This window comes from Bos taurus, chromosome 2 (genome assembly GCF_002263795.3).
Source record: "Bos taurus isolate L1 Dominette 01449 registration number 42190680 breed Hereford chromosome 2, ARS-UCD2.0, whole genome shotgun sequence".
NCBI classification, from domain to species: domain Eukaryota; kingdom Metazoa; phylum Chordata; class Mammalia; order Artiodactyla; family Bovidae; genus Bos; species Bos taurus.
In genome coordinates, this window is record NC_037329.1 from 20,563,126 (window position 1) to 20,707,304 (window position 144,179).

Sequence of the window (144,179 nt, forward strand, 5' to 3'; positions counted from 1 at the left end):
TCTCTGGTAGCATTATCATATAGGCTCTGTTTCTTTTGTAGTAGCATCAGTAGGGACTTCCCTTGTGGCTCAGCTGGTAAAGAATCCACCTGCAATTCAGGAGACCTGGGTTCGATCCCTGGGTTGGGAAGATCCCCTGGAGATGGGAATGGCTACCAACTCGAGTATTCTGGCTTGGAGAATTCCATGGACTGTATAGTCCGTGGGGTCGCAAAGAGTCTGACACGATGGAGCATCAGTAGAGGCTCTGGTATCTAGCCACTAGCTTTGTGAAGTTAAGAGGAAGGGTGTTAAGAAGCATCTGTTTTTGCTAACGCTTACTACAGCAAGCATTATCTGATTCTTGCTCAGAATGCTGCAGCAGTGACCAAAGCATTCCAATCATGGTAGCTTCTTGATCACAACAGTGAGAAATGGCTGTGGAGCCCGTGGCTTCCTGACCATAGAAGAGGCAAGAGCTTCACTGATGACCCAGTTCTGTGGAGTCGTTACTGCAAGTACAGCCTAGTGTTTCTTCAGTACTCTCAGTGATCCTGTAAGCCATTTAATACCTTACAATAAATGCTCTCCCGCTTGAACACTCTAAAGTGAATTCTGTTGGGATTTTTGTTTTTTAATGTTTTAGATTAATGGAGTCATCATAAATTATGCCAAAAAAGTCTACAGAACACAGGAGCCAGGTAGGCAGAGTTTAGATGGGCTTTTGTAGAAGTTCTTCAAGCTAACCAATCCCTGAGGAATTTAACTTTTTCTTTCTTTCAGGTTGAATATAGGAGTGCTGTGCAGGTGAGATTATACTTTTCTCAACATGTCTGCTGTCAGTTTCACATTGTCTTTCTCTACAAATTTTTACAAAAAGTAAACTGAATGTGCCTAGGAATTTCACAAAGTGTTCTTTTGGTGTTACTTTGACATCTTGTTTTTAACGTCTCCCCCTCTGTTGATATAAGTAGGCAAGAACTTACAAGGGGAACACCAAAATAAGTTCACAGAAGTATTTTGTTTAACATCATACAATGGGTGGGTATAGTTTTCAGTTACCTGCTCCGTGACACTGAAATATACCATAACCATACTGGTTCCCAAGACTGTGTCCACTGGATTGATTAAAATACAGAAAATAAGCCCAGCACATGGACTCATGAGTCACTTCCCATGGAAAGGAAATAAGGCAGTATTTTGGAGTCCCATGAATGACAGGACTGTAACACTGAAGCCTGACTCATATATAATGATTGGGAAGGATGTTCTGCATAAACACAGGACAAAAAGCTCAAATCATGAAGGTAAAGATTGATCATCACCGACTATATAAAAATTAAGAACTTCTGTACATTAGAATACATCATAAAGGGAGTGAAAAGACAACAAACTAGGAGATATCTATAACATTTATAATCAAGTAGACATTAATATCAATGATACAAATAGGATTCTGATAAGTCGTAAGAGTAGCAAACAACCCAATAGAAAAAGTCTCCAAAACTCTGGCCGCTGATGCGAAGAGCCAACTCACTGGAAAAGACCTTGTATGCTGGGAAGGATGGAGAGCAGAAGGGGATGACAGAGGATAAGCTGGTTGGATGGCATCACCGACTCGGTGGACATGAATTTGAGCAACCTCAGAGAGATGGTGAAGGCCAGGGAAGCCTGGCATGCTGCAGTCCACAGGGTCACAAAGAGTCAGACACGACTGAGTGACTGAACAGCAAGTAATCACTTCAAAAAAAAAAAAAAAGAAAATGCCCAATAAACACAGATGTAGGGGCTTCACTGCTGGCTCAGGGGCAAAGAATCCACCTGCCAATGCAGGAGACACAGGTTCGTTCCCTGATCCAGGAAGATTCCACATGCCTCGGAACAACTAAGCCTGTGCACCACAACCACTGAGCCTGTGCTCTAAAGCCTGGGAGCGGCAACTACTCAGCCCATGTGCCAAAACTACTGACGTCCATGAGCCCTAGAGCCTGTGCTCCACAAAAGAGAAGCCACAGAAACAAGAAGCCCACACACTGCAACTAGAGAATAGCCTTCACAGCCAGGAAGACCCAGAACAGCTAAGAATAGATAAATAAACATAACTGTATCAACTCATTGATGTCACCTGGAAAATACTAATTAAAAACCAATTAGCGAAAAAAACTAATAATTCCAAATGTTTGCAAAGTAGCTAAGTGTAAGAGTGTAAACTGGCACAAATATTTAGGAAGACGATTTGGAATTACCTAGAGAAGTTAAACAGACACATACCTGACAACCCAGCGATTATATGCCTAAGTATATACCCTGGAAAACTTCATACATATTTATACCAGGACATATGCACAGAATGGTTCATAAGCAGCATTTTTTATAACAGCAAATTTCTGTAACAACCAAAATGTCCACTGACAAAAGAACACAGAAAAGAAGTGCTATGTTTGCATATAAAAGAATACTATGTAAAAAAGTTGGCTTAAAGCTCAACATTCAGAAAACTAAGATCATGGCATCTGGCCCCATCACTTCATGGCAAATAGGTGGGGAAACAGTGGAAACAGTGGCTGACTTTATTTTGGGGGGCTCCAAAATCACTGCAGATTGTGACTTCAGCCAAGAAATTAAAAGATGCTTACTCCTTGGAAGGAAAGTTATGACGAACCTAGACAGCATATTCAAAAGCAGAGATATTGCTTTGTCAAAGGTCCGTCTAGTCAAGGCTATGGTTTTTCCAGTAGTCATGTATGGATGTGAGAGTTGGACTATAAAGAAAGCTGAGTGCCAAAGAATTGATGCTTTCTAACTGTGGTGTTGGAGAAGACTCTTGACAGTCCCTTGGACTGCAAGGAGATCCAACCAGTCCATCCTAAAGGAGATCAGTCCTGGGGGTTCATTTGAAGGACTGATGTTGAAGCTGAAACTTCAATACTTTGGCCACCTGATGCAAAGAGCTGAATCATTTGAAAAGACCCTGATGCTGGGGAAGATTGAGGGCAGGAGGAGAAGGGGACAACAGAGGATGAGATGGTTGGATGGCATCACCGACTCAATGGACATGGATTTGGGTAGACTCCAGCAGTTGGTGATGGACAGGGAGGCCTGGCGTGCTATGCTTCATGAGGTCGCAAAGAGTCGGACATGACTGAGCAACTGAACTGAACTGAACTGAACCACTGCTAGGTACAACAAAATGAGTGAAAATTTTAAATGTAATATTGTGTGAAAGAAACAAAACAGAAAATGCATAGATTGTGGTTCCATTTATATAAACATCAAAAGCAAAAAATTAAATCATGGGAATGGTTAACACAAAATTCACTATAATGGCAACTTTCAGTGGTAGAAAGGGACTGGGATTAGATGAACACAGTGTGAAATAACAAAGAAATATTTTTAAGAATTTGTTTCTATATTACATCTTCAAAAGCAGACTTACATGAACTTTTGTGCAACATATATTATAAAGCATATAAAAAAAAGCAATATATATTATAAAGCAACTGAGTTGCTAACTGTTGAAGTGAGGTAGGTTCATAGGTACATGGGAATTCTTTTTATTTTCTCATGTTTGAAATTTTTCATAATAAAGCCACTTTAAAAATTCAGCACTTTTAATTCTTAATGGGCATTTCTTACCTCAAGAATAAAAAGCAACCCAGATTCCCAGATTTCCCATTTCAGAATGTAAAGAAAAGCATTGCTCCCTATCTTGTAATAATGATAAACACCATACAAAAATTCATTCTGGTTCTTGAACCCAGCCGAAAGCTGAGGTTGCAGGGCCAACTAACCCAAATCTAAGGAGAGAAGGGACATGAGCACCAGTTTACCTGAAAAAGATACTACTGGACAATAGTAACTTAGCTAATACTTTAATGACTAAAGGCAGAGTGTGAGCTAACAAAAGACCATCAAAACCTTGGAGGCCACAAACCAAGACGAATTCACATTTACTCACAGGATTTTCTCAAAGGACCTCAAAGGAAGTTCACCAAAAAAAAAAAAGGAAAAAGAAAAACAAAAAATGGGGGACATGGCAGGAAACTTAGAAACTGTCCCTTATGGTTCCTTGGAGAGAACAGCAGCATTTACAAGAATGCATTAATTTCCTTTAATAATGGTATTATTAAAAGAAAAGAATCTTATCCAGTATAAAAAAACCATACAAAAATACAGAGCCAAAAAACCTGTCATAAAAATTACACAAGAGCACACATAAATTGGAATTTTTTAAAATAATAATACAAATTACAAAATTAGTTCAGGAAAGCTATAATAAATAGTACTACAGTCAAACGGGAGAACCCAATGTTTATGTGGGACTTGGGTTAAGGAGAACCTAATACATTCCTTAAAAGGTATAAATCTATCATCTTAAAAAAATTATAGTGTTCTTTAAAAAAGCCAAACAGATGCCAAGACCGCCTGGGTCTGAATTCCAATTCTACCACTTACTAACTCCATGACTTTCTTATTCTTTTTGTGTCTCCATTTCCTCTTGTGTGAACTGGGAATAATAACCTTCATGGTTTTTGTAAGGATTAAATGAGTTAAAATGTCTGGTACATAAACATAAGAGTACTACTATTCTAGACTACTTTAAGAAACGATTTTTACATCTGACTCTTACAGCATCCCTGATTTTACGTAAAATATTCAAAAAACTGAAAGAAATACAGCATATAATCCTAGTGTCTAGGTATAAATAAATACTTCTGTGAAAACTATCCTCAGAAAACAAAAGTATAAAGAAAGTGTTAGTCTCTCAGTTGTGTCGGACTCTTTCTGACCACCTGGAATGTAGCCAGCAGGCCCCTCTGTTCATGGAATTCTCCAGACAAGAATACTGACGTGGGTTGCCACTTCCGACTGCAGGGGATCTTCCCGACCCAGGGATCAAATCTGGGTCTCCTGCATTGCAGGCAGACTCTTTACCATCTAAGCCTACAGGGAAGCCTCAACTTCACCACAAAAGGAATAAAACAGCAATATTAAAATATTCTATTCCAAAAGAAGTTTAAAAAAAACTTCTTAAACTTAAAAAAAGTTAAGTTCTTAAAACTATCTTTTTATCAAATGTAAATTATAGCTGCTCTGATAAAATGTTTTTAAGTTCAATAAAGTTGAGGTAAGAAAAATGCTCTTAAATCTGTTGCAGGATTTAAATGCTTTGTAATCATTTGCATTTTCTAAGTACACTGTTAAGAACGTATTTCCCATGACCAGGTTCATCATGTATCTAGTAATCTTGGGAGTATGGAACACAAATTACTGCCTTAGAAAAGACACTGCTTATTACACGTATAAAGCTCAAAGAGCAGCTTTTAGAAAGATGGAAAGTATTAATAAATACACCAGCCATATAGTTGTTTGAGCTTTATTTTTATATGCATACATGTGCCAAAAACACAAAAATTTCAAAGATATGGGGTACAACATATCAAATGAAATCATTTAAAATTATTTTAATGTATACACAAGGAACAGTATAAAGTACAGGTATATGATACATTATATAATTTGTTCTGAGGTTTTGAAAAGCAGTATTTGGGGCTTTGAATTCTGATACTATTATCTATTACATCATTCAAGAAACACATATTTCAAAAGTTTAAATTTTTTAATAATAACTAAATTAACAAATAACTCTAAGACAATCTGATAGATGAGCTGCCTTTGCCAAAATAGTGTTGTTCAATTCTTCTACAGAAAGCAAGGAGGTTGCTGTAGTTTTTCACCTTCTCAGAAAGTTCATCATTGGTCATTTGTGTAGTAAGAATGGTATACAGATGGCCGAACACCAGCGCGTCTAGTTCAGTAGGCCTAAGACAAAAGCAGAAATGAGAGCAACATGAACAGCGTTTAACTTACAAGGCAGAATATACACTATTTTTTTAAAAAACACTTTATTATATTTAAAAGAAAAAACTAACTTAAAAAATAAATCCTACCCCAACCTGATAGAATTTATTCTATTTTACTAGAGTTTCTGTTAAAAATTATGAAAACTTTTGAACCATGATTTGCTAGTTATGTGACTTGCTTTCTTAAATACTGTGTGTGTGCGTGTGTTAGTCACTCAGTTGTGTCCAACTCTTTGCGATCCCATGCACTGTAGCCCACCAGACTCCTCTGTCCATGAAATTCTCCAGGCAAGAACACTGGAGTGGGTTGCCATTCCCTTCTCCAGGAGATCTTCCCAACCCATCGATTTAACCCAGGTCTCCCATATTGTGGGAAGATTCTTTACCGTCTGAGCCACCAGAGAAGCCCAAAGTCGCTCAGTCATGTTCAACTCTTTACAACTCCATAGACTACACAATCCATGGAATTCTCTAGGCCAGAATACTGGAGTGGGTGGCCTTTTCCTTCTCGAGGGGATCTTCCCAACCCAGGGATCAAATCCAGGTCTCCCACACTGCAGGGGGTCCCACAGCTGAGCCACAGGGAAACCCAAGAATAATGGAGTGGGTAGCCTATCCCTTCTCCAGTGGATCTTCCTGACCCAGGAATCAAACTGGGGTCTCCCGCACTGCAGGCAGATTCTTTACCAACTGAGCTATCAGGGAAGCCCTTCTTAAATAGTAGTATCATTTAAATGTGTTAAAATAATACTAGTGTAAATAATCACATTCATTTTATTAAGTTATTTACTAAACATACAACAGTTCTCCAATGAGCTAGTAACTGTGACAGATGCTAAAGATATAAAAAAGTAAGAAAGCAAGTTTACTTACCCTTTTTAAAATAAATTTAGCTTTCTGAAGGATATACAAGAATGGCTTCAACAAAAATTTTTCTAGGGTTTCCCCCCCCCTTTAATTAAATATTCCTAACAAAAAGATGAAATTTATCTACCTTGCTACCAATGGTCTATATATGGGATATCACAAATTTACATTATATGAAAACAATTACAGTAGACCTGTGAACAACACTGGCTGGAATTGTTGTTAAGGCCCACTTATATGCCAAGTTTTTTTTTTCAATAAATAGATACTACATTACTACACAATCCATGGTTGGTTGAATCAGTTTGTGGATGTGGAGCCACAGACACAAAGGCCTGACTCTAAAGTTATACATGGACTTTCAACTGTAGCAGAGGGTCAGCACCTCGAACCCTCTCATTATACTGCATTAGCACAATACTGGGCTTCCCTGGTGGCTCAGACGGTAAAGAATCTGCCTGCAATGGGGAAGACATGGGTTCAATCCCTGGGTCAGGAAGATTCCCTGGAGGAGGGCATGGCAACCCACTCCAGTATCCTTGCCTGGAGAATCCCCATGGACAGAGGAGCCTGGAGGGCTACAGTCCATGGGGTTGCACAGAGTCAAACACGACTGAGTGACTAAGCACAGCACAATATTACTAAAAGGAGAAAATACATCATTATATGCCATCAGTAATTATTGCTGTCAATCCTACAGTGGTAGTCCTAAATTATAGAGAAAACATGTTAATCCACCTGAAATGTAAAAATATGTTGCAGTAACCTGGTTTGGCAAAACAGACCTTTTTAGTTCAGTTCAGTCGCTCAGTCATGTCTGACTTCTTTGCGACCCAATGGACTGCAGCACACTGGCCCTCCCTGTCCATCACCAACTCCCGGAGTTTACTCAAACTCATGTCCATTGAGTTGGTGATCCCAACCAACCATCTCATCCTCTGTCATCTCATTCTCCTCCCACCTTTGGTCTTTTCCATCTTTCCCAGCATTAGGATCTTTTCAAATGAGTCAATTCTTCACATCAGGTGACCAAAGTATTGGAGTTTCAGCTTCAGCATCAGTCTTCCAGTGAATATTCAGGACTGATCTTCTTTAGGATGGACTGGTTGGATCTCCTTGCAGTCCAAGGGACTCTCAAGAGTCTTCTCCAACACCACAGTTCAAAAGCATCAATTTTTCAGTGCTCAGCTTTCTTTCTAGTCTAACTCTCACATCCATACATGACTACTGAAAAAACCGTAGCTTTGACTAGACGGACCTTTGCTGGCAAAGTAATATCTCTGCTTTTTAATATGCTGTCTAGGTTGGTCATAACTTTTCTTCCAAGGAGCAAGTGTCTTTTAATATCATGGCTGCAGTTCACCATCTGCAGTGATTTTGGAGCCCCCCAAAATAAAGTCTGTCACTGTCTCCACTGTTTTCCCATCTAATTACCATGAAATGATGGGACCAGATGCCATGATCTTAGTTTTCTGAATGCTGAGTTTTAAGCCAACTTCTTCACTCTCCTCTTTCACTTTCATCAAAAGCCTCTTTAGTTCTTCGTTTTCTGCCATAAGGGTTATGTCATCTGCATATCTGAGGTTACTGATATTTCTCCCAGCAATGGGGTTCTGTCAAATCCTAATTCTGCCACTAACTTACTAGCTATGTAGCCTTGATCGCCACTCATGAACGACCTCTTGTAGTTGCATGGCTTTATATGTCTTCATGTCACTAATTCCTAAATATTTATCTCCAGCCTGAGTCTGTCCCCTGAAGTCCAGAATAATACGTTCAAATATCTCCACATGAATGTTCAATAAGGACCTCAAATCAGCTTGTCTCCTCATCTTCTCAAAATAAAAGTCTATATGCACCTATATGCACCACCTGTTCAAGCCAAAAATGTGAGCTCTGCTTGAGTTTTCTCTTATCCTCTCACATCTATTAGCAAGCCGGGTGAGACATAACCACCAAAATACATCCTGAATACCACCACTTATCTATTATTATCTCCTCCTCTGAGCCACCATCATCTCACCAAGACCACTGTACTACCTTCCTACTGTATCTCCCTGCTTCTACTTAACTGCTCTGCTACTTTTTAAAAAATATCACCAGCTCATACCACGCCAAGCATAAAACATTCCAATGAATTTCCACTCTACTTACACTAACATGCAAACTCTTTACCCAAAGCATACAAGTCTCAGATGATCTGGCTCTGGCTTACCTCTTCAGCCGTACCTCCTACCATTTTCAACACACAACCATAAATGGCTTTGCTTCTTCCATCTGAACATAAACTAGCCAATTTTAGGGACTTGACCCAACTGGCTCCTCCTTGTTTTTCAGAATACAGCTTAAATGTCACATCTGAAAGTCTCCCCTGACCATGCAAACTAAAGTGGGCATATAGTCACTTACTGTGATGTTATCCTATTTTAATTCTCTATATGGCACTTAAAACTTTCTCGTATTTGTTTTTAATCATCTGTCTCCTTCCACCAGGACACTGTCTACTTGTTTCCTGTTATGTCCCCATTATCTAGAACAACGCCTGGCCCAAAGTAAGTTCTCAATAAGTATGTGTTTAATGAATCAATAAAAAGGTGAAGTACTTTTCATACCACATTATAACTATTTACTTAATGTTTCCCTCTTATACTCTAAGTTCTCTAAAAGTAACAAAGCATATATCTTTATAACCCCAGTTTTTAGTAAGGAAATCTAAGGAACTGAATGGTTATATGCTGAATCAATAACGAAACAAAAAAGAAAGCATCCAAAGCTGTATAGGATGTTTAATTTTTCAATAGTAGTTATTCACATTCTTCCAAAGCCTTCCCTCTTTTGACACATTCATGAACTATTAATCAAAGTCAAATGTGCAATTTATGGCCATGTTTAAGAAGGTAGTCAACTAGATAGTTTTAAAAAAATCACAAGTGTGCTGGGACTTAATAGCACTATGATCTAACATCACAGATTAAGAATTAATAACAAATGAACACCTGAAAAAAACCAAAGATGCAGAAGGTAGATAAATGTAGAGCTGAGGCACTCTATGAGAAGTAATACGAACACCAATCCTTCCAGATGCCTAAACATATTTCTTAAAATGTGTATCTTACCAATTTAGGATTTAGTTTTCTAATCTTAGGATTAACTACCCTCTGTTTCTTGTACTAGAGCCTAAAAGAGATGAATATATTCTGTGATGCAACTTCTAGTAGTAGGGCATCTTTTATCAATAAATGAAGGCTCTGAATGAGCTTGGGTATGAAGTATGTTTAAACCAGAGTGGTCTAGTAGTATCCCTGAAGTGGTCAAAATGTCATCTGTTGCAAATGTAATCTATATAACTCAAAAGGTGCTGAATTATATACAGGTAACAAGCATATAAAAATTGATCTGATGTTTCCTAAAGACAGCAACTTCATGACCAATCACTTTTAGAACATCTAACAGGAAGTAGGATACACTACACTAAATCAAAACACACACATAACTTCCAATGCATATTTTTTGCAATCCTTCAGCAACTACTTACATTAGCTGACTCGACATATGTTATCAATTCCCACAATACTCTTTTTAAAGAGTACACTGTGTATGTGCTGTTACTCTTCTCTATTGTTTCTATTTCTCTTTCCTTTTTATGACTATTGAAATATTGATATTGTTAAAAAATAAACAGAGTACACTGTGGTAGTGGGACACAACCATAGAGCACTGCTATAACTCACAAAACTATATACACATAAAAGTGCCAATTCTACTTTTTGTAAATTATACCACAAACTTGACTTTTAAAAAAAAGCAATAAACTCAGAAAAATGTTTGCAACTCCTATGAGAGATCCAGTATTTCTATTGAATCATGTAATCAAGCCAAGATTTCATGTACCTCCAGCTTTAATTACCTTTTCTATATAATATCGAGAGAAAACATAACATTACTACCCTTCTGCCCACTAAGTAGTTTGTGGATTATAATTTGGATATAAATAGCAACCCCCCTCCTAAGACCTTTAACATCTTTCATAATGTTGCCTTCTCATCTTGCATTATCATTCTTTCTACTTTTCTGTTGGTTATCCACTATTCTTTTTTTTCCAGTTTTACTGAAAAATAATTAACATACATCACTGTATAAGTTTAAAGTTTACAGCATGATAGCTTGATTTACATATATTATAAAATTGCTATCAATAGGTTCCACTAATGAGCATCAGTTACCTACTAGTCTTTCATTTGCATATCAAAATAAAAACAGTAGCATAAAATATGAATGTTTTCCTAACCTTTCCCATTAAAAAATTTTGCACTCATCCTTTTCATTTTCTTCAATTGTTATGGTTCCACATTTCTTTCTTTCTGATACCTTTCATAGTCTAGTTTCGAAAACATTAATTTTGTCTGAGTGTTCTCTAATTTTTCTTTCTAAAAACATTAATTTTGTCTGGGTATTTCCTTATTTTTCTTTCCTGTTATACTATTAATTTGTCATTTCTTCATACTAACAGAAATAATTTACATATCCTTTCTTTATATCAATCACTGATCTTTAGGACTATCACTCAAATTTGTAAATCAAGCTTCTTGCCATTAACTTTGCTATATTTTGCCTTTGGGTATTTTGCCTGTGGGTATTTTTGAGCAATTTCTCCTTAATTTTCTTAGCTGGTGATTTCTTAATTTAAAAAACCTCAATGAAATCCTACTTCCCCCTGAAATTTTTCTTAAGGTTCCCAAGTATAATTTTTGCATTTCCAATCTGTATATGAAGGTATAATTTTCAAATTTTACCATTTACTTAATGGTTAACAGACGTATTTTTTTCTTTTTCAAATCTAACTCTTTTTCAATTTATCATTCAATTTAATCTAGTTTTAACCAACATCTACTGAGCTTCCTCTAACATTTTATTTGGAAAACACTTAGACCTGCAAGGAGCTCCTAAATGCTTTACAGCAGTGTAACTCTTACTATCCTGATTACATTTCTAAAAACTACTTTTTTTCTACTTCTTCTTCCTCTTTATTAAAAAGTAAAAGGAAAATATCACTTTAAGAAAACTTTTAGGTTTTTATTTCAAATCCACTCACCAGGTGAAAGGGAACAAATGACTCAGTCTTTGTATAAGTGTCTTAACAGGTATCACATCAGCAAGGTTGTGTGTATACAACAGATAGCACAGATTTTGACTTTCATTTTAGAAATATGAATTTCCCTGGTGGCTCAGATGGTAAAGAATCTGCCTGCAATGCAGGAGACCCCTGCATTGCAGGGTTCAATCTCTGGGTTGGGAGGATCTCCTGGAGAAGGGCATGGCAACCCATTCCAGTTTTCTTGCCTGGAGAATCGCCATGGACAAAGGGGCCTGCCGGGCTACAGTCCATGGGGTCCAAAGAGTCGGACACGACTGAGAGACTAAGCACACAGCAACACTATGTATCATGAAGGATAAAAAGGCCAACAATCATGAGTATCTACTTTGTATTATTTCTAATTTGTTTTCAAATTCACTTTCCTTTTTCCTTTCCACCATTGAGCTTCTTTGTCTCCTTTTCCCAATTACTATTCTTGCTGCAGGGCTTCCCTGGTAGCTCCATGGTAAAGAATCCGTCTGCAATGCATGAGACGCAGGTTCAATCCCTGGGTCAGGAAGATCCCCTGGAGAAGGAAATGGCAACCCACTCCAATATTCCTGCCTGGAGAATCCCATGAACCAGAGGAGCCTGATGGGCTACAGTCCATGGGGTCGCAAAAGAGTCAGATACAATCTAGCACTAAACAGCAACACCAAATTCTCACAAGATCTCCCTCAACTCTCTTTCTCTTTCTTCTCAAGAGTGACTGAGTTTCTTTCATGAGGCCTCTCAACATGTCCAGTACGTAAGCTAGAAGAAAAGCTGATTCTAATTTTAGAGGGTAAGCAAAGGATTCACAGGGAAATAAATTTTAATATTATTAAACAATTGTGTAAAATTAAATTAAACCAATTCTATACTTCAAAAATAAAAATGTTTAAGTCTCATATAAGATAAAATTATTTCAAAAACCTAAATCTTAATACCAGTTACACAGTTTCTCAGTTACAAATCTTATTTTTACACCTATTCTAAACTTTGAATTTTCAATTACAAGTTTAAAAATAATTACACCCTAGTAAAGTAACGCTCAAAATTCTCCAGGCCAGGATTCAACATTACACAAACTGTGAACTTCCAGATGTTCAAGCTGGATTAATAAAATACACCCTTTTTGAGCTTTTCAGCTCCTATGAATTCCTGTATCAGAGAGAAAAGGAACTACATAATAGTAACATTTTGATACATTTCTTTTGTATTAGAGACTAAACAACTAGAATCAGTATAGCAAACATCACTAGAAATAAGAACATATAGAAGCTTCACCTACCAGGATTTCACGGTTTGAACACTATGACATTTTCTGCTTCAAAGATCAACAGACTCCAATTTTATTTGAATATCAATTGTATAGCATATACATTAATATAACTTAAATATTTCCAAGCTATCATCATTGTCATTTTTGCTACAAATATTAATATCTCTACCAAAAGATGTTTGATATAGCTACAGATGAATGCCTATAAAGATATAATAAATAATAGCAAATAAATCTTTTTAAAAATTATCAATCTAAAAGTCAAGGGATTTTTATTAAAGCTAAAAAAAGATTCGATTCCAAGCAAACCACTGAGGTTAAAATGCTTATTGAAACCCATCTTAAACTAGATCACAGGATAACTGATTCTGATATAGTAAAATAGTAACTTTTAAAAAAAAAGGAAAAATTCATTCTTTGCCAACATTAGATATTATTTTCCAAATTACAAGAAATTCTATCTTAATGAAACATGAAATACTCAATTCACATATATACATACATATTTTAAATCTATATCCTTCACAATCATTTCTATGCTTTACAAATATTTTCATTAAATTTTAAAAAGAGAAGTTTCTAATAATGTTTGTCCATCCAACAATATTTTTTACTGTTTAGTTTTATTCACTTTTCTAGTCCTCGGGGAATTATCCTATACAGACAATGGCTACACTTCATGTTTTAATAGTACTTTGCAAGCTCAGAATTTTAAGATATCATAGTTCCATACAAAGCACCTTGATGTGTTTCTAGTAGAACCTCTATACCATTCTATAATGACAGGTTTACACGTCTGCTTTCAGGAGAAAATTCTTAACGGCTAGCACCACATTTAAAAAATCTTAGTCTCCCAGAAGCTAGTTCTGTGCCTGATACTCAAGAAATTAAATGTTTAATGAATGCAAAAATAAATTTTAATGTAACTGTTTTCATAAATATTTCTTGATAAAACAATTCTCTATGACAAAATGATATTACATATATGATAAAATAACAATATAGAAAAGAAACTAACTAAAAAGAATAAAATCCTTACTGTTTATTGAAGAAATATGGCTGTGTTCCCAGTCTTTGAGAAAGAGCTTGACAGCACTGGTCTACATCTTCTAAGACCTAACACAAGCAACAGACCCCAAAGAAAAATATTTAAATTAGCAAGCAATAAAATGTGTCTAAAACTTCATTTGTAACATAGCTTATAATAAATTTAGGTAAAGAGACCACATAGAGAGCATAAGTAATACTTTCTATATAAGAAATAGGAAAATTTGAGAACAAATTTCCTTTCGTAAGGATTATGATCAAGAAAGTTTTTATCTCAATACTCTACTCCCTATAAAAGTTTTCCTGAATCCGTATAATCAAATGATTTCACATATATTAAAAAATCTGCTTCATAAAGATGACACTACTCATCTACCATGAATAAGAAGCATTTGAGTTGTTTTCCACTAGTGGAAACGTTTTATTTCCTCTGTTCCTTTCAATTACCCAATCCTCCTCATGGCCAGTGGCACAAATCAATGGTTGGCTTGCTAGGACTAGGGGGATCCTTGAAAGAGAGACATTAATAAGCTTAATGATACTCAAACTCATATTTTTATAATTTTTCTACTTCAGTAAATTTAAGACCAAAGAAAAGTGGGCATTTTAAGCACTGCATTTAACAGGGTTTTGTTTTTTTTAAAGCCCTGATGCTGCAGATCTATATTTACTGGCATAAAAAATGCCCACAGTGTATTGTTGAATGGAAAAAAAATTAGGTTAGAGAGTGGCAAGTATAATATGATTCCACTTTTTAAAAATGTTATTAAGAGACATCTAGAAGAATGTTCTTCACATAGTTAACAGTGGCAATTTCTAGGTGGTAGGATCCAAAGCAATTTTTACTCCCTTTTTGAAGTCTTCTGTATTACATAATTTGTCTTACAATAAGCATGTGTGATTTTTACAAAACAATACACTACTTCCTGTCAGAGAAAATAAGAACAAATGTTTTGTTAATTTTATTATGTTGGGATTTTTTTTAAGGATTATGAACTTAAAAAATTCTTTTTCTTTATGCATTAAAGTTGAGGGTTTTATCAGCTTCAACCTGAACTGACCTGGTCCAGAGTCTTGTTACCCCATCCAATAGCTTTCATCTTACGTTTGACTTCCCATTGTTTCTGATAGGCCAAAATATGATTCAGAGGCCAAGGGTAAGGAGATCCATACCTAGCATGAGTGATCTAAAGCAAAAAGATTATGTTAAAATTGCGGTCCTAAAAATATTTTCACAAATAGATTTCTAAAGGAAATATATTTTCAGAGAAACAAAAACATAGCTTGCAATCTTAAAATTAAAATTTTAAACGATTCCCTTTAAAAATATATAAACTTTTATGTACTTTGCAACCAGTTATATCAAACAACACATAGCTTCCCTAAAATGTATGTGCAAGCAAAATTAAAGTTAAGTGAAAAACTATATCACTAATGGTACAAACCACAATGTTTCATTTATGAGCAGGGACTTATGATTCTGAGCAAAAGTGTTTTTTCATTAAATTTTAATTAAGATAAATGCTGCAGAACCACTCACCTCTCCTACAGTAGCATCATCACACCACTGAAGATACAGCTAGGAAAAAAAAAAAAGTCACCAAAACTTTAGACTATCAAAGAGAAAATGGATAAAGTAAGTTATTTCTTGCCAGAGTAATTTTTATAAACCAATATCATAGAAGTCATATATGTGAGCATTTCCCCCCCGCCTTGGCTAATGTTCTACATAGAATTATTAAGCTTAATGATAGTACCTAAAAAATATTTTTTATTCATAAAATATATCTCTAAATGCCATTAGAGTATTTTATGGATATTATTTAAGAAAACTTCACAAGACCAAAATAAAATGATCACTCCTGTTTACAAAAAGAAAAAACTAGAAATGAAAAAACAGGCAACTTATTCAAACATAATGACCAAATAATCTGGGTAACCATACTAGCCCTAGAGTTTACTTGACTATTTTCTTTTATTTCAGTAACTTTAAAATAAGCCATAAGAAAGATAGTCTTTTATGAGAGAAAAAGCATATTTTCAAGGCCTATTATCTTGTTATACCTCTGCAGTCAACAGCATATTGTTGACTAATTCCATGTAGGCTTTCATTTCTGCTTTCTGGACTTCATCCAGCCCATCACTAAGAGAATGGCCCTAAAGGGAATTTAAAAAAATTTTAAAGAGCATCATATTAAACATACAAAAACTTTCAGTTATCTTACTACCAAGTAATAAACATCAATGTTTTACTGCAGATGTCCAAAGGATTAGTTTTCAAAATGCCCCTAAAACATGATTATTTTATGTGAAAATTATGAAAAAATAATACTTTGCTATGACTACAAAATATTAATAAGAAGTATTTACTTGTCATTATAAAAATGTATCATTCAAGAGGTAAAATTTATTATTTCACCAAAAAAGAAAACAAGGATGGTCAGTAAACTGTTTTTTTAAGACACTAAACCTTAGTAATAAAATAAATTCTAAAAGATTGACATGTGTTACTTATAAAGTAGTCAAAGATTTTTTTTAAGTGTTATTAGTAAAGGATAGGGAAATAGACACTAATTTTTAAATTCTAATATACTACAGTAATGAGTAGACTTATAAAATAGTATAAACTTTAGTTCAATCTGATGATGTTATAAAATTTTTAAAATGTATACCCTGTAACACTGTAATATCACTCTTAGGAATTTATGCTAAGGAGATAATTTAACAAGTGTACAAAGGTGTATATAAAAGAATACTTATCTTGGCACTCAATAACAGCAAAAAGTTGCCAACAACTTAAACTGAAAACTGATGTCGCTCAGTCGTGTCCGACTCTTTGCGATGCCATGGACTGTAGCCTACCAGGCTCCTCAGTCCATGGAATTGTCCAGGCAGGAGTACTGGAGTGGGTTGCCATTGCCTTCTCCAGGGGATCTTCCCAACCCAGGGATCAAACCCTGGTCTCCTGCACTGCAGGCAGACACTTTACCGTCTGAGCCACAAACAATTTAAATGTCCATCAATAAAGAATTAAGTAAAAAAATTCTAATACAAAAGATGCTTTTGAATTGTGGTGTTGGAGAAGACTCTTCAGAGTTCCTTGGACGGGAAGGAGATCCAACCAGTCCATCCTAAAGGAAATCAGTCCTAAATAGTCATTGGAAAGACTGATGCTGAAGCTGAAACTCCAATACTTTGGCCACCTGATGCGAAGAACTGACTCACTGGAAAAGAACCTGATGTTGGGAAAGATTGAAGGCAGAAGAAAAAGGGGACGACAGAGGATGAGATGGTTGGATGGCATCACCGACTCAATGGACATAGGTTTGAGTAGACTCTGGGAGTTGGTGATGGACAGGGAAGCCTGGCGTGCTACAGTCCATGGGGTTGCAAAGAGTCAGACACGACCGAGGGACTGAACTGAACTGAATACAAAAGAATACTATACAACAATTTAAAAGGATAATACATATCTATAGTCATTAACATGGAAGAATTTCTAAACATAATGATGATCTTAAAAGGCAGATTTCAAAATAATACTAATAGTATTACCTATATTTTTCTACATATGCAAAAAAAATTCTAGATGGATGTCCCCCAAAATGTTAATAGAGGTTGTTCTTTGATAACTATTAAAATCTACACTGAATAACGGGTAAAGGAGTACATTCAACTTGTAAACATTCTATAACTCCCTTCTCAAAAGTTAACCTGATATTTTACAACAACCTAATTGTTTTCATTTGTGACCAAAATTTCTCATAAACATGAGTGAGAAAATTATCTCTCATTTTGTAAAGATCAAACAGCCTCTTTTGCCATTGATTTACATTATAAAAGGAAAAAAAAAAAACAACTTACACTTTAGAAATATTTCTCCAGTAGTTTATTATCATCATTTTATAAAACTAGGTTAAAATCAATGTAAATGCTACAACACTCTAAAGATGATGAATGACCTATTTAAGAGTAACTGGGATCAAATCCATTTAATATCTTTTTTATTACCTTGGCTTTAACGAATTGGACTATTGGACCAAGTTCTGATACTACTTGATTTCCTACATGAATAAAAGGTACTTTACCTGTGGAAGGGGAAAAACAATGTGAGAACATGACCAGTAAATTAAAGTTTGTGCTAAAAAGGAAATCAACACAAAACTTGTTATGTCTTATTAATACAGAGTTTTGTAACATTATGACTTTTTAAAATTACAGTTAAGCATGTATATTAAATTCTAAAAATTTTCTAACATTAATTACTAATTTTAAAATAAAAGAAAGAAACAAGATTCATTTCTAGAGCTCTCACTTGCATATAATAACATAATACTCCCTTTTCAGAGCTAACACTAACAAATCACTATGCAGCAGTAAATACTAATTATTCAAATTATATGAACTAAGCCTGGACATTGTTTCATGACTGATAGATTTTTAAAACTTTAACTAGGCCTTCCCTTCAGATTACAATAAATCAACCTGTAATGTAAACAATATTTATAAAGACTTTTTTTTTTTACATGTACTACTTTCATATCTCAGACAACCATTGAGGTCAATTGTTTAAGCACATAATGGTGCATTAATGAATGTATCTGACTCAAAAAATATCAGGAATTAAGTGAATAACAATCTTTGAAGGTATGCTAACTTATGAATTATAACACAAAGTTTGCTCCCAACACATGTGGGAAAAAAAGAATAAATAGTATGCTTATAAAAACTGGCTTCTCCACTGTTTACAATAGCCAGGACATGGAAGCAACCTAGATGTCCATTGGCAGACGAATGGATAAGAAAGCTGTGGTACATATACACAACGGAATATTACTCAGCTATTAAAAAGAATGCATTTGAATCAGTTCTAATGAGGTGGATGAAACTGGAGCCTATTATACAGAGTGAAGTAAGTCAGAAAGAAAAACACCAATACAGTATATTAACGCATATAGGTAGAATTTAGAAAGATGGTAACGATGACCCTATATGCGAGACAGCAAGAGAGACAGATGTAAAGAATAGTATTTTGGACTCTGTGGGAGAAGGCAAGGGTAGGATGATTTGAGAGAATAGCATTGAAACATGTATATTACCATATGTGAAATAGATCACTAGTCCAGGTTTGATGCTTGAGACAGGATGCTCAGGGCTGGTGCACTGGGATGACCCAGAGGGATGGGATGGGGAGGGAGGTGGGAGGGGGGTTCAGGATGGGGAACACATGTATACCCATGGCTGATTCATGTCAATGTATGGCAAAAACCACTACAATATTGTAAAGTAATTAGCCTCCAATTAAAATAAATAATTTAATTTAAAGAAAAACTGACTTCTCTGAGTAAATATCACATTAAAGAGTAATATTTTAATTTTATAAATACTAATAACTGGTGAAATTATCAGAGATGACAATCTCCAAATAGTAATAAAGTCTACCTCAAATGCTAGAGGATGAAACTCTGTCAGACCTAGTTCAAATAGAGTTCACACTAACAGCGAGCTTCTTCATGGTCCTTTTCAATAGATTCACTCCTCTCCGGCTCAGACAGACTGAGGGTAATGGATGAGGTGCACTGCACCAACAAAAGCTTCATCTGCATCCATAGGATAACATTACAAAGGAAACACAGGCCTTTTGGAATACAACTCAGCAAATGAATTTAGAAGACATTTCCATTTACCAATATAAAAACACTGAATTCTGCATTCTTTTTTTCTACTGCTTTATAAATCTTGCAAAAGAGAAAAAAAAATCTTATCTGCACAAGCATTAGATCACACTCTTTTTTTAACTTGGGATAAAATCTTTACAACTACTATACTGCTAGAAATAGTGCAGGTCCTCTGAGATAATATGATTACAGAATGAAAAATACTTGTGAATGAATGTCCAGACTGAAGAGTATTTTGGGGGGGTACATTTTGAGAGCAAAGTGTATTTCGCATTTCCAATATCCAGTCTGGAGTTCTTGGAAGAGTTTCTATGTACCTCATCTTACTGCACTTTCATTGCGCTTTGCAAATACTGAGCAGTTTTACAGCAGCAACCCTGCACTAAGTACACTGGTGCCATTTTCCCAACAGCATTTGCTTACTTTATGTCTCTGTATCACATTTTAGTAGTTTTCACAATAATTCAAACATTTTTATTATTGTTCTGTTATAAAACTTTAAAGGATGAAGAGCTGCTGCTTATAGATGAGCAAAGAAAGCAGTTTCTTGAAATGGAATATACTCTTTAGTGAAGATGTTGTGAAGACTGTTGAAATGACAATAAAGGAGTGAGAATACTACATAAACTTAGTTTATAAAGGAGCACCAGGATTTGAGAAGACTGACTCCAGCTCTGAAAGAAGCTCTACTGTGGGGTAAAATGCTATCAAACAGCACTACATGCTACAGAGAAATGGTTTGTGAAAGGAAGTCAATCAATGAGGCAAACTTCAGTGTTGCCTTACTTTGAGAAATGGACACAGCTAACCCAGCCTTTAGCAACCACCACCCTGATCAGTTAGCAGCCATCAACACGGAGGAAAGATCCTCCACCAGCAAAAAGGTTTTGACTCATGAAAGGCTCAGACAATGGTTAGCACTTTTTTTTAGCAATAAAGTATTTCTAATTGAAATATGTATATTGTTTTTCTTAGCCACAATGCTATTATACACTTAACAAACTACAGGATAATGTAGGCATTTTTTTTTAAAAATCTAGGTACAAATTGGACTATCACTGCAATTTTATCAATGCAGAGTATTAACAGAGGAGGAAAAAAAAAAAACACTTACCAGATGGAGACATATATTCTGCATTTGCCCTGCAGACCACTTTGATAGGCAGATTACACATTTGCAAAAAGGCCTGTCAATCAAAAGAAATCTAATGAAAGTCTAATGAAAGTATATGCATATTAGAACACAACGTTTTATTTCTTTTCTAAACTTAAGTAAAGCTCAGGAAAAGGAAAAGAATAAATCAATTTAAAGTGAAAGATTTGTACTCTAAAACAAAAATAAAATGTCATTTCAATACTAAAAGATCAATACATATGACTCAGACTCAAATAAATGTATGAAGCTTAACGCATTTATATACTCAAATGTAAGTTATCCACATTTTACTGCATTAGTTTAGGTAAGTCAGCAATACTGTGTATTTCTTTAATTTTCTACAACAGATGACTAAAAGTCCAAACTTTGTAAGTTATTACTTAATTCCACTACTCTCTTAGGATTCTTATCTTCGTCTTAGGCAGAAACTCTCAAACTTATTTTTTTACTACTTCAAAGTTCTCTCCAATAATACTCAATATCTTAACATGTAGCTTTTATGCTCACTAATTGACTTTTTAAAGACAGAGAATTGTTTATTTTTACTTTGTTTATAGCAACAAAAATTTTATAAGGGACTTTATTTTCTTGGGCTCCAAAATCCCTGTGGATAGTGACTGCAGCCATGAATTTAAAAGATGCTTGCTCCTTGGAAGAAAAGTTATGACAAACCTAGACAGTGTATTAAAAAGCAGAGATGTGACTTTGCAGACAAAGCTCCATAGAGTCAAAGCTATGGTTTTTCCAGTAGTCACATACGGATATGAGAGCTGGATCATAAAGAAGGCTGAGCACCAAAGAATTGATGCCTTTGAACTGTGGTTCTGGAGAAGACTCTTGCGAGTCCCTTAGACTGCAAGGAGATCAAACTAGTCAATCCTAAGGGCAATCAACCCTGAATACTCATTGGAAGGACTGATGCTGAAACTGAAGCTCCAATACTTTCGTCACCTAATGCGAAGAGCCAACTCACTGGAAAAGACCCTGATGTTGGGAAAGATTGAGGGCAGGAGGAAAAGGGAGCGGCAGAGGATGAGATGGTTAGATGGCATCATCGACTCAATGGACATGAGTCTGAGCAAACTCCAGGAGACAGTGAAGGACAGGAAAGCCTGGCGTGCTGCAGTACATGGGGTCGCAAGGAGTAGGACATGATGGAGCAACTGAACAACAAAAATAGCAACAAAAATTTTATAAGCAACTTAACTGTCTAACAGGGAATTGGTAAATCATTTATGGTAAATGCAAACCACATAATGCTATACAATTTTTTAAATCATTAATTATATTTTCACACAAGGCTGCCTGAAATAACAACTTTATTTCCAAAGCTTCCTTACAACTGGGTGTGACCAGTGTCTAAATTCTGGCTTATGGAGCTTAAAGTCTGGGCAACTGCCTGTGAAGTGTCTTTAAAAAGAAGAGATATGACCACTCCTCTTTTTCCTTCATGCTGACTAGAATGTGAAAAGGCTGATCAGCCACAGTAGCCAAACTGAATCACACCAGAAGCTGTGTTGAAGGTGGTAGAGCAACAATAAGAGTAAAGAAGCTTAAGTCTTTGAAAATCATGCAGTCACCAAACCTGGATTACTTGTATTAAAAAAGAAAGAGAGAAAGAGAAAGAAAGAAAGAATCCTCTTTTTTAAGCCACTGCTATTTTGGGCTTTCCAAAACTAACAGCCAAACTTAATCCTACCTAATTGACCAACAATTAACTGCTTCCAGGTTTAAAGAACAACTCATCCAACCATAGACTCTCTCTGTCTGTATAAGTATACATTAACAGTCCTCTAAAAACTATAACCTATGCTCCCAATTTATAACAATAATAGTGAGTTTCTTGGTTAATTCACAAGTATGGACTGCAGGCAGTGGTTCTCACGCTTCAGTGTGCATCACAATCATGCGGAAGGCTTGTTAAAACACAGACTGCTAAGGAAAGAATTAAAATAAGTATAAAGAGATCTTTTGAGAAGACTGAGAAAAAAAGGGAGAAAGGAATTAAGAAGGATCAACTCTCTTCATTACATATGTATCTGTACCCAATGATACAAAAAAGTTGAGCTCATTAAACCATATATAGCAGGAAAAAACAGTGGAAATAGGCTGAAATGACAAGAACCAGGTAATAACTGATATACAAGTAACAGAAGATAAAACGTAGTGAATTAAGAGCATAGGTGGAAACATCTTTTTTGCGCCTCCAGGAAACAGGACACTTTTTCACTGTACTTGCAAGGGGTGGTCAGAATCAGCGATGATGACTATAAGCTGATAAGTGAGGATGGGAAAATGAGGGAGTGCCACATTCTGTGAAATGGGAGGAGAATCTGTCTGAGAATGAAGGACCTGGAGGAGTTTTAGGCTTCAGAAGAACAAAAAGAACTGGAAAGAACTGCTTGAAGTATCTTCTTGACGATTATAATAAATATTCAGTTGTTACTTAGGTCATGAAAGTGAGAGTCGCTCAGTCGTGTACGACTTCTTGCAACCCCATGGACTATACAGCCCATGGAGTTCTCTAGGCCAGAATACTGGAGTGGGTAGACTTTCCCTTCTCCAAGGGATCTCCCCAACCCAGGTATTGAACCCAGGTCTCCTGCATTGCAGGCAAATTCTTTACCAGCTGATCCACAAGGGAAGCCACAGTCATAATACTATATAAAATAGCAAATACAGTATATTTTGCTAACCTCCATGTATTATATTGGTAACTATACTAATCATTATTCCAAAAAGTTCTGTTTCACCAGAAAAAGGTTAAGCAAAACTGTAATGCTCTACAATCAAAGCCATGTTTTCAGTCTTATGAAATTTTTACTGCTTTACTAAAAAATAACTGACTTAATTTTGACCAATTTAACAATATTAACTTACCACAGACCTCAACTGATGCCAAAATTCTACTTAGCCAAAGATTAATGTTATAGCATTCACTGCGATTATTCTTCATCCCTGATTCAAAAGAAATTTTCTGAATTAATCTGAATTAATCACAAAGACATCTGAGGTCATAAACACAGTATTTTCATCTAAACATTAAAAATGCAAAACAAAACATTACCATGACTGTCTTTAAGAATATAAAAACTCTAAATCCAAACCAGACTTTGATTCAGCAGTATTTCTCCTTTCTCTTGCAGGCTAGGAGAAAAATCTCTGAGGTTTCAAAACAGTACTTTCACCTTTCACTTGCATTTTCAATCTCTTATCTCACCTCAAATACTCCAAATAAAACAAGCATGACACACCAACCTAAAACACATTTTATTTTAAATTCTGAAATAGCAATCTGCATATTTTTATTCTTATGTAAATCCAAAGAAAAATGTAGTTCCAATAATAATAAGGAAAGTCAGGATAACTCAGTCAACTCCTATTCCTCTGTTGGAAACATTATTCCAAACTAATTCAAGTGACTGACAACATAAAATAACTTAAATCAAAAAGTTAGCACATCCTATAAGAACAATGACTTATAACTGTGCTGTCTAATATGGAAGCCACTAGTCACCTGTGGCTATTTAACATAAATTTAAATTGACTAAAGTTGAAAAGTTTATTTCAGATCCCCAATTGTACTAGCCATTTCATGTGCTCAACAGCTACATGTGGCTAGTGGCTATCACACTTATTGAACAGTATAAATAACAGAACATTTCCATCATTACAGAAAGTTCTATTGGACAGCATGGGTCTATTGCAATGGCAATCAGTGCATAAAAGACATCTAAGCAAAAGAGGCTGACATCATCTGAGAGAGATTAGGCTAAATATTATTAAAACAGGCTGCATAGTATTACAGTGTCCACAAATCCTGCAAGTGATCAATCACCTTTTGATGACAGTGACACATTAAATACCATAATATTTTCAATTTCAGAAAGACCTAGTATAGGGTTTACTCATTTGCTGAGCAATCCCAATTGACAAAATGGTCAGGTAAGTTTATTACAAAGTGAAAACTAAGACTTTAGAATGAATAAATTAAATAAAACCACGGCTATTAAATGTATTAATTCTTTGAATATAAATTTACTGAGTGTCTGAACACATGACATAGTAGGAATTTTTTAACACACACACACACACACAATACCCAGCACCTAACTGCTGAGACCCTGAAATTTAATAAGCTTGATGTAGTTTCAACATATTGAATGAATTAATTAAATTCATAACACACAAAAAAATTCATTGAAGGGGTAGAGTGTTGGTATATTTTTTTATTTCTGAAAAAAACTCAAAGGAAAAAGTAACACTAGATCATCGATAATCAGTTAAATATGAAGGATTGAACTTCTATATTTATCTCTTCAACCTTTCAAAAAACTCCAGTGAAATAACAGTGAAGAATCAGAAAGCATACAAACTCAGAAAAACACGAAGAATGGAAGAGGAGACCAAAGCAGACCAGAGATGTCAACCCGTTTTTGTAAGACGAAAAGCAGACTTAGCAGGGCAGAGGAAGCTGAAACCTAAGAGCACAAAGAGGAGAAAAGCAATACATTTGCATCACAGAAACTAGGAAGACTCCAAAACTGGAGGCCAAGTACCACAGAAGGCAGAGGTGAGATAAAGCAGTAAAAACAGGAGAACTGCATCAAAGTCATCAGCCAGCCAGCCCATCCCCAATCTGGCAAAATTCACAGGTTCATCCTCCGGAAGAACTAAACCAGAGACTCCACTCAGAATCCAAGCAAAGCAGATGGCCCTGAGTGGCGAGAAACAATGAAAATAAAGTGAAGGGAAAGTATGTACACTGAAGGTAGAGACCCACAGTGTCCCTCTCTCTCTAAGCTCCCAAACACTGGCAGCCAAATTTAGTCCTTATAGACTATCTCTCCATAGACACACACACACAGAAGTCGCTCAGTCGTGTCCGACTCTTTGCGACCCCATGGATTGTAGCCCACCAGGCTCCTCGGGCACCTGCAAATACTGATGGGTAGGTGGCCATTTAAGGTAATGGCCAAAAAAATAGTAGCTAACTGTGCAATCAGTCTACAATGAAGCCCACATGTCAAAAATCCCCCATCAGCTTTTTAGTGCCTCACTCTTATATATAAATTGTTAGCAGAGATCAAGAGATATTTGAGAATAGCCTCAAACATACAGAGCCAAAACAAACCACAAAAAAAGGAGGGGAGAAGAAACAGAAAATGCAGAAAGCAGAAAGCAACTTCAAAAAAAATTTATAATGGTTAATATTTATTGAGTGTTTACTATGTCCCAGGTACTTACATAAAAGCTTTACTCTATGGGGTATATATAAAAAAAAAAAAATCCCTATTTTAAGATAAGAAAACAGAAGTACAGCGAGATTAAGGAATCTACTTAAGGCATATAGGTAGAAAGGAAAGGAGGGAGGGAGGGAAGAAAGAAGAAAAAAAGGAAAAGGAAAAAAGGAAACAAAGAAAAGGAGGGAAAAAGAAAAAAAGCAAAGCATACACGGGACTGAGATGACACTAAATATCTTAACAGCAATTCCAAATGCTGGAAGATGACAAAAGGCCTTCCAAATTCTAAGGGAAAACCTTGCCAACCTAAAATTCTCCATGTGGCTAAGGTATCAATCGAGTGTGGATAGAATAAAAACAACACAATACAAGCAAGGTCTTTTAAAAAGCCAAAATAAAAATAATAAACCAAGAAAAAATGAGCACAGAATGCAGAAAATTAGGGGATCCAACATTAAAAAAAAAAAAAAGGAAAAGAGAATTCCCTGAATGATAATGAATAGCAGTCATAGGAAAACATTTCTGAAGCCTACCAAGAAAGGAACCATTCCATTTAAAGTAGAAAGGTAATATTTCCAAGAAATAAATAAATAAAAGACATGATGTGTTTGACTACTGTGAGGGAAAGTTTTACAGTTCAAAGAGTATAAGAGAGAAAATTACCCAAATGAATTAGATAAAGCAATTATTTACTCAAAGGAAAAAAAATCATATAGAAAGAATATGTCCATTGTACACCAAGCCACTCAGCTAGGATCAATATTTACATTCCAATTATAATATAAACTACTGAATATTAATTTAACCCCAAAGTTAGAGAACTATTGGGAAGATGGGACAGAGTTGTAAAAGGGAAATTAAATTTCACAGTGAAATTCAATAGATAAATTTAAATTAAAAAATGAAATAGGAACATGTCAGGGAATAGTTAACAGGAAGATTCCTACCTGCTGTTTTTCATAAATCCTCTGTTCCTTATCAGTTTCTATTACCAGAAACCAGTGGAATGGCAAGCCACTCCCAGGACTAAGGTCATAGGATGAGACAGGCTTGAATCTCCTTCAGTAAACATTCTCCTTACGACAAAACTGCTTAGTCTCGATCCTCTTTCTTGAGATATGGATTGTCTCCTGATCGATCCTCTTTCTTGAGATATGGATTGTCTCCTGACTTTGTGACCATTATTAATCCCTTGTTCCGTTGGTAACGGTTGCTGTACGTTTGGTTTTCTGATCTTTATCATTGTCGAAAGAAATTTCTTGTACAACAGCCTACATATACTCACAGAAACATCATTAAAGCACCTCTGCTCCATCAGAGCTTGGGTCCCCGTGTCTTGCTTTCTTTCTCTCTTTCTCTCTCTCCCCCCTTCCCTCCCTCCAGCTCTCTCACTTTCTTATCAATGACTCTGGACCACCAGGTTCCGATACATTAAAGGACCCCAAGAAGTGGGCCCGAACAGCAACAGATAAAAACCATTTAAAAAGGGACTGCCCTAAGAAGGCAAATAAAAAAACCTACAAAAATCTGCCCTCATTGTCATAGAGGAATGCATTGGGCCAAAGATTGTAAATCTAAATTTGATATTGAAAGAAAACCTATTCCAGGAAACTCCAAGCAGGGGACCCCCAGGTCCCCTTCAACAAAAACCAGGGGCAAATGCTATATTTTCCCTCACACCCTCAACATCCGGCAGTGCTGCCGTCGATATACCAGCCCTAAATGATTTTTTCCTTTACCCTCAAGCAGTCCCTTCTAAAATACCTTCTGGACTTTCTGGACCCCTGCCCCCACAAACCTTCGGTCTTTTACTTGGCCAATCTAGTTTGACTTCTAAAGGAATTACTGTTCACCCTGGAATAATTGATTCAAATTATAAAGAGAGATTCAAATTATGACGTCATCTCAGATTCTATGACAATTCAAAAAAGGGGACAAAATTGCTCAATTACTTCTTTTACCTTACGTCTCTATTAACTCCTCTAAGTGTATGGACAGGTGGATTCGGCAGTACAGATCAAAAACAATCCTTATGGACATCATTGGTATCTGAATACGCCCGACCAAATATAAATATCAACATTAATGGTAAAAGATTTTCTGGTCTCCTCAACACTGGATCTAATATTAATATAACTATTATTTCCAAACACTTATGGCCCACATCCTGGCCTATACAAAAAATCTCTTGCCAAATTGCAGGAATTTCTCAAACCAAAGTACAAGAAATTTATCAAAATGTTCAAATCTACCCATGTGAAGGACCAAAAGGCCAGTCTGCAACATTAAGACCTTATGTGATAGATGCACCCCTTAATCTAATAGGAAGGGACTTACTTATGCAATGGCAAACTCAGAAATACATTTCACATTTTTCCTAAGGGCCACTGCTCATTTAACAAACAAAGCAATTATTAAAATAACTTGGAAAAATGACAAGCCTATTTGGACAGAGCAATGGCCCCTTACAAAAGAAAAATTATAGGCTACTAAAGAACTTATAGACACACAATTAGAATTAAAACATATTGAGAAATCTTGCTCTCCTTGGAACTCTCCTCTATTTTTGTTATAAAAAAGAAATCTAACAAATGGCATCTCTTAACAGACCTTAGAAAAGTTAATGCATCTATGAAACCTATGGGTGCATTACAACCAGGGATCCCATCACCTACTATTCCTCAAAATTGGTACATTATTATTACTGATTTACAAGATTGCTTTTTTAATATACCTTTGCACCCTTTAGACTGGGAGAGATTCACTTTCTCTCTCCCTTATTCTAATCATATCGGGCCTCATAAAAGATTTCAATAGACTGTGTTACTCAAGGTATGCTTAATAGTCCTACTATTTGTCAAAATTTTGTAGCCAAGGCTTTACATCCAATGTGACAGCAATGCCCTCATGCATATATCATTAATAATATACTGTAACTACAAAAAGGAGAAATGATGTTTCTGACACTGAATGGCCATGATATTCTTTAGACTCCAGAGAAAACTGACTAAAATAAAATCTTTTCTGAAATTGCAAAACTAGTTCTTCTTACACGTGCAGTAAGGAAAAGGTTAACTTCTTAAAATACTTTTTTGGAGCTCCAATTCTGCCTGGGAAACAAAAAATGCCTAAGAAAAAAACCTCAAGTTAACTCTTATCATGTCCTTGGGATACACAGCCCACTCTATCTGGGACTCCAGCCATAAACAAATTGGTGGAACTCAGGAAAAAAAAAAAAATATATATATATACATATATAAAAGATATTTTAAACTTCAAGCAGAAAACTATATCTGTTTATCTAAAATTATCTATGTCTCAATGTATGTCTTTGTTTTTGGATAATATGAAGTTAATGAACTCTATTTAAATTCAACTTCACGTGACCTGAAAAATATTCAATATTAAACATGTTTATTTAAATATAAATATAATTTATATAATTGTTTGCTAATCTAATTAACTCATGTCTTAAATCATCAACATTACATAATACTTTCATCGTGCCTAGATTTAAGGTAAACTAAATTTGTCAACAAAAAAGTAACTCTATATATATATATAAATATCAGATCAGATCAGTCGCTCAGTCATGTCCGACTCTTTGCGACCCCATGAATATATATATAAATATATAAAAGAGGAAAACTTAGATAAACTCTATTAAAAATAATTGTATTTTTTAAAATGTCTATCTAAAATAATCTCGTAGGATTGGGGTAACTTAAATTTCTAGAATTGTACTAAACTAAATGATAAAAGTTTATTAAATAGCTAGGTCATTTCCAAGTAAACTAAGATTTTAAAACATTAATTACTGAATACTAACTTCCTCTTACAAAAAGTTTTTCTTACAGAAAAACTAAAGAGATTTTAGACTATTAATAAATATATATATATTATTAAGAAATATATAATATATATAATATAATAAATATATTCACCAATCTAGAAAATGCTAATATGCAAGACACTTCATAGTTGCTAAAGAAAAGATATATGCTTTAATAAAAAGATATAAGAAATAGCAAATAAAATGATGAATACAGAAATATAAAGAAGGTTTATGACAAATGAAAGAGAATTTTATGGCAAATGGATGTAACTCATTGCCCTGAACTTTCTTCCTCTTCCTTCTTACATGTCTTGATGGATACAAATTCTTCTTTTATATGGGCCACACCTCTCCGAGGTGAAACCACACAACATGTTATAACCCACCTGTTAGCTTACTTTGCAATAATGAGAACACCTAATTCTATAACAGAAAATGGCCCTGCCTATACTTCTAAGCAGTTCAGACAATTTTTACTTTCATTCTCTATTAAACAGATTACAGACATTCCTTATAATCCACAAACACAAGACATAATTAAACAAACACATTACACACTGAAACTACAAATAAAAAATTAAATAAGGGAGAATACACAGGAACACTTTTATCTTCCTTATCCAGAGCAGACTTTACTAGATTCCAACGCAAATATTCTTTAAGCCTATAGCTATTGTTAATATAGCCTCATCTGTTTTAAATTTTTTAAGCTTACCACAAGGAGATATTTTCACAAAAGCAGAAAAACATTCAAGACATTGAAGGACACCTCCCTTCCTTTGCCCATTTGGTATCAGGACGGGTTAACTAATCAATGGAAATCTAGGAAACTAATCTTACAGGGAAAGGGGTATGCTTGTATTTCTCCAGATGGATCCAACAAACTCACATGGCTTCCTCTTTGGAAGATTTAACCTAAGGGGGCCCCCGCATCCCAAGAGGAAGAAATTCCAATACAAGCCATGGTGGCTTTAAGAATTTCCAAAAACGCCGCACTCATCATCAACCTTATGATCTCCCTATTTGGGGACAGATAAAAACCCTTACTAAAGGCCTGGCGTGCTGCAATTCATGGGGTCACAAAGAGTCAGTCACGACTGAGCGACTGAACTGAACTGAACTGAATCAAGCTGAAAATCTGATTTCTCAACAGGGAATGCCTCCGAATCCTGAAAATATTTTTTCGCTATGCTTGCTTTGTTTGCTTTTGCTTCCCCCACTCAGACTCACTTGATTGATCACACTTACTGGGCTTATATACCTAACCCCTCCCCCCTTTTATTGTAGGTTATAGAATGGACAGATATAGGACCAATCATATCCACTAATGACTCAACACATATGCCCCCTCCTTGGAGCTTGGAGGGGACCTCTCATTCTGACGAAGACGACTAATTAACATTTCTCTAGGCTATGAAATCCTTCCTTTATGCATGGGCCCAACAAAATTATGTATTAATGTTAGTCGACAAACATGGGCTTTCGTCCTGCCTCCAAAAAGGAACTTCCACACATTGCTTGGACCGTTTACTGCCCTGTCCTTTTATAAAAACCATGTCAATACTACCAAAACTCTAGGGAAAGGACAAAAGTTAAAATGTAAGGGGTTTACTTATAAAAACTTTAAATATACTTCTGTTTATTGAGATGAATGTCAAGCTAAATTAGGGAAATTAATGTTTACAGCCAATTACACCATTGTTGACTGGGGACCCACGGTATGTGGGTATGTACCTGCTCAGATGATATTAACAGCACTATGTGTGACTATGCTACTCAAGTAGCATCAGTTCAGTTCAGTTCAGTTGCTCAGTCGTGTCTGACTCTTTGCGACCCCATAAATCACAGCACGCCAGGCCTCCCTGTCTATCACCAACTCCCAGAGTTCACTCAAACTCATGTCCATCGAGTCAGTGATGCCATTAAGTCATCTCATCCTCTGTCGTCCCCTTCTCCTCCTGCCCCCAATCCCTCCCAGCATCAGAGTCTTTTCCAATGAGTCAACTCTTCGTATGAGGTGGCCAAAGTATTAGAGTTTCAGCTTTAGCATTATTCCTTCCAAAGAACACCCAGGACTGATCTCCTTTAGTATGGACTGGTTGGATCTCCTTGCAGTCCAAGGGACTCTTAAGAGTCTTCTCCAACACCACAATTCAAAAGCATCAATTCTTCGGCGCTCAGCTTTCTTCACAGTCCAATTCTCATATCCATACATGACCACTGGAAAAACCATAGCCTTGACTAGACGGACCTTTGCTGGCAAAGTAATGTCTTGCTTTTAATACGCTATCTAGGTTGGTCATAATTTTTCTTCCAAGGAGTAAGCATCTTTTAATTTCATGGCTGCAATCACCATCTGCAGTGATTTTGGAGCCCCAAAAAATAAATTCTGAACCTGTTTCCACTGTTTCCCCATCTATTTCCCATGAAGTGATGGGACCGGATGCCATGATCTTCATTTTCTGAATGTTGAGCTTTAAGCAAACTTTTTCACTCTCCTCTTTCACTTTCATCAAGAGGCTTTTTAGTTCCTCTTCACTTTCTGCCATAAGGGTGGTGTCATCTGCATATCTGAGGTTATTAATATTTCTCCCGGCAATCTTGATTCCAGCTTGTGCTTCCTCCAGCCCAGCATTTCTCATGATGTACTCTGCATATAAGTTAAATAAACAGGGTGACAATATACAGCCTTGACGTACTCCTTTTCCTATTTGGAACCAGTCTGTTGTTCCATGTCCGGTTCTAACTGTTGCTTCCTGACCTATATATAGGTTTCTCAAGAGGCAGGTCAAGTAGCATAGAAGGTTACTAACACTACAACGGAGCATTACCATGACAAAGGACTTCTTGGGTGGCTTGATGCTGGAATGGCCCCCCTTCGTCCTTGAATCATCCTCGATAAACACATTGGGCCTGAACAATGGGACATCTGGAAACTTGCTTCGAGCACCGAAGAACTTGGGACTTGGACTGGACATTTCACAGGAACCAATCATAGTCACAGAAACTATTTCTTTCATTATAATCAATCATATTTCATACAAGCTTGTGTTCCCCTTCCTTTTGTTCTAGCTATAGGAAGTTTACAATTCAATAAGACTTTACGTTCTGTAACTTGTATAAATTGCAAATTATATACTCGTCTAAACTCTTCTGTTTCCTTAAGAAATGAATCCCTTTTGATTCTTTGATCTCGAAGTAGTCTGTGATTACCAATAAATCTCCAGTGGCCCTGGGAAGAAGGTCCCATGGCTGGATTTGCTTCCCAGTTACTTACTAAATTGCTCCGGCGATCTTAACGATTCACTGGATGGGTGATTTTTGGCATTCTGGGATTAATAGCTATTTGCACCACTGCTGCCGTCACTGGCGTTGCTTTACAAACCTCAATTCAAACACACAATTTTATCCAAAATTGGACTAAAGACGCTCATACTATGTGGGCCACTCAGGCTCAGATAGATGAGGATATTCAAGATGAAATACAGGAACTAAAAACAGCCATCAAATGGGCTGGAGATCAATTAACAGATTTACAAAAACAGGTGATGCTAAAATGTGATTGGAATTCTACTCTTGTTCAATTCAATAATAGTGCCTACAACTGGGAACAAATCAAATTTCATTTATAAAACATACATGATAATGCCTCATTATTACAAAAAGAAATCTTTGAAACCTCTTCTAAAAATCTGTCCTCTTCCACTAATTTGAAAACTTTAGCGGAACAACTACCTGATCAATTATCTAGGCTAGACCCACATGGATGGTTTCAAAGCATTACTCACAGCATTGGGTCTGGAACTGTAATTTTGGTGATTGTCTTGACAATTATATTTGTCGTTTACCGTTGCCTTCATGCAAAAATTGTTAAAACTAAACAAACTCAAAAGGTGAGAACCCTTTTTACAAATATTATAAATAAATAAGGGGGAATTGTCAGGGAATGTTCAACAGGTGGATTCCTATGCTGTTTTTCATAAATCCTCTGTTCCTTACCAGTTTCTGTTGCCAGAAACCAGTGGAACGGCAAGCCGCTCCCAGGACTGAGGTCGTAAGATGAGACAGGCTTGAATCTCCTTCAGTAAACATTCTCCTTATGACAAAACTGCTTAGTCTCAATCCTCTTTCTTGAGATATGGATTGTCTCCTGACCTTGTGACCATTATTAATCCCTTGTTCCGTTGGTAATGGTTGCTGTACGTTTGGTTTTCTGATCTTTATCATTGTCGAAAGAAATTTCTTGTACAACAGCCTACACATACTCACAGAAACATCGTTAAAGCACCTCTGCTCCATCAGAGCTTGGGTCCCCATGTCTTTCTTTCTTTTTCTCTCTCTCTCTCCCTCCCTCTGGCTCTCTCTTTTACTTTCTTATCATCAACTGCGGACCACCAGGTTCCGGTCCATTAAAGGACCCCAACAGGAACACAAACATCTTACTTCGAAATTATAGCAGTAAATACCCAAGGGAAAAAATACAGCTAAAAGAACTGAAAGATGTTGTCTCTGGGTATCAGGATTTGGGGTAGGGTGGGACAGTATACATTTTTTGTGTGATAGGCCTCCCATACATTGCTGGTGGGAGTATAAATGAGTCACTTTGATCTGTTTAGTAATACTGACTACTAAGCAGATGCCTACTCTATCAGCCAACAATCCCCCTCCCCAGAAATATACCAAAAAGGAGGCATAGAGCCACTAACATACAAGGATGCTCCTAGCAACTTCATCCATGCAATCAAATGACAGGAACTCAAATACCCACTAACATGAGCAGCAACTCCAAAATTTCTAATTCCAAGCTAAAAAGGATATATGTCACCAACTGCTATTACAAAAAAGGGAAAAGTAAAGATAAAAAGGTTATACATTTTTCTTAACTCTAAAATTTTTTAGAAATAGCATTCATTGGGAACTTAAATAAGAGAAATTCTAGAAACAGTCCCAGAAGATGACACCTATGATATTCGATGAAGATTTTAAACTCTATTTCTTCAGTAATTACTTCTGAATCATACCTTTTGGGAACTACAGCTCAGATACTTTATAAAAAAAATAACTCTGTGGAATAAAATATATTTCATTTACATACAATTAAAATTAAGGCCAAGAGTCTAAAGAAATAAGAACAATCTGTTACCGATCAATTTGACCCTTACAAATATCTTAAATCCTATATTCAAAAGTTGCTATTGTAGATAACAATGCAACTGCTTTGATTAGATGATAAAACTAGAGGCTTAAATGTTGGGGAAAAACCTAACACACACTGCAGATAAAAGAATGGCAATAGAGGACAGATTGGAGAAGGCAATGGCAACCCACTCTTGCCTGGAAAATCCCATGGACAGAGGAGCCTGGTAGGCTGCAGTCCATGGAGTCTCAAAGAGTCGGACATGACTGAGTGACTTTACTTTCACTTTTCACTTTCATGCATTGGAAAAGGAAATGCAACCCACTCCAGTGTTCTTGCCTGGAGAATCCCATGGACAGGGGAGCCTGGTGGGCTGCCATCTATGGAATCGCACAGTGTTGGACATGACTGAAGCGACTTAGCAGCAGCAGCAGAGGACAGATTTGTGGTTGACAACAGGCTGGGGGCAAGGAGGGGGTATTGATTAGGAGTTTAGGATTAACAGATGTAAACTATTATATACACAATGGATAAACAATAAGGTCCTACTGTATAGCATACGGAACTATATTCAATATCCTGTGATAAACCATAATGGAAAAAGAAAAAGAATATATATATACATAACTGAATCACTCTACTGTACAATAGAAATGAACACACTGTAAATCAACTACGCCATGCCTTCGTGCTTAGTTGTGTCTGATTCTTTGCAACCCTTTGGACTGTAGCCCGTCAGGCTCCTCTGTCCGTGGGGTTTTCCAGGCAAGAATACTGGAACAGGTTGCCATTTCCTTCTCCAGGGGATCTTCCCGACCCAGGGACCGAACCTGTGTCTCCCGTGTCTCCTGTACTGCAGGAAGATTCTTTACCCACTGAGCCACTGGGGAAGCCCATAAATCAACTACACTTCAATAAAATAAATTTTTTTTAAAAAGAGCATCAGGAATATAGACGGATTCTATAACAGCAATTCTTCAGTAACATGGTGGCAAGGCTTCTGGTAAGATAATTTAAAATACTCAGTTTATGAAATGGTGAAAAGGGCTCAACCCTGGTTGAATGGAAACATAGCCAGCCAACAACAGGCCCACACTTGTTGCTGCATCTGCACAGGGAAGATGCTCCCTCATTGAGATGCTGTCCTTATCATCATTTAAAGTAATTTGACTTGCTGCTGCTGACTCATAAGCCATACCACTCTTATAACCCAGCTACTATTAGCACACTCCCACTCCTTTGTCACTGGTTAAGTGCGGCAGCAGAACCTAATGGATCCTAACAGAGTAGAGATTTAAGAAGCAAGCTGTTTAAGTGGAAGACGAGAGTGTCTTTTAAAACAATGGAAACTTCTGCATTAGTCTTTTAAGAGTCAATACAGAACAGTAAGAGTTAACAGCAGAAGCCTCCAAGTGAGCCATCTCAGAGAAGAATCTTGATGCCTGTGTTAGTCTGAGAAAGTTTCTTTACCTCATAAGCTTCCCCATTTCTAAAAGGAAGACAATTTATTAGGCAGATTAACTGAGGTGTTGTATGTGAAACACTTTACACATCAGCTGGCACACAGTATTTTAATAAATATATTATTATTAAAATTAGTAGTAATAATATTAGTAATAATAAATACTTATAGATCTATCTGTGGGGAAAAAAAGACTTCTCAACCTTGGTGATTTCAAAAGAAAACTTTACCTATTAACATCTCCTTAAGAGAAAAGGGTAAATAAATAATGATTATATACTGTAACTATTTATAATCAAAATAGAAAAACTGTATACTAAGATAAAAACCTCTAAGTAGATATTAAAAGAATAAAGAGAATATAACCAAAAGCCTATACAATACATACTCGATTCAACAAAGCAAAAGTAAGAATGAAGATATTTTAATACTGACATAAACTTCTACTTTACAAATAACTTTTCAAAGTCACACGCACTGATGAAACTGAAAAAAGGCCTCCCCCTCCAGAACATTAGCTCCATTAATACAAAATGACCATGCCTGTCCTGTTCACTACTTTATCCTCGGCACACCATAGATTCTCAATAAACATCTGCGTAATGAATAAGACACAGATATCCATAAAAATAAAAACATACCCAAGTTCACAGAAAATGAGTAAGCTACAACACAGATTAGCATTTCATGATTTTATAGTACCAAAGCTCACTGCATTAAAAAGATCAATGTGATTCCTATTAAAATCAGAAGTATTTAAACAAGTAATGTTTTAGAAAAACACTAACAGGAATTCAACTTTTTAAAAAATTAGCTATGCAGAAATCATCAGAAACTACAATTCAATACACACAAAAAGTTTTAAACAGAGAAACTTTGTTACCAAAAACAAGAAATGCTACTGGGAGCACATATGAGACAGATCACATAAAAGAGGACCTTCCTAATTAACACAACTCTCACCTGAATACCACTCTTGGAATATCTGACTCAAGTTTAGATATACCCATACCTGATAGCTGTAGAAAAAAATCAAGTTCAGAAAGAAAGCAACAAAAAAACACGACCATAACAAGAAAAGGTATAAACTTTCCCTGTTAGAATTAAATATAAGTAAATGTAAACTCTAGAGTCAAAATTTAAGTAAAAGAGTTATAAAGTAAAGATTCAGAAGCAACTCTTGTAACCCAAGAACCTAATAAAATACCAGTCACATAACTGGCATTCAATGAACAATCTGGGCCTAATGACAAGAAACTACTTTTTTCTAAGCTCCTATGAATGTTGTGAAGTTCCATGATTCACAGATAAAATAAATATTCCAACTGAGAAAAATAACAATAACAACAACAACAACAAACCCACTAAATTTAAAATTCTTGGATAAACTAAGTGGTAGATGGCAGCAATATAAAATGTATTCATTTCATTTTTTAACCTAATGATAAACTCAATACTGAATCATTTACCAATGAACAACACAATTAATTTCCTTCCCCTTCTTTAGCCCCAAAACAGAAGGAATATTTGTCTTATAAATTAAATACAAAACAATACTCTTTAATTGCACTTAAGCAAAAAATCAACATTGCTTGCCAATAAAAACATTAAAATAACTCAAAATTTTAAAGAATTGTCTTTAATAAATTTTTAAAACTTATTACACTGCTTGACACTGATTAACACTGTGGAATTTAAGAGACTGTTAACATAGTTTCTAAATGTATATAAATTTAAAATTTACAAAATTATCCAAATTCTAAATAGAGAAAATCCATTTTCAGCTCAGCTGTTACCAGTTATCCACAGACAGCAGACCTCAGGTTTTCCTCTTTAAGACAAAGCTTCTATTCATTTCGTAATTAAATTTGAAATATTTTAGGTAAGAACTCACTAAGGACTCTTCTAAATCATGCAATGCCATTTTCAGGGCACAAAATTAAAATGATTCCAAATTTTAATTCATATCTTGTTTCACCAGGACACAAAGGAAAATCTGTGACAATTGAAGGATTATTTTCCACCTTACCAAGAGACATGTTTTAAAATTAAAAACCAAGAACAAATTTTAAAATAATTCATTTTTTACATCAAACAACTGTAGACCCTATAATTGAAATAATGTATCTAAAGGTTACAAATGAAAAGTGTTAGGTATCATTCTTAAAGTGACAGATTAAGTTCCTAATCCAGTTAAAGCAATAGCCACATTTGTAGTTAACATAAATTAAGACCTTAATTATATTTGTGACTATTTTAGACAAAATAACAAATTCCTTTGTACCTGGGAATGTAATTTATAGCAAAGCCAGGTTCATTTTCCAAACCAATCTATTTCACACTGCAGAAATACTCTGGTATAATGGTATAATGTAATTCTTGTTGTAGAATGTTGAAAGAGTAGATTCACTAAAAGCACAGAAGAGGTTTGAAGATAAATGAAGATGCTATTCATTCAAGGGTAATTTCATCTTAGAACTATATGAAAGATGTTTCACTCACATGGGGTAGTGTATGACCTCAAATTTAAGTGTATTTTCAGCTCAAATATAATGCTACTAGATTGATTATGTTGATACTGTGTATCTAATAATGAAGAATTCTAGCCTTTTTCTGTTTAAGAAAACAGACTGTCATTTTTTCCATCTTACTGCTATGTCTTTATTGTTCTGTTTAATAGCAACAAATTTTAAAATTCTGCTTGCTGTTTATTTCTTAAACAGAAAAAGTCTATGGTTGTTATTCTAATTTGTAATCTCTCAGAACTACAGGAGTGTAAATTTTTTGCTAAGTTAGGTAGATACTGATATTAGCAAACTATTACCCTGTGTAACCATTTTACATTATTTCACTAATTACTAATAATGACAACCCTAATATCCATCTAATTCTGTTTTGAATATACTTCATTTTCACAAATTTTGTAAGATTAATTTAAATGTTTTACATATACCACACCATTTATGTGTTGAGGGATTAATACTGAGAATTTTTTTAATCTGCTAAATTCTATTTGCAATTTAAGCTCACAGTTATCTTTTTTAAAGGTCACGTTTTGTACATTTAAATCATTACAGGTGCTATAAGCATATATCACCAAAATACTTTGTAATACTTCTGAGATTAAAAAGGTAACCTAATGTAACATTCAATCTGAAGAATTTAAATCAAGGAAACATCTGCAGCCTGCATTTTGCTCATTTTAGAATACTGAAAAGGATTCACTGAATTCTCTCCACCCCTTAGCTTTCCTTCTCATCCTGAAAGGGAACACAGGAGCCTCATTTTGCAGAAAATGATTAAAGTGGAAAGGATAAACATACTTTAAAAAACTAAAATTGTATCCTTTATGAAATTTTAAGAAAGTTGTATCAATTTTAAAATGTTTTACATAAAATAGCATTCTATTACTTCTCTATTAAAATAATTGCACTGGTGCATTCCTACCTGTTGTATTTATATCAGGGTTTTTTTTTTAAATTTTATTTAACTTTACAATATTGTATTGGTTTTGCCTTATATCAAAATGAATCTGCCACAGGTATACATGTGTTCCCCATCCTGAACCCTCCTCTCCTCCCTCCCCATACCCTCCCTCTGGGTCGTCCCAGTGCACCAGCCCCAAGCATCCAGTATCGTGCATCGAACCTGGACTGGCAACTCGTTTCATATATGATATTATACATATTTCAATGCCATTCTCCCAAATCATCCCACCCAACTCCCTCTCCCACAGAGTCCAAAAGACTGTTCTATACATCAGTGTCTTTTTTGCTGTCTCGTATACAGGGTTATTGTTACCATCTTTCTAAATTCCATATATATGTGTTAGTATACTGTATTGGTGTTTTTCTTTCTGGCTTACTTCACTCTGTATAATAGGCTCCAGTTTCATCCACCTCATTAGAACTGATTCAAATGTATTCTTTTTATGGCTGAGTAATACTCCATTGTGTATATGTACCACAGCTTTCTTATCCATTCATCTGCTGAAGGACATCTAGGTTGCTTCCATGTCCTGGCTATTATAAACAGTGCTGCTATGAACATTGGGGTACACGTGTCTCTTTCCCTTCTGGTTTCCTCAGTGTGTATGCCCAGCAGTGGGATTTCTGGAGCATAAGGCAGTTTTAAACTGACACTTGGAAACTGCACATAACCAGCAAACCAAAAAATGTATTAAAACAAATTGAAAATTCAAAATCATTTCCTCTAAAATTCTGCAGGTAAGCTGTCCACTGTGACCATCTGAATGATACAACAAGTTTACAGGGCTGTAATTTCTTAACCACAGTTGTTTCCCCACACAACTGACCTGCAGTCTCAAAGAAAAGAGATACTCCTCTCTTCTGCTCTTCCCCAATCACAACATCAGGATATCATTACCATTTAACCTCAAATTAATATGTCCACCTAAAAGGCATCATTTGCAAAAAAGGAAAAAGCAAGTGTCAGCTATTTATCAGCATATCTAACTAACACATTAGTGTTTGTGGTCCAGTATTAATGCAGCCTATAAAAATGCTGACTTTTTAAATGATTAAAACACATTCAACAGAAAGAATACAGTGTTTTTCTGTTGTGTTCCCTTTCATTTTTAGAGATTAAGTATTTATTCACAAAGGATAGGAAAAAATAATAATATTAAGTAAAATAGGGACACTTCCCTTAACCTGAGCTTAAATGTTATTCCTACTGGAAGTAAGTAAAAACTGCAGAAGTAAAAAGTAAGACTACTTTTTCATGCAGCATTCTACTAATCAGTTTGAGACACTGTCTAAAAAATAAATTCAATAATTAAACTTTTACAGTATTCAGATTAAGCCATACAAAAAAGGGAAATAGTTTTATTTTTAAATTGGTTTCATATATATGAAACAAAATCCTTTCTAGAATAGAATTTTGTAATCCTATTCTTTCTAATAAACTTACTAGAAATAACATTTTATTATACATTCACAAAATATGCACAAATCCTTGAGAAACAGGCACTAATTCAGGCAACATCATCTTGTAATTATACTGCTTTCACCTCTTTCAAAACAATTTCTCATTACCTACCTTGAACTTCATAATAACCCATAATATAGGTAAGACTACCTTCCTCACATTTTAGAGATCCAAAAGCTGCAATACAGCTTTCACATCTTAATGTAATCCATAAATTGTTATATATAATTTTCTAGGAAATGTCAGAAATGATTTTTGAATTAAGTTATCTACCTATTTTTAGATAAAACTCCAAAGATCTGTATCACACACTGAACTGGTATGCAGCGAAGTGTTACAAGCATAGACTTGACCCAGACTCCCTGAGTTTGCACTCCAGCTCTGTCAAGTACTAATTATATAAGTTTGGGCCAACTGCTTAACTTTTCTGCCTCAACTTCCTAATCTGTAAAATGATAATAATAATGCTACTTACCTCATATGGTGGCTGCATGTGAGGATTATCTATGATACCTAAAGTATATATAATAAGACCTGGCACATGGAGTAAGTACAGTATAAATTTTAGCTATAGTTATTATTGTTGTTCTATTAGTATTATCTGCAGAAGGGGGATTTTAACAGCACTGACTTCATACAGTTATTATAAGGATTAAGTGAGTTCCTAAGAATTAAATGCTCAGCACAGTGATTAGCATGCAGCAGGCACTCAGCCAATGCTGCTGGTGTCTCTTTACCTCCACAATTTATGGACTCTATGACCTTGGCCAGACTTTTCCTGCGCTTCAGTTTCCACATATTTAAAAATGAGCTTAATAACAAGTACCATACACTTGGGTCATGGTAATGATTGAATAAGATGTCTCTCAGAAAAGCTCTTTAAAAAGAGTGCCTTAAACAACAAAAGCATTCAATACTTAATTCTAAAACAGGCCTTATTTAGTAAATACTATTAAAATAATATTTTGTTTGATCAAAGCAATCTACACTAACAACTTTTAGGCATACAATGGAAGAATGATTAGAAAAATTATTAATGTTTTATAGATTTAAATACATCCAAAAATAATTCTTAGACCTAACATTTGCTTTAATCACTTTATGTATTACAAAGCCTGCAAGCTTTCATTCCTGCTGCTGACACTGATAATGTGTACTTCTGTCAAAGAACCAGGGAAGAAGGAAATAACCAACATTCACCGTATGTTTATAATATGCCAGGTGCTCTTCTAAGTGCTTTAATGTTTATGCACATTTCATATATTTTTTAACACATTCAATCTTCATGACATCCAGTAGGACAGCTTCTATTATACCTGCATTTTAAAGATGAGGAAACTTAAAACAAACAGTAATGTTTGAGGTATCCGAGATTATTTGAGGAACAGAGATTATTTACTCATTTCACTTGTGGAATCTGCTATAAAAGATGAGATACTGAATTCGTAAAGACATAAATTTCTTGAAGAAAAATCAAATAAAGTATTTTCTGCAGAAAACTTTGAAGTTCATATATATTTGCTTATACAGTATTTCTAGACATGTGCTGTACAATATGAGAGCTGTCAGCTACATATGGCTATCGAGTACTTGAAATGTGGCTGGCACAAACTGAGATGTGTAAAACACACATCAGATTTTGAACTTAACATAAAAAAAAAAAGGAAAAACATCCTGTTAATAAATTTTATATTATGTTAAAATGATAATATTTGACAATATTAAATAAAATATATTTATTAAAATTGATTTCACATTTCTTTTTACTTCTTTTAGTGTGGCTACTAGAAAATTTTAAACTATTATACATATGTGAGTGGGCTTCCCTGGTGGCTTAGTGGTAAACAATCCACTTGTAATGCAGGAGACCACTTGCAACACAGGAGAAGCTGGTTCAATCCCTGGGTCGGGAAGATCCCCTGGAGAAGGAAATAGCAACCCACTCCGATATTCTTGCCTGTCCATTCTTGCATGGACAGAGAAGCCTAGCGGGCTACAGTCCATGGGGTCAGAAGAGTCAGACATGACTTAGTGACTAAACAACGGCCACCACCTTACATTTATGTGGGCAACATTATATATATTATGTATCTATCGGGCAGTTGGTTTAGGGGATGAAAGGATAGTAACAGAGAATTGTTATCAAAGTTCTTTTCCAATCAATACAAGCTTCAAAGTGGAAGTAATACTATGAAATGGAAGATTTCTCTCCCTAATGTTTGTGTATGTATAACACTGTTCGCACTGCCATATATGTGTATGTGTACACACACACACACACACAGTACTGCTTGTGAGAACCAGAGGGACACACTACTCTAATACTTCGTAATATTCAACATACAAGATTATTTTATGACTAGGCAAACACTTCAGGTAATAACAATACTCTGTGGATGAAAGAAGGAAAGCAAATCTAAGACAAAAATAACAGCCATAGGGGAAAATTTTTTTAATTTTGTTTTAAACTGAAATCATAAAGAGGTTTCTTTAATCAAAAAAAAAAACAACAAAAAAAAAAACTCTAACCATTCAGTTCCGGAACATAATAAATGCAAAGCCTATGTGGTATGTAAAATTTAAATTTCCTGATGGCTTAGGTGGCTAACTACTAAAGTATCTAATGCTTAATATCTGGTATTTTCTAGGAAATATCCAGCTTATGGATACCTGTCACACTGTTAGATCAATTTTATACATTTAACTGATTCTTCCAAATGAATACTTATCCACTATATAGAAGAAAATTACTCCATAAAGTTTACATCAGATATCTGGAAAAGTCACATTTATAGTCATGGCTACTATCAGCTGTCAAGTCAAAGAATATTGAAGAAAACCAAGAATTTTTAATATATGCTGGTTAATTCATCATCTAAGTGACATGTGTAGGATAACAAAAAATTAAAATATTTATGCAAAATTCTGCATTTTAAAAGATTCTTATTTTCTGGTCTTAGCTTTAATTGCAACTATGATTTGAGATGAATGTTGAGAAAATAAATCAATAAGAACCATAAAAACAGAATTACTAAAGAAGGTACACACTGAGATTTCTTTTTTCTTTCCTTCTCCAGGTTATTTAAAATGTTAAACTTTTTAACGGTAATATACCGATATCTTGGTTTATGCCAAAAACTAGTTAAGCCATCTATTCTAGGGTTTCTTAACACTGACACCATTTACATTTAGGGTGGGATAATTCTTTCTGGGGCGGGACTGTCTCGTGCACTGTTTCACAGAATCCCTGGCATCTACCCAACAGATGCCAAAAACAGCCTCCCCAACAGCTGTGACCATCAGAAATGTCTAAACACTGTCAGATGTTCTCTGGGGGTCTGAAACCCTCCCTCAGCTAAGAACCACTGGTCTACTCTTACCCAAAATAACATTCCTACTAGTGAAAATTACTGTAGTACTTCCTAAACTAATATTCTTCAGTTTTAGAGGCTCTTCATACAGGATACCCAGAGAGCTTCAGCTGGGAGCTCAATAAACCTCCTCATACCATATGCAGAATTGCCTAGGTATGTCTATATCTGTGTGTGTTGCAATGTTTTCTGGAAAAATATCCCATAGCTTCATGAGACTGAAAGAATTATCCCCAAAATGGCAACTAAAACAGGGTTAAGAATTAGTGCTTCAACTAAAATATTCACTGTGCCCTGAAGCTATCTTCTCAAAAATATAAAGACTGAAGACATTATTTCATACATAACAAATAATTTACTTGTGTTATCAGTTATCAAGGAAGACTGCTTCTACCCCACTTGTAAACCATTCATTCAACAAGTATTTACTGAGCACACTTTATATGCTAGGCACTACATTATTAGTATTTGAAAACTAAACAAACTCCAACTTCCTTATGCCCCCTGCCAAAAAGGAAGTATAAAGTACTTATTTATTAAATATAACCAACCGAGAATTTCTGCTTCTCAAAGATTAACACAAGAAAATACACTAGTTATAGTACTAGTGCCTAAAGATAAACGTAAGTAAATAAAATTTATATTCCTGGTAAAAATATACAAATCTTCTAAAAGAAGTAAAAAAACTTGAAACTTAAAAATACTCATACTCATACAAATATTGTTCAAACACATTTCCTTCTATCTTTTCCTTCTTTCTCCAACTTAAAAGTAAAATGTACTGAATGACATACTATGGCTGTGTAACAGTCATAGTTATTATGTCCAGAAGATACCTAGTTGTGTTGAAAACACAAGATGCCCAAGTGCCTAGCACCATGCCTAAAATGCAACAAAAGCAGTCCCTCTTTCTTTTCTTTATGTCCTCCAGAAGCTCACAATCTCATTTCCAACAAATGGCATGTCTTAAATTTCTAAGTTATCTTTTAGGTGCTACTCATTAAAATACTCTTTGTGATTCAAACTATGCAAGCTAACCAAACAAAGAGCAGCTAAATATGCAAAATGTTTCAATATTTGTAATTCCATAATCTACATAAACATTTCTCTTTTCTTTAAAAGCAAACAATCCCCAAGTATCCTATTCTTCCTATAGTGCAGTTTAAAGTTTACAGGGCCACAAATCTTTTGGATTACACAACCATGATATAAAACTCCAAGAGCTATTATATTCAATAAGTGGTCTGGGGATAATAGGCACTAATGTAATCAATAAATATATAAGGCGTCGCTGAAGAAAAATATGTCTGCTTCGTAACCACCACATGGATTAAGGCTAGAATGAGTACAATGAGAGAGTGACACTTAAATACGTAGTGAATAAATCTTTACAAGTAAGTTAGAAAATAGGTTTGTGCCTATAAATGAAGAAATCAACCCAAATAATCAATACTAGCATATTTAACCAAAAGCAAAAAGTAAAAAAAATACTGCACTATTTACATATTTACCTGCACAGCAAGAGAAGCTGCATTGTCAGAAAGCAAAATTTGCTCCCCTGTAGAAATACAATGAAAGGTCTGAGTCAAAAGCGTAACTACTAAACAAGTAAAATACACGTATAAATGTTTTTTATTTTAAAAAACTATTCCTATTTCTAAAAAGAAAGCGCAATCATCAAGTTCTATATCAATGTTACAAGATTATAATTTGGATTAAAGTATTTTATGTAAATAACAACGAAGACTATTTCCTCTAAATCTATTTGATCACTTATTATATTTTATCAGCAATATGTATGTAAAACTGCTCACTTAAAAACGAAAGGTTTCTTCAAGTTTTTAAGAAATAATCCCTTTCATTAAGTAAAATAGCATCTCTGTTCAAACCTCTCTAGTTAAAAGCATTCAAACTCGTATAAAACCAGCTTACAGTTAATATTGCACAGTGTGTCTAGATCTGTCACACAAAAGAAAGATGACAAGTTCACTGCAATAAAAATTCCATGCTTAGAAGACGAGGGCTGCTGCCTATTAGTCTTCATTACTTTGCAGTCTTCTGACAACTGTAGCAGGCTGCTGAGCCCCAAATGGGGTCCATAATGTGATCTGATGATATATGAAGAGCTGCTAAAGGGAGGCTGAACCATCCTAGCCTATACATTTTAACAGTTCCTTTTTACTGAGAGCCCACTTTACCACAGGACTTCAAAAATCTGCTGTGTCAGCTATTGGCGCAGTAAATCTGCCAACTACTCCTGCAACCACATCATACTACCCTGCCTGCAGCAGCCAGTATAATGAGTCAATAATAAACTAAGCGCCTTACAGACCATGAAGAGTTGGTTTACACTGGCACATACAAGTTTAGGTAAAATCTCCTAGACAAATTATATAAGGGAATTCCTTCTTTATGTTTCATGTTCTCTTTGCATTAAATTGCATTATCAATGGGTGTTTTTTGTAATAAATATATTTTGATATGTTTGATATGTATTTGATATACCTGGGATTCCCAGGTGGTTCAGTGGTAAAGAATCCACCTGTCAATGCAGAAGTCACAGGAGATGCAGGTCTGATTCCTGAGTTGAGAAGATGCCCTAAAGGAGGAAATTAGCAACCCACTCCAGTATTCTTGCCTGGAGAATCCCATGGACAGAGGAGCCTCAGGCTACAGTCCGTGGGGTCACAAAGAGTCAGACATGACTGAACACACATATTTTGATATGAAGCCATTTTTAATGGGGAATAAGCACCTACCTTTCAGTTGCTGATATAATGTAGCATTTTCAGGCCAAGGTTCTGCAGCTGTGGAAACAGGTACACAGGGAAAAAATATATCAATAACCAACCAAATTAATAAACACATACATTTGCCTAGAGCATTTAATGTCAAGCATAAACTGCCAAGGATTAAATTACCAAGGATACCTTAAATATGGCAACCAGTCACATTACTGTAGATTCTATGAGAATCTATATAAGCAGGTTAGATAATTTCATTTAAATGAATGTTTGGTGGCAGTTTAATTTTTTATGGGGAGGAAATGGAAGACATTTTGCCCAATCAAAAGTGAAAATTAAAAAACTTAAACTGCTTATATGCTACTATTCTTTAGTCTTCTTCAAACACAGACATATCCAAAATTACATTCATACATATAAAAAGACACTGAATTTCAGCTCACTATCAAAAAGAAAAATAGTGAAACAGTATTTATATTTTACTGTAAACTTTTAACTAAGTAAATTTTCAGAAGACACTTTATGAAAGAATCAAATCTATGCATATCAGGCTGTGCATCTTTCTTTATAACCTGGTAGTATTTAAACAGGGGAATCCTGTTGTCTACGTTTAATTGCCTTGAACCCAACATCATCATCTCACAAAAACAGAGAATACGATGAAGCAGTACCTATCAAAACAATGTGAAATAAAGCTGGTGAAGCTCATTTTAGGCCTAATAGGCTTGACCTTGACTCTTAACCTCTCATCTAGCAAAGACTCCAGCAACAAAGAATATTAGCAACCTACCAGTGCTTGGAAAAAGCCCTAGATTTGAATTTGTCTAATCAACTGCATATAAGAAGCAATGCCTCCACAGACAGAATATTCAGGATATTATTTGCTGAATTCTTTGTAAAATCCATAAAACATCAAAATCACCAATTCTAACACACTAACTATATTTGCTGTCAGCAAGAAAGTCAGTCAAATATATGAAATTTGATTAACTTTTCTTATGGTGTTTAAACTAATGCAGTCTCTGTGACACAGCAACAAATTATTTTTTAATATATACTTCCAGCTGGTTTTTTAAAAAAGAAATTTATACACATGAAGCATTTTTTCTTTTAAGAATGATCACTTAAGATGTATTCACTTAGTCTTAGGAGGGGGTAGGAGGTGGACACCTTAATTTGCTTTTACTTCTACTTTAGAATGAAAAGAAAAAGTGTAGTAATTATTATAAACTGTAAAATTTGGTTTGGTCTGTGCTACACAAAATTATACTTAGGGACACCATGAAATCACCAAGCAAATAATTAATAGTTTTGTACAGTTATCTACAATATTACAGACCTTCCTCAACTTACCGTGAGTTATAAACTGTAACTTGAAAATGCATTTAAGATACCGCACCTACCAAACATTATAGCCTAGCCTAGCCTACCTTAATGGAGAAGGCAATGGCACCCCACTCCAGTACTCTTGCCTGGAAAATCCCATGGATGGAGGAGCCTGGTAGGCTGCAGTCCATGGGGTCGCTAGGAGTAGGACACTTTTCACTTTCATGCATTGGAGAAGGAAATGGCAACCCACTCCAGTGTTCTTGCCTGGAGAATCCCAGGTATGGGGAGCCTGGTGGGCTGCCGTCTATGGGAGTCGGACACGACTGAAGTGACTTAGCAGCAGCAGCCTACCTTAAATGTGCTCAGAACACTTACATTAGCTTACAGATGGGCGAAATCACCTAACACAAAGCCTGTTTCATAATAAAGTATTGATAATATCTCATGTCATTTATGGAATACTGTACTGAAAGTGACAACAGAAAGATTTTATAGGTATAAAATTATTTTAAGTGTCCCAGTTGTTCACCCTTGAGATTTCAGGCTGACTGGGAACTCCAGCTCCTTGTAGCTGCCCAGCATCAAGATAAGAGTATCTCACTACACACCACTAGCCCAGGCAAAGATCAAAATTCACAATTTGAAGTACAGTTTCTACTGAATGCATATCACTTTTGCACTGTTGTCAAGTCAGAAAATTCTAAGTCAAACCATTGTTAAGTTGGAGACTGTCTGTATACATATATATAAAAGCTACCAAACTTCAACTCACATACCAAAAAGGCAGCGCAATTAAATACTTACTACGTTACTGTAAACCTTTTAACAAAGTAAAATTTCAATTAAGAATCCAATTTACCAGTGTTAACAGTTTTAAAAATAAAAGGTAGGGAAACAAAAACAAGCTGACATCTGCAAACTACTCAAAAATAACCTTTTAGGATAAACTGTATGGTCAGCATACCTACACCATACATTCATATGAGAACAATACTGTGAGGTTCATTTGTGAGGTGAATGAATGTGAATGAATGAATGAATGAATCATCAAAGATTCAATTATATGCATTTATTAATCTTATTAAAGCAATAAAGCAAAGGAATAAAATTTACAGAAGTTCCAAAGACACTGAAATTAAGTTCCTTGAGGGCAAAAATGTGTCACATGCATTGTGTATGCCACACTGTGCCAAGCTTTGCATACAGTTGGTGTTCATTAATCATGCATGGAAAGAAAACGGATACTAAGCTTATCACTCAATTCCCTAAACATTCTGGCTAATCAAAGTTTTACTGATCAATATGTTAAAGTACTGCTGCTGCTGCTAAGTCACTTCAGTCGTGCTCGACTCTGTACGACCCCACAGACAGCAGCCCACCAGGCTCCCCCGTCCCTGGGATTCTCCAGGCAAGAACACTGGAGTGGGTTGCCATTTCCCTCTCCAATGCATGAAAGTGAAAAGTGAAAGTGAAGTCGCTCAGTTGTGTCAGACCCTTAGCGACCCCATGGATTGCAGCCCACCAGGCTCCACCATCCATGGGATTTTCCAGGCAAGAGTACTGGAGTGGGTTGCCATTGCCTTCTCCGGTTAAGGTACTAGGGTGCTCTAATTAAATATTCTGATAATTTTAATTTTTGATTAGCTATTTTGTGTACATACGAGACCATGGATTACAAATTTTCAAAACACAGTAACATACATTTAGCATTAAATGTATGCTGAATGTAAGTGAAGTGTTCTTTAATAAATCAGAAGCTAAAGCCACTACTCTGCAATACCAGAGGTCTCATAAAAACAGGAACTTATATGTTTAGCTAAATGAAATTTTAACTAAAAATTTTTAGTTAAAAATTCATTTATCATCACTGGCCCCACTCCCATTCTCCTGATCTAATACAACCAGCATATTTAAAAGAAATCTTGTAACATATTCAGTTCAGTCGCTCAGTTGTGTTCAACTCTTTGCGACCCCATGAATCGCAGCACACCAGGCCTCCCTGTCCATCACCGACTCCCGGACTTCACCCAAACTCTTGTGCATTGATTTGGTGATGCCATCCAGCCATCTCATCCTCTGTCGTCCCCTTCTCCTCCTGCCCCCAATCACTCCCAGCATCATGGTCTTTTCCAATGAGTCAACTCTTCGCATGAGGTGGCCAAAGTATTTACTCAACCACAAATAAGAATGAAGGAGTTGAACTGGGCTTCCCTGGTGGCTCAGGGGTAAAGAATCTGCCTGCCAATGCAGGACACATGGGTTTGATTCCTGGTTCGGGAAGATTCCACATGCCACGGAGCAACTAAGCTTATATGCCACAACTACTCAGCCCGGGAACCACAACTACTGAAGCCAACGTGCTACAGATGCAGAGTTAATGCTCCACAAAAAGAGAAGCCACCGCAATGAGAAACCCATGCACCACAACAAAGGGTAGCCCCGCTCACAGCAAGCAGAGAAAAGCCCACGCGGCAACGAAGACCCAGCAAATCCAAAGATAAAGAAAGGAAGAAAAGAAAATTATGTTTTTGAAGTTGTTATTAAGAACCTAAAGCGAAAATGGGGTTGGCAGAGTATATTTTCCTTTATCTAATTTCTGCTCTAACTCAGAAACTATTACTGAAAATAAATTCTCAGAAAGTAACTCTGCCAAAACATTTGATGTTGTCTTCACAAACAGAAAAAAGAAACAAGAGAAAGTGAAGTTGCTGGAGTGGGTCACAAACAGAACATTTCATTTAAAAAGGGAAGGCAAGCTGATATAAACCTATATAACCATGCTATTTCAACAGCTTGGAATTCCAGTACGCCCACAGACCAGAAGGCAAGAAATGGCAGAGTATGCAGGGAATGATCTCACCCATGAGAAGTTCAGAAAATATAAACATCATTGATTTAAGTGCATCACCTATGTGAATCTGCTCACATTTTAAGCATGACATGGGAGAAGAAACGACTGGTGTGTTATTCAATAGACAACAGCAAAAATCCTAAATTGTGTGGCATGGCATTGGATCTACAAATCAACCATGTAGCTATCTTTCTAGGAAATAAGCCTTCATAATAAGTAAGTCTAGGAATCATAAACATTATACACACATAACGAAGTACAAAGCCTATTTCTTGGTTTGGGTAATATTATATAAAGCCTTTTCATTAAGAATGCCCATTATGTGAAAGACAAAGTCCCAAAATACGATTATTCCCCACTCCTCTTTCCAAAGGTCAGGCAAGTCAATACCCACCCTTGCCCTTGATCATGTATAAAAGAGAGGGAGATGAAAAATTCAAAATCATAGTGCTGATAAAGCCTTAAATATCTCAGCATTTAAAATCAAAAATCTTTTTAAAACAATATTAAAACATTTTCATCTCTTACTAGTTTTACCTCAGTCAACCTAAAATGTTTTAGACCACACTAATCCAACAGAGAATAAAATTTCACAACTCATCCTACTTTCAAGTTCTACCACCAAAAGCTCTCCCTGATGTGAAGAGCCTTTTTAGACTTGCCTTAAGGAAGGACCAGCCTTAGAATACAGAAGGTGAGACTAAAAGTTTCTGGAAAGGAGACTGATTAAAAAATGGGGACTGAGAGAGAACATTGTCCAAGGCTTTCAGGATACAAGATACTGGTATAATTACCATATCAAAAGTAGACTTTATGCTTAATACACCTCAACGGTTCTGTGGCTTCTGGAATAAAGATCAACTGGACCTTACACATCACTCTCTCTACCTCTCAGGCCTCATCATTCTTTTCCAACCACTCTGTACATCAGCCACACTAGCCTTCACCCAGTTTCTGAATGCATCATGTTTCTTCCTGCGTCGGAAATTCATTTAAGCTGTTTCCTTTGTTGTTGTTGTCGTTCAGTTGCTCAGTGGTGTCCAACTCTTTGCGACCCCATGGACTGCAGCACGCCAGGCCTCCCTGTCCTTCACCATCTCCTGGAGTTTGCTCAAGTTCATGTTCATTGCATCAGTGATGCTGTCCAGCCATCTCATCCTCCGACACCCCCTACTCTTTCTGCCCTCAATCTTTCCCAGCATCAGGGACTTTTCCAATGAGTCATCTGTTCACACCAGATGACCAAAATATTGGAGCTTCAGCTTCAGCATCAGTCCTTCTAGTGAATATTCAAGGTTGATCTCCCTTAAGATTGACTGGTTTGATCTCCTTGCTGTCCACAGGACTTTCAGGAGTCTTCTCCAGCACCACAGTTCAAAAGATTTTTTTATGGTCCAGCCCTCACAACCACACATGACCACTAGAAAGACCATAGCCTCGACTATGTGAACCTTTGTCGGCAGAGTAATGTCTCTGCTTTTCAACACACTGTCTAGGTTTGTAATGGCTTTCCTGCCAAGAAGTAATCATCTTCTAACTTCATGGCTGCAGTCACCATCCACAGTGATTTTGGAGCCCAAGAAGAGGAAATCTGTCACTACTTCCACCTTTTCCCTTTCTATTTGCCATGCAGTAATGGGGCCAGGTGCCATGACCTTAGTTTTTTTTTAATATTTAGTCTTTAGCCAGCTCTTTCACTTTCCTCCTTCACCCTCATCAAGAGGCTCTTTCTGCCATTAGAGTGTTTCCCTTACCCTGGAGCAATCTTCCCCTCCCACCGTGTCCTTACATCTCAGCAAAAACATCACTTCCTTACACTGGTCCAGCTTCATGGACATCAACCTGAGCAGCTGCACAGGGCTGGTACTTGAAGGGTTCTACTCTCAGTTTATCAGCCTACTATGGCAGTCCTAGAATTCTTTTAAACAAGGGGGCTCCACATTTTTATCTAGCACTGGGCCCTACAAATTATGTAGCTGGTCCTGTCCTCAGGGAAGACTTCAGTGACCTCTAGAATAATTCAAACCCTCTCTTTTCCAAGCTTAAATAGCATGTACACTCCTTTGTACCACTTACCATATGTTGACAATCCCTGTCAACATTTTCACAGGGATTTGAGGACTATTTGTTTATCTCCCCCACTAGAATGTAAGCCCCATGAATTCAGTGTTCAGTTCTGATTTTTGCTTACCACTTCATTCCTAGAGGGCTTTCCTGGTGGCTCATAGGTTAAAGCGTCTGCCTGCAATGTGGGAGACTCGGGTTCGATCCCTGGGTCGGGAAGATCCCCTGGAGAAGGAAATGGCAACCCACTCCAGTATTCTTGCCTGGGAAATCACATGGATGGAGGAGCCTGATGGCCTACAGTCCAGGGGGTAGCAAAGAGTTGGACACGACTGAGCAACTTCACTTTCACTTTCATTCCTAGAACCCAGTGCCAAATAGGCAATCAGTAAATGTTAGCTGAATAAATGTTTGTTTTTACTATTACTGCTATCATTATTGTTAATGATTCTGTACTGTTTAGGCTAAAAATGCAGCAGAAAAGACAAGAAAACTATACAAAATGGCCCAAAAAGGTAAATTTTTATCCCTGGTGGCTCAGATGGTAAAGAATCTACCTGCAATGCAAGAGATCCAGATTTGATCCCTGGGTCGGAAAGATCCTCTAGAGAAGGAGGTCGCAAAGAGTCAGATATGATTGAGAGACTAACACACACTTTGGGGTTCTCTGGATAAAGTGAAAGTGTAAGTCGCTCTTATCTGACCCTACGATTGTAGACTGTAGACTACAGTTCTACAGTCCCCCATGGACTGTAGTTCACCAGGCTTCTCCGTCCATGGAATTCTTCAGGTAAGAATACTGGGATGGGTTGCCATTTCCTTCTCTAGGAGATCTTCCTGACCTGGGTCTCCTGTATTGCAGGCAGATTCTTTACCAACTGAGCCCCCAAGGAAGCCCCAGAGAACTCCAACTCTACAGCCAATAACACAACTATAAAAATATTAAACGGCTCCCTGATATAGCTGGCAGAATCTAATCCTGTAAACTTACCCTAAAACTGGAAATCTGTTTCTGTTTTATATCAAATACATAATGTCCATTGGATATTACTGTTGCAATACTCCTAAGACCATCACCGATGCCCTCAACCATCTGACAAGTCATCTCACTATTCCCCTGTCCATATTCTTTAACTCTAACCTAGGAATTACCACTTTTTAAAATCTCTCATCCCCATCAATAAAATATTTGAGTAGCAGACCCAAATAGATTTGGAAATCATATGGCTGGTATTCCTAACCTAGTGAATCATGCACATTATAAAACACACTAAAAAAGAAAACAGTTGAAAAAAGTTGAAACCTAAATTCCAATATTTCTTTTCCATACTTTAAAGGATTATCTAGTACAAAACCCCTGTATATACACCTAACCCCACTTTAGAAAACACGGTTCAAATTAAATAACTACTTATTTGAAGTTTCATCAGGGAACTCAGCCATTCACATATCCTTGATCAAAGACAAGTCCTCCTCTATTCTACTGAAATCATCTCTTTGACCACAAAAAAAGCTTGGAAAGAACACACTCAAATTAATGTGGGGTGGGGGGGATACCTGACTACCCAACCATCTAATAATAGGACCCTTGCATTCTACCAGAGTATTTAAAATTTCCCCCATACACTATACTTTCTCACCTCAGAGACTTTGCTTAAACTGTTACCCTCTACCCAGAATATTTCTTCCCACTGCATGCCCAAATCCTACACCTTTTTCAAGACCAAGCTTAAAATGCTACCTCCATCAAGAAGGCTTCTGTAACTAAACAAATCTAATTTCTCCTTTATCTATACTGCTCATAGCAGTTTGCACTTGTCTTATATCATATATTGCTTTCTACTCTATTCTATTATTATGTCAATATCTTATCTTCCTTTCTAGGCAGTAAGTTCCTAGAATGTGAAAATTCCCATGATCCTTAGAGTATTTATTAAAGACTCAGCTTCTCAACTGCCCCAAACTGAATACAATATTAATAACAATATATACAATATATGGAAAAACATGAAATTCAAATTAAGCAATATTTAAATTATTTTGGTCTAAGTATCATTTAAAAACTAATCTTTATCACATGAGTTCCAAAGTAAAATTACCCACCTTTCAGAAATTAATTCTTTTACAATCAGAAACTACTATCTCATTTTCATATCAAAGAAATAACTTACACTAAGACATTCTTAGTGACCTATATTAATTCATTTTTAAACATTACAATGATGTCCCATTCCCTAGCAAAAGATCCATGAAAATGTTTATCATTTTTATAAAGAAGAAATATACTATTTTATAGGCATAAATTTAAAACATCTAGAAATAAAGCAAATATTGGAGCACCTCAGCACTTCCTATTCCAATAACACTATTAGAAGTCTTTTAACCCCTTTGTCCTTTACTGTCTTTCCAATTTTATCTAGGTAAAATTATCTTGAGAATTTTACACTAATGTCTCTTTCACTAGGAGCAAAGCTGATTCCTCTTAAAGTTGCAACCTTTAGTGAGATACAGGGCTTTTTTATGGAAATAAATTTCAAAGCTTTTCATAGATAGTTTCTATCTCCTATAAGTATTTAGGTTGGAGGAGAAGCAAGTTTAGAAAGAGAGAGAATACACACTCTTGGACTTGTGAAAACCTTAACTTAAAATAAATAACGTCTAAACAAACAAATTTATGCTAGAAATGCATACACGGTAAAACAATTCTCATAGCCCCCCAAAATACACATTTGATTCTCATTCTCTTTAAGGTACCTACTACTTTTAAGTTTTATCAACCCCCGGGTGGCTCAGAGGTTAAAGCATCTGCCTGGAATGATGGAGACCCAGGTTCGATCCCTGAGTCAGGAAGATCCCCTGGAAAAGGAAATGGCAACCCACTCCAGTACTCTTGCCTGGAGAATCCCATGGAGGGAGGAGCCTGGTAGGCTACAGTCCATGGGGTTGCAAAGAGTCGGACACGACTGAGCAACTTCACAACAAAAACACCAACATTCTTTACTATTAATCCATTACAACTTTTAGAGAAATGACTACTGCCAACAAATTAACATGTATACACCTAAGATTCTTAAATACTCCATTTTACCTGCAGTATTCTCTCAAGTATCAAGTTGGGTGATAAGTATTTCTGGTGCCAGATGGTCTGTCTATTCCACTCAATTCAGGGTATTCCACTCATTTCACAGCATGAAAGTGCTATGACCTAATAAACAAGTCTAGTTCCAAAGTCCACCTCTTGATGATCTAATCTAAAAGGACAAGAAAAGGGCAGTGAAAAGAGATGCCCTGTTGTTGATTTTTTTTTTAAGTTCTGCATTCTTAATGTACAACATGACTCCTCTGGCATATGAATATAGGTGAAGACATAATTTGTAGAATAATAGGCACTAATAATACATGCTGCTTCAGTACTGTCATATTTCCAATCCATCAAATTGATTAATGCTATAATAACTCTACACAAACCTATCAGTGCACTAATGAAGTCAAACCCAGTTTATCCTTAGGCAACTACACTCCAAAAGCCCATAGATGTCATCTCTTCAGCTTCCAAAGACTATTTAGACAGTGTAATACAAAAGGAGTAAGAAACACATGTAACCTGTCTCTAAATTTGGATGTCTTTCTGCCAAAGGTGTAAATGCAAATACTACTAATATAACAAAATGCTCAAAGAACATCTGGCAGCTCTTAAACATGGACAAGTTGCTGCAAGACACACAGAGAAAAGGAAATATATTTACTAGTTTGACATAAATACTATACTGATGATCTCAGTGATATCAACATAGCCACTAAGTTCAAAACCTGGTAAGTTTTAGGAAGTTATGATATGAAGCCTTCATTTAAAACAGATTTTCAAGATATTTAGACTTAAAATATAATGACATGTAACCTTATCAAAACTAGAATTTTAAGAACTATTAAACCTGCAATTCAATTTTCAAATTATAGTACAATTCAAAGATAATACTATATCCCAGATAATAGTGATCATGAAATGATTAAATGACAATGTCCCTGAGGCACTGTCTCTTAGGGGATGTTTAATGATACTACAGAGGATGTGTAAGCAGGAAGTGACTCTTCACCTAACAGGAGTTTAAAACCATTCTCCAATCACCTCAACAGTCAGAGATCAATGTTCAACATGTGGGACAGTGGTCCATGTATTTTACAACTCAGAGAATAGAGCCAATACTTGATAATAATTATTAGTGGAGTACAACCTTTAAAAATGTGAATCACTATGTTGTACACCTGTAACTTATACAGTATTGCACATCAGCTATGTTTCAATTTTTAAGAAAATTTAAAAAGAATGGAGAGGTGCAATGTCATGCTGTCATTTCCATAAACCTAAAGTACTGACAGGCAGTATTCGGTAACACAGTGGTAAGGTTACTCTCTTAGTCCAGTTGGGCTACTATAACAAATACCATAGACTGAGTGGCTCGCAAACAACAGAAATTTACTTCTCACAGTTCTGGAAGCTCAAAGTCCAAAATCAGGGTGCAGGCACGGTTGGGTTCAGGTAAAAGACTTCTTCCAGGTCACTGACTACTGACTTCCTGCCAGCTCCTCACATGGTGGAAGGGGCGAGGGAGCTCTCTGGGATCTCTTTTATAATGGCACTAATTCCTAATCACCTCCCAATGGCCCCATATTCTAATAACATCACCTTGGGGATTAGGATTTCAACACATGAGTAGGGGGAAGGGGGACACATTCATAGGAGCCACTTAAAAAATAAACTGCAAGGAAGTACAGATAAAAAATTAAAGACTACCTTAGATTGAAATAAGGGCCCTGAAGCAAGAAGCAGACATTCTAAGACAGACTGGAGAAGTGTAAGATAAATACAGAGGGACTGCAGCTGCTGCTAAGTCGCTTCAGTCGTGTCCGACTCTGCGCGACCCCATAGACAGCAGCCCACCAGGCTCCCCCGTCCCTGGGATTCTCCAGGCAAGAACACTGGAGTGGGTTGCCATTTCCTTCTCCAATGCATGAAAGTGAAAAGTGAAAGGGAAGTCACTCAGTCGTGTCCGACTCTTAGTGACCCCATGGACTGCAGCCTACCAGGCTCCTCCATCCATGGGATTTTCCAGGCAAGAGTACTGGAGTGGGGTGCCACTGCCTTCTCCAACAAAGGGACTGCCAAACTCTAAAAGAAGATCCACACTAGAACCATTTCCTTGGCTTGATCCATCAGTCCTTAAGGAGAAAAAACTTGTTGACTGACATCAAAATTCACTGAATATTCTTTATTGCTTGTTGTATATATGTAGTAAACTGTATGTAGTTTTCATTTTAGAAAGTAAATTTAGCTACATTCTACAAATCTGTTTTATCAGTCATTCAACATATATTCACAGAACACACACACATATTTTATATATATACTTATATATATAAAAAATATACCCTCCCCCAAATATAATGTACCAGGCACCAGTCTAAGAACTTAAGGATAAAATTATAAAGAAAACCAAGTACCTGCCTTTAAGGTACTTAGACTTCAGTGGTACCATATGGCCCATCTCCATATTTTTTATAATACTCGAGCCCATCTGAAGATAACAATAAGGATTACCTGATACGGCTCAGTGATAAAGAATATACCTGCTAATGCAGGAGTTGCAGTAGACACGGGTTCGATCCCTGGGTTGGAAAGATTCCAACCTGAAGGAGGAAATGGCAACCCACTCCAGTATTCTTGCCAGGATAATCCCATGGACAGAGGAGCCTGGCAGGCTACAGTCCATGGGGTCACAGAGTAGAACACAACTGAGCAACTGAGCATGCATGCACACATGATACACTCATAACAAGTCTTAACTCTATCAACATGTTACAGACAACTAAGAACTACATACCACAGTGCACAATCTACAGAATGCCGAAGGAATGCCAATTTACTGAGCCCACAGCAGATAAATCATCAGTCTCACCAACCCATCATCAATATCTCCAACCACCTACTCATTTGTAACAAAGTGGTAAACAAAAGACTAAAAACACTCAAAGTGAGGATATATGACTGAGTGATGCATTAGATAAATGGGTTCTAATACCCTGACATTCAGGAAGCAGAGGAAGAAAAGCAAAACTGATTAAAAATTCAGGAAAACTAGTAAGGGGCAGAACTTCCTCCTTACAACCAAAATGGGGGCCCAAATGAAACTAGAGAACAATAAAAATCTCCTTCTGGTCAAAATCTACCTAGAAAGAGAACAAGACGGCAGAGGAGTAGGTGGACGTGGAGCACATCTCTCTCCACGGATACATCAGGAATATATCTTCAGACACAGAAGTGCATGCAGAACGCTGGCTGAGAGTGGACAGGAGTACCTGACCAGTGGAAAAGAATATATGAAACCATGCAAAACTCGGTAGGATGAAGGAACTAGGGGGAAAAACAGGTTAGAAGGACTAAACAGGGGTCCAATCCCCACATCGGGGCAATTGTCTAAGTCAGAGGAGAAACATTTGAGGCTGAGAGTGAAACAGCTGATCTGTGGTAGCCTAAATGGAATGAGAATCAGACAGTCCTTGCTGCAGCCACACATACCCCGGACAGGGACGCAAGTCCTCTAGAAAGCGCAGCAGCTGGGAGCTGGAGTTTAGCAACTGTGGAGCAATCCCAGGGTGAGGGCTGCTGTTGGCTGCGAAGAGACGGGATCGAGGGGATATGAGGGAGGAGATTATGGTGGGAAATGCCTGTGGAGGAAAGCCAGGCAGCCATGGAAGCAAGGCAATACTGCTGAGTCATGTGTAGGGGTTAAGCCATCACCATAGCCTCTCTCACCCCACACACCAGCATCAGCACATGAACAATAGAGAGGCTGGCCCATCAAATGCCTGATGCACTGAACTACAGGGTAGGACCCCACCCAGGGTGTCCCTTTAAGTGACTGACCCACGGATCTACAGAGTAGGGCTCCAACCAGGGGGGCCCTTCTATGTGCCCAATGCACCAAACAACAGAGAAGGACCCCAGGCAAGGGAGCCCTCTCAGTGCCTGAACAGGCAGAGCTACATAGAAAGACTGGCCAAAGAGGCCTTCTGATTGCCAACTCCAAGAGGCTCAAAAAAACTCTGATAGGGCCATAACTCCTGCAGCGGAGGCAGTCTGTGTCCCTGCACACTTGGCATCGCCAGAGTCCCCGCAAGCCAAGCAGCTGCGCCACCTTCACACTCAACTCTCACTAGGGCAGAGCTGCCATAGGCAAGAAAAGTCTTGCATCTATGCGCACAGGGTTGCTTCGGTAGTGTCCGACTCTGCAACCCTGTAGACTGTGGCCTGCCAGGCTTCTCTGTCAGGGAGCGGGGTTCTCCAGGCAAGAATACTGGAACATATGGGCCAATACTGCATACCCTTCTAGAGCACTGTATTTCCTTCTGCTCTAGCCGCCAACTCCCCTGAGTACCTGGTGCCGTCAGAACCCCTGCAACCCAAGCAGCTGCACCACCTCAACTGGCCCTCACAGAGGCAAACCCAAGTCCTCCAGGGCAGCCTCAGGAGCAAATCCCAGTGGACAACCCACATGCAGAGGTGGAAATAAAACTACAATTGAAACCCAGGGGCAGTGTAGCTAAGGAAGAAGAACCAAAACCTTCCCACCAGCTGTACAAGCTGCAGATTAAATCCACACAATCAACTAGGCAGACTCTATGTCTATGGAATATATAAAAGGTCATTGAGAGCTCCCACAAAAGAGAACACACTAGTTCTGACAGCTGTGGACACTGGAGGCAAGAAAACACAGGAGTTGGACCAGATTAGAATCTGAGCTGCCCCCACAGCAGGTCCAGAGATCAGCACAGTGTTGAAGGGCATCCTAGGGAGGTGAGGGGGACTGTGACTCCCAGCGAGGGAAAGGATTCTGACAGCAGTGACTCAAGAAAAACATTTACTGTTCTTAACGCAAGAGTTTTGATTTGTTCTCTAGATTCTTTTGGATTTTTTTCCTTTTTTTCACCCGCTTTGTTGTAGTTGTCAATTTTATTGGCATTATGAAATCTAATTAAGCTTTTGTGCTTTTTTGCTTTTTTATGTCACATTTTTTTATAGTTGTTATAAACCTTTGCCTCTCTGTTGAGCTTTTGCATTTCTGCAGAGTTTTCCTTTTTTCTCTTTTTTTAAATTTAATTTTTAAAACCTATTATGTTTTCTACATTTATTCCTTTGTTTGCTTTTCCTACTGTCCTTTTCCCCTTGCAGTTAATCCTTAATGTGTATAAATCTTCTTTATCTATCTATATTTAACTTTGCATATCTATTCTTTCTTTCCTTTCTTTCCTCAACATATTTGTTAGTTTTATTTTCATTGCTTTATTCCCCGATTGGCACCTTGCTTTAGTTTTGTTTTCTATTTTCTCTTTTTTATAATTTTAATTTTTAATATTTTTAAACCTATTGTAATTTTTCTACTTTTATCCCTTTGTTTACCTTTCCTACTGTTCTTTTCCCCTTGCAGTTAATCTTTAATGCATATAAACCTCCTTCGTCTACCTCTATTTAACTTTGCATATCTATTCTTTCTTTTCTTTCTTTCCTCTCAACATATTTGTTACTTTTATTTTCATTGCATTATTCCCCAATTGGCACCTTGCTTTAGTTTTGTTTTCCAGTTTTTGCTTTAGTTAGTTTTGTCTGGGAGATATAATTTTTGGTTTTCTTTGTTTGCTGGGTCAATCTGTTGTACTTTATTTTTCTTGGACTGTTTTGATTTTGCTTATGGGTATATATGTATATGTGTATATTCAGTCACAATTTTTATTGATGTTATAAACCTCTGCCTCTACATTGGGCTTTTACAGTTCTGTGGAGTTTTCCTTTTTTTTCTTTTCCTTTTTTCTTTCTTCTTCCTTTTTTTTCTTTTCTTTTTTATAATTTTAATTTTTAATTTTTTAAATATTTTTTTAATTTTTAATTTTTTTACATTTATTCCCTTCTTTGCCTTTCCTACTGTTCTTTTCTCCTAGCAGTTAATCTTTAATGTATATAAACCTTCTTCATCTACCTCTATTTAACTTGGCATATCTATTCTTTCTTAGAAAACTTCAATCTTCCAAGACTCAACCAAGTTCAGTTCAGTTCAGTCACTCAGTCGTATCCGACTCTTTGCAACCCCATGAACCGCAGCATGCCTCCCTGTCCATCACCAACACAGGCCTCCCTGTCCATCACTAACTCCCGGAATCCACCCAAACCCATGTCCATTGAGTCAGTGACATCATCCAACCATCTCACCCTCTGTCATCCCCTTCTCCTCCTGCCCTCAATCTTTCCCAGCATCAGGGTCTTTTCAAATGAGTCAGCTCTTCGCATCAGGTGGCCCACGTATTGGAGTTTCAGCTTCAACATCAGTCCCTCCAATGAACACCCAGAACTGAACTCCTTTAGGATGGACTGGTTGGATCTCCTTGCAGTCCAAGGGATTCTCAAGAGCCTTCTCCAACACCACAGTTCAAATGCTTCAATTCTTCTGCGCTCACCTTTCCCAAGAAGAAATAGAAGTTATGAACACTCCAATTACAAGCACTGAAATTGAAGCTGTGATCAAAAATCTCCCAAAAAACAAAAGCCCAGGACCAGATGGCTTCACAGGAGAATTCTATCAAACATTTAAAGAGCTAATGCCTATCCTTCTAAAACTCTTTTTCAAAATTACAGAGGAAGGAACACTTCCAAACTCATTGTACGAGGCCAGTATCACCCTGATACCAAAACCACACAAAAACAACACAAAAAAAGAAAACTACAGGCCAATATCACTGATGAACATAGATGCAAAAATCCTCAACAAAATTTTAGCAAACAGAATTCAGCAACACATCAAAAAGCTCATACACCATGATCAAGTTGGGTGTATTTCAGGGATGCAAGGATTCTTCAATATACGCAAATCAATCAATGTGATACACCATATTAACAAATTGAAAGACAAACATGTCTTTCAATTTGTTAATTTGATAATCTCAATAGATGCAGAAAAAGCCGTTGACAAAATTCAGCACCCATTTATGATTAAAACTCTTTAAAAAAATGGGCATAGAAGGAACCTCTCAACATAGTAAAGGCCATATATGATAAGCCTACAGCAAACATTATTCTCAATGGTGAAAAACTGAAAGCATTTCCCCTAAGACCAGGAACTAGACAAGGGTATCTCTTTTGCCACTATTATTCAACATAGTTCTGGAAGTCCTAGCTACAGCAATCAGAGAAGAAAAAGAAATAAAAGGAATCCAGATCAGAAAAGAAGTAAAGGTCTCACTGTTTGCAGATGACATGATACTGTACATAGAAAACCTTAAAGATAGTATCAGAAAATACTAGAGCTAATCAGTGAATTTAGCAAGGTTGCAGGATACAAAATCAACACACAGAAATCACTTGCATTTCTACACACTAACAATGAAAAATCAGAAAGAGAAATTAAGGAATCAATCCCATCCACCACTGCAACAAAAAGAATTAAATACCTAGGAATAAACTTACCTAAGGAGACAAAAGAACTGTACACAGAAAATTATAACATACTAATGAAAGAAATCAAAGATGACATAAACAGATGGAGAGATATTCCATGTTCCTGGGTAGGAAGAAGCAATACTGTGAAAATGACTATATTGCCAAATGCAATCAACAGATTCAATGTGATCCGTATCAAATGACCAATGGCATTTTTCACAGAACTAGAAAAAAATTTCACAATTCCTATGGAAACACAAAAGACTCCAAATAGCCAAAGAAGTCTTGAGAAAGAAGAATAGAGAAGGAAGAATCAACCTTCCTGACTTCAGATTATACTACAAAACTACAGTCATCATGAGAGTATGGCACTAGCATAGAAACAGAAATATAGGCCAATGGAACAAGATAGAAAGCCCAGAAATAAACCCATGCACTTATGGGTACCTTATTTTTGACAAAGGAGACAAGAATATGCAGTGGGGCAAAGACAGCCTCTTCAATAAATGGTGCTGGGAAAACTGGACAGCTACATGTAAAAGAATGAAAGTAGATCACTTCCTAACACCATACACAAAGATAAACTCAGAATGGATTAAAGACCTAAATGTAAGACCAGAAACTTTGAAACTCTTAGAGGAAAACATAGGCAGAACACTTGATGACATAAATTAAAGCAAGATCCTCTACGACCCACCTCCTAGAGTAATGGAAATAAAAACAAAAGTATAAAAGTAAAGTATAAGTATAAAAGCATAAACAAGCAGGACTTGATTAAACTTAAAAGCTTTTGCACAGCAAAGGAAACTATAAGCAAGGTGAAAAGACAACCCTCAGAATGGGAGAAAATAATAGCAAATGAAACAACTGACAAAGGATTAATTTCTAAAATATACAAGCAGTCATACAACTCAATGCCAGAAAAATCAAACAACCCAATCAAAAAGTGGGGAAAAGACTTAACAGACATTTCTCCAAAGAAGACATCCAGATGGCTAACAAACACATGAAAAGATGCTCAATATCACTCATTGTTAGAGAAATGCAAATCAAAACTACGATGAGATATCACCTTATACCGGTCAGAATGGCCATCATCAAAAAGTCTACAAACAATAATTGCTGGAGAGGGTGTGGAGAAAAGGGAACACTCTTGCACTGCTGGTGGGAATATAAATTGATACAGCCACTATGGAAGACGGTATGGAGATTCCTCAAAAAACTAAGAATAAAACCACCATATGACCCAGCAATCTCACTCCTAGGCATATAAACTGAGGGAACCAAAATTGAAAAAGACACATGTATCCCATTGTTCACTGCAGCTCTATTTACAAAAGCTAGAACATAGAAGCAACCTAGATGTTCATCACCAGATAAATGGATAAAGAAGTACGGTACATATACACAATGGAATGTTACTCAGCCATAAAACGAAATGCATTTGAGTCAGTTCTAATGAGGTGGATGAACCTGGAATCTATTATACAGAGTGAAATGAGTCAGAAAGAGAAAGATAAATATCGTATTCTAACACATATATACAGGATCTAGAAGAATGGTACTCAAGAACTTATTTACAGGGCAGCAATAGAGAAACAGACATAGAGAACAGACTTATGGACATGGGGACAGAAGAGGAGAGGGTGAGATGGATGGAAAGAGTAACACGGAAACTTATATTACTGTATGTAAAATAGATAGCCAATGGGAACTTGCTGTATGGCTCAGGAAACTCAAACAGGGGCTCTGTATCAACCTAGTGGGGTGGGATGGGGAGGAAGATGGGAGGGAGGTTCAAAAGGGAGGGGATATATGTATACCTATGGCCGATTCATGCTGAGGTTTGACAGAAAACAACAAAATTCTGTAAAGCAATTATCGTTCAATAAAAAAATAAATTAAAAAAAAATTAGACTTCTACTTTCGCAGATGACGATGGTAGTGGTGGTGGCAGTGATGGCGACAGCAGTTAAGATTCCTCAAGAATTTTACAGCTAATATCTAGCATATATTTTAAAATGCTTACAAGTCAGTAATAAAGATGACAACTCAGTCTTTTCAATGAGCATAGGATATGAATAGATATTTCTCCATGAATGGCCAACAAGCACATGAAAAAATCCTCAATATCATGAGTCACTAGGGAGACACAATTCAAAACCACAGGGAGATGCCACTTCAGAGCCACTAAAATGACTATAATTAACAAGACAGACAGTAACAAATATTTAAAGGCTTTGGAGCATTTGGAATTCTCACACAGTGCTGGGGGGATATAAAATGTTTAGTGGTTTCTGAAAATTACCATTATGACTCAGAATTCCACTCTTAGGATTTCACCCATGTGAAATGGGAAAACATATGCACATACAGATTTGTACAAGAAAGTTCACAGCAGCATTATTCATAATAATCAAATGGTGGAAGCAACCTCAATGACCATCAGCTGATGAGTAAACAAAATGTGGTATACCCATACCACAGAACACTATTTGGCAATAAAAAAGAATCAAGTAGAATACCTGATGGATGCAACATAGATGAATTTCAAAAGCATTATTCCCAGTGAAAAAAGCCATGCTAAAGAATACACACTGTATGATTCCATTTATACAAGATATTCAGAAGAGGCAAATCTACAGACAAAGTAGGTTAGTGGTAGACTAGGCGGGTCTGGGAAGAGAAATGATTGTATATAGGCAAGAAATTTCTTTTGGGGGTGAAGAAAATGTTTGTCCTACAACTGGATTATGGTAATAATCACATCTCTATAAATATACTAAATTTTTTTAAATTTTACATTTAAAAAGGTATATAAATTATAGATCATAAATAGATCTTAAAACACTTCTTGCATTTATTGTGCACTTAAGTGCTTGACATAGAAACCATTTCACAACTTTATGAGGTGCGTGTGTGCTAAGTCGCTTCCATCGTGTCTGACTCTTCGCGACACTATGGACTATAGCCCACCAGGCTCCTCTATCCATGGGTTTCTCCAGGCAAGAATACTGGAGTGGGTTGCTGTGCTCTCCTCCAGGGGATCTTCCTGACCCAAGGACTGAACCCATGTCTCTTATGTTTCCTGCATTGGCAGGCAAGTTCTTCAGCACTGGCGCCACCTGGGAAGCCCTTGATGAGGTAGACACTACTATTATCCCTATTTTACTGTAAGAAAACTAAGGCACATCCACAAATAATTTGCCGAAGTCAGTGCTAATCAGTAACAAGGGCTAGGGTTTGTCAGGTAGTGGCTCCCGCGTCAATGAACACACAACTGTATTAGCTAACCTCTTACAGAACCCACAAATCAACATACTTGGGTAATAATTATTATAACTAATTACAATTAAAGCAATTATAATCATTCTACAACAATGGTTCTCAACCCTTAATATACAAGAATCCCCTAAAAAACTTCATAAAAATGTATTTCCATCAAACCCTAAACTCAGAGATTCTGATACTATAGAAATGAAGGCCAAGAATCCAAACTTGCCACAGGCATGCCCAGTAAATCTGATGAAGATGGTCTGTGACCACCAAAAAAAAAAAAAAAAAAGACTGTCCAGAGGGCATGGAGTACACCTGAAATAAGAGTAAGTTCTTTTCACCCCTTTCATTCACTTGCCTCATTAAAGACTGGCAGTAAGGATCTGTGTAGATTAATTTTATTCAAGAAGATTTTTGCCCATCTTATTCTACTTAAGTATTTGTGGATATGGCTTAAAGCCATGTTTTAAAACATGCTTTAGTTAACATGTTGCAACTTTACAGTGTTCCAGAATAAGCTTTTAAGATTAATGAACTGAGGCCGCACTTGTTCTGGAAACAGAAAGTGGTTAAATGATAGTTTTTCCATTAGATGTAATCAATAAGGAAAGTAAAATTAAGTTAGTAGTTATGAGATTTGAATGTGAGCCATTTGAACCTATCTATTTGAAAGTAGAGATCAATTTCAAAAAGTTACTCAAGGATCAATTTCATAAAACAGACAAATTTCTGGAGGTTAACAAGGGTGAAGAAAACAAATTCATAGCATCATCAAGCCAATAACCCAGACTACAGTGAATACAAGCTAAAACTGAAAACGTTCCATTCTTATTCAGTAAGGATTCATATGTCATCCTCTCAAAGGGTTATGTTTAGACTCTGTCTCATTATAAACATGATCCATCATTTTTCATTAATTTCCAATAAAAAGCTGGCCAACTCCAAGTGACTATGAATAGATATGAAACTTGTAGCTAGGGCTCAAAATGTGAATTTTGTTTTTAAAAATGGTAATCTGGAATTCATAAAAGAGGACACACTGACACCACGTCTGAGCTTTTCTCAGAAACAAAGATGAATATGTGATCAATAGCAGAGCTATACAAAAACAGCTGGTTTAGATTAAAAGCACAATATCTGGCCAAAAAACTGAGAAAAGACAGTCCCACACAAATATCAGACCTCAACACTGCTAACAATGTTAACCTCCAAGATGTAATGGTTTTCTAAATCTAATCCTAGTAAATGTAAAATAAATGTCCCTTCAACTAAGAAGCAATCCTCCCCACCACTGTAAACTCATTACAATCATTGTAATAATAGAATCTGTTATTTTAAGTATCTACTATGTTCTAATACTAGACATAGATTAACTCTCTATCAAGCTAGGTAACCAGAGAACTCTCTATTTCTCCTGCCTCACTCCTCTCTGGTAGCCATGAGACAAATGATTTCCTACAGAGGATTTGATCTGTTATATCTCCAGAAATCCTAGCAGAACTGCAAGATTCCCCAAGAACAACAACAAAAACAAAAAGACAAAATAAACAGGAAATAAGATAATACAGCCTAAACATCACAGAATCCCTTCATGAACAAGGAACGCAGGGAAAGAAAATCCTCAGAGAGGCAGAAAAAAATATATTAAAGCCTTTAACTGAACTACCACAGGTTATTAAACTTGCAAAATGTACCAAAGTGAAAGTGAAGTCGCTCAGTCGTATCCGACTCTTTGCGACCCCATGGAATGCAGCCCACCAGGCTCCTCCATCCACGGGATTCTCCAGGCAAGAACACTGGAGTGGGTTGCCATTGCCTTCTCCAATGCATGAAAGTGAAAAGTGAAAAGTGAAAGTGAAGTCGCTCAGTCGTGTCCAACTCCTAGCGACCCCATGGACTGCAGCCCACCAGGCTCCTCCATCCATGGGATTTTCCAGGCAAGAGTACTGGAGTGGGGTGCCATTGCCTTCTCCGAAAATGTACCAAGGACTATGATAAATAGACAAAGATTAATATAAAACTGCCACTGTTCTCTAGGATCTAATTTTGTTGAGTAGGTGGGGGGCACAGAACAGGGGGAGTGAGAAGAGGTGACTGAGATACACATAAGCATTTACAATACAATAAACAATACGGGGGAGTCGGGGGAAACACAGGCCTTGAAGTGAGACATGGCTGGGTTCCCCTCCCAATTCTACAACTTATCGCCTAAGTGACCTAGGCCAAGTTGTGTAATCTTTCTTGCCTCATTTACCTCATCTGTAAAAAGAGGAAAATGACCCACCTTTAAGGCTGTTGGAAGAATAAAACTAGATAAACTATGTAAATGCCATATACAATCTCTAAGCTCACAGAATGTATTCAGTAACATTAATATAAGCATCAGACCAGAGGTTTGTATAAAGCACTATAGGAATCTTCTCGAAGAAATAACCTGCTTGAGGAAGACAGGAAAGAATTCACAAGAGGAGATGAAATCTGAACTGAGTAAAAACACAAATAATAATAATCACAAGTGTGCCAGACAGAGGGTGAGGGTGCAGGGAGAGGAGTTCAGATGTTCACTAAACATCTAACACCCCTAACTCGGTTTGAGAGAAGAGAGGTAAAAGACTCAGTAAAGACTTCCTAAATTAGCGTCTGTATTCTAGGATATACCACTTTGTATTCAAATTATCAGTTTTGGTGGATGTGTCCCACACAAGGATGTTAAGTTCATCAAAAGCAACAACTGTTCCCCAGTTTTGTACCCCAGCACCTAGCAGGGCACACAGCACAAACTAGATACTCAGCTTAAAAATATATTATATGGAAAATACAAGCAGGTCTTTTGCTATCTAAAGCCTAAAAGATAATTGACAGCAAAAAATGGCTGTAAGTCTGGAAATAAAACCATCTAACCAAATTAACATCTCAGGTTAAGTCATGAAGTAACTTCTTCGGCTTATAAAAGTTCTCAGAGATAAAAATATATACAGCACAAAAACAGAGCTAAGTGTATAAGCATAATGAAATGCTTTTTATGGTTTCTATTTTGCTAAAGCAGTTACAGTTAATGGGAATTGCCATGACAAAATGATTGTTTTTATGAAAAGAACCTTCTTTATTACTAACCAATCAAATTTCATTTTTATTACTGATGTAGAAAAGTTCAAAACCATGATTCATTTATAAAGCGTACAAAAATAAGAAAAGTGTTCAAGAATAGAGTACAGGATCATTTACAAAGCAATAAAAAATTAAACATGCATTTCTCTTACTGCCAAGGCAGATACTTCTACACATAAATGTCTGTAGCTAGATTTGCTGAATATAACTTCTGTCTTTGAACAAAAAATGAGAAGCCTGAATTTAATATCTCATCTCCAGTTGACATCTTCAGTCCATCTGATAACTGCTTATCAAGAAATATCAAAAACGTTTGAAAAATGTTAAGTTTGATGATGTGTTCTTTCAATTTTCACTCAAATATGAAAGGCTTGAGCTAACATTAATAACTCAGAAGTTCTCACAGAAGAGAGACTGACAAATTGTATGGGGCACCAAAATCTCTTAAGCTAAAAATGAAAAGTCAAGTAATTTCAGAGTACAGATTGTTAATAAAGCATACAACAGTAGCAAAATTCATGTTATGCTTAATACAGACTATTACAAGGTCAAAAACAAGTCTCTCATGTGATCTTCACAGCATACCAAAGTTTTCTAAAATGAAACAAATTATTGGCTCTAAGAATTTGGTTTCCAACCTATTCATGAATACAAACATGTAAAAGAAAATAGATCACACTGATGTCAATAAATTGTGTTTTGCCTCTAATGTGAAGTATAACCTATTCTGTCTTTGTTTTTGCATCTGCCCCTTCAATATCTACTTCACAGGTGCCAAGGTGATAAGCACTACAGTTAGAGACTATTTCTACAATGAACACAAATGAAAAAAGATTCTCGGCAATGTTATGGCTGATTCAGTAACTTCTTATTAATCCTTCAGTGCCTTCCTCAATACTGGAAAATCCTCAGAATGCAGTTTACAAATAACTAACAAACCTTTATTTTCAATACAAAGAAATTTAATGTATTTTTTCAAATATCTGTTGCAATGATTATTAGATATTCGATATACAGATGTAAGAGCCCTGACTATCATTTCTTTATTCTCAATAAACCTTGTGACCAACAGCATCACTTCTATTATACAAAGGACTTTTAACCCATAGTTTCCACTTCACTGAGCCTCTAGAATCCTCCTGAAATGCTCTAAGTCCAGATTTCCCAGTATTCATGTGAAAGAAAGATGGAATAAAAAAGTTTATTACTGATATCAAAACAAAACTTGTAAACATGTCTGTACTTATTACACTTAACTTCATGTTTACATAAGGATGTCCTTGGAACTGTAAAACTACTTTCCGAGATGATACCATAAAGTAATGTTACTGCTAGAAGGAAATTATTAACACATTTAAATAATCAAACACCTGCATACCCACAATGAGATAAATGAAATATCCCAAGTCTTCTTTTTCATCCTTTACGTACTTTACGGAGCTTCTAAATAAAGAACAGAACAGACATTGCCCTGATTTCAAAAGATTATTAACTGTGCTATGATGAAATTGACTAATATGCTTAAAATATATCAACACATTAGTGAAGTACTAGTCACTAACTCAGAAAAGATGGTATAGTTAATAAAAATAAAGACACTTGGGATATTTTGGTGTCCAAAATATTAAGAGGATATTACAATGGTAACATCCTCAAAGGCACCAGGAAAACACAGGAATAACAGAAACTACCATGTACTAAACATACCATGTAGCACCCTAAGTGAGGTGCTTACCATACTTTATAAAATATACTGTCACCCTTTCACAAATACGGAAACTGGCCTATTAAGGTCTGCCCAAGATTATTAAACAAAAGGCTTAGAACTCAGTTCTATCTTACTCCAGTGCCCTTGTTTTTATACAAGTTTCAATTTCCTTATCCATAAAACAAAAACAACACCTAAAAGGATCAAATTGTTAGTATTATCTAGCACAGTAGGTCAAAAATGGACACTTACTCTTATCATCAACCAGATACATAACAACTAATTTTTTAAGGCTAAAACTTTTCAGCAAAACCTCATAAATAAACCACTACTGAAAAAGCCTCAGAGTATCTACACCTATGACCTATACTGAAGATTCAATTATATAATGAAGATAAATATGGCTGAAACTTATCAAAGGTATAATCTTGAAACAAATATCAGAATAATTCATTATAGGAGTAACTTTAATAAATGTAATAACTGTTTACAGATGTTTTATATTATTGAAATAAATTATGTATTCTATCTAAAAGTAATTTTAAAAGTTTTACCAAACTTGTATTTTTACACAAGAGGACAGAGGCAAAGTCCGGTGAGAGAGAAAAACTGATAGGTAAATGAGCCAAAAATAACATTCAGTTCAGTTCAGTTCAGTCGCTCAGTTGTGTCTGACTCGTTGCAACCCCTTGAATCGCAGCACACCAGGCCTTCCTGTCCATCACCAACTCCCGGAGTTCACCCAAACTCATGTCCATCCAGTCAGTGATGCCATCCAGCCATCTCATCCTCTGTCGTCCCCTTCTCCTCCTGCCCCCAATCCCTCCCAGCATCAGAGTCTTTTCCAATGAGTCAACTCTTCGCATGAGGTGGCCAAAGTATTGGAGTTTTAGCTTTAGCATCAGTCCTTCCACAGAACACCCAGGACTGACCTCCTTTAGAATGGACTGGTTGGATCTCCTTGCAGTCCAAGGGACTCTCAAGAGTCTTCTCCAACACCACAGAAAATAACATAAATGAACACTTATTGAGCACTTACTATGTGCCAGACACAATGCCAAACATTTTCTATTTTTTATCTAATCCTTAAATCATCTACAATTATCTTTACCAATTTGCAAATAAGAAACCTGAAGCTTAAAAAGGCAAGTGACTTGCCTAAGGTCACACTTTTAGCAAGTAGCTGAATAAGAACCCAGGTCTGACTCTCACTTCCAAGTCCACAAGGAGAAAGCAAGGAGAAGCAAGTGATCAGCACTGTAGAAGATTCCTGCAGTTTAAATTCAGTATCTCTCTAGCTTTTTCCATGTATCTGATGACAGTGTGGAACCCTAAAAGCTGGAGCAGAGATAGGTACATAGGTCTCTCCTGGTACAGAGATAGGCTAATGAGTCAGCCCTTTCCTGTCACAGTATTCCATCCCTTTGACTACTACAGTGACCACACCAAATGTGGTCACACAACCCAAATGCGAATACTGAATCATTCCCCAGGATATGTTCATACCCAACTATCTGTAAAAACTAATTTTTTAACCTGAAACTCAAGTAATGTGTTGAAAATCTTGCCAGTTTAAAAAAAAACCAAGTGAAAATTTAAAATACACAGGCTGTTATAAAAGATTCTGAAAACCATTCAATATCCAGACTATTTATCCTCCTTTTACAGTTCTTAATCTAGCACGTCCTTAACTAGAGATTCAAACTTTAGTTCAAAAATCGTAAGTTACCATTCCTTTAAACATCACTAAGTTAAAAGAAAAATTCAAAATTCTCTCCTTAAAAAAACTATCCAAATAAACTATTCAGTTAGATACACAAATATGTATTTGCCAAGTACCATTTATATCAGCAAATTCATATACACCTGTGATGGCTCTGAAGTCCATTAAACTGGTGAGACTACCTTTGCCAGAATACCCTTTCTACTGTGTCTTACTAGGGTGAGCTACAAGGGACATCCTCCAGCAGGTGTTGGGAACACAGAGGGAAGACAGCCACTTTGTAGCAAATACCTCCCAGTTATTCAAATACTACTCTAGGCAAGCTGGGAAGGAATTTTGCTGACATAATTAAAGCAAGCCCGAATGAGCTGACTTTATGTTAATCAAAACAGAGATTATCCTGGGTGGGCCTAACTTACTAACAAACAAAGCTCAGGCTCTGCAAGCAGCTGCACCTGCTCTCTTCTCCTGGAGCCCCTTCAGGGCTATCTACATTGTGGCCTTAGCATCTGGTTGGCCAACCTCCACAAGAACATATGCCTGTGTGTGTGTCTATGTGTCTGTCTGTCTGTGTGTGTTTGTATGTGTGTCTCCCTATCCACAGGGATCCCTATCCATTATCAGGCCTCCCTGTCCATCAACTCCCAGAGTTTACCCAAACTCATGTCCATTGAGTCGGTGATGCCATCCAACCATCTCATCCTCGGTCATCCCCTTCTCTTCCTGTCTTCAATCTTTCCCAGCATCAGGGTCTTTTCCAATGAGTCAGCTCTTTGCATCAGGTGGCCAAAGGATTGGAGTTTCAGCTTCAGAATCAGTCCTTCCAATGAATATCCGGGACTGATTTCCTTTCGGATGGACTGGTTGGATCTCCTTGCAGTCCAAGGGACTCTCAAGAGTCTTCTCCAACGTTTAAAAGCATCAATTCTTTGGCGCTCAGCTTTCTTTATAGTCCAACTCTCACATCCATACATGACTACTGGAAAAACCATAGCCTTGACTAGACGGACCTTTGTTGGCAAAGTAATGTCTCTGCTTTTTAATATGCTGTCTAGGTTGGTCATAACTTTTTTTTCAAGGAATAAGTGTCTTTTAATTTCATGGCTGCAATCACCATCTGCAGTGACTTGGGAGCCCCCAAAAATAAAGTCTGACACTGTTTCCACTGTTTCCCCAACTATTTGCTATGGAATGATGGGACCAGATGCCATGATCTTAGTTTTCTGAATGTTGAGCTTTAAGCCAACTTTTTCACTCTCCTCTTTCACCTGCATCAAGAGGCTCTTTAGTTCTTCACTTTCTGCCATAAGGGTGGTGTCATCTGTTTACCTGAGGTTATTGATATTTCTCCCAGCAATCTAGATTCCAGCTTGTGCTTCCTCCAGCCCAGTGTTTCTCACGATGTACTCTGCATAGAAGTTAAATAAGCAGGGTGACAATATACAACCTTGACATACTCCTTTTCCTATTTGGAACCAGTCTGCCGTTCCATGTCCAGTTCTAACTGTTGCTTCCTGACCTGCATACAGGTTTCTCAGGGGCAGGTCAGGTGGTCTGGTATTCCTATCTCTTTCAGAATTTTCCACAGTTTATTGTGATCCACACAAAGGCTTTGGCATAGTCAATAAAGCAGAAATAGAAGTTTTTCTGGAACTCTCTTGCTTTTTTGATGATCCAGCAGATGTTGGCAACTTGGATCTCTGGTTCCTCTGCCTGTTCTAAAACCAGCTTGAACATCTAGAAGTTCACAGTTCACGTGAACTATTGTTGAAGATTGGCTTGGAGACTTTTGAGCATTACTTTACTAGCATGTGAGATGAGTGCAAACGCGCGGTAGTATGAGCATTCTTTGGCATTGCCTTTCTTTGGGACTGGAATGAAAACTGACATTTCCAGTCCTGTGGCCACTGCTGAGTTTTCCAAATTTGCTGGCATATTGAGTGCAGCACTTTCACAGCATCATCTTTCAGGATCTGAAATAGCTCAACTGGAATTCCACCACCTCCACTAGCTTTTTTGTAGTGATGCTTCCTAAGGGCCACTTGACTTCGCATTCCAGGATGTCTGGCTCTAGGTGAGTGATCACACCTTTGTGATTATCTGGGTCATGAAGATCTTTTTTGTATAGTTCTTCTGTGTAATCTTGCCACTTCTTCTTAATGTCTTCTGCTTCTGTTAGGTCCATACCATTTCTGTCCTTTATTGAGCCCATCTTTGCATGAAATATTCCCTTGGTATCTCTAATTTCTTGAAGAGATCTCTAGTCTTTCCCATTCTATTGCTTTCCTCTATTTCTTTGCACTGATCACTGAGGAAGCCTTTCTTATCTCTCCTTGCTATTCTTTGAAACTCTGCATTCAAATGGGTATATCTTTCCTTTTCTCCTTTGCTTTTCACTTCTCTTTTCACAGCTATTTGTGAAAATTTGGCCTTGGAGTACAGAATGAAGCAGAGCAAAGGCTAATAGAGTTCTGCCAAGAGAACGCACTGGTCATAGGAAACACCCTCTTCCAACAACACAAGAGAAGACTCTACACATGGATATCACCAGATGGCCAACACTTTAATCAGACTGATTATATTCTTTGCAGCCAAAGATGTAGCAGATCTATAAAGTCAGCAAAAACAAGACTGGGAGCTGACTGTGGCTCAGATCATGAACTCCTTATTGCCAAATTCAGACTTAAATTGAAGAAAGTAGGGAAAACCACTAGACCATTCAGGTATAACCTAAATCAAATCCCTTACGATTATACAGTGTGAGAAATAGATTTAAGGGACTAGATCTGATAGACAAGAGTGCCTGATGAACTATGGATGGAGGTTCGTGACATTGTACGGGAGGCAGGGATCAAGACCACCCCTAAGAAAAAGAAATGCAAAAAAGCAAAATGGCTGTCTGAGGAGGTCTTACAAATAGCTGTGACAAGAAGCAGAATACTGTAAATAGTTGCTGAATAGTCACACTTACTAGTGAAATACAAGGTTTCATATAAATTATGTTAGCCATCATTTTTTTTGCTGTTGCCAAAATATAATCTTCCAAATTTTTATAATTACAACCATTTAAATTTAAAAGTAAAATATTCTCACTCCACCAACACACTATCCTTATTACTCTGAAATTACTAGTTAAAATTGAGTATTCTCCTACATTTTTTTGCTTACATATACCTATTTACACAGAATTCATTTATTTAAATAGTTCATACTATATATATATACACTATACATATATAGTTCATACTCTATATATATAGTTTCATACTACATATATATATATATATATATAGTTTTAAACTTGTTTTTATTAATATTTAAGATAATCAGAGTCTTCAGCCAATATGCTTAACAGCTATGTTGCTATTGTTGTTTAGTCACTAAGTCGTGTCTGACTCTTTCGCAACCCCACGGACTGCAGCCCATCAGGTTCCTCTGTCCATGGGATTTCCAAGTCAAGAATACTGGAGTGGGTTGCCATTTCCTTCTCCAGGGGATTTCCCCAACCCAGGGATTGAATCCATGTCTCCAGCATTGGCAGGTAGATTCTTTACCAATGAGCCACCAGGAAAGCTTAACAGCTATACTTCTATATTTTTAGTATCTGTAATAATGTGGCATGCTATAACTATACCCTCCCACGTGGCACAGTGATAAAGACTCTGCCTGCCAATTCAGGGGACACAAGAGATGTGGGTTAGATCCCTGGATGAGGGAATTCCCCTGGAGTAGGAAATGGCAACCCACTCCAGTATTCCTGCCTGGAAAAGCTCACGAACAGAGGAGTCTGGCAGGCTGTGAGGTCACAAAGAGTCAGACACAACTGACCACGCATGCTGTAACTTAACATATATTTAAGATGTCTCTGGGTTTTTGCTATTACAGATAATACTACAATTACTACAGTTGTATATTTCTTTAAATACTGGCCCTTATATTTCTATCAGATAAATCCCATAAAGAATTTCTGAGTTAATTCAGTTCAGTTCAGTCGCTCAGTCGTGTCCGACTCTTTGCAACCCCATGAATCGTAGCACGCCAGGCCTCCCTGTCTGTCACAAACTTCCGGAGTTCACTCAGACTCACATCCATCGAGTCGGTGATGCCATCCAGCCATCTCATCCTTTGTCGTCCCCTTCTCCTCCTGCCCCCAATCCCTCCCAGCATCAGGGTCTTTTCCAGTGAGTCAACTCTTCACATGAGGTGGCCAAAGTATTGGAGTTTCAGCTTTAGCATCAGTCCTTCCAATAAACATCCAGGACTGATCTCCTTTAGAATGGACTGGATGGATCTCCTTGCAGTCCAATGGACTCTCAAAAGTCTTCTCCAACACCACAGTTCAAAAGCATCAATTCTTCAGCGCTCAGCTTTCTTCACAGTCCAACTCTCACATCCATACATGACTATTGGAAAAACCATAGCCTTGACTAGACGGACCTTTGTTGGCAAAGTAATGTCTCTCCTTTTTAATATGCTATCTAGGTTGGTCATAACTTTCCTTCCAAGGAGTAAGCGTCTTTTAATTTCATGGTTGCAATCACCATCTGCAGTAGCATTTAAATAACTATTGCTATGTTAAGTTCCCCAAAAGCAGCTGTTTCTTACAGACTCCCCAATACTTTGAGGGCAACTGTTTTCCCCATGCCAGTGTCAGTACTAAAAATTATAGTATTCATTTCTGCCCATCTGACTGGGTGGAAATTAGTGATGGAGGGCATCTTTTCATATATTCACTGCTGATTTGCATTTCCCCTTTAGTTAACTGCCTGTTCTTATTCTTTATCTTTGATTCTGTTGGTCTGCCTTTTTCTTATTAATTTGTAGAAACTTATGTGCCTCATCATACGAAGCTTTTAAAATGTATCTGCAAAAATTCTATTAATTTTTTCTTCCATGCACTCTGAACTCTGTCTTGCTTAGGCATCCTACACTATATCACCTATATTTTTCCTAATTATTTTATTACAATTTGGTTTCTGTTCTTATTTTACACTTAAATTTTTAATCCATCTAGAATTTATTCTTGCAGTGTCATAACGTAGGAGCTGTCCCAACACGACTTATTAAATTATCCATCTATAAATGCCTCCTCCTAGAGTGATCACCCCAAATAGCTAAGATGGCAGACTGATCAAATTCATAGAAACTCCTAAATTTCAGGAACTGAAGCAAAGTTCCAAATTGATTAAAAGATATTCATTTTTTCCTTAAGAAATCACACATTAGGGTACATGTACACTGTATACCAATATCAGCATACACTATGAAATATTTTAATATAGCAATCTACATTCATGATCTAACTTTTTAAAAAACATGAACAGTAAAAACAAATAATCATTGCTTGAAATCTCAAGATTATTCATTGATTCAGGTCACGAATACTTATTGAGCACCAACTGACAGGTCCTCAAGATACTAGAAACAATGTAAGTATCATTCCTGCCTTCAAGAAGCTTGCAATCTAGTGGGGGCTTCCCTCACTTTTAGAAGACAATATCTTTGAGTGAGAAAAAGAAAAGAGAAATGAATTTTAACACAAATGTAATGAAAAACATTTGGCAAATTCCATGACATTCAATACTTTTCATTTCAAAAATACTACCTTATTGCAAAGGTACCTAAGTATCCTGGTTTCTGAATATTTACCGTACTCAATGAAAATACTTCTAGGACGTTTAAGACTAACTCCATTTAAAGATTAACCCATCAACCTATACCTACAATAGTCTCTCACTTTCTGAACAATATTTAATATCTTTCACTACAGTAAATAAGAACCTCGATAACAGAAATATATTCAATAACAGAAAATTTCAAAATATATTGTAAATCTATTTACAACAGTCATGTTCAGTCCGTCGAGTCAAAGGTGTTTCAAAAAATTCATGCAGCCTTAAAACTGGGTCAGTGAATGCTGGAGACCTAGCAAATGGCAATATGTGCTGCTCATTGGCCTCTCAAATGATAATGGCGACTCATTAGTGACAAGCACCTTAAACTTCAGGTCCCACACCGAGGCTGCCCCAACACTTAACTCTGAAGCTCTCGGATATGGCCACGCCTCCCACCTTAATTCCAGCCCACAGCGTTCTCCACTTATCCCAACACAGACCCAATGGGTAGCTGGACAAAGCACTGCCCAGGAAAAACGGATGGGATTCCCACTCCTCCAGGCTGACCTTAGCCAAGTTTCTCCCCCTGTTTTCTCATCCAGGAGATAGTAGTCAGTGCCCGCCTCTATCCCGAAGCTTGGGTTCAGCGTCTAATGCTGCAAAGCTGGAGGAAAGCTGCAGTGCTTAAAGCCGCACTGCTCCCTATGACTACCCCAGGACGGCCCCCGCCTCCGTCCGGGTCCGCGGCCACACACGCTACCTGCGATCTGGGAGACTAAGGCTTCCGCAACTAGAGACATGTCGGCTGGGCGGCCCTGCGCCCGCAGTTCCTGCTCCCCGAGATCCTCAGCGAACTCCCGCGCAACCCCGGCGGCTCCTGGATCCTAACAGGCCTGGCTCCAGCAGAGGCTTGGACTCCCAAAGCCCACCCCTGCGGCGACGGCGGCGGCAGCACCACCGGCTCAGACTCCAAGGTTACCGCCAGGCCTGGCCAGGAACTTCCGGCGCAGCTGACAGCGGCGCGCGAGCGCTTCCGCTGGCCCCGCCTCCGCCTTCTTTGGCATTTCCTGTCCCCGGGCTCCCGGCCACTGGGGGCCACCCCAGAAAGGGAGAGGGAGAAGAGAAGGGTATTTGATTCCCGACTCTGGCGTACAGGGTGGGCGGGTGTACCCCAGAAGTTTTCAGTTTCCTTTCCAAGCGAAATTTTTGTAAGCAAATACGTTTGTTTTGTTTTGTTTTATTTTTTTGTTAAAGTGATTTCAAACAAGAGGCAGTTGTTTGCCCATGATTCTATGTGCTCAGTCACTTAGTTGTGTCCGACTCTTTGCAACCCCATTAGCTGTAGCCCGCCAGGCTCCTTTATCCATGGGATTTTCCAGACAAGATGACTGGAGTGGGTTGCCATTTCCTTTAAATTTTATGTTTATACAATTTTTAAAGGTTAAACTCCATTTACATTACAAAATATTGGCTATATCCCCTGTGTTGTGCTTATCCCCTGTAGCGTATCTTACATCAGTAGTTTCTATCTCCCACACTCCCACTCCTGTATTGCCCCTTCCTCCTCCTCATTTGTAACCATTAATTTGTTCTCTGTATCTGTGAGTCTTTTTTTTGTTACATTCACTACTGGGTTGTATTTTTTAGATTTCACGTATTAGTGATATGATAAAGGCAAGTAGCATTCCTAAGCGTCCACTGAATACCAGACTTAAAATATATATACAGTATTCTATTTCATTTCATCCTCTATAAACAACCCGGTGAGATCTTATTGCCCTTTTACAGGTAAAGAAACAGGCTGAGGAATGTTAAACTGCCTGCCCAGGGAGTCCGCTCAAGCCCAGATTTCAAATCCACATTAATTTCCTTTATTCAGCTACTGTTGATTGGTCCATGGACAGACATTAATGTTTAATTATTTCTTCACTCAACCATGTTTGCCAGAGAGAACGTAGCTGGAGCAAATAAGAAAGTGAAAGTCACTCAGTCCTGTTGGACTCTTTGCGACCCGTTGGACTATACAGTCCATGGAATTCTTCTCCAGCCCAGAATGCTAGAGTGGATAGCCATTCTCTTTTCCAAGGGATCTTCCCAACCCAGGGATCAAACCCAGGCCTTCAGCATTGCAGGCGAATTCTTTACTAGCTCTCCACCAGGGAAGCCTGAGGCTTAAAAACGTAAGTGGTTTGCCCAAGGTAACAATATATAGGTACACCGTATGTATACACATACAAAGGGATATTATTCAGCCATAGAAAATAATGAAATAATGCCATTGCAACAACATAGATGGACCTTGGGGGCATGATCCTAACTTAAATAGGTCACAGAAAGACAAATACCATATGATCTCACTTATACATGAAACCTAAAAAAAAAAAAAAACCACACACACAAGAAGAAATGAAAGCTTATAGTTACAGAGAACAGATTGGTGGGTGACAGAGGCAAGGTGTAAGAAATGGGTGAAAGAAATAAAAAGGTACAAACTTCTCTAGTTATAAAATAAGTCAAGAGTATATAATGCACAGCACAGCAACTATAGGTAATAATGTGTTGCATATTTAAAAGTTGCTAAGAGAATAAACTTTGCCAACAAAGGTCCATCTGGTCAAGGCTATGGTTTTTCCAGTGGTCATGTATGGATGTGAGAGTTGGACTGTGAAGAAAGCTGAGTGCCGAAGAATTGATGATTTTGAACTGTGGTGTTGGAGAAGACTCTTGAGAGTCCCTTGGACTGCAAGGAGATCCCAGTCCATTCTCAAGGAGATCAGCCCTGGGTGTTCTTTGGAAGGAATGATGCTAAAGCTGAAACTCCAGTACTTTGGCCACCTCATGCAAAGAGTTGACTCATTGGAAAAGACTCTGATGCTGGGAAGGATTAGGGGCAGGAAGAAAAAGGGATGACAGAGGGTGAGATGGCTGGATGACATCACCGACTTAATGGACGGGAGTCTGAGTGAACTCCGGGAGCTGGTGATGGACAGGGAGGCCTGGCGTGCTGCGATTCATGGGGTCGCAAAGAGTCAGACACAACTGAGCGACTGAACTGAACTGAAGAGAATAAATCCTACAAGTTTACATCACAAGAAACACTTCTGTAACTACGTAGAATGACAAATGTTAACTAGATGTATTGTGGTGATCATTTCACAATACATACAAATTTTGAATCTTTATGCTGTACATCTGAAACTAATATAATGTTGTATGTCAATCATAGAGCTTCCCTCGTAGCTAGGACAGTAAAGAATCTGCCTGCAATGCAGGAGACCAGGGTTTGCCCCTTGGGTTGGGAAGATCCCGTGGAGAAAGGAATGGCAACCCACTCCAGTATTCTTACCTGGAGAATCCCATGGACAGAGGAGCCTGGTGGGCTCCATGGGGTTGCAAAGAGTCAGACACAAATGATCAACTAACACTACTACTATTATGTCAATCATACCTCAATTTAAAAAAATCACATTTAATTTAAAAGTCAGATAGCTTACTAAGTTTCTGCAAAGAAACATGATGTTCTGAGAATTACTGTCCATGACATTTAGAAAGCAATGTCTTCTTTCTTTATGCTTCCATAGCTCTATTACAGTTTTTGGTCCATAGTTCTGTTTCTTTAACTAGTATATTAGTTTCACAACGTATAACCATAAATCGAGTGGCTAAAAACAATAGAAATTTATTCTCTCAAATATGTGGAGGCTAGAAGTCTGAAATCAGTGTCATCAGAACCATGCTTTCTCTCCAAGCTGCCGAGAAGAATTCTTCCCTGCTTCTTTGTAGCTTTTAGGGGCTGTCAGCTATCCTTGGCCTTCTCTGGCTTGTAGACACATCACTCAAATCACCACCTCCCATCATCATATGCATTTTTGCTGTGTGTCTCAGTTCAGTTCAGTAACACGGTCATGTCCAACTCTGCAACCCCATGGACTGCAGCACACCAGGCTTCCCCGTCCATCACCAACTCCCAAAGCTTGCTCAAACTCATGTCCAATGAGTCAGTGATGCCATGAAACCATCTCATCCTCTGTCATCCCCTTCTCCTTCTGCCTTCAGTATTTCCCAGCATCAGGGTCTTTTCAAATTAGTCAGTTCTTCGCATCAGGTGGCCAAAGGATTGGGGTTTCAGCTTCAGCATCAGCCCTTCCAATGAATATTTAGGACTGATTTCCTTTAGGATGGACTGGTTGGATCTCCTTGCAGTCCAAGGGACTCTCAAGAGTCTTCTCCAACACCACAGTTTAAAAGCATCAATTCTTTGGCGCTCAGCTTTCTTTATAGTCCAACTCTCAGATCCATACATGACTACTGGAAAAACCATAGCTTTGACTAGACGGAATTTATTGGCAAAGGAATGTCTCTGCTTTTTAATATGCTGTCTAGGTTTGTCATAGCTTTTCTTCCAAGGAGAAAGAGTCTTAATTTCATGGCTGCAGTCCCTATCTGCAGTGATTTTGGAGCCCAATAAAATAGTGTGTCACTATTTCCATTGTTTCCCCATCTATTTGTCATGAAGTGGTGGGACTGGATGCCACCCAATTTATGGTTATATGTTATGGTTATATGTTTTTTGAATGTTGAGTTTTAAGCCAGCTTTCTCACTCTCCTCTCTCACTTTCATCAATAGGCAAGAGGCTGTGTGTCTATGTGGGCATATTTCCCTCTTCTTATAAGGGCACCAGTCATTGGATTAGGGCCCACCTCATTTAAGATGACCTCATCTTAATTTGATTTCATCTGCAAAGACCGTATTTCCAAATAAGATCACAGGTATCAGAGATCAGAAATTTACCTATCTTATTGTGGGAGAGAAGGGACACAATTTTACTCACTACAGTAGATGATTTTTTTAAGGATAAAGCAACATTTGTGGGCTTTCCCCATGGCTCAATGGTAAAGAATCCACCTGCAATGTAGGAGATGTAGGAGATGTGGGTTCAATCCCTAGGTCAGGAAGATCCCCTGGAGGAGGGCATGAGAACCCACTCTGGTATCCTTGCCTGAAGAATCCCATGGACAGAGGAGTCTGGTGACTTACAGTCCATAGAGTCACAAAGAATAGGACATGACTGAAGCGACTGACATGACTGAAGCGACTGACAGAGAAGGCAATGGCACCCCACTCCAGTACTCTTACCTGGAAAATCCCATGGATGGAGGAGCCTGGTGGGCTGCAGTCCATGGGGTCACTAAGAGTCGGACACGACTGAGCGACTTCACTTTCACTTTTCACTTTCATACATTGGAGGAGGAAATGGCAACCCACTCCAGTGTTCTTGCCTGGAGAATCCCAGGGACGGGGGAGCCTGGTGGGCTGCCATCTATGGGGTTGCACAGAGTCGGACACGACTGAAGCGACTTAACAGTAGCAGGAACAACTGAGCACACACATACACACACATCAATATCACCCTCTGCAACCAGGAAACTTGCTAAACTAAATTTCAACTTACCAAAAACTCACGTGGACATAAACATAGCAGTGTTTAAGAAGCAGCAGCATCTTGCTGGCTGAGATTCAGAATTGCCAAGAAGTAGAGATAATAGGTTTATCTCTTGGGTTTCCTGCATAGCTCAGTCACTAAAGCATCTGCCCGCAATGCGCAAGACCTGGGTTCAAGTCCCGGGTTGGGAAGATCCCTTGGAAAAGGAAATGGCAACCCACTCCAGTATTCTTGCCTGGAGAATCCCATGGGCAGAGGAGCCTGGCGGGCTACAGTTTGTGGGATCATAAGAGTTGGACACGACTTAGCGCTATCTTTTTCTTTCTTTCTTTCTTTCTTTCTTTCTCTTGTGCTGAGGGAATAAACACTGATAATAAAGTGTATGCTATTCCCAGTTTCCTCCTCCTCATCCCATGAGTGACACTGACCAAGAGAAATGAACTGTTCCAGGTACTTAAGTGTCAATTGAAAGAAAATCTTTCGGTTCCTGTCTGTTCTCTGTACAGCAGAGAATTATATATAACTTTTAAAAGTGAAGAATATCCATCATCTATTCAAGTTCTATTACCAGGTTTAGTTTGTCACCTTTAAAGCTGAAGATAGAATGTTTTGACTGCTTTTTGACACAATGATTTTTTTTTTTAAAGATTTCTCCATATTATAGACCTTGTTTAGGAACCTGAACCAAAGTCCTGAGAAAGCACTAAGAATTTGGACGGGCAAAAATGAATCCACAAGGCATAAGTGAGCCCCAAAATGAAAGAGTATGGTGAGAGCCAGGGACTGGGCATGCATATAAGAGAAACAGAAGTATTAGAGGAAGGAGAATTCGCCCTTGAAATTTCAGTTAGGTGTCTATGGCTAGATACACGGTACATGGATTAGCTGGGCTAGCTAAAAGGCTTTGGGTTGGGACTGACACCAATCTTGTAGCAAGCTTTTGGGGAGAAAAAAAAAAAGATCTGCTGGGGGAAACTGTCTATACTCAACTCTTTCTTCACTGTAGCCAGAGAAACTGAATCATTGGTGCCATATGGATTCACTTTTTCTCCCTGACTGATGGTTCTTTGCTTCCCACACAGGCTAATTTGGGCTGGAAAGAATCTATAATGTGGGAGGTCTTTATTACTGAAAATTAAATCCAATAAAATGCAGATGTCCTGACAATGCCCACAAACAAGTTGTCTTTGTAATAAATAGCCAACTGGATAAAATATACTTATGCATCTGTATTAGAACACTGGCAGATTTAAAACTGAAGATCTGTTTAAGATCACCATGATTAAGAAAAATACAAGAAAACAAGCCACTGGAATTTTTAAGAATGAGGTTTAAAAAAAGTGCTAAGGAATTCATATGTTACTAAAAGTTTAATCACGTAATTGTTTAAAATAAAGTATTAATGCATGACACTAACAGCCTTATTGTTTGCTCTAATAAAATCACTTTTCTTGAAAAACTGTTCTGTCATGTAATTTTCATGTCTCTAATCTGAATTTTATATTATCATGTTAAATAAAAAATACATGGTAATCGTAGTGAATATATGCTTTATTAAGATTAAAGTACTAAAGCACTTTATCCTCATTTTTATGTAATAGAATGTTAATAGGAGAAGGCAATGGCATCCCACTCCAATACTCTTGCCTGGAGAATCCCATGGACCGGGGAGCCTGGTGGGCTGCCGTCTATGGAGTCGCACAGAGTCAGACACGGCTGAGGGACTTTACTTTCACTTTTCACTTTCATGCATTGGAGAAGGAAATGGCAACCCACTCCAGTGTTCTTGCCTGGAGAATCCCAGGCACGGGGGAGCCTGGTGGGCTGCCGTCTGTGGGGTCGCACAGAGTAAGACACGACTGATGCAACTTAGCAGCAGCAGCAGAATGTTAATATTTTAAATATAAACATTTTCTTTTATCAAAAATGCCTGTAAGAAAAAATGGGGGGCTGAGATTTCTTCAAAATTATACTATTTACAATGATTTCATAAATTCAGGCCTTTTTTATCAAGTTAGTTCCCCCCAATCCCATCAACAGAATTAACTATGATTAATCAATCAACTTTAATACAGTTAAAAAAAACCACTAAGGTACCCATGTTATGCCCCAGAGCTTTTCTATTCATCTGTTAACAAATTCATTCTTTAAAAACAATGGAACTGTAGACCACTATAAGCAATCTGATATATTACAAAGACATTTTTTAAAGGGTACAGAAATGTGACAGCCGTTGGTTCTTATCGTTCTCAATCCCTCTTTCCCCCACTTTATTTCCTAAGAAATCATGACCAATCCAGTACTATTAAATTCTTAACTTTTTCTCACTTTCTGATCCCACCCTTTTACATTTTAAGTTAGCACACCCTCACATGAACTGCAAGTCTATAAAACTACACTTCAGGAAATAACTCCATTATTAACTCTAACGGGCCTGGATTCTACAAACATTAACTGATTATCAAAAGAAATTAAAATGTTTAATTTCCAAAAAATTCTGCAGAATATGTACGTTTCTTCACTTTCACGTGCTCAGTCTTGTTGGACTCTTTTGGACCCAACAGACCCTAGCCTGCCAGGCTCCTCTGTCCATGGGACTTCACATTCAAGAATACTGGAGTTGGTTGCCATTTCCTCTTCCATAGTATCTTCCCAACCCAGGAATCGAACTGTTGTCTCGTTTCCTGCATCGGCAGGCAGATTCTTTACCACTGAGCCACCTGGGAAGCCCCTACCTCACTTTCATAGCTTTTTGTTATTATTGGGAGCTGAGTCTTTTCATCGTATCTACTGAAAGTACTCTTATGGTGGATAAATGTCTTACCTATGGTTACAGAAACTGAGTTAGGACTTTTCTGGTTCTGAGTTATATAAACACAATTAAACCTAACATAAGAAAGATAAAATATTTTGCTTCATAGTGGCAAAAAAGATGCAAGGGTAATTCCGATAACTGAATGAAGAGCTATAGGAGCCAGGAACTTAGTGTTTCAGCTTTCTGTCTCACCACCTCTCATCTATGTTCAGCTTAATTTTTTTAATTGAAGACACACCTCACAGATGGCAGGAAAAATAGCTGCCAGCAGCACTAACATGACATCTTCCTGGTTTGGCAGCTCCAACTTCCATATGCTAATTCCAGGAAAGAATGATAATTGTTTGTATGTTCTCTGATAGATCAGTCGGTGAAGAATCTGCTTGGAATGCTGGAGACCCCGGTTTGATTCCTGGGTTGAGAAGGTCTGCTGAAGAAGGGATAGGCTACCCACTCCAGTATTCTTGGGCTTCCCTGGTGGCTCAGCTGGTAAAGAATTTGCCTGCAGTGCGGAAGACCTGGACTTGATCCCTGGGTTGAGAAGATCCCCTGGAAAAGGGAAAGGCTACCCACTCCAGTATTCTGGCCTGGAGAATCTCATGGACTCTATAGTCCATGGGGTCGCAAAGAGGCGGACACGACTGAGTGACTTTCACTTGCACTTTCTTTCTCATCTCTGGATTAAATGTTCTGTCCGGGTGAATGGGTTCAATGATCAATCAGGCCAGGGAGAAATGGGACCTGTTACAAGAAGGCAAAATGGAAGAAAAGATGCCAGGAGCCAAAATCAGAGTACCACAGCCTACAGTAAGACCCAAGAGTCCTATGCTGCGGCTGCCACTGCTAGTGTTAAAACTAGAAAAGTCATTTAAGCTCTTTGGTAATTTTTATTTCTGCAAAGGGGATAATAAAATGTAATGATGCCTTAACTACAGCCTCTGAGGTGAGGGAAGGGGAGAGAAATTCAGATGATTGTGTTAACTAAAAGGAAGAGCTGAGGAAACTGTCAACAATTTATGTTTATTATTTATATAATTTATCATGACATTATTATATTTACGTGAAAGTAGTAATTACTTTCACGTAAATGTAATAAGCTAACTCAGTCCTAAATTACTGTAACCATAAACTTCACTCGCTTGCTCTCGAAGTCGCCTCAGTCCTGTCCAACTCTGTGAGCTTCTATGGACTGTAGCCTGCCAGGCTCCTCTGTCCATGGGATTCTCCAGGCAAGAATACTCAAGTGGGTTGCATTTCCTTCTCTAGGGGATCTTCCCCACGCAGGGATCGAACTCAGTTCTCCCACATTGCAGGCAGATTTACATTCTGAGCCACCAGGGAAGCCCCTTATTGTGAATCCCATTGTGTAAAAATATGTACCAAAAAAAAAAACTGGCTGGGACTTCTTAAATGTAATAAAGCTGTCGTAACAAAGGGATGGTATTTTGATTTTTTTTCTATACTTTTAGCCACTTTTACCACTTAGAAAAATAAGTACTTTTATCACACTGAGTAGAACTTTTTTAAAGGTGGCTAATATGGCAAGCCCTCTGACCTGTCTACATCCAGGCCTCACATGGCATAGGTCTCCGGAGCCTTAATTATACTGTTGAGAACCTGCCTTGAACCAGCCCCTTTTTCCATAGCAGAGACTCACTCCTGTGGTAATGAGAGAAGAATACATGCAGACAGAATAATGTCCAAAATACATTAGGGAGGAGCCAAGATGGCGGAGGAGTAGGACGGGGAGAACACTTTCTCCCCCACAAATTCATCAAAAGAGCATTTAAACGTCGAGTAAATTCCACAAAACAACTTCTGAATGCCTGCAGAGGACATCAGGCACCCAGAAAAGCAATCCAACTCTTCGAAAGGAGCGCGACTGAACAAAGAGAAGAAACACAGCTCCACCCATCAGAACACCGACACAAGCTTCCCTAACCAGGAAACCTTGACAAGCCACCTGTACAAACTCACACACAGCGAGGAAAAGCCACAATAAAGAGAACTCCACAAACTGCCAGAATACAGAAAGGACACCCCAAACTCAGCAATTTAAACAAGATGAAGAGACAGAGGAATAGCCAGCAGATAAAGGAACAGGATAAATGCCCACCAAACCAAACAAAAGAGGAAGAGATAGGGAATCTACCTGATAAAGAATTCCGAATAATGATAGTGAAATTGATCCAAAATCTTGAAATTAAAATGGAATCACAGATAAATAGCTTGGAGACAAGGATTGAGAAGATGCAAAATACATTATTGTTTGGTTGTGTGTCCTTGGTCAATGCTGTATACACCTGGGCAAGACATATCTCAATGTGTGACTCCTGTTGTCAAATACTGATTTATATGTTGAACAGAGAAAAACTAGCAAACTTTGTAGACCAGTTATAGACACTCTTGCTTTTGATGATGGTTTGGCATTGATTTTAAACTTTACCTGAGTTATCACATTTTACCTTATAATTCTTAAGCAAAGCTGAAGAGTTGACGATGGTGATTAAGGAGACTGAAGCCAGTGTGTCTACAACACATGTGTCACCAACAACTGGTAAAGAGAGGGGCCTAAGACAGCAGACAATTTAAAAGGACCCCTGAACAGTTGGAGACACTTTGGAAAAAAGGTTCCCACGGTGGAAAAATAGGTCACCTCTGACACACATTTGGCATCTATAAGATTATGTCAATCAACACGGCCACCACTATTCTCCTTTGCCTTTTTGTCAAATCAGAATCTCTGTTACAGAGTGAGATTTAGTCACTCATTCATGAGATTTAGCCACTCATCAGGTAATTATTGGACCTTATTTTGTAATGTTAGGCCCTAAACAAGATCACAGAGATACCATGGTGAACAAGATTCAGAGTCTGCTCTGAATTACAGCCTAATTGAGATGGACCCAGCTGAGACAATGGACAAACAAACAAGCCATTTCAACACAGTGTAATAAGCATTATGAGTGACCAAACCCATTCAAAGTTATAGGCAAGAAATGTTACCTAAGAAATGTTTTATGTCGCTGTGTTGCCATAGCTACCACAACTCTTCAGGGTAAGTGAAATGAGGCCCTTACCAGGATATCGAATGTCTTTCTGAAATTAGATGTCTGAAAAAAAATAACTACCCAGGCTGGTATAAAGTGCACCTTCAGTAATCTTAAAGCTTATCGAATAGCTTTTGCAGGGGTAATGAACAATCTTTATTTTGGCATATGCTTGAACTTCACAGTCCTAGGGGCACAACGTGCTTCTCTTCATAGGAATTCATTATATTTTTCCTTTCTAGATAAAGTGAAAACATTTCAAAATTAAAAGCAACCATGTTAAGCTGTTGGTCAGTTCAAATTTCAGCAGAAAACATTTGATATCTTACCAGCTTCCCCTTTTTAAAAACAGTATTCCAGAAATAAAACACAGGAACTCAAAAGGAACAAAAAAACTGATATTGGAAAGCAGCACTTCTCCCCAATCATGGCAGTGTTTCCCATTTTCTCTCTGCAAAGTTTTTTTTGAATATTTCTCTCTTTGCCACTGAGCCCAGTCGTTCACATGAACCCACATGAACTTTGCTGAGATCTTCTATTTAGTTTTGTCCGTACTTTTTGCCATGCCTTCCTTCAGGGGATATTCTTGACCCAGGGACTGAACCCGCATCTCTTATGTCTCCTGCACTTGCAGGCGGGTTCAGGCGGGTTCGTTACCACTAGCACCATCTGGGACTCTATTCATTTCTATTGTTAATTTAGTTCTAATGTTAATATCTTATGGTAAAAGATAATTTTGTATTTTATGTACATGCAAAATTATATTTGCAAATGTTATATATTTGCAAAATGTATGTGCATTTGTAAATGTAAAATAAATCATAAAATTACTGAAACCAAGAAATTAACACGGTGATGTAATACCATTAGCTAATCTACAGATCTATACTAATTTCTCCAATTTTCCTACTAACCTCCTTTTTCTGGTCCAGGATCTCACCCGCATTTAGTTGTCATATCTCTAGTCTCCTCCAGTGTGTGCCAGCTTCTCTGGTTTCTTTGTCTTCCATGACATTGACACTTCTGAAAAATACTCACCAGTTATCTTGTAGAATGTCTCTCAATTTGAGTTTCTCTGATATTTCCATGATAAACTGAGGTTATGTGTTTTTGGCAAGAATTGCCCAGAACTGATGCTGTGTCTTTTTCAGTACATCATATCAGGGGTACACATCAATACATCTTATTACTAGTCATCTTCAGTTTGATCACTTGGTTAAGATACTATCTGTGAGTTTTCTCCGCTATACAGTTACATTTTTTGCAATTAATAAGTACATTGTGGAAGATACTTTGAGACTCTACAAAATTCTGTCTCTATTTTTGATATCTATTGATTGTTCTTGCCTGCAACGATTATTACTTTGATCTTTGCCTAGTAATGATTTTCTGGTTTTATTTTCCCTCCCACATTTGTAAATAGTATCCTACTTCAGGAAAGAGCTGTGGTAAGTCAGAAAGAGAAAGATAAATATCGTATTCTAACACATATATACGGGATCTAGGAAAATGGGATTGAAGAATTTACTTACAGGGCAGCAGTGGAGAAACAGACATAGATTTGTGGACATGCGGAGCAGGGAGGAGGGGGTGAGATGCATGGAGAGAGTAACATGGAAATTTACGTGACCTTATGTAAAATAGATAGCCAATGGGAACTTGCTGTATGGCTAAGAAACTCAAACAGGGACTCTGTATCAACCTAAAGGGGTGGGATGGGGAGGGAGATGGGAGGGAGGTTCAAAAGGGAGGGAATATATGTATACCTATGGCCGATTCAGGTTGAGGTTTGACAGAAAACAACAGAATTCTGTAAAGCAATTATCCTTCAATTAAAAAAAAATTTTTTTTAAGAAAGTAAGGAATAAACATTTTCATTTTCTGGAAAAAAAAAAGAAAGCTGTGCTTTCTCTCCTTTTACTTACTCAATTTTTCATCTTTATCAGTATAGATTTGTGAATATTAATTTTATTCTAAAATTCAAGCTATCGTTGTTTGTTTTGTCGCTCAAATTTCCCCAGATTTGGCTATTGGTAAATCTTTCAAGTTGATTCCTGTGTCTTTTTTCAAAATGCCTCTATCAATTTTTTCCCTTGTGACTTAGCTGGTAAAGAATCCACCTACAACGTGGGAGATCTAGGTTCAATCCCTGGGTTGGGAAGATCCCCTAGAGAAGGGAAAGGCTACCCACTCCAGTATTCTGGCCTGGAGAATTCCCTGACTGTATAGTCCATGGGGTTGCATAGAGTCGGACACAACTGAGTGACTTTCACTTTCACTTACTATCAATTTTTGAACATTTCCTTATTTTCAAGAGCTAGATGTCCCAGGCTCATTTTGCATTTTTCCTGCTCCAGTCATAGAATCAATAATTTCCCAAGAAATCCGGATCCCTTTTAGTGGAGTGGTAATTAGAAACCAGCATCTGGTTGCTACGTATGCCCAATACTACCGAGCCATTATTGCTTTCAGACCCATTCGGTGGACAGAGGTAGGAAATAAATACGTGTATAGTAATACTGCTGCTGCTGCTGCCGCCAAGTCGCTTCAGTCATGTCCAACTCTGTGCGACCCCATAGACGTCAGCCCACCAGGCTCCCCCGTCCCTGGGATTCTCCAGGCAAGAACACTGGAGTGGGTTGCCATTTCCTTCTCCAATGCATGAAAGTGAAAAGTGAAAGTGAAGTCGCTCAGTCATGTCTGACTCTTAGCGACCCCATGGACTATAGTCTACCAGGCTCCTCCACCCATGGGATTTTCCAGGCACACACCTATATTTATTTCTAAAACTATTCATTTTATTATATATATATATATATATAGAGAGAGAGAGAGAGAGAGACTATATATATAGTCTATGTGCTATGTTCTTAGTCACTCAGTCATGTCTGACTCTTTGCTACCCCATGGACTGTAGCCTGCCAGGCTCCTCTGTCCATGGGATTCTCCAGACAAGAATACTGGAATGGTTTCCCATGCCCTCCTCCAGCAGATCTTCCCAACCCAGGGATAGAGCCCAGGTCTCTTGCATTGCAGGTGGACTCTACCGTCTGAGTCACCAGGGAAGCCCATATACAATCTATATATATATATATATATATATAGTCAAAGCTATGGTTTTTCCAGTGGTCATGTATGGATGTGAGAGTTGGACTGTGAAGAAAGCTGAGTGCTGAAAGAATTGATGCTTTTGAACTGTGGTGTTGGAGAAGACTCTTGAGAGTCCCTTGGACTGCAAGGAGATCCAACCAGTCCATCCTAAAGGTCAGTCCTGAATATACATTGGAAGGACTGATGCTGAAGCTGAAGCTCCAATGCTTTGGCCACCTGATGTGAAGAACTGACTCATTAGAAAACACTCTGATTCTGAGAAAGATTGAAGGCAGGAAGAGAAGGGGATGACAAAGGATGAGATGGTTGGATGGCATCACCAACTCAATGGACATGAGTTTGAGCATGGAGATGGTGACAGACAGGGAAGCCCAGCATGCTGCAGTCTATAGGGTCCTACTCTTTGGAGTAGGACATGACTGAGCGACAGAGTAACAAACAGCAAATATATATATTCTACCCTTAAAACAAAAGGGTTAGTGATTTAGCCCGCAAAGTCAAGTTTATTAAGGAATAGCAGAGGAATTGCATTCAGGACATGCAAACCATGGAGAACCATAGGCAAGTCTAGAGAACACAGTAGAGGCCATCTTCTTTTACAGTGCAAAGGAGGAGGTTAGGAGGGGTTGTTTGCCACACAGGTTTATTGGAGGAGAGCAGAAGTTCAGGGTGGTGGTAGCTTCTTCTTGGCTGGGGGTGGTGGTTTCTCATTGGCTAGCCTGTTGCTAGGAAAAGAGAAAAATCTTTCCACCTTCTGCTGAGGTGTAAAGCAAGCTTCTTGTTGGCATCTTGCAAGGAATGGCAAATGATAGTGTATGAGAGCTCCCTCACAACCATTTAAAATAAGGTTTCCTTTATTTTCACAATGCATATGTATATATATATTAAATATATATATATATTATATATATATAAAACCATGAGTTCATACGGATACCTTCAAGTTTAATCCAAATTTCATTTTAGCCTATCACCCTTTCCTTATTTGTTTGGCCAAGCCCCACAGCATGTGGGCTCTTAGCTCTCCAACCAGGGATCAAATCCACACTCCCTGCACTGGAAGTGCAGAGTCTTAACCACCAGACCACCAGGAAGGTTCCTCCAACCCCCACCCCATTCCCCACTGTCCTTATTTATAACATCCTTATCTGACATGGAGAAGTCTGGCTCTCATTATCTGCAATATATTTTCTTGTTTGTTCAATCATAGTGTATATATCCCTGGAGAAGAGCATGGCAACCCACTCCAGTATTCTTGCCTGGAGACTTCCATGGACAGACAAGCCTGGCTGGCTACAGTCCATGGGGTCTCAAACAGTCGGACACGACTAGCAACTACCATACACACAGACACAGTGCACGTATAAAGTGCTTTCTGAATTGCAAACCATATCCCCATGGGAAATAAATTCACTAAGTTGAGTACAACATTTCTGTGCAGGACTTTTGGCTTAAGCATTATAGTTTATAGCCAAAAAACTATTTTTCCAAGATTAATTAGGTTAGTTCTTTTCTTCATTTAATACACTTAGTTTCACTTATTGCTCTTCATGTTCTATTTGAGGTTATCCCCAAGTCTTGGCTTATTTCAATTATTTGTTTTGGGAAGGGACGAGCTTGTGAAGCATTACCATGGTTATAAGAGTCACAGAAATATAAAAGGATGTCACAGAGAAATGTCAGCTCCTCTCATTCATAGTACACATTGTCTCTACTCACTTTCATCCACTCCTTGTATCTCATTATTTCTGATTTATCCTTCCTATATTTCTTTTGTACAAGTTAGCAGATAAATGTTTATTTTCTTAAAATCTCCTTCCTTTTTACACCAAGTAGTTCATCTTCATCAATGTCTTTCTTTTCTCATAAACTTGGAATGTTACCCTGTACATTCTTTCATGTTTATTTTTCCACATGAACTTTAGTATCAACTTATATTGTTTCATAAAAAAAAGCTTGTTGGTATTTTTATTGGAATTGCATTAAATCTATAAACTGATTTAAGGAGAGCTGACATCTTTATAATGTTGAGTCATCCTATCCAGAAACAGAGAATGTCTTTCCATTTGTTCAAGTCTACATTTTTGGCTTTCAGGTGTGTTTTAAATTTTTCACATCTAGGTTATGCACATTTCTTATTATGTTTATTCCTGAGTATTTAATCTTGTTTGTTGCTATTAAAAATGGGATTTTCTCTAAATTTATAGTCTGTAACTGGTTATTATTTGTGTATATACATAGAAAGGGACTTGTATTACAGGAAGAGAAGTGGGGAAACATGTTGAATTTTAGGTGGTAGAACAATATTCAAGGGAAATATTCTGGAGGCATTTTGAGGTACAGGACTAAGGCTAAGAGAAATAATTATGGACTGATTTTTTAATCTATATGTGCTTGATGATTGTAATATAAAGAAATGTTTATAATGTAATATATATATAATGTAATATAAATGTAATGTGTTTATTATATAAAATGTAAATATAAATATATATAATATAATAATAATTACATAATAAATATAAAATAATTACCTAATAAATATAAAATGTAAATATAAATAAATATAAAATAATTACATAATAATATAAAATGTAAATATAGATATTAAATGTAATACAAATATAAAGTGTGATATGTAATGTTTATAATGTAATATAAATGTAATATAAGGAATTTACAGAGGAAATGTAATAAAAGAGGAAGAGAGTTATTTAAAAGGAAAGGGTCAGGGAGAAGAAGAAGAAGAAAAAGAACTGAGAGCTGAAGCCTGAACCGTGAAGAATATCCAGGCTTAGGACACAGAGTGGAGATAGGAGGAACATCAGAATAAGGGAAGTCACAGAGGCCAAGAAAGAACAGTTCAGTTCAGTTCAGTTCAGTTCAGTCACTCAGTCGTGTCCGACTCTCTGCGACCCCATGAATCGCAGCACGCCAGGCCTCCCTGTCCATCACCAACTCCCGGAGTTCACTCAGACTCATGTCCATAGAGTCAGTGATGCCATCCAGCCATCTCATCCTCTGTCGTCCCCTTCTCCTCCTGCCCCCAATCCCTCCCAGCATCAGAGTCTTTTCCAATGAGTCAACTCTTCGCATGAGGTGGCCAAAGTACTGGAGTTTCAGCTTTAGCATCATTCCTTCCAAAGAAATCCCAGGGCTTATCTCCTTCAGAATGGACTGGTTGGATCTCCTTGCAGTCCAAGGGACTCTCAAGAGTCTTCTCCAACACCACAGTTCAAAAGCATCAATTCTTCGGCGCTCAGCCTTCTTCACAGTCCAACTCTCACATCCATACATGACCACTGGAAAAACCATAGCCTTGACTAGACGGACCTTTGTTGGCAAAGTAAGAAAGAACAGTCCAGAGTAAAAGTGGGCCTCTCTGCAAAAGCTGTAAAGTCAATGAGACCTAAGCAAATGCCATTAGATGCAGGTAATTCTAATCTTTTCCAAAGCTGAGTTCCTAGCATTCTAGTTCCTTCAGATCAGATCAGATCAGATCAGTCGCTCAGTCGTGTCCGATTCTTTGCGACCCCATGAATCGCAGCACGCCAGGCCTCCCTGTCCATCACCAACTCCCGGAGTTCACTCAGACTCACGTCCATAGAGTCAGTGATGCTACATCCAGCCATCTCATCCTCTGTTGTCTCCTTCTCCTCTTGCCCCCAATCCCTCCCAGCATTAGAGTCTTTTCCAATGAGTCAAATCTTCCCATGAGGCGGCCAAAGTATTGGAGTTTCAGCTTTAGCATCATTCCTTCCAAAGAAATCCCAGGGCTTATCTCCTTCAGAATGGACTGGTTGGATCTCCTTGCAGTCCAAGGGACTCTCAAGAGTCTTCTCCAACACCACAGTTCAAAAGCATCAATTCTTCAGCACTCAGCCTTCTTCACAGTCCGACTCTCACATCCATACATGACCACAGGAAAAACCATAGCCTTGACCAGATGAACCTTTGTTGGCAAAGTAATGTCTCTGCTTTTGAATATGCTATCTAGGTTGGTCATAACTTTCCTTCCAAGGAGTAAGTGTCTTTTAATTTCATGGCTGCAGTCACCATCTGCAGTGATTTTGGAGCCCATAAAAATAAAGTCTGACACTGTTTCCACTGTTTCCCCATCTATTTCCCATGAAATGATGGGACCGGATGCCATGATCTTCGTTTTCTGAATGTTGAGCTTTAAGCAAACTTTTTCACTCTCCACTTTCACTTTCATCAAGAGGCTTTTTCGTTCCTCTTCACTTTCTGCCATAAGGGTGGTGTCATCTGCATATCTGAGGTTATTGATATTTCTCCCAGCAATCTTGATTCCAGCTTGTGTTTCTCCTGATGTACTCTGCATAGAAGTTAAATAAACAAGGTGACAATACATAGCCTTGACATACTCCTTTTCCTATTTGGAACCAGTCTGTTGTTCCATGTCCAGTTCTAACTGTTGCTTCCTGACCTGCATACAAATTTCTCAAGAGGCAGATCAGGTGGTCTGATATTCCCATCTCTTTCAGAATTTTTCACAGTTTATTGTGGTCCACACAGTCAAAGGCTTTGGCATAGTCAATAAAGCAGAAATAGATGTTTTTCTGGAACTCTCTTGCTTTTTCCATGATTCAGCGGATGTTGGCAATTTGATCTCTGGTTCCTCTGCCTTTTCTAAAACCAGATTGAACATCAGGAAGTTCACGGTTCACATATTGCTGAAGCCTGGCTTGGAGAATTTTGAGCATTACTTTACTAGTGTGTGAGATGAGTGCAATTGTGCGGTAGTTTGAACCTTCTTTGGCATTGCCTTTCTTTGGGATTGGAATGAAAACTGACCTTTTCCAGTCCTGTGGCCACTGCTGAGTTTTCCAAATTTATTGGCATATTGAGTGCAGCACTTTCACAGCATCATCTTTCAGGATTTGGAATAGCTCAACTGGAATTCTATCACCTCCACTAGCTTTGTTCATAGTGATGCTTTCTAAGGCCCACTTGACTTCACATTCCAGGATGTCTGGCTCTAGGTGAGTGATCACATCATTGTGATTATCTGGGTCGTGAAGATCTTTTTTGTACAGTTCTTCTGTGTATTCTTGCCATCTCTTCTTAATATCTTCTGCTTCTGTTAGGTCCATACTATTTCTGTCCTTTATTGAGCCCATCTTTGCATGAAATGTTCCTTTGGTATCTCTGATTTTCTTGAAGAGATCTCTAGTCTTTCCCATTCTGTTGTTTTCCTCTATTTCTTTGCATTGATTCCTTCAGAATAGGTATTATTCAAAAAACATTATGGAGATCAAAAAGTTTTGAAAAACATTGGATTAATCAAAATCAAATAAGACTTCTCAGAGCTGTTAGCATGCTGCCATGGATTATGAATTCCCACAAGAGACAGCAGTATGCAGATTTCTACACTTTTTTTTTCTAACCAACTACAGGTTAATGAAGTTATAGCAATAGTGGAAGCCAGATAACAAAGAGCTAGATGGGTTTGCCATAAATCTATTCATTGAGAAGTAGCATTCAACAGAACTTATACTATGTGCAAAAAGAAATATTTTGCATAATGTTTTATATCAAATTAACCTAATCATGCCTTAAAACATTTTTTTCCAAAAAAGATTCTCAGGACAAGATGTATCTTGGAATACACTTTGGAAATTTTAGACCACGCCATAAATCAGTTTTCTTCAGCCTCCTCTCTGCCTTCAAAGTCAAAAACAGAATCTAGGAATTTTATTTTTATTTTACAGGAAACAGAACTTTCCTACCCTGGAATATTGCCACAGAGTACTCACGGTGTTGACACACCGCAGCCCCAGCTGAACAGCGTGCTGCGAATTACTCTGAAGCAGGCACCTGAGAGCTGGGGGGAACAGGAGGGTGCTTTGAGGAAGAGAGGGGCTCTGTGAGGGCAGAGAGAACACCAAGCCAATGGAATCAAAAGGCCCAAGAATATTTGGAAACTCACATGCAATCTGGTAGCACAGTTCCCAAGAGGTTTGATGCCAGAGAGCCAGAAAGACTGGTTCTCAGAAGCAGATCCTCAATGCTGGGAGTCTGGCTTTTTCCAGAAGTGAGCAGCTCCTGACACAGCCTGTCCAGATAGAGCCAACCAACATGGTAGGCAGTTAGGGTGGGCACAGGGCTTACTGGAATTTCCCCTTGCAAACAAAATATTCTAAATTCACTCATTTAAAATGTTATTTTAAATTTTCTAAAACAAAAAAATCACTCCTCAAAAGATACTTTATCATCAAAGGAAAAAACATTTCTCTAGTAAACACCAAAAAAGAAGTTCTAGTGACAGTGGAAGCCAGATAAAAAAGAGTTGGATGAATTTATGATAAATCTGTTCATGAAGATGTTCCTTGTTGCTTAGTCACTAAGCCGTGTCTGACTCCTTTGTGACTCCATGGACTGTAGCCCTCTAACCACGGGATTTCCTGTAGCCTGTAGCCAGGCTCTGTCCATGGGCTTTCCCAGGCAAGAATACTAGAATTAACTTAAATAGAGACTATATTGTGTGCAAAAGGAATATTTGTATATTTTTTTAGTAAATTAAAGAGGAAGACAATTGCTTTATTACCCAATGCTAATGTAAGAATCTTCATTTTTTAAGTCCTAAGGACATTGGATAAGTGGGTATATAAATACAATCAGATGTATTCATGCCTGTCTCATGGACTTTCATTCAGTTTTAGGTCTTAAATTTGCTTAAGTTCTCATCAAGTCTTAACCAAGCCTGGCAGCATATTGGAAACCTCATTCCCATAAGTATGTGGGCTCTGGAATTAGTCTTGTTGATTGAAGTCTGGTAGCCTGGACACCAGTAGTCCAAATCCTGAATGTGTCGTGTCTTCCCTACCCCCTGTCTTGTTTGTGCACATCTGACCTGCATTACAGGACTTCTTTTCCAGTTTGTTTTGTAGCTCATTCCTCTCCTAGGATATACATCTACCCTAAACTCAAGCCCTCTTGACTGGGGTCTTGACAATCACCCTAGTGTCAGCGGGTTGACATGCTTAATCCTCCACCGCTCACTCTAATCCCTTAGGCACCACCATCACCACCACCACTATTTCTGTGCTCTACCTGATGGCTGGGGTCTGGCTCCCAGCTGGATAGAAATCCCACAACCACTATTTATTATTCGACTAAAATTAGCCCTACTTCATGGAGATCCCTACCACTAAGCCTCAGCCAAAATGTCTCGCATTTTAAATATCAACATTAAATAAATAGGATGGAACCTCATACCAGGACTTATGAAACAGACTCTTAACTGATTTTACCATTTCCAGTCTCCCTCAATTGCAAATCATGCCACAGATAATCACCAGATTAATCCTCCTAAAAAGCTGCTCTTGTAGAGACATGCTTCTTATCTCTCATACTTCCTTACACAACTTAGATATTTACTCACTAACCACCCTGTACTCCTTGTTAATTCTTGCTTTGTTCATAATTTTATTCTCATCTAGAATGTCCTTCTTCCTTCTCTATTACTTTCCAACCCCTGCCCATTTTTAAAGTTTCTGTTTAAACCTTTCATCTTGAAAAGTTCTCTCATCTACCCCTTGGAAATATCTTGCCCTTTTGAGCATTCCATTAGTGTTTAGCAGCTGAAATACTCACTTATTGTCACATATAATAAAGAGAATCCCCAATTTACAAATAAGTTTGGAAAAGGTATCTTTATAAAGTGGTTGCTTAACAGTGTATTTTGAGTGGGTCTACTTTGTTGGTCATTGTTTAATAAAATTGAACATTTAGGTAACTTTTGGTAATGGGAAGGCAAAAATTAGATACTCCATTACTGCACTACTTTGGCCACCTCATGCGAAGAGTTGACTCATTGGAAAAGACTCTGATGCTGGGAGGGATTGGGGGCAGGAGGAGAAGGGGACAACAGAGGATGAGATGGCTGGATGGCATCACTGACTCGATGGACGTGAGTCTCAGTGAACTCCGGGAGTTGGTGATGGACAGGGAGGCCTGGCATGCTGCAATTCATTGGGTCGCAAAGAGTTGGACACGACTGAGCAATTGATCTGATCTGATCTGATCTGATGCAGTTCAAAAAATGCTCAGTAATATTTGGTTGATTTTTGCATTATTGTGATTTAATTAAATACTAAAAAATAATAAAGTGGCTCTGAATACCATCTCCCTCAGAAGTCAGATTATAAATGATAGTTAGATTGCTTTTTACATTCTATTTTATAGTGGAGTATAGTTGATGAACAATGTTCTGTTAGTTTCAGGGTAGAGCAAAGTGATTCAGTTATACATATATATGTATCTATTGTTTTTCAAATTCTATTCCCATTTCGGTTGTTACATAATATTGAGCAGAGTTCCCTGTGCTTTACAAAGGACCTTGTTGTTTATGCATTTTAGATACAGCAGTGTATACATGTCCATCCCAAACTCCCTAGCTATTCCTCCCCTCCTCAACCCACCTTCCACCTCCTCCAGTAACCATAAGTTTGTTCACTAAGTCTGTGAATCTGTTTCTGTTTTGTAAATAAGTTCATTTGTATCTGGTTAGATTCTGAAGCTAGCTCACAGAAATCTAAGGCCTTTAAGGAAACTGAACTCAAGTGCTCAGTACCAGTTCAAAAATCTGTGCGTCGAAATGTTATGCTGTTCAGAAAAAGCAATAGTATAAATATTAACTCCTCCCCTTTGACAAAGCAATAATTTCTTCTCTTGGGCAACTTTCTACTTAATTTAACAAACATTTATTAGACAATTACTAAGTGACAAGTACTGTAGAAACACAGTAATTAAGACAAACATATCCTTTGGCCTCATAATGGATACTTTCCCTACCCCCTTTCTGTATGCTGTACTCCTTCATCTCATCAACCATTCTTCCACAGGCCCAAATTTCAGACCTAGTGACTGGGTTATTGGAAGCAGTGCCATTCACCGAGGTGGGACTTGCCAGTGAAAAGATGAGTTTGGATATATTTGGTTTGGAGTTTTTTGGTGTTTGTTTTTTTATGATAGCATCGAAACTTGCTTCTGTCACCAGTCCCATCCACAACTGGGTGTTATTTTTGCTTCTGTGTTTTGCTTAGAAGAAATGGAGTAGCCATAATAGTCAACAAAAGAATCCGATATGCAGTACTTGGATGCAGTCTCAAAAATGACAGAATGATCTCTGTTCATTTCCAAGTCAAACCATTCAACATCATGATTATCCAAGTCTCTGTCCCGACTAGCAATGCTGAAGAAGCTGAAGCTGAACAGTTCTATGAAGACCTACAAGACGTTCTAGAACTAACACCCAAAAAAGATGTCCTTTTCATTATAGGGGACTGGAATGCAAAAGTAGGAAGTCAAGAAACACCTGGGGTAACAGGCAAATTTGGCCTTGGAGTACAGAATGAAGCAGGGCAAAGTCTAATAGAGTTCTGCCAAGAGAATGCACTGGTCATAGCAAACACCCTCTTCCAACAACACAAGAGAAGACTCTACACATGGACATCACCAGATGATCAACACCGAAAGCAGATTGATTATATTTTTTGCAGCCAAAGATGGAGAAGCTCTATACAGTCAGCAAAAAGAAGACTTGGGGCTAACTGTGGCTCAGATCATCAACTCTTTATTGCCAGATTCAGACTGAAATTGAAGAAAGTGGGGAACACCACTAGACCATTTAGGTATGACCTAAATCAAATCCCTTATGATTATACAGTGGAAGTGAGAAATAGATTTAAGGGACTAGATCTGATAGACAGGGTGCCTGATGAACTGTGGACAAAGGTTTGTGACATTGTACAGGAGAGAGGGATCAAGACCATCTCCAGGAAAAAGAAATGCAAAAAAGCAACATGGCTGTCTGAGGAGGCCTTACAAATAGCTGTGAAAAGAAGAGAAGCAAAAAGCAAAGGAGAAAAGGAAATATATACCCATCTGAATGCAGAGTTCCAAAGAATAGCAAGGAGAGATAAGAAAGCCTTCCTCAGTGATCAATGCAAAGAAATAGAGGAAAACAACAGAATGGGAAAGACTAGAGATCTCTTCAAGAAAATTAGAGATACCAAGGGAATATTTCATGCAAAGATGGGCTCAATAAAGGACAAAAATGGTATGGACCTAACAGAAGCAGAAGATATTAAGAAGAAGTGGCAAGAATACACAGAAGAACTGTACAAAAAAGATCTTCACAACCCAGATAATCACAATGGTGTGATCACTCACCTAAGCCAGACATCCCAGAATGTGAAGTCAAGTGGCACTTAGGAAGCATCACTATGAACAAAGCTAGTGGAGGTGATGGAATTCCAGTTGAGCTATTTCAAATCCTAAAAGGTGATGCTGTGAAAGTGCTGCACTCAATATGCCAATAAATTTGGGAAACTCAGCAGTGGCCACAGGACTGGAAAAGGTCAGTTTTCATTCCAATCCCAAAGAAAGGCAATGCCAAAGAATGCTCCAACTACCATACAATTGCACTCATCTCACATGCTAGTAAAGTAATACTCAAAATTCTCCAAGCCAGGCTTCAGCAATATGTGAACCGTGAACTTCCAGCTGTTCAAGCTGGTTTTAGAACAGGCAGAGGAACCAGAGATCAAATTGCCAACATCCATTGAACCATCGAAAAAGCAAGGGAGTTCCAGAAAAACATCTGTTTCTGCTTTATTGACTATGCCAAAGCCTTTGACTGTGTGGACCACAATAAACTGTGAAAAATTCTGAAAGAGATGAGAATACCAGACCACCTGACCTGCCTCTTGAGAAATCTGTATGCAGGCCAGAAGCAACAGTTAGAACTGGACATGGAACAACAGACTGGTTCCAAATAGGAAAAGGAGTATGTCAAGGCTGTATATTGTCACCCTGTTTATTTGACTTATATGCAGAGTACATCATGAGAAACGCTGGACTGGAAGAAGCACAAGCTGGAATCAAGATTGCTGGGAGAAATATCAATAACCTCAGATATGCAGATGACACCACCCTTATGGCAGAAAGAGAAGAGGAACAAAAAAGCCTCTTGATGAAAGTGAAAGAAGAGAGTGGAAAAGTTGGCTTAAAGCTCAACATTCAGAAAATGAAGATCATGGCATCCGGTCCCATCACTTCATGGGAAATAGATGGGGAAACAGTGGAAACAGTGTCAGACTTTATTTTTGGGGGCTCCAAAATCACTGCAGATGGTGACTGCAGCCATGAAATTAAAAGACACTTACTCCTTGGAAGGAAAGTTATGACCAACCTAGATAGCATATTCAAAAGTAGAGACATTACTTTGCCAACAAAGGTCCGTCTAGTCAAGGCTGTGGTTTTTCCAGTGGTCATGTATGGATGTGAGAGTTGGACTGTGAAGAAGGCTGAGCACCGAAGAATTGATGCTTTTGAACTGTGGTGTTGGAGAAGACTCTTGAGAGTCCCTTGGACTGCAAGGAGATCCAACCAGTCCATTCTGAAGGAGATCAGTCCTGGGTGTTCTTTGGAAGGAATGATGCTAAAGCTGAAACTCCAGTACTTTGGCCACCTGATGCAAAGAGCTGACTCATTGGAAAAGACTCTGATGCTGGGAGGGATTAAGGGCAGGAGGAAAAGGAGACGACAGAGGATGAGATGGCTGGGTGGCATCACCGACTCAATGGACATGGGTTTGAGTGGACTCCGGGAGTTGGTGACAGACAGAGAGGCCTGGTGTGCTGCGATTGATGGGGTCGCAAAGAGTCAGACACGACTGAGCAACTGAACTGAACTGAACTTTTTATGATAGCAGTGGCCATGGAATTGGTTTCTGTTTTTGTTATATGTTGTTTAGAAGAGAGATGATACACTGAGGAAAGAGGATTATGTATACTATAGGAGATTAAAATTTGGCATGCTTGCAAGATATCACGTAAAGATCTGCAAAGTGAAAAAAAATAAAGGGCATGCTGTTTCAGAACTTATGTGGATAAGAAGTGTCTTGGAATTTCCTGGCAGTCCAGTGGTTAGGGCTCTGCTCTTGCACTTTCACTGCTAATGGCCCAGGGTTCAATCCCTGGTCATGGAACTAAGACAAGCCACAAAATGAGGCCAAAAAAAAAAAATAAAATAACAAAGTGACTTGGGCCACAGCTAGAGGTTTAGTCTGATCAGTGTAGTAAGATAATCATTCTCAACATGGGCATGATTAAGATTATTTTTCTAAGTACAGTTGGCTTGAAGGTTTTTTTTTTTTAAAGGTTTTTTTTTTTTTTAAGTGTTAAATGCGCTGTATGGTCTTGGATTTTATTTTGCTTTTTCCTTGAGGGCATTTTATAACAGCCACTAGTCTTCTCCATTAGGGCCAGAAACTGTCCAATCCAGCTTTACACCCCATGAAGACTTGCACACTATATGGATTCAATAAGTATTTTTCAGTTGTTCCACTGTGTCCATGTTAGATTCTGAGACACATCAATAATTTCCCTAGGGTTAATAAAAGTAATTGTGAACAGTTGGATAGTCTGCTATACTACAGACTGGCTAAATATAGCAATAATAGCTACCACATTTGCTAAAATAACAGCTAAGCTGCTATACACAATTTGGGATTAAAAACTCATTAAATAATAACACAATTCTTTCCAGTAAAACTGGCCTATACATTATTCCAAGACAGGCATTAAATATCCCTGCTTCCATATTCCCAATTACTCTCTTTATCCCACCTAGAAAGATCTTATCACTCCTTTCCACAGGTCCACCCTCTTCTGCTTTGTTAACCTCTCTCCAGTCCCATCTGTGAAGGCCTTCCTCAACACTCTGGCCCTGGAGCATCATTCCCAACCAGTACACGTTATTCTATTCCCAAATTTCTATCCGTGTAACCTCTCTTCCCAACCAGGCTGAAGAGGAATCTTTCAAAAGTTTTAGTATCCTCCTAGCCTTGCCCAATATGGTAAAATAATAGGCACCCCATAACACATTGTTGTTAAAGATGATTGAAGGATAAGCACCAAATAAGTCATAGGCCCATGGACTGCTAGAGTTGGAAGGAAACTGAAAACCCCATGATCCTAGCCTAACATCTAACAGATACTGTGCCTTAGTCCTCAGATTGACTGCATAAGTGAATTAGAGGTTCCCAACTAGGACTCCTCTGACAACTGCTGAAATGAGATACTCTGATGATGAAGCAGGGCAGAAAAATTGGTCTAACTTAACTTTCTTATTTTTAAAATAGAGAAACATAGTTCCAAAGAGTTGACATTATTTTTCCGAGGTCGTACAACCAGCTCGTGTTAGAATGTAGACACCTCATTTCCAGATCTGTACCTTGAAAGCTTTTGCCTAACGCCAAAGTACTTAGAGAATGGTACATTAGCTGTGTTATTTTTATAAAGAATATACCTACTTGACAACTTTCCCCTTCCGCTTTCTATAATGATATTTTGAGTTCAAAATCTATTGAATAATTGAACGAGATAGTGACTGGATAAAAATTGTCCTTTGGGTTAACCAAAATAATTTTGCACTTAAAAAAAATGTCCTTTATGGTTATTATCACTGAGTTTCAACTCCAAATGGAGTTAAGTAGGAGAAAGCTTCCAGAATGAAACTGCTGCTACTATTTTATCCCTGCTACCAACTCCAACAAGGACAAGGGACCTTACAAATTACTAAACTCTCCAAAATACTTCTATAATATAGGTACAACTTTCTGATGTTGTAAATCACCATGCTTTATTTTGTTTTGAACATCTACTAAACTCTCCAAAATACTTCTATAATATAGGTACAACTTTCTGATGTTGTAAATCACCATGCTTTATTTTGTTTTGAACATCTACTAAACTCTCCAAAATACTTCTATAATATAGGTACAACTTTCTGATGTTGTAAATCACCATGCTTTATTTTGTTTTGAACATCTACTAAACTCTCCAAAATACTTCTATAATATAGGTACAACTTTCTGATGTTGTAAATCACCATGCTTTATTTTGTTTTGAACATCTACTAAACTCTCCAAAATACTTCTATAATATAGGTACAACTTTCTGATGTTGTAAATCACCATGCTTTATTTTGTTTTGAACATCTACTAAACTCTCCAAAATACTTCTATAATATAGGTACAACTTTCTGATGTTGTAAATCACCATGCTTTATTTTGTTTTGAACATCTACTAAACTCTCCAAAATACTTCTATAATATAGGTACAACTTTCTGATGTTGTAAATCACCATGCTTTATTTTGTTTTGAACATCTACTAAACTCTCCAAAATACTTCTATAATATAGGTACAACTTTCTGATGTTGTAAATCACCATGCTTTATTTTGTTTTGAACATCTACTAAACTCTCCAAAATACTTCTATAATATAGGTACAACTTTCTGATGTTGTAAATCACCATGCTTTATTTTGTTTTGAACATCTACTAAACTCTCCAAAATACTTCTATAATATAGGTACAACTTTCTGATGTTGTAAATCACCATGCTTTATTTTGTTTTGAACATCTTAGATAAAATTTGTCTTAAAATACAGGAAGCTTTAAAAATAGAGTATACTATAATATGGTCAGTACCTCAGCAAGAGAACTTATTAAGTAAATGAACATATTTGGTTTCCACTGCTTCCTTTCAAAGCAGGGTAATAGGAATAATTGATGCCAAAATAAAAAACTATTCATTTCATATCAATAATATTAAGAATTTGCTTATAACTTTGATAAGAAAAAATATCATTTAATAGAGAAATTTGTTTTCTTACTTTTTCCCTTCCCCCACCTTTTAAACTACCAATAAAAAAAAAATATGAATTTTACTTTTCAGACAATTTATTCAGTCTTGCTCTTGTTATATCTCTGGGGACTAGATTTACATTTCGAAAAAACACCACAATGCACAAATGTGCATACCCTGCTCAGCCAACATATCATAGATACTGTATAATAACATCTGGGAATATTAAACTTTGCCTTTACTGGCAACCCAATTGGCATCTTTAATTTACAATGCAGATGTTTTATACTGATGTGTTTTGGAAATATTTGAAGTATTCTCAAGACAGTATTCTGAGGTTTCTGCAGTGGTCCACTTTAGTCTTTTGAAGTTCTCTATACAATAGGATACATACATAGCTTTTCCAAAACATGCTTTGGTGGGAAAAAGAAAAAAAATGTTCAAGTTTTCATTATACAAGGCCTCCCTGAGTGGCCTGTACCTAATTCCTTTCGGGCACTGTTGTTTTGGCAGTTCATGAGCTTTATGACACCCGTCTGATAAAACTGTTCCTGTTCCAGACTGCTTTGTGGAATCCAAATCATTTTAATGCCTTGTATTTATGAAACACTTATATTTCTAAAGTACAGATATAAAATTTTAATTTTACCTCTGAGCACATCGTGTTTTGGCTGTGCATTATCCAGGAGGGGTGCCCAGTGAGAGCAATTACTGCCTCTGTGTGCAGAGAGAGCTGAGCAACCCCATGTAAGAGTGTGAGTCTGTCCACAGCCCTCCCACTGGGCAGTGCTCTTTCATTCATGGCCTCGGCCACTTCTCCTGGAACTCGCTCTGGTTCAGAGAACTGGCTTCTCAACTTAAGCGCAGTCTGGCTTCTGTCTAAAAGAAGTTGCCTTAACTGTCTATTGCTAGACAGTTAAGGACCCCCTCCCAGGGGTCCACTATTGTGTCATGTGCTTAAAACCTGGACTTCAGAGCATTTTAAAAGCAGAATTGACATCTCGCCTATTGCAGTGTGATGGGGCTAACAGGCAGGAAGCACATACGCTTTGGAGACACATTTGCTTAGATATAATCCCCAGCTCCATTGCTCACTAGCTACATGACTGGATGAGAATTCTACTCTGGCCGGCAACAAGGACCTACAACATAGCACAGGGAAGAACTATATTCAATATTATGTGATAACCTATAATGGGAAAGAATCTGAAAAAGAATATATAAATAAAACCAAAGGCTTCCCTGGTGGCTCAGATGACAAAGAATCCGCCTGCAATGCAGGAGTTTGGGGTTCAATCCCTAGGTCACAAGGTCCCCTGGACACAGGAATGGCTACCTACTCCAGTGTTCTTCCTAGCATAATTCCATGGAAAGAGAAGCCTGGAGGGCTATAGTCCTGGGGGTTGCAAAGAGTCGGACATGACTGAGCAACTAAGCACACACGTATAACCGAATCACCTTGCTGTACACCTGAAACTAACCCAACATTATAAACCAACCAAAAAGAAAAAAAAGAAAAAAAAAGAGCTAAAGAAACACTCTCTTTCAGTTCTCCTTCTTTGATAATGGAGATAGCTATACTTCCCTGATGAGGCTGAGTGAGGATTAAATAAGAAAAACTGAATAGAACCCTTTCCACAGCATCAGATCCTTATTAGGCTATGCCATGGACATTGTGAACTCACTTGAAATAGCAAGTGTTAAAATGCACACAGCTCCAATTTTGTATTGTGGTAAAAAATAAAAAACATAAAATGTATCATTTTAACCATTTTTAAGTGTTCAATTCAGTGGCGTGAATTACATTTACATTGTTGTTTAACCACCATCACCACCATCAATCTCCAGAATTTTTTCATCTTCCCCAACCCAAACTCTCTACCCATGAAACTCTAACTCCCCTCCCTCATCTCCTCCTTCAGCCGTTGGCAATCACCATTCTTTCTGTCCGTGTGAATTTGGCTACCCTAGGTATCTCATATAAGTGGAATCAATCATACAGCATTTGTCATTTTTCTTCCATTCTTATAGCTTAGCTACAACTTAGGACTTCATTATTGATTTCTTGGTCTTGGTATTAAACTATTAAGTTACCATGGCCACATGTACATTATATTTAAGGTGTTAGGATCGAACCCAATGTACCTATATGTATATGTATCCCTACTATTCTTCTGATAGGATATTAGAGTACTTAATGATGATGGTTGGAGTAGGCAATGGCAACCCAGTCCAGTTTCTTCCCTGGAGAATTCCACGGACAGAGGAGCCTAGCGGCTCCTCCTAGGTCACAGAGTCGGACACGACTGAGCGACTAACTCGATGATGGTGATGGTGATGACATAACCTCCCAGTTGTCTCCCATATCTTCTCTTTTGAGCCTTCTGGAACAGTAATTCTGCCATCAGCAAATTCCTCTCATCCTCAGGCTCCTCACAAAACCTGACTCATCTCTTGTCTGGGGAGAATCCCAGAACTTGCTGTGCCCCAGCAACCATTTGCAGCCTCTGGAGTGGGGGCTGCTCATTTTCCATCCCCATAGTCAATGCGCACAGAGGCTTTACATTCTCCTAGTATTTCTGTTTTGAAAAATAATACTCCTTCAGTATCATGTTTGTGACTGGCTTTAATGCCCAAAATGTTCTATCTTGCATTCATTGTATTTGCATTGCTTGCCTAACTCAAAGTAGTCACACTGATCTATGAGGTTAAGTCGCCTTTTGATATGATACTCATAAATAGTTTTAGATGTTTTACTATAAAGAAAACCTAAGGAAAATTATTTTTTTTAAGTGAACCAGAACAAATCACTCTATTAAAAAGTAATCCATAAGAATAGTTGTAGCCAGATCAGACTGCTAACAAGAGTGTTTGTAACTATTGATTTGCTGGCTAAAAATGTTCCAGGAAATCATAGTAAGCTCAAAACATATACATAGGAGCATTTTTAAAATTTCCAAATAATTATGTATGCGACAGTAATGATCAAATTATGGGTGGCTTTGGGAAAGTTACATGAAGCTCAAATGTTAGAATTGAGTTTGGAAAATAAATTTGGTTTTCATTTTTAAAAAAGTATTATTTTTCAATCTTTATGCAAAAACTCTTCACATTTGGATAAACTGAGATAATTAATAAAACTCACTGAGGCATTAGATATAATGTGTGAGAAAAAGAGAAATGCCAGTAGTGATGCCAAAGTTTTAGCTTTGGGCAAATGGAGCTGCTATTAATTAAAATAGAGAGGACTAAAAAAGCATGTGGCGGCAGAAGGAAATATCTGGAGCCGTGTTTGGACATTTTAAGTTTGGGATGCTTGGATGCTCACTAGACACCCAATGAGAGATGATAAATAGGTGATTTGGAGTCCAGGGGAGAGGTTCCTGGAACCTAAGATTCATCAGCCTATAGATGGTATTTAAAATCATGAAGTTGAATAAGATCATGTAAAGAATAAGTAGAGACAGGAAAAGGGAGAAGTCCAAAGATTGGGTATTCAAACACTACCAAAGGAAACTGAAATGGAAAGGTCAGAAAAGTCAGAGGAAAAACAAGCTAGAATGGTTTCCTGGAAGACTGCAAAAAGTGTTCCAAGGAACGGAATCATCAGCTGTCAAATGATGCTAATTGGTCAAGGAAGGTGAGGACTGAGAAATGACTACTGGTTTGGAAATGTGAATGCCATTGGTGATGTTAAAAAAAAGGAGCAGTTTTCACACAGTGCTGGGGTGAAAATATGCCTAAAGTGGGTCCAAGAGAGAATTAGGGGAAAAAATTGGAGATGGTTGATATAAATATCTAATTCAAGGAGTTTTGCAAGAAAGGGACAGAGAGGTCAGTGTGTAGCTGGACAGGAAGGGAGAGCCAAGGGAGGTTTTCTAAATGGCAGCAATAATAGTGTGATTGTATGCTGAAGGGAATGATGTATAGTGAGAGGGAGGCACAACCATGATGCAGAAGAGAGGGACAGAGTTGCCAGAGCAACGTCCTTGAATTGAGAAAGCATGACTTCAGGTATGGGTGAAAAGATTGGCCTTTCCTAGGAACATGGCAGTTCATCCTCAGTAACATGAGAAAGCACAGTGCATATGGACACAGATACAGGTAGATAACCAGATGTGGTGGTGAGAGTTTGGAAATTCCCTTTTGATTCCTTCAAGTGTACTCGTAAATAAAAGTCATCAGTTGAGAGTTTAAAAAGGCAAGGAGGTGCAGGCAGTTTGAGGAGAGAAGGTACAAAATAATCTAGACATTTACAGTGAAAGTGAAGTCGCTCAGTCATGTCTGACTCTTTGCGACCCCATGGACTGTAGCCTATTAGGCTGCTCTGTCCATGGGATTTTCCAGGACGTTGCCATAGTAGCACTACTCAAAGTATAGTAAGAGACCAGTGCTTTCCTGCAAATTCTCTGTTACCTGTTCATGAAAGGATATGTACAGAAATTAATAGTGAGCATTTAGAATCTTTTCTAGCAATTTGACAGAGTAATTTTTATATTTAAATTTAATAATAAAATTTTGGACTTGCATTTTACATGGTTTTGTTTTAATTTTTCTTGCAACTGATTTTAGTTACACTTTATAAAGTCATGTCCAACTCTTTGTGACCCCATGGACTGTTACCTACCAGGCTCTTCTGTCCATGAAATTCTCCAGGCCAGAATACTGGAGTAGTATCCATTGCCTTCTCCAGGGAATCATCCCAACCCAGGTCTCCCCCATTGCAGGTGGGTTCTTTACCATTTAAACCACCAGGGAAGCCTATATTTTATAAAAGTAACATTCTAAGATAAATTTTAAATTATAAGAAACTGGCCCTTCACCACAGTTTGAATAACCTTTGTTTAAAATATGGGAGAGACTGAGTAAGCAGTATAACTACTAAGAAGCATGAAGCATCCACTTGATGTTAGTAATCATGAATTTAAAATTTAAAATACATACAAAATAGCTTCTTCTATCTCATCTCTTTCAACAGTAGAGATAAGCTTTTATTGGCTGGAGAGTTGGATTTAAGCGGAGTTTGGGTTTCTCCAGCTGAGTACAATAAAGAGAGAAAGGAAAAGAGAACTGGGGTATAGCAAGGGATCAATTATAGAGTGACTATTTAGTCTGTCAAAACTCAACAAATGTAAACTTGAGATTTGGGCATTCCCTTATATGTAGACTTCACATCAAAAGAAGAAAACTGCAAACAAATGTTGAACTCAACTTAATGATATGCAAGCAGAAGAACTTAGAAAGTAGGGACATCTAATTTACTTTGAAATGCACGTTTAAAAGGATAAATTGAGAGATGAATAGAGAAATGACTAAGTGGATAAATATGGATAAAACGTAATGGTAGAATTCAAGTGAAAGAGATATGGCTGGTCACTGTAAAATTCTCCCCTTTTTACTATTTGCTTTACACTTTTCACTATAAATGTTGGGAAAATATGCCTTGAATTTTTTGTGATCATTTTCTCTTTCTAGCCAGATTATTGGTTCCCAAAGGAGAGAGGAAATTACATAAAGTTTAGTGGGCCCATGATTTTTTTTTCCACAGATGGAGAAACTGAGTCCTAAAGATGCTAATGACGTCATCAAAATCAGATGGCAAGTTAGAGGTATATCTGACTTCTATTTAGTTTCTTTCCAGTACATCCATAACTCATCCCAAGAGGACCCATGAAAGGGCTTCTGGAAAGCCCATGTTCTTGTTGTTGTTCAGTCACTAAGTCATGTCCAACTCTTTGTGACCCCAGCTCTTTGTGAACTGCAGCATGCCAGGCTTCTCTGTCCATCACTATCTCCCTGAGTTTGTTCAAACTTGTGTCCATTAAGTCAGTGATGCCATCCAACCATCTCATACTCTGTTGCCCTTCATCCTCTGTCACCCCCTTCTCCTCTTGCCCTCAATTTTTCCAGCATCAGGGTCTCTTCCAATGAGTCAGATCTTCACATCAGGTGGCCAAAGTACCAGAGCTTCAGCTTCAGCATCAGTCCTTCCAATGAATATTCAAGGTTGATTTCCTTTAGGATTGACTGGTTTGATCTCCTTGCTATCCAAGAGTCGCTCAAGAGTCTTCTCCAGCACCACAGTTCAAAAGTGTCAGTTCTTCAGCCTTCAACTTTCTTTACGGTCTAACTCACACACCTGTACATAACTACTGAAAAAACCATAGCTTTGACTAGATGGACCTTTGTTGGCAAAGTGATGTCTCTGCTTTTTAATACTCTGTCTAGGTTTGTTATAGCTATTCTTCCAAGGAGCAAGGGTCTTTTAATTTCATGGCTGCAGTCACCATGTGCATTGATTTTGGAGCCCAAGAAAATGAAATCTGACACTGTTTCCACATTTTCCCCATCTATTTGCCATGAAGGGACAAGACTGGATGCCATGATCTTCGTTTTTTGAATGTTGAGTTTTAAGCCAGCTTTTTCACTCTCCTTTTTCATCTGCATCAAGAGGCTCCTTAGTTCCTCTTCACTTTCTGGAAAGCCCATAAAGCCCCCAAAACAATGTAAAATTTGAAGTGTATATTCAGATGTGCAATTTCCTGAGGAGAAAATTCATAGCTTTCAAATGATCCTTAAGAGAGAGTACTGTCTCTTTAAAAAGTTACGAGGACAAATTTCATCTGCCTTCCTCGGAAAAACTGAACACAGTGTTAAATCATTCAAGAAATATTTTTAAACCAATAGTGTATTATTGATGATCAGTGTTAAAACTGATACTATTTTAAACTGGTGATAATGATATTCAAGAAGGCTTTTTGTAGTTCCCAGATTGCAAGTATGCTTATAATGTAAGACACTCAAGCTTTTTATTGTTTTAAATTAGTGTTGAGCTTGTCCCTTAGAGACCCACATGAGGCTGACTAAGCTCTGAAAAAAGAATTGCTTTTCTTTTTCTTTTCTACTTACCTGGCATTCACAGATCACTGTGTTGTTTAGCAAAATCCATCCAAAGATTTCAGTTCTTAATTTCCAGCAAAATACTTGATTATGTAACATCCTTCAAGTTCTGGCTGTAAGTTATCTTGTCTTTGTATGTGGGGTGAGTATGGGATTGCCTGTCAACATATAATTGGATTTGTGTGCTCTCATCTCTCCCATGAATTAGAGGAAAACCATCTTCCTGAGCTGTAGGATTTTTTTTTTATTTTTTGCCTATGAATTAATACTTCCTGAAGTAGAATACAATGTCTTGTCACTATTAAGTGAATTATTACTTTTAAAATAGTTTGAAGAATGTGAAACAACAAATAAGATATTACATTTGGTCAAACCACTGGGGGGAAAGATATAGATATAAATATAGAGACAGAGATATAGTTTGTAAGAAACCCAAGAAATTGTAAATTATCGACAAAATGAGTGATTTGGCAGAGCTGCTTCTATTTTGTGGGGGGATGGGGGGAATATTCCTCATCTCACATAAGTGACTATCCTCTACCTGTGCCTGTTTGCCATTCCACTATTTTTCTTATTTGTCAACTCAGTCCATGCCTATCTTGATCTCCTAAAGGCCACACTTGTTAAGTAAATATCACAAAAGCTTATAAATGCTAACTACGACAGATTTCTCCTGAGTCTCCCAAGGATAAATTGAATAGATAGGCCAGCATAGCTAAAACTGTAAATCTGCTTGGGCTGTCAAAAGAAAGAGAAGAATTGTGCAGGAAGTAAAAGAGTCAATGAGACAAATTAAAGGAAATAAAGAATTCTAGTGTGGCGTGAACTGACAAGCTCACGAATAAAATGATAAAGACCTTTAATCATGTCGGAAAGTCTATAAAACTATGTAAGTACAAGAACTAGAAAACATTAATAATAAACCTTATCCTGTTACATAAAAGACAAAATGAAACTGCCAAAACTTGAGAAAGGTCAACTCTATCAGATAGTATATCTGTATTGAATGCTCATATTGAAAACTAATCGGAAGCCTGATGAAGAATTTGCTAAGAAAGACTGATCTTTTTACTGAGTCAGGTCGTATCAAACACAGGAAGCTCTTGGACCGTCCCACTGGGCTTATACTGTCCCACTGGAGGCCATCCTATGTCAGACAGCTGGTTGACCAACTGGTGCGAGAACCCTAGATGAGCCCAGAAAAATCAGCCAGCCAAAGCCCAGCTGCGATCAATAGACTCGCCCAGCCAACCCCTGACTCAGTCCCCCTGGAAAATACCCTTTGTGGGGTGGGAGCAAGGGCAGAGTGGGGAGATCTACTGCAGTGCACTTTGCTGACAGCCCCTCAACTGCCAATCAAGGCTAACCTCACACAGAGACAACCGGGCCTTGTACACCTTCTGAGGGGATGCAGCAGTCAGTACACAACATTACCTATAAAGTAGTCTTCCCCAACAGTGGGAGCTGCTCTGACCAAGCAGCCAGATCTATCAGTTTACAAGACATGCAGGGGACAGAAAACATGCTAAATAATAATAGGGGCATGCAATCAGCAACATTCAGACTTTGGAAAACTCTATGGGACAAAGTACCTGGTTTCTTCCACAAATAAAGGGTGAGAAAAAATTAGAGATAAAATTCAGCTGGGAAAAAATACATTCATGCGACAAACAGGGAAAATTTAAGAATAACTGGATATTTAACAATAATAAGGAATTCCTGAGAATTTTTTAGATGTGATAATACATTGTGGTTACTTTTTTAAAAAGTCCTTGTAGGACTACATACTGAAATATTGATGGATGAAAAGATAGTACATTTGGCTTTGCTCCAAAATAACTCAGCTGGGAGAGGGGGTTATAAACAAAACAAGATTCTACATAAGTTGACCATTGCTGAAGTTGGGTGATGGATACATGGGGCCTCATTACTCTTACCTTTGTATATATCTGAATTTTTCTTTTTAAAAAAATGTTTTAATAGTATAAGAGCATATCATTTGCATACAACATATGACAAGAAAAAGTTCATGGATACTGCCCTTCCTTAAAAGAAGCCTTTCTATTGTAAAAAGTTCCTCTCCTTTGCCGATGCTTGTTCTTCTGGGGACCCCAATGACATTATTAATACAAAGATTCCCCCCAGGCTAGAGACTGACTGGAGCCAACCTAAAGGCATGAAGGCATACATGTAGAAACTTGTGCATTCCTTGTATGCCTGTTGACTGTATTTTAGTGTATACACACTGAAGGACTACTTCTGTTAATTAACCAGCTTTTAAATTATTAAAATAAAATCAAGTTTATGACAAAAACTCAAATAACATAGAATCTGGGGTAAAGGTAAAAAGTAAAATTCTTTCTCTCAACATCCAATCTCACTCCCAGAGGTGTGGAACCACATAATTACATATTCTTGAATGTCCTTCCAGAAATATTCAATCCATAGTCAAGTGTGTGTGTGTTTAGAAAAGTTATTTTTAAAGGATATTTGATGAAGCAAAAGAATAATCTGACTTTTGGTTAATTTTATTATAAAAATTATTAGTGAGTATATAATACATCTTTATTTTGCAGCAACACTTTAATATTCATAAAGCTGTATATCATACAGCTTAATCATTGCCCTCTTGTCACAAATGATTTCCCATATCATTCTAATATAGTTATTTATATTTTATAGATCATTTGAAAATAAAGCTGAATTCTTCATCCTAATATAAAACAACATACATTAAAATGAAAACAAATTAATGGCTTATTTATCATTGTTTTTTTAAACCCTTCAAGTTGAAAATGTTAGATGGATTTTCCTTTGAGGCTATTATGGTGCTGACTCTCATCAATAAAGTTACACAAAATTTTAGTGCATGAAAAGAACAAGATTGCTTATTCTTAAATCACCTTGCTGAATTAGAAGTAAAAATGATTGTTATAGAGAGATGCAATGAATTTTTCAAAATATATTAAAATTGTGAGAGTATCTCTTTAATACTACCACTTTATAATTTAAAACATTAGTTCCTAAAAGTTGTAAGATTTGCAGCAATAAACAACATTGTTTCAGACTTTAAAATGTTTTAATCCACTAATCGGCCACATAACTATGTAACTATTACACTTCAGAGTCTCAGCTGAACTTTGCTTTCATGTGCTCGTTTTGTTTGTGCTCATCTTGTTTTGTGCCCTAGTGGATCAGACGGTAAAGAATTTGCCTGCAATACAGGAGATCCGGGTTCGACCCCTGGGTCAGGAAGATCCCCTGGAGAAGAGAATGGCTTCCCCGGCAAGCTACAGTCCAGGGAGTCTCAAAAAGTCAGACACAACTGAGTGACTAACACTTATGATTACTCATTTTTCAAATTATTAAAAAAGGGAGAGTAACTTTTACTTTGGTTACACGCAGAGCTGGCTTCATGGCTGTGTACCATGAAGGGCTCCACACTTAGTTTAATGCTCTACTGTCATTCTGTTGAAATTCATATTGATTTTATCTTTGAACTTGTGTTTTGTAAGTCAAGTCCAAAGGCGCATCGTAGCACAGCATGGCAGGTGTGCACAATACGTGTGCATCCATAGCTCCTGGCCAGCCTGTTTGCATCTATAGTCTTCCTGGTGCTGCAGAGACAGAATTCCAGTGGACCAAGCACGGAAGCTGAGCAGGACTCAGCAAATACAAGGTAAGCATTTTACAGAAACCATTGGCTTCTGTGGAATGTTGATAGAATGTTCATGTATCGAAAAGTGAAATAAAACACAGTTCAAGTTGTTTTTTCCAGTATTTCCAGTGTTCGACTAAGAACAAAATACATATACATGTAATAGCTACAAAATACAAATTGTGTAATTTCGGTGATTCCGCATGCAAGTTAAATGTTCTCATATTTACGTTTAAAACTAGAGTTCTACAATAAAAAGAGGAATGATAAAAATCATGTCAGTAATTTAAAATGTCTAATTCTTCTTTACTTAGAATAAAATTAAGTAACAATAAAAAGCAATATAACAAGTCAAGAGAGGTGGTGGAAGAAAGGGAAAGGTTTTATATTTTAGTACCTTTAATACCACGTTTTTCCTGACTTTTCGACAAAGTCGCCCCCACATTTTCCTTTTGCACCCAGCCTCACAAACTCTGCAGCCAGTTCTGGTTACATGTTCTTTGTCTACCCCAGGAATCCTCCTGCAGGAAGCATCTGTCTTCCATTCTGAAGTCATTAGTTCACTCTCACAGCTGAGGTTTGGCTGGAAAAAGGACATCTTTATTTTGGCAAATGGGCAGAACTGGCAAACAGAAGTAGCAAAAGGAATAATCACGTGTCCTGAAATCTAGTATGGTAAAATGCTTAAGCTCTTATAGATTAGGTTTTCTTTGCTTCATTGTAGTTTACAGCTGTGGATTTTTCACACTGAAGAGCGGTTGTCAAACAAATATTTTTCCTTCATCACTTCTTTACAAAAGCTCAAGACTTCCCAGGGCTGACTTGCTGTGAATTTTCTTTTATCTTGGAAGTACTAAAAATGACCAAAGACTAATCAAGAGTTGTGTTGTTAAATTTTATTGTGTGCTTTTCTGTCAGTATCTCTGATGAACCATCTTCAGACTATTTCAACAAATGTTTACAGAGAGCTAGGTTTGTGAGAGCCACTGTGCTAGGCACTTGGTATGGCAAGTGAAAGATTCCCTAGCCCCGAGAGAGTTCGATCTAAAAGTTCTCCAGAGGGAACAAGTGAGGCCAGGTGTGATGGTGAGTGATCTGCTGATTTATAGGGAACATTCTTTTGGGTAATTTTTCAGGGTACATACATCATTCCTTCATAACAGATTAAGTACATAAAGTTAATTTAAGTACCCGGGATAAAGGGCTTCCCAGGTTGCGCTAGTGGTAAAGAACCCACCTGACAATGCAGGAGATAAAAGAGATTCAGGTTCAATCCCTAGGTCAGGAAGATCCCTTGGAGGTGGGCATGGCAATCCACACCTGTGTTCTTTCCTGGAGAATCCCCATGGACAGAGGAGCCTGGTGGGCTACAGTCCATAGAGTCTCAATTCCATTAGGTCTCAAAGAGACAGACATGACTGAAGCAGCTTAGCACACCCGAACCCTGGATAAATATAGTATTGCTTAGGGAAATAACAAGAAAGGACTGAAATTGACTCAAAAACTGGTATCCATTGGAGTGGAGATTTTAGTTTCTCTGATTTGAAAATCTAAGTACTAAATTGCTGACTGGGAAAATCTGACCCAAGTAAAACTCTCCAAGTCCCAAATCTGACTTAGAGGTACTCCTATGACGATGATCAAAATCATTCCTCACATTGTGATAGGCTGCTGTTAAACTGTGGGAGTCTCTTCATGCAATAGTCTCTGAGGTCTTTGTTTTCAACAGTGACTCACTCTTCTTCATTCTCCACACCTACATTAAGAGTTATAACTTGTGATGTGCTACAAACGCTCTTGAGAGTTGTACTGTAGCTCCGTATTAAAGTGTTCTTGAAAATGATTTAATGTATATTTTAAATTATTTGCTTAATGTCGATGGCATCACTGACTCAACAGACATGAGTTTGAGCAATCTCCGGGAGATAGAGAGGGGCAGGGAAGCCTGGTGTGCTGTAGTACATGGGGTCACAGAGTTGGACACAAGCTAGTGACTGAACAACAATGTTGGAAGGCAAATATTCTTTGGGAGATTTTTCATAAGATGCTCATGGATCCTTTTACCCCCAACAGTCCCCAGGTATGTTGTTTTTATCTATTCCTCAACATCTTTCCTTCTTCCTTGCAATAGTACTGATTTTTAGCTGAGCATGTGGCCACCTGGTAAAAATCATTTCCCAGGTTCCCTAGCAGCTAAGTATGGCCATATGACTAAGTTATAGCTAATGTGATAGAAATAAGATATATGCATGTAATAGCTTTATTTCCTGTTGGCTGAAATGTGACAGCTGCAACTTTAGCAGCCACTTTGGGCCAGAAATGGAGTACTAAAGACAGTAAAGCCAAAATACAGGGGGAGCCTGAATCCCTGATGATTTCAAGGACTGCCTACAGAAGTAGACATCTAGAAATATTTCTACATGGAGAGAAATAAAGTTCCACGATGGTAAAGCCATTATTATTTTGGGTTTCTGTTACTTGCTGCAAGGTCTAATATTTTCTTATAGTGCATGCATGCATGCATGCTAAGTCACTTTAGTTGTGTCTGACTCTTTGTAACACCTGGACTATAGCTCGCCAGGATCCTCTGTCTATGGGATTCTCCAGGCAACACTGGAGTGGGTTGCTGGGCCCTACTCATTTTCTGGTTTATTTCATCTTAGGTGATTTCAGTCTTAATACTTAAACTTTTATCTCCACTTTGGAAATCATTGCTCCTTCTGTTAGAGACTCCTTAAGGAAAGTTATGTTTTTCACAGATCTAGTTAATTCATCCTAGTTATAAAAAGGATTTAAACAGCAGAATAGCTGCAAATATTAAATAGCTGAAAATATCAGTTATTGGCTTTCTGTCATATTCTAATTCTACTAAAGCATGCTGTATTCTGTGTGTGTTTGTGTGTGTGTGTGTGTGTGTATTAGTCACTCAGTCATGTCCGACTCTTTGCAACCCCATGGACTGTGGCTCACCAGCCTCCTCTGTCCATAGGATTCTCCAGGCAAGAATACTGGAGTGGGTAGCCATTCCCTTCTCCAGGGGGATCTTCCCAGCCCAGGGATTGAACCCAGGTCTCCCAGACTGTGGACAAATTCTTTACCATCTGAGCCACCAGGGAACCCCCAAATGCTATATTCTCATTCTATCTAAAGCATTCAGCTCTAACCCCAACTTTAGGTAGGTTTCTGATCCTATCCATCCTACCAGCTTCCACAATACAACGTTTAATTAGCAAAATTTTTTTTTTAAAGAACAGGGCATCTGGTTCAACCTCAAGCCTGGGAGAAGTCTGAAGGAAACATCATTTCCCTTGGTATGTGGGGGTTGGGGGAGCATTTTCTGTGGTAGCCACTGAAGTTATTGCTGGAATGGGGAAGTTAGGGAATACAGAAGCTGTAAGCCAGAAGTCAATGGAACACTTCCAATCCCAAGGTCAAGATGAGAACTAGATAGATAAATGATATATAATGAGTAAATGAGCTATAGTCACCTGTGGAGAAAATCTCAGTGGGGTGGGGGAGCATCAGATTGGGTGTAGAAGAGTAGCTGAGGATTTAGCCTAGCAGCAGAGTAAACAGCAGAGGAGCCCTCTACCTAGGAAGTGCCCTGTGGACAGTGATAGAAGTTCCAATGGCCTCCAAATTTAAAATAAAGCCTAATCTAGAAGACCTGAGCAGGCATTCTTCCAAAGAAGACATACAGATGGCTAGCAGGCATATGAAAAAATGCTCAACATCACTGTTCATCAGAGAAATGCAAATCAAAGCTATGAGACATCACCTCACACCAGAATAGAAGAGCTGTCATCAAACAGACCACAAATGACAAATGCTGGCCAGGACGTGGGGGAGAGGGAACCCCTTACACTGTCGATGGGAATGTAAACTGGGGCAGCCACTATGAAAAACAGTATGGAGCTTCCTCAAAAAACGAAAAATGGGACAATTATGTGATACAGCAATTCTATTCCTGGGCATATATCTGAAGAAAATGAAAACACTAATTCAAAAACATATATGCACTTCAATGTTCGTAGCAGCATTATTTACAATAGCCAAGATATGGAGGAAACCTAAATGCCTATCAACAAATAAATGGATAAAGAAGATATGGCATGTATGTGTGTGTGTGTGTATATATATATATGAATGTTATTCAGTCATAAAAAAGAATGAAATTTTGCCATTTACAGAAGCATGGATGGATCTTGAAGGCATTTTGCTAAGTGAAATAAGTCAGACAGAGAAAGACAAACACCATGTTATCTCACGTGTGAAATCTAAGAAAAGAAAAAGCCAAGCTCATAGAAAAGCGATCAGACTTGTGAGAGGAGATCAAAGGAAACTGGTCAAAAGGTTAAAAGTTCCAGTTATAAGATAAGTACTAGGGAGGTAATGTACACTATAGCAAACCCTGCCGTGTGATATGTAGGAAAGTTAGAGTAAATACTAAGAGTTCCATTTAAAGAAGGAAAAAAATTTTTCCTTTCCTCTTTTTCTTCATTTTGTCTATATGAAAAGATGGATGTTAGCTGAACCTATTCACAATATATGAAAATCAAACTATGTTGCTGTATGCCTTAAACTTATACAGTGATATATGTCAATTATTTCTCAATAAAACTGGAAATACATACATACATAATAAAGCCCAAGGTCATGAACAAATAACTATAAATATAAGATACACATGTTTGCAGGTTAAATCACAATCTTAAATAAAAATCACAACTGGTTAAGATGAATGAAAATTAAGGTATGTGAGTAATAACTTCATAAAAATAAAATTTTATAGAATGTTATGAATGTAATTATTACTATAACTGATTTAACTCTTTAATTTGAATTTTATTTGTCTTTAATTTGATCTAGATGGAAGGGGTATTATTAATACCAAATGATACTGACCAATATCTACTGTCCATTTAAAACCACTCAGTTTGGAAATAACCTTGCTTGCAAAGAACCATTTCCATCTTGCAAATCCTGATGCATTTAACAAATTCATTTTCATTAAAAGTTTAAAAATATCAAGAATGTTGGTTAGAAAATAAAGAATGTTGGAAATCAAATTAGTAGTTGAAACAAACCATTCCCAAACAATCTTAGAATGTTACTCAGAATAATTAGGCTTTAGTTCCTAAAAGAGCAACAGCAAAATACATCAAGCAGTGGCAATAAATATCCAGAATTTAGCCAGAAACCAAAGTGAAAGATAGTGGCTGAACTCCAGTGAGCCTCACATAGAGCCTTTCCTTTCCCCTTTCTTACAGTGAAGTCATTTGGAGAACAGCTTCTTATCCCTGAGAGATGAAACTGGTTTAGCTACAGAGTTTGTTGTCCTTTCCTCGTTCTTCTTTTCCTTACTGGAAAACAGTTCTTCCCACTGGGATGGGGAGGCTCATAAGTAAGGGAATCACCTGTGCCTCCAGGAAGGCCTAGAACGGCAGTTGGCCGGGTCTAGCAGACACCCAGAGTGGGCTAATCTCATTTGACACCTTTCCCAGAGTGTTCAGGGAGGGATGCAGAAGCACCAGTTCCCAGTCTCAGTCTGATTTCCTTCTTTGCCTGGAGGCCAGCTCTGATGCCTTTGGCAACAAAGCATACAGAATAACAAACTTTGAACTATTCGCAGAAAATGTTTTATATAAAGCAAAGTATTTAGTGAATGTTACTATATACCTGATACTTGATGGATACAAAACAGTAGGTATATAAGTTTAAGCTTACAATAAACTTGCAAAACAAGGAACAAATGTGTTATTATCTATTCATGTATCTGTGTCCTCCACTAGACTATGAATTTTAGGACAGTAGAGATGATATTCATTATATTCACAGCTGCCCATGATGGCCCAGTCTCTACCCACCCAATAAATATTGAATAAATAAATGAGCATACATCATCAAAGTAACAACAAAAGGTAGCCTCTACACAGTTGGGTACTAAAGTGAGGGGTAGCAAATTAAAGTTTGAAGCAGTTAGAGAAGGGAAGTTAGCTAAATGACAGTCAATGGGTTTGGAGATAAGGTTAGAAATGGGGCCTTCCCATTTCATGCAGAGTAAAAGAAGCTCTCCTAGCTAGAGCCTAGCAGCTTTGGGGACCGTGTCCTATTGAAAGTGAAAGTTGCTCAGTCATGCCCCACTCTTTTCAACCCCATGGACTATACACTCCATGAAATTCTCCAGGCCAGAATACTGGAGTGGGTAGCATTTCTCCAGGGGATTCTCCCAACCCAGGGATCGAACCCAGATCTCCTGCATTGCGGGTGAATTCTTTACCAGCTGAGTCGCCAGAGAAGCCCAAGAATACTGGAGTAGGTAGCCTATCCCTTCTTCAGGGGATCTTCCCAACCCAGGAATTGAACTGAGGTTTCCTGCATTGCAGGCGGATTTTTTACCAACTGAGCTATGAGGGAAGCCCATTGAGACATTCCCAAAAGAAGGCATAAGGAAGCAACTCCAATGTAAAACTGCCATCCCTGTATGGGACAACAGTGGTGTTATGGTAGGAGTTCCCAGGACAGTCTCTTCTCTTGGGTCTAGAGACCGCCAAACAAATGACTGTCTTTGGTCACTAGACTATTCCTTAAAGCATCCAAAGCCTGAAAGTCTTAAATACAAAGCTTGATTGTGATATTTTAATTTAGGTGTCAGTGATAGGTCTGAAATGTAAGGATTCAGTTGCCTCTTAGCTTCATGACTTTTAAGAACAAGCAGATGCTTAGGCAGCCCAGCCCCTGATTGCCAGGCCACTCTAGACAAGGCTGTCTCCAGAGGTGGGACTTCATGGCCATCTCTCCATGACAGCCCAGAGCAACAGGACACCTCCTGATCCAGGCCTCTCTTCTTGATCTGGTGAGACTCCACTGATAGAAATGGAGCATTTCCTTTGACTGGAAGAGCAAGGATCCATAGCTATTGGAATAACTCTCCTCCCCTCCCTTTACCCTCTGCACGTACCAATCCCAGTCTGGAGTGGTAAGAAACTAGATCCCTCTTAGGCTAGGTCACCTCCTTTTTCTTCCCCAAAAGTTCTGGTTGGTAACAATAAAACTCATGTATCTGTTGGAATCTCAGCAGAAAACTGATAGTATGGAATAGTTGGGGGAAATTTTGGTAAAAAGACTATTTAAAAGGGCATGATCAGAGTATAAGGAATCAACAAGGAATAGTACGGTGGTGCCCCGGGGCTGTTTTCACCCTGCAAAAACAAGGTATAGAGGTTATCGAAAACTGAAGATTGAGAGGTTGTGCCCAGAGGGATGCTGAACAGGAACCAGGACACAGCTAGCTTAATGAAGGCCCTCAGGGAGGAAACTGGAAGGATAATACTCTCATCCCTCCAGTCTCTTTGGTCAAAGCCAACAGGAAGTTGGAGACCAAGAGAGAGCCCTTTAATGCAACCTCTGCCCGTGGCTTCTGATGCAGGGAGCAAGATGGAGAAGGGTAGGCAGGGATGTCAGGGGACAAATGGCAGCTCTCTGGCTCAGCTGTGCTCTCTGTGAGTCTCCATTCTCCAAGAGTCTGTGCCTTTGTAAAGATTCACTTATTTCAAGTAAAAAGGACCTCTTCTTGAAATCAATCTTTAGTCAGTGAGCCAGAGGCAAATGGAATCATGGGACTGGGGGCCTAAATTCTAATCAGCCAATAAATGGCTGTGTGATATTGGAAAAAGTAAGCTTTTCTGTATTTGGCTTAATCACCCTTCACCGTCTCATGAGTGTACTGTGAAGATATTAGTAGGACTCAGTCACTAAGTCATGTCCAACCCTTTGCAACTTCATGGACTATAGCCTGCCAGGCTCCTCTGTCCACGGGATTTTCCAGGTGAGAATACTGGACTGAGTTGCCATTTCTTTCTCCAGGGGATCTTCCCAATCCAGTGATCAAACCCAGGTCTCCCACATTGCAGGCGGATTCTTTGCCAACTAAGCCACCAGGGAAATGTGATTATATTCTGACCCCTTCTTTTTCTACAATTGCTTTCCTTAATGACTTAATAACAAAGAACTTCCCTGGTTCTCTTTCTACTTATCTCTTCGAAATCAATCTATTTCTCGCTCTCTAGCTTTCTCTATGTCTGTCTCCACCTTTGTCTCTCTCTCAGTCTTTTCCACTGCACTTCATCTGATATTGAAATTTGCCTTGTGATATGGCCTTCCCTTGTGGCTCAGTTGGTAAAGAATCCGCCTGCAATGCAAGAAACCCTGGTTCAATTCCTGGATTGGGAAGATCCCCTAGAGAAGGGGTAAGCTATCCACTCCAGTATTCTTCCCTTGTGGCTCAGCTGGTAAAGAATCCGCCTGCTATGTGGAAGACCTGGGTTTGATCCCTGGGTTGGGAAGATCCCCTGAAGAAGGGAAAGGCTACCCATTTTTTCAGTACTCTGGCCTGGAGAATTCCATAGACTGTATAGTCCATGGGGTCGCAAACAGTCAGACACGACTAAGCAACTTTCACTTTATGCTGTGAATACTGTTGTGGTTTAAGGTGATCCTTCAAGTTTAACGAGAATCACCCTACTGGCACCTTATGCAATCCTGATATTATCACAATACAAATATTATTTAAAATTTCCTTACAATACGGTATATGACAGAAGCGGTAAAATGCCAGAAGCCACAGTATTCAAAGAACAATTGATTCCATACGATTATGAATATGATCATTTTAATGATAAATAACAGGCTTCATACTGCATGTTTACATATTATTAAATAAATAGTGGATGTTTACTGTGTGCCAGGCACCATACTAAGTATTTTATACCGATTATTACTAGGTATTATTAGGTGCCATTGTTATTGCCACTTTGGAGAAGAGGAACAAGAGATTTAGTGAAATTAGATAACTTTCCTGATGTTGCAAAATATTACTCAGATACAAGATTCAAATCTATGCACTTGACACTACACTATTATTGAATTTCAAAACAGGCACGTGATTCAAGCCCTCTAACCCAGAGGTCCCCAGCCTTTTGGGCACCAGGGACTGGTTTCGTGGAAGACAGTTTTCCCATGGCGGGGAGTGGAAGTGGTGGTTTCAGGCTGATTGAAGCACATTACTTTTGTCGTGCACTTTATTTCTAACCTGATGCCACCACTGATCTGCTGGAGGTACTGGTCCACGACCCGGTGGCTGGGGACCCCTACTCTAACCCCATAATCACACCCACAGTAAATTCCTAATCCAGAAGAAAGATAATACCAATCTGGAGACAGATGGTAGTGATTGTTCCACAGCAATTTAAATGTACATAGTGCCGCTGAACTGTACACTTAAAACTTGTTAAAATAGTAATTTTGTGTTGTGTATATTTGATCACAAAAAAAAAATCAAAGAATTCAATAAGAATGACGAAAGCAGTATTTCAAACCGAAAAAAAAAGTGATTTTTGTAATATGCTGCTTTAAATGCTTGTGTTACAAAATTAATGATAAAATTAAATATTATAAACATACATTACCTATTTTGTTTTCATGTATAAAATTGTATAATTTAGGTGAACAATGTTTAAACTATCTTCTTAATGGAGAGATGAAATTTTTCTTGTTTTTTATTGCCATATATTTGTACATGGCAATTTTCAACCAAAAATCAATAGCCATCTAAATTAATATTTAATGAAGAGAAAAACAAAGATAGCTTTGAACATGAAGTGACAGAGAGATTTTGTCATTACCAACCACTAAGGATTATCAAAGGATTTACTACAGCAAATTGAGAACTGTACTAAGGAAGGCAATGACATGGGAAAAATTTAAGTGGTGAAAAAAGAGAGACAGTCCCACATATACAAGATGATTGCTATGTTATTTTCAACTGCAAATAAAATAGGAAGTAATCAACATGCCCCCCAAAATAAGGAAATCGGCTAAGTTATTGTACTTCCACTTAAGAGAATATCATGCAGCCATTAAAAATTGTAAGTACCAAGATTTTTTACAGCTACATAGAAATACTTATGTTTTATGTTTAATAAAAATAAAATGCAGAATTTTATTCAAATTATGCTTATCAGGGCTTCCCTGGTAGCTCAGACGGTAAAGTGTCTGCCGTAATGTGGGAGACCTGGGTTCGATCCGTGGGTCAGAAAGACCCCCTGGAGAAGGAAATGGCAACCCACTCCAGTACTCTTGCCTGGAAAATTCCATGGATGGAGGAGACTGGTAGGTTATAGTCCATGGGATCGCCAAGAGTCGGACACGACTGAGCAACTTCACTGGTTCACTGGGTGCTTATCAGCATTATAAATATATGTGTACATATGTATGCAGATTTAAATAAAACATGCAAAATTTAAGGGATGGTTGTGATTGCGTGGTAGAATTATGGGTGATTCTTTTCCTCCTTTATTTTCCAAACTGTAATGCCATGTCATTATTGTACTAGCTATCAACTGTTTTAGAACATGATACCCTAATATTTAGAGACATAAGACATCAAGCACTTATTTTCCCAAAGTTTTTGTGGGTCAAAAGGTTTGCCAGACGCTTCAGCCTCAAGGACAACAGTTGGCTCAAAGCTTGACCAAGAAAAGAGCCACTTCCAAGAGCGTTCAGGAGGTCGCTGTGACATTCAGTTCCTCTATAAGTGAAACTGTGACATTTGAGGTAGGCTGGGACCTGGGACGCCCTACTGGAGTACTTACACTTGTACCTGGACATATGTCTCCTCAAACAACGGCCACACATGCACGGCTGGGGCACATTACAAACCAAAGCTACAAAATGGCCACAAATCAACTGCCATTTCTGAGGAGACAGGGAAAAGAGCAAGATACTGTGCACACATCACCAGCAAGGGGGTGGGCCGCCCCTCAAGCCCAACCCACCAATCTGCCCCTACCTTCACCCGTTTAAGGAACCATCCTGCTCTCCTCGGAGGTGGAGCTGGGTACCTGATACTTGTTCTCTTTCTCTCCTTCATGCTGCAGCATGAGTCCCAGTAAAGCCTTGTCTGAATTCCTCACCTGGCCTCATCAATTTCTGTTGGTTAAAGAGCCCAAGGACCCAGGTCACTATTACATTGGGGGCCAGTATTCTAATTCCATGGCTGCCACCCCATACCTACCTCAGTTCCTCATCACATGGCCTCTGCATAAAAAAGTGGCAGCTGATTTTCATCAGAGCAAACATACAATGAGGACAAGTGTGATGGGAGCCAGAGTCATTTTGTAGCCCAATCTCAGAGCCAAAATGTCATCACTTGTACCATATTCTCTGGGTTGGAAGAAAGTCCCTATGCTCAGCCCAGACTCGAGGAATGGGAGATCATTGAGGCCATCTTAAAGGCTGCCTACCACAGTGGTCGTTAAAATCTAAGACCTATGAAATAAGTGCTCTTTTCTTTTTATCATCCAGCAGTCTAAAATCAGCCTGTGACCTATAAATTCTTGGGAAATAGGAATCAGCAACTTCTTCTAGCAAAGTATCAGTAGGAGTAAATCAGAAGCTTCTAAGCACACTGAAAAGCTTACACTTCTAGGAATGTAGGGGCCCTTTGGAGCCATTTCAGAAAGGCACAGGGGTGACATGAGGGTGAGGACTGAGGGGTGAAGGGGGACAGAAACAGTATATATTGATATCTAAGAACTTTTCCTTTTACCTCCCACCACCCAAATCCTAAAGAATTTTATTATGTTCATCCTTGACCGACTTGTCTTTCAATCTTCTGACTTCAGAAAGACCCTTTACAGCACATTTTTAAAGTCAGAGGAAGAATGCAACCAGAGGAAAACCAAGCCAAATCTGGTGGTTTGTCTCAATTACATAGGATTATGGTGTAAAAGCTTCACACTTTTCACAGAAAGGTGACTTCTACCCTTCCATTTGGGAGGCATTGGGTAACCCTTGCAGATCAAAGACACAAGCAGTAAGACATGAGGGTTGGGAACAAGAAGAAGAAATAAAGACAACTCCACACCCCCAAATTATCAGAAAGAAACAGAAAAAAAATTCATCTGTTATGTAATGATAGTTGTGTCTAATCATGCCCCAGCTGCCATTAAAATCACTCTCTGCAAAATTGCCCACCCTGGATTACCAGTACCATAGTCAGGGTCTTCACACCTAATTTTTTTTTTAAATTTTTATTGTAGTATATAGTTGATTTGCAATGTTGTGTTAGATTATGGCTTTACAGCAAAGTGAATCAGTTATATACACACATATATCCACTCTTTTTTAGATTTCCTTCCCATTTAGGCCAGCACAGAGCACTGAGTAGAGTTCCCTGTGCTATATGTAGGTTTTCATTAGTTATCTATTTTATACATTGGGACAGTCAGTTCCAATCTCCCAATTCATCCCACCCCCACATTCCCCATTGGTAACCATGAACTTTAGAACAGGAACTTGAAAGCTTTCAGGAAAGGAGAGGCTTGCCCAGCTCTCTCAAACCAGTTCAGATTAGAATAATACATATTTAAACGGTTGCCTCCAGACACCTCTAAGAAAGTAATTGTTTACTCCAGTTTACTGTTTGAAACAGGAGGTGAACCCCCAGAAGACTCAGAACTTTATTTTAGCTGTGACTGTCACTAGTCTGGGAACTCCTCCAGCTCGACAAGACTCAATTGGAGTTTATGATTCAAAAATAGTTGCTCCCAAGGCTCCAACCAAATGACAAATGTCTTCATCTGAGAAGAGGTTTTATTCTACGCTTCTGAAAAACGAGAACATATTGCCTTTTTGGTTGTTGTCTGTTTTTATTTGTTTGGGGAGGAGGTTTTACACAGCCTGTGGTAGGGAAAGTTATCTGTGTCCTAATCCCCAGAAACTGTGAATACGTTATGTTTCAGACCAAGGAATGATACAGGTTACAAACTGAGTTAAGGTTGCTAGTCAACGGACCTTAAGACAAGGAGACTATCCTGGGTTATCCAGTATTCACAAGGGTCCTTAAAAATGGAACAGGAAGCAGAAGAATCAGTGTCAGAGGGATGCGATGTGACTTACCTGACTACTACTGGCCTTGAACCAAGGATCCAGTGCCTCTGGGAGACTGGACAGGCCAGGAAACAGTTTCTCCCCTAAGGCGCCTATGAAGGAATATAGCTCTGCCAACACCTTGACTTTAGGCCAGTGAAACCCACGTCAGAATTTTCCAGAACTATAAGATAATCAATTTAGATTGTTTTAAACCACTAAGCCTGTGCTACTTGGCTAAGGGAGTTACAGAAAACTAATACAAGCCTCAAGCCAAACAACAAATTGCCGAAGGACAGCTTTTTCAGTCTCATTTAGATTGAATGGTTATTTTACTAGGAAGAATTGCACAGAGATATAAGGAATCTTTGGGGTCTGGCTTGTAGGACTACTGCGCAGGCAGTCTTAGGCTGCCATGGTAATCGTTATAAGTGGTGGCAGAAACAGCAGTCTTAAATTTCTCATTGACTTTTCACACTGAGTTGTGATAGTAACTTTCATCTACCACAGAAATTGATTCCAGTTAGTGAAGAAATTGGAAAATATAGGCTTGTTTATTTCAAGGGAAATGAATGGAAAAATAAAGACATTTAACTTCTCTTGATACTCTGTGAGCATAAAGCCTGTTCTCAGCTTTAAGTCTAAGAATTCAGAGACATTTGGACCAAAGTTAAAAAAATAAGTACTTTATTGTCCACTTAAATCAGAGGGACTTGGCATTTTAAACCTTGTCCTTCATGGAAGTAAGTGAGATGAAACCCATTATTCTATTCTGGAAAGATAAAGAACCAAGTCCATCCTTCAGAGATGAGAATGCGTGACTCCGAACAGTTCAGCCATTCTAAAGCTAAGGCTGTGTTGTGGTGAACTGGAAGAGCAAAGAGATGGACTCCTCTTACATGAAAATCCCACGGGATTTTCTTTCTTTTGTTCACCTCCCTTCAAGAGTCTGTGAATGGAGCTTGAGAGATGAATGTGGACGTTAAGAGGTAGATTCTTCAGAGGATGCACTTGCTGAGCTTCCCATTAACACTTCAGGGAATTATGTGCAGCTATCAGTGAGAGAGTATTTCCCTAATACTCCATGTTTAATTTTTTTTTTCAATTAACAATTATGTTCAGTCAATCCCCGGCAGGATTTGTTGGTGAGACTGTTGGTTTCTTAATGCAAGTTTCTCTTCAGTTAGCTGAGCTAATGCTGATGGCCTGTTTTCACTTCCTGATGCACTGGTACATACATCCAGTGCCTACCTAAATGTGTTTGAGAATTAAATCTTGTCTGGGGAGGTTTGCTCATTCAGCCTAGGGATTAGAAATTATATTGACCCAAGGAGCAAGATGTGCTATATTTAGTTTGGGACCAATGCCACACATGCACCGCCAGACCAAGAAACTAGAGGGCTCTGACATCATTCTTACTCCAGCATCTTACAAAACACCAAAGTTAGCAGTTAAGCTATATCATTTGAAAGTTACAGTTCCCAGGTTTCAAATTATTTTAAATTTTTTGTTCGGAGCCTCATTTTCCAATCAAATATATTGAGTGCTTGAAGGGAAAGGTAGGGACTAGAAGGGGGAATAATCGGCTTTTACTAAGGATCAACTGATATTTCTATTTCCATTCTGAAATGAGGAAAACAGTCTATGAAGAGGCTGCTGCTGCTGCTAAGTCATGGCAGTCGTGTCCGACTCTGTGCGACCCCATAGACGGCAGCCCACCAGGCTCCCCTGTCCCTGGGATTCTCCAGGCAAGAGTACTGCAGTGGGGTGCCATTTCCTTCTCCAATGCATGAAAGTGAAAAGCGAAAGTGAAGTCACTCAGTCGTGTCCGACTCTTATCGATCTCACGGACTATAGCCCACCGGGCTCCTCCGTCCATGGGATTTTCCAGGCAAGAGTACTGGAGTGGGGTGCCATTGCCTTCTCCATGAAGAGGCTAGTTAAGTCAATTACAGAAAGGTACAATCACACTGACAGCAGGATTAGTATTCCAGCCCATACCTTCCTGACTCCAGACCCCCATGCTTTATTCTTGTTACTATCCATCCTGTCTTTGTATGAGAGAAAAGAAATGTGTATGCCTCATCTCAGTTGGAGAAGTGAGAACATTCTAATAATGGAATGAGTTCAGAATCTCCCAAGAAAAGTTGAATGATAGCTTCTGACTCAAGCTTCCATTCCTTTTTTAGATGGTCATTTTCCTCCTCTTTTTCCTTTTCTTCCTAAAAAAAGCACAAAAGAAATTAAACATTAAAACTCCAGGAGGAAAAAAACCCTCCAGGAGGGCACAGATTGTCATTTATCTTGTATCTCTAGTGCCTTGTCCATTACCTGGCCCAGATTAGGCGCTTGTCACTGACTTGTCATGGGAAAGAAAGAATTAATAAACCAATGACGATCATTCTATTTATAATGCCTACTGGAACTGCTGTTTCACTTTCAAATGTCGAAAAGCATTTTGTTATTATTTTAAACCAGCTGTTTTGAATATGTTAAATATTCCAAGTTTCTGAAGTGTGTTATTGAAGACTGATTCTGGATGTGAAACTATTTTTCCTCTCTCACTATCCAGAGACACACATGGACATGCATATTTAGCATGATATTTTTACTGTGCTTTCCAAAACGATTTGAAATAGTTTATATTCAAAAGTATAAGCACTCTGAGCTCCCAAGTAACGTTCCCTGAAAGGAACTTTTTAAATTTCATTAATTAAAAATGAGCTCTCTAAAAATGAGAGCATTCATAAGTCTCTCTAAAATGTAGGTATCTGTTGGACAGGATTTATGTATCATCCAACTGTAATGCAAAATGGTTTCCAAAACCTGGGTAGATGTGGGTGATGCACCATTAACAAGGAATTAAGAAAAATCAATAGTTTAAAATATTGAAAATCTGGCTGCATTGGAAGCAGTGGTAATAGCTGTATCTACACAAACCCAGACAGCAGTCATACTTTCCAAAAATAATATGGAATGATTCTCTGAGAATTCTTCTTGAAATGTACACCTGATGTTTCAAACATTATAATTTTCTTTAGAAGAAAATATGGCATCTTAAGTGTCTTTCCAGCAAAATGCAAATACACTTTGGAATTTTTCTTACATAGCATTCCATGAAATGCCTATTTCCAAGTGAAAAACATAATGTTTGTAATTAATTAAATATGCTTACTTCAGTTAAAAAAAAAAATCCAGAACTCGAAATAAAGTGATATATTTTCTGTGAAAGACTTTAGTTCATTCCTTAAGAGAGAGTTTTTTTCATAATACCACCTTTGCAGGATGTATTGGTATAATGAAATTGTCAATACACATAGGTCATATATAAGGTGTGTTTGGATTGATTATGTGTTCTAATAGCCTGAAATCTAAATGAAGAGGTTTTGTAATAAGAAGGTAATAGGACTATAGAGATCCTTTCATGGCATAAAAATACATGGAGAGGTGTATTGAAAATGTGAATGAGACTAATTGATCATCTTATTGGAGAAACACTTATTTCAAGATGAAAAATGGCCATATTGTTGTTTGACATTTGGATTGTCGATGGCTTGACCGGAAGAAACCTTACTCAGACACTCCAGAGACATGAGCAGTTCAAGAGAGCAGTTGCCTGCCAAAGGTCACTGATAGAATAATAGGGCTTTTTCTTCACAGTCTTAAGAAAGTTATCTGATGCTGCTTATATCCCAGTGAGAGAGGAATAATGTGATGGCCAAGAGTCATGCTTTTATTAAAAATAATACTATTCATGTAACAACCAGTATGACAACTCCAAAATTTCTCTATAATAGAATCCCTAAATAGCATACTTAGGAATAATATTCTATTCTTGGCTCATCTGAAATACATCAAAAGCAAAACATTGAATCTTTTTTTAGAAAACATAACCTAATAAAATATCCAAGCTGCTTCATTAGTTATCAGGCTTGGAAATCATCCTGGTGAATAGAATACTCAAGGTAAGTTTAGACTTCATATTTGTTCATAAATTTCCATAATAAAAAGAGATTTTTCTGGAGTTAAGGTTTTCAGGTAGAGGGGTTTGCGGATCTTCACCATTCCATGCACCTCTGCCTACTTTAACATTTGCTATCCCCTGAAGCTGCTCACATCAAGAGCTTTAATTTTTTAATTGTTTGGGATTTTAAAATCCACATTAGCAAATAGCACACACCTGAATTAAGGCTACTGGTGGACATGGGCACTTTCAAACCTTGGACTCCTCACTTTTCAACAAGGAACAGATTTCATAAAACTGCAAATTGTAACCAATGTAGTGCCACCCTGAGGGAGATACAAAAGCTAGCACCATGTTTGGGCAAGTTAAGGTTTCCTCACTAACTCTGTACCCTAGAATTTTTGAACGACAGATTTCAAGTTAAAATACACAGTATGGGCAGATTTGAAAGCAAACAAAATGTGAAAACAATGCAATATGAATAATAATATATATAAATGCAATATGAATAATATGAAGCCTGAATTGTGTGTAGGGCAAGGGGGACAGGCAGTTCCATTCCCTTTTACCTTGGTAAGAGTTGGCTGTACCTGAACTTCAGCCTTCCTACCTCAGCCCTCCTCCCACACAGCCCATGGACACTCCAACTTCGCCTATCTTGGACATTCTGGCAACAAAGAGCTTTCCAAGCAGTATTGCCCCAATTCATGCTACCCCCTGGACTGTTCTGAGAATTATCTGCAGGTGTTTGTGAGTAAATAAATGACCACTGAACCATGAGAAATGTTTCTGCCCAAGCCATGAGAAATAAATTCTGAGTTTTCTTAGGTATAAACAGTCTCATCTTTTTAACCAATGGCATAAGTTATCTGTAGGCTCTGACAAGTACAATACAGTGGGTAGAATCAAACTTGACCTAATAATCAAATCACTGTGAGGTTAAATTCTCATTAGCACTTCATCCATGGTGCCTAGGCCACACCCATAGAGCTTGAAGAGCATGGAAGAAGCCCGCAAACAGCATTTTACCTGTCCTTTTCAACTAGGAATCCACACTTACAAGTCCCAGAGGAAAGTATATGAATCTCTGAAATACCCTTTCCCAGGTGGCTACCAGTTCTATGAACTCAGTAAAATTAGCTTTTTGCCAACATTATTTTTGGAAGATTCTCTGCAGATCAAGGTATCACTTGCAGCCAAAGATTGCCCACACCTCACAGCTTCTTATGATCTATACATAGGAGATAACTCCAGGGTCCTCTGTGCTCCAGAAACAGCCCTGAGTCTGGAGCTCCAAGTACCTTTGGAAAGCTGACAGATTACTTGAAACCAAAGTGCCGTGAAGGGGCTTCCCTGGTGGTTCAGTGGTAAAGAGTCTGCCTGTCAATTAATGCAGGAGACACGGGTTCGATCCCTGATGCGAGAAGATCCCACATGCTGCGGGACTAAGCCCGTGCACCACAACCATTGCGCTTGTGCTCAAGAGACCATGAGCCGCAACTGCTGAAGCCCGCGCACCCTGGAGCCTGTGCTCCACAACAAGAGAAGCCACCCCAATGGAAGTCTATGTACCGCAACTGGAGAGTAGCCCCCGCTTGCCACAACTAGAGAAAACCCATGCAACAAGGAAGACCCAGAAAAGCCAAAACTAAATAGACAAGGGGTCATGAAGGACCATCTGCTGCCTGTAGAAGATGGTAGCATCCAATCTGCTATCTGATTTTGAGGACGGGTTGTATCCTCATCAAGCCATTCAAGTGCTTGAACAGTTTTATCACTGTCACTTCTGGATCATAAATCCTAAGCTAAAAATGGAGAACTGAGACTCCCAGAAGGCACCCTGTCCACCAGCAGGACCTTTGTCATTAACCTCTGTGATGTTGTCCACTGCTCTTTAGGAAGAAGTCCATGGAAGTAATTCCAAAACTCTTTTGCTCTTACCCTCTACTTATAAAGGAGCATAATTGTCACATTATTTAATATTCAAGTCGTCAAATGATGAACATTTGTTTTCAGATGATCATGCTGCAGTCAGGTGAAAATTCTGAACTTACCGTTTCCTAGCCAAGTGATCCTGAGAAAACGATTTACCCTCTCCTGACTTGTTCTTTTTTTTTCATCAGTAAAATGGAGCTAGTAACCCCTGTCTCACTGGGTATGTTGTAAGGATTAAATGATTATAAAGTAACTAGAATGTCATACATGAATTCTAGATGTTAGATTCTTTTTAAGAAAAATTTAAACTTACATAGAAACTTGTAAATGGATGTGTTTTTCTTTTGTCAGTAATGTCTTCAGTGTTAAATTATCCAGAAAGATGGAATAACCAAGCTTTTTAAAAAATTGCGCATTAAGGACTGACTTTAAATGTGTATATGCATATATGTTCTCTTTCTATTGTTTATATTTTAAATAAAGTTTCATATATTTCCAGTCTTTATAATATTCATCTTGTGCACACAAAATTTCCATAGAGTGGTATAAGACAATTATTTAGTTATATTATTGGATATACAATTTATTTCCAGTTCTTCAATATTATCCTCAATAATGCTGTATGGGAGAGGAAACTTTGTGCACAAGAGGTTTCTCTCATTTGTTGATGGTTCATTTCTTAGGACCCAGTTCTAGAAATGGTATTACTGGGTCAAAGAGTATGAACACATTTTTATGGTTTTGATCTATTTTGTTCATTTTAAGTGCAGGAAAAGAAGAAAGTACTTTGAGGTAAGGTTATCAGAAGTCTGAATATGGGGAATTGGAAAATGGGAAAAGGAATATTTCAGAAAGAAAAAAATAAACAGAAGTAAATAAAATCTTAACATGAATAAAAGACAAAAGGCAATTAGTGTGACTGAAGTGAAGAGTTTTTTGGCAGTAGTAGAAAATCAGGCCGGGTAAGTTAAGCAAATTCTTATTAGAGGCACCCTTTGAGAGTGGGATAAACTAGTTAAGCTTGCTGCAGTTTGCCTAGAGCTCAGGTTAGCACACACAATGGAGAGAGAGAAAAAGAGGGTGAGGGGAGGAGAAAGAGGGAGGGAGGGAGAAAGAAAGGGAGAGGGAGGGAAGGAAAGAGATGGTTCATGAAAAGTGACGGGCAGAAGGATTGAGGCTCAGCTGGATGGCAAGAACATGGGGGTCATGGAAAAGAGCTTCCCACAAGATGTTAAAGAAGAATGTGGAAAATGAATGCAAACACTTGAAGAGAAAAATGAAAAAAGGGACTTAGACATTAGTTTAAGACAGTGAAGGCAGTGTAGTTCCTGAGTTCTCACCTGACTGAAAGTGAAGAGAGGTAAGTGTCCCCACATGGACAGCAGTCAGGTGACTGGGAAGGGGAATCTTTCAGCTCCGAGAAGGATATTGGGTGGGGGTATTGATTTTGAGTTGGGAGTAGGATATTGAGTTGGAAAAGTCAAGCATAGACAGCCCTCACATTCTTAGGGCCTTCAGTGGCTTAAGTTGTGCATACAAAACTAGGAGCTCATAGTGCAGCACATGAAACCTACCAGGCAATGGAGGAGGGACTGTGGAACTTCTGAGGTGGTCTCATGAGTCAAGGCCTGGGACCAAAGCAGCAGTAACCCTGACTTACCAGCTTTTGCCTCCCAGGACCATGACATGAGCATGAGAATTTCATCAGAAACCCTGTCCCGTTCTCTACTTTCATGCCCAAATACATGGTAAAACACAATTATGGTGAAACATCAAGAAAAATAATAAAATAAAATGTATAATTATTTCACTTAAGTTAGGTGCCAATGCTATTATAGGCTCAATACACTTCATTTGGGGGCCAGTAACACTGTTCATGAACTATTAATTTTTACTTTAGAGAGTACCTGTGTCAAAAGGCTCTTCTAAAATATATGAAAGAGATCTCCAAATGCAGAAAATCTCTAAAGCTTTCAAGAAACTACACAATGGTGAAAATGTGGCAGGCCTCACACCTGGCAAAACCTACAGATGGGCTCCAACCTTCACTCCAGTCAGAATTCCAGATTCCTCTTTTAACTACAGAAAATTCCACACAAAGAATCTAATAATCCCCTGGGTCATCCAGAACCACTGAACACGTACCCCATATTCTAAATATAACCCTTTGCATTTTTCCTTGGAGGAATACTAATCACATGTGTGAGCCATATGTTGTGGTCTAATATCTCCCCAATCAGCAAGGAATTTCCTTGGATTTTTCACAGGATCCCTGAGGAACCAGAAATAGACAGCAGGCGAATCCAGTTCGAAATAATCGTGGCACCAGGATCTGAAAAATGGGGGTGAATTACATATACCTGAATGTGTGTGTTTTATCTATTTTTAATTATCAGTTTTAAATGTATGGGGAAAATGTTTCTCTCAATTATTTTATAATTCAAGAATCATAAATCAGATTGTTGGTGTAAGGTCATGGTTAGTCGCCTCAAAAAATGCTCTATCTTTGAGGTGAGTAGGGAATGCACCAGAGCAACTCACAGACAGTGGGACAGCTGGAGGCACAAAGGTCCCCCAGACGATCATCTGCTGAGCATTTCGGTCTGCAGAGGAGGAAGGCTCTGGAAAATTGCTGGTGGGGAGTCACCCTGAAGCCCTTGTATCAGAATCAAACCAGGAGTGTGTTAGACACATCCATCTCCCAAGAGTTCTGAGCCACGGATCTCGGGCCTTCTGAGTGTACAAGAATGCTCTGGCCCAAGGTCCCCTGCTTTCTCAAGGTCAGTGGAGCTAACGCACAGGGAGCTCAGCTCAGTGCTCTCTGACGACCTAGAGGAGTGGGATGGGGGTGCGGGGGTGGTAGGGAGGCTCAAGAGGGAAGGGTATATGTAGAGCTGATTCACTTTGTTGTACAGCAGAAACTAATACAACATTGTAAAGCAATTATACACCAATAATAAAATAAATAATAAAGTGAATGAGGAGAGAAGGGAGCGAGAGGGAGAGTGAGAACACAATGAAGTGTTCTCTTACCCTCGCCTGGGGTTGTTTTAATTCCTTTAAATTGACAGAAGTTCACAAAATTATATATTTTTCCTTTTCTGTAACTCCAGTAAATACGTTCATTGCAATTAAGTAAGATTTTGCAGTCCATTACCCTGTAATGGATGCAGCCTTTGGGTATTTTTGAAAACTAAAATTAAAAGAAAAATGAGCAAGTAAATGTGTTGATTAATGCATCTATGAGAATCTTTGTACTATCTTTTAAACAGATGAATGAACTTTTTAAAGCAAAATGATAACATGAAAATAAATCTATTATGTATTGGCAATGATAAACCTGTCCTTCCAAACAACCACCAGTGAATTAGTATTATCAAACCCACTCTAGCGATGAGACAGTAAGACATGAAGAGACAGACCTCTGGTCACACACAGTAGGCTAGCAGGAGCAACAGCAACTATCTCAAACTGCTGTCCAGCCTGGCGACAGTGAGCACGAGGAATATTTGTCAAAAGCTTCAAAGTGGTACTTATTTTGCTTCAAAGAGAAATCGTTTTATCAGGTCCTAGTGTACTTCTGAGGTCTGTCTCTTCCTTCAGGGGCCAGTTCAGTTCAGTCGCTCAGTCGTGTCCAACTCTTTGCGACCCCATGAATCCCAGCACGCCAGGCCTCCCTGTCCATCACCAACTCCCGGAGTTCACTGAGACTCACGTCCATTGAGTCAGTGATGCCATCCAGCCATCTCATCCTCTGTCGTCCCCTTCTCCTCCTGCCCCCAATCCCTCCCAGCATCAGAGTCTTTTCCAATGAGTCAACTCTTCGCATGAGGTGATCAAAGTATTGGAGTTTCAGCTTCAACATCAGTCCTTCCAATGAACACCCAGGACTGATCTCCTTTAGAATGGACTGGTTGGATCTCCTTGCAGTCCAAGTGACTCTCAAGAGTCTTCTCCAATACCACAATTCAAAAACATCAATTCAGCGCTCAGCTTTCTTTATAGTCCAACTCTCACATCCATACATGACTACTGGAAAAACCATAGCCTTAACTAGACGGATCTTTTTTGACAAAGTAATGTCTCTGCTTTTTAATATGCTGTCTAGGTTGGTCATAACTTTCCTCCCAAAGAGTAAGCGTCTTTCAATTTCATGGTTGCAACCACCATCTGCAGAGATTTTGGAGCCCAAAAAAGTAAAGTCTGACACTGTTTCCACTGTTTCCCCATCTATTTGCCATGAAGTGATGGGACCAGATGCCATGATCTTAGTTTTCCAGATGTTGAGCTTTAAGTCAACTTTTTCACTCTCCTCTTTCATCAAGAAGCTCTTTAGTTCTTCTTCACTTTCTGCCATAAGGGTGGTGTCATCTGCATATCTGAGGTTATTGATATTTCTCCCGGCAATCTTGATTCCAGCTGTGCTTCATCCAGCCCAGCGTTTCTCATGATGTACTTTGCATAGAAGTTAAATAAGCAGGCTGACAACATACAGCCTTGACGTACTCCTTTTCCTATTTGGAACCAGTCTGTTGTTCCATGTCCAGTTCTAACTGTTGCTTCCTGACCTGCATACAGGTTTCTCAGGAGGGAGGTCAGGTGGCCTGGTATTCCGATCTCTTGAAGAGTTTTCCACAGTTTATTGTGATCCACACAGTCAAAGGCTTTGGCATAGTCAATAAAGCAGAAATAGATGTTTTTCTGGAACTCTCTTGCTTTTTTGATGATCCAGTGAATGTTGGCAATTTGATCTCTGGTTCCTCTCCCTGTTCTAAAACCAGCTTGAACATCTGGAAGTTCACGATTCACGTATTGCTGAAGCCTGGCTTGGAGAATTTTGAGCATTACTTTACTAGCATGTGAGATGAGTGCAATTGTATGGTAATCTGAGCATTCTTCTTTGGCATTGCCTTTCTTTGGAGTTGCAATGAAAACTGATATTTTCCAATCCTGTGGCCACTGCTGAGTTTTCCAAATTTGCTGGCATATTCAGTGCAGCACTTTCACAGCATCATCTTTTAGGATTTGAAATAGCTCAACTGGAATTCCATCACCTCCACTAGCTTTGTTTGTAGTGATCCTTCCTAAGGCCCACTTGACTTCACATTCCAGGATGTCTGGCTCTAAGTAAGTGATCACAACATCGTGATTATCTGGGTCATGAAGCTCTTTTTTGTACAGTTCTTCTGTGTATTCTTGCCACCTCTTCTTAATATCTTCTGCTTCTGTTAAGTCCATACCATTTCTGTCCTTTATCAAGCCCATCTTTGCATGAAATGTTCCCTTGGTATCTAATTTTCTTGAAGAGATCTCTAGTTTCCCATTCTATTATTTTCCTCGATTTCTTTGCACTGATCACTGAGGAAGGCTTTCTTATCTCTCCTTTCTCTTCTTTGGAACTCTGCATTCAAATGGGCATATCTTTCCTTTTCTCCTTTGCTTTTTGCTTCTCTTCTTTACACAGCTATTTGTAAGGCCTCCTCAGACAGCCATTTTGCTTTTTTTGCATTTCTTTTTCTTGGGGATGGTCTTGATCCCTGTCTCCTGTACAATGTCACAAACCTTTGTCCACAGTTCATCAGGCACTCTGTCTATCAAATCTAGTCCCTTAAATCTATTTCTCACTTCCACTGTATAATCATAAGGGATTTGAGTTAGGTCATACCTGAATGGTCTAGTGGTGTTCCCCACTTCCTTCAATTTCAGTCTGAATTTGGCAATAAGCAGTTCATAATCTGAGCCACAGTCAGCTCCCAGTCTTGTTTTTGCTGACTGTAAAGAGCTTCTCTATCTTTGGCTGCAAAG

At 38.0% G+C, this 144,179-nt stretch overlaps 1 protein-coding gene across 8 annotated transcripts; it reads right to left on the bottom strand.

The window, feature by feature from the left end:
- Positions 1-5,340: 5,340 nt before the first annotated feature.
- On the bottom strand, positions 5,341-80,877 carry MTX2 (metaxin 2). Of its 8 annotated transcripts, XM_059876692.1 has the most exons (13): positions 80,649-80,877; positions 57,064-57,226; positions 47,747-47,794; positions 46,499-46,545; positions 40,982-41,079; positions 23,877-23,947; positions 20,948-21,020; positions 18,167-18,243; positions 16,220-16,312; positions 15,696-15,734; positions 15,217-15,342; positions 14,148-14,224; positions 5,341-5,802 (listed from the first exon to the last, which is right to left on the bottom strand). In XM_059876692.1, exons 6-13 carry the CDS (start codon positions 23,943-23,945, stop codon positions 5,628-5,630), a joined length of 729 nt encoding a protein of 242 aa, XP_059732675.1. In that variant the 5' UTR covers positions 23,946-23,947; positions 40,982-41,079; positions 46,499-46,545; positions 47,747-47,794; positions 57,064-57,226; positions 80,649-80,877; the 3' UTR covers positions 5,341-5,627. The 8 variants fall into 8 exon arrangements, with proteins under 8 accessions (XP_059732675.1, XP_024833679.1, XP_059732688.1 ...); XM_024977911.2 differs by lacking the exon at positions 40,982-41,079; XM_059876705.1 differs by lacking the exon at positions 23,877-23,947.
- Positions 80,878-144,179: the final 63,302 nt, after the last annotated feature.

Coding starts and splice junctions, on each gene's coding strand:
- MTX2 (NM_001101240.1), bottom strand. CDS start 80,688: ATGTCTCTAGTTGCGGAAGCCTTAGTCTCCCAGATCGCAG. Junction 15,343..15,695: donor ATGATGCTACTGTAGGAGAG/GTGAGTGGTTCT, acceptor TTTTTGCTTTAG/ATCACTCATGCTAGGTATGG. Junction 14,225..15,216: donor GTAACAAGACTCTGGACCAG/GTCAGTTCAGGT, acceptor TGCTTGTGTTAG/GTCTTAGAAGATGTAGACCA.